The following is a 124,392-nucleotide window of genomic DNA, read 5'->3' as shown; positions in this document are numbered from 1 at the left end:
CTCTGGTGCTGGAGAAGACTCTTGCCCTTGGACTGCAAGGCGAACAAACCAGTCAGTCCTAGAGGAGATCAGCCCTGCCTGCTCCTTAGAAGGCCAGATCCTGAAGATGAAACTCAAATACTTGGCCACCTCATGAGAAGGAAGGACTCCCTGGAGAAGAGCCTAATGCTGGGAGCGACTGAGGGCAAAAGAAGAAGGGGACAACAGAGAATGAGGTGGCTGGATGGAGTCACTAAAGCAGTAGGTGCAAACTTAAATGGACTCCAGGGAATGGTAGAGGACAGGAAAGCCTGGAGGATCATTGTCCATGGGGTCGCGATGGGTCAGACACGACTTCGCACCTAACAACAACAATATCTTTTATTCTCAGACCACTGTTGGTTATCTAAGTCCCTGGAGCCGATGGTTAGAGACTCAAAAGTTTTGCCAAATACCTTTGCTGACCATAACCCCACTGGAAATAATTTTGAATTATCAGAGAAATGGTATGAGAAGATGGAGAATGAATACCTATTTGCTTCCAGATAAATTAAGAGTGCAGGAATGTGAAAAGGAACTTTTTGAGTTTTTTCGAACAAACTTGACTGCAGCGGTCCCAATTTCCGTGGTATGGGACACAAGTAAAGCCTATATGAGAGGTGTTTTAATTTGGCAAAATAATAAGATAAAAAGAAAGAAAACCAATGAATTTAAAAACATTCAGGAGCAACTGTGACAGCTTGAATATGATCACCAGGTGAAACCTTCCAAGAAAATCTGGAAACTGATCTTAGCCCTCAGAGTTAAACGGGATTTGATTGAAACAGAAGAAGTGAGGAGGAAATTAGATTTTTTTTTTAAGCAAACAGATGGTAGAGGACAGGAAGGCCTGGAGGATCATTGTCCATAGGGTCACGAATTTGCATCTAACAACAACAACAAATATTCCCGGGGCAGAGGGTTTTCCTGGCTGCCCTGGGTCCCAGAGGGCTGGTGGGGGGAGGCATTTCTGTGCCTCCCACAACCCCTCCCCTCAAGGTGTGCAGAGGCTGTGCCAGGAGGTAGCTCACTCCCCCCCCCTGAGTTGAAAGAGTCCAGGGCTGAATCTGCACAGAGCTTTTTTCCCCCGCTGTCGATCCTCATGAATTCAGATCGATTTGAACCGTAGTCTTTGTGCTTCCCCCTCCCCCCAACTTCAAATAGAAACCCATCTGCACTTGAGCACGAGGCTACAGGCGGGTGGGCGAGTTGGGGTGGTGGGCGAGCGGGGGAGGGGAGCCGAGCTGAGCGGAGACGAGCCAGCAGCAGCCTCTCACAGAATGAGGCAAATCTCTGCTGCGAGAAGTGTGGATTCTGGAGCACAGTCACCTTAAATCTTTAAAAAAATAAATCTTGCAACCATGATCTAGGAATTCTTCGAATTGATGCCCAGCCAATCAGGGACAGACTGCTGATGTTATTCTGGGAAAGATCTATAATTTAATACTGGAAGCCCTCAAAGGCCCATTATGCATGGGCCAGAATACCCGTGCTGGCGGCAGGAGGGCTTCGGTTAAAATCACCGATAATGCCCGCTGCCACCACCAGCGTGGGTGCCTCCCAGCCCAAGGCTATGGAAGGCCCGTGGTAAGCAACTGCGGGATCTTCCACAGCTTCCTGGGTAAGCCAGGGCTGCAGCAGGCCAGCGCTGTGCGTAATCGCCAGTGCCAGGCTTGTCGGCCCGCCCAGCCCCGACCCTATGGTGTCCCTGTAGGGACACCGCGCGCCCCTGCCAAAGATGTCCTTTTCCCACTTTCCCTTGTTATTTTTCCCATGTGCTACTCACTGTTGACATATTTATTATGTTTCTACATGCTTGTATATTGCTCTGACTGCCAGGATCCCAGGCTCTCCCCACCTCCTGTGCTTAGTTCCACCATGGAGGTGACATTGGAAGGGCCTTGCTGGCCTTGCCACCTGCAGGTCAGCATGTGGACAGATTGATGGAGGGGTCATACCAGCCATAGAGAAGTCGCCGGGGCACAGGCAATGCATGCCAACCCACAAGAACCTGGAGTGGGTGGATTCTGTGGAATTTACCTGCCAGTGCAAAAATTCTCCACATAGTCTTGGATTTTAAAAAAGATTTTAAAATATAGTCCTTGGCTGATTCTGCACTTAATTTGTTTATTCTGTTGTGGATCCTGCTGAATTCAGATCTATTTGAACTCGGGTCTTCCCCCCCCCCCATTGAAACAGAAAAGTGTTCTGCACATGGTTAGGGAAGCTCAGAAGGGGGGGCAAGCACAGCAGGACCCTCTTTCTTTCTTTTCTTGAAGGTGGAGACAGTAGAGGAGAGAGAAAACAACCAAGAGGCAAATCTCTGCTGAGAGAAGTTAGGGCTTCCCCTTTAAGGCAAGCTTGCAGCCTGGGAACAAGGAAGCCTTTGAACTGAAGCCTTGTCCAATCAGGGCTTTTCTACAATGGAGGCTCAGCAGCAAGTTTGCAACAAGCAGAGAGCTCTGCATGCTTTCTCATGCGAATTTTCACATATTGAAGGCTATATCCACTCTAGGATATGGCAGGGGAACGGTAGGATCACTCCGGATCAGTCCTGCTTGTTGCAGAGGGAAAATTTAAACTGGACAAAATCAAAATACAAATCTCATTTAGTGGAGACGGCAGGGACTGAATCAACCTGGGATCGGAATAAAAGCTCCATGCTGATTCAGCCCTTGTCTCTAAACCTGTGGCCCAGCATGTTTACCACACCCAACTCCAAAGAGATACAAGAACAGAGGCCAAAAAGTTCCAGTTCCCAATTGCACATTTTTGAACCCATGGGCAGGGAAATCAATTAATAAAATTCCACATTATAAATGAGCATGGGGGGTGGATTAGCTTCCATTCCCTGCCATGCTTTTACGTAATGAAGCTCTCTACCACCATTTTATTATCATTCATTTAATTTCTCTGCCGCCCTCCCAGCGACCCTGTTCAGAGCAGTGTCCATCATTTAGGTCTATGAAGCACCATCAAATATCATTAAAACAAAATTTAAGCTGAAATTATAAAAGCAATAAGCATGTACACAATCAGGCAGCATAAAAGACGTTAGAACCCGTCGACACATAAATCACTGGATATCAACAATCCCGGAGTGAGATCATCATCAGATCACCCAGAGGCAATCTTCAGTCAGACTTCATCCTGTTTCTAGAGGAGCTGCCATCTTAATCTGTTGCAACCAGTCTTGGGGCACCTTGAAGACTAGCAAATTCCCATTCTAGCCTTAGCTGTAGTGGACCTCTGTTGCCCCACTGAAGGGAGACTTAAAAGTGATTGGCAACCAGAAATCTTGCAGGATAACATGGCAGTAGTACCCTGTCATATCTCACGCAGGTATAGAGAAAGCACTAATTGATTAGCAGGGTGGCAATGTTGACGAGGAAGACACGACTTGCTTTTTGGCGTTAATATGGCCGCAGCCTTTTATTGACCCTGTCCTCCACAAGGAGGGTTGGCCTGGCCTGAGGAGACTGGCACACCCTCCAGCCATCAGGCTGCTCAACCCGAGGGTCCCGTACACCTTAGGCCCCGCTCCATCCCAGCCAGGAGAGCAGGCCACCTGCACCAGGGATCCCATGAAGTGACCTTTTCAGGACCCACCAGTTGTCCATCTCACTTTGACACCCCGTAGGTCACCCGGCTATGAGCCCTTGGCCCTCCCAGTCAGGTGGGCCGCTCTCGTATCTCTGCCGGTCTCCTTAATGAGACCCCCCCCCCTGAGTTTTCCCTCAGGATTCAACAATTAGCCGCCCAAAAAGATCGCTGGATACTGTTGCTAGAAAATGAAGCACAAAAGAAGGGGAAGATCAAACTGTTTCAATCAGCGCAAAGAAATTCCAGGTGACCCTCTTCATGCACAGAACTTCCCAAGCATAATTTTCAAAGTCAAACGGTTCTGGAAAGTAAGATTCTTGGATGGTCAGAAAGACTTCCCAATAGTCCAGAATCACTCATCTGGACTAACTTTCCCCTTCTTCCTGACTGTTGCAACATCTGTCAACATTCCTCTTTCGAAAACTTTCCATGAAGTATCTTTGCCTTCTCAGAGATCTCTTCCGAATAGCATCCTGAACCTTCTCTACCTGTGGATCTGCTCAGAAGGGAAAAAAGAAAAAAGAGTAAGGAGGACACCCTGTCCAACAGAACAAGCAAGATCAAGGTCCGGAAGGAAGTAACAGCTGATGGAAGTCCTTAAGGCCCAGTTCTTGGGATTTCTTAAAGCTCCCGCTATTTTAAAAAATACGAACTAAACCACAGAATTAGATGCTGGGAAACTTATATATATGCTTTACAGGCAGTTATGCATTTTAAATAAATAATCCCCCCCTCCAAAGGTATAATTTCCAGGAGATGACAGAAGGGACACTAAGCAGTCCTGGCTACTGCTGAAAGATAGCGGGAACATAGGGAGTGCTGGCATAACATGTGGCTTGATGTCACTTCCAGAAAACCCATTAGTGATAACATATCACTCTAGGAATTGCAAGAACTCTATGCTGTTGTTATTCTTGTTAATAATTAGATTCCTAGACTGCCCTCCTGAGACCGGCTCAGGGCAGTGTATGTACACAGTTATAAATACAGCAATCAAAACAATAAAACGTTAATGAGTATACCATTTAACACTTATTAAAAAACTAACAGCATCAGTTGACAGCACCGGTTGTCATCTTACTACCCAGAAGTTTGTCTCTGCCGGTAGATATTTCCCAGATTAAGTATCTCTGTGGGAGTGTTTTGTCTGGGGGAGTGGGGGGCATAGATGTTATAGATCAGTGGTCCCCAACCTTTTTATCACCAGGGACCTGTCAATGCTTGACAATTTTACTAAGGCCCGGAGGGGGGGTAGTCTTTTGCCGAGGAATGTCGCCGCTGCCGCCTGAGCCCCTGCTCTGCTTACTTTCCCACTAGTGCCCCTGACTTCCCACCGCACACTGGGGGGCGCTGCCAGTAGCAGCTGCGCAGTGCCATGCCAAGGGGGAGCCCCAGCCATGGTGGCCGCTGGAGAGCACCAAAGGTGAGCTGGCGGCAGAGTGGCAGGGCATCGACTGATCCACGGACTGGTCCCGGTCTCCGGACCGGGGATTGGGGTCCACTGTTATAGATCATTGTCCCTAACAAAATAACTACATCTTGCAGGTCCTGGAGAACTGTGCCAGCTCCAACTGGGCCCTGATCTCCTCTGGGAGCTCATTCCACCAAGTAGGGGCCTGGACTGAGAACATATGTGTTTTATTTTCCCCTTAGGAAGAAAGGGTTACCAGTAGAAAGCCTGCCTCCATAGCAGTGACAGCCCTGTGGCCCAGCAGGGTCCGTAAGCCTAGTGTGACATTATGCAGTGACACACCAGACAAGAAAACCTTTTTGGGAGTATTCATTTTAGCGGCCACGAAAAGAAAAAGTCCCAGGGGGCCTACGTGTCCAAAGCTCCTGTGCAAAGAATAATGTAGATACAGTAATGCAGTGGTCCCCAACCTTTATTAGGCTGGGGACCGGCAGGGCATCGGGCTGCGGCCGCGGGAACCGCACCCGCGCGGGCCATGCCCACGCATCAGGCCGCGCCTGCGGGCCGCGCCCGCGCATCGGGCCGCACCCGTGGGCCGCGCCCGCGGATCGGGCCGCGCCCACGGGTCGGGCCGCGCGGGCACGGCCCGCACGGGCGTGGCCCGGCCCTGATTCCCTCTCCCCGCCCTCCCGCAGTAAGAAGCTTCCCGGACCGCAAGCTTGTGGCCTGGGAAGTTTTTTATTGTGGGGGGGGGCGGGGAGAGGGAGCCGCGGCCCGGCGCCATGGCCTTTGCGGGCCGGCGCCGGGCCGCGGCCCGCAGGTTGGGGACCACTGCAGTAATATACCGATGGAGAACAGATTATGTAAATTCTGTCAATCAGCATCTAATTCAGTATCCCATATTTTACTTTATTGCCCTTTGCATTACATGCTCTAGCCGATATGTATCAGTCCCCACTCAACCATTCAGCTACACATTATAGAGTGTGCTATATAGTGTATTATTATAATTTTGACCACTGAGGAAGACCCGGAAGGGTCGAAACACGTTTGGTCCTATGTGTTGTTAGTTCGGTATAGTTTATATTCACCTTCCCTTTCTGCTCCCCACAACAGACACGAGCCATGATATCACTGCCTGGTCAGAACAGTTTTATCAGTGCCGTGGCGAGCCCAAGGCCGCCCAGCTGGCTGCATGTGGGGGAGCGCAGAATCGAACCCGGCATGCCAGATTAGAAGTCCGCACTCCTAACCACTACGCCAAACTAGCAATCCCCATTTGCAATCCCCTTCTCGATCTTACCTCAGGAGCAATCTTCCATCAAAACAGTCTTTTTCAGTTCAGTACCGTAAAATTACCTTTTTTCTGTTTTTCCTCGCAGAACTCTGTTTTGTGGAGAGAGAAAAAGGAAGCACATTTAAATAGAGAATCCTTCGATCGGCAGCTTGCCAGTAACCCCCCTCTTAACGTGGAATTAATTAACACACACCCCTTTCACCTACTTATCTGAAAGAATCTGGCTCAATTCCTTCATGGCAGGTGTGCCACATTTACACTCAGCTGTAATCTCCCAGGGGTGACAGAGAGTTTCTCTCCCCTGTTTTAAGCAGCAAAATGTCACTTCTTTTCCATCCCCAGAACATTACCTTTATTCATTGCTTGGTCCAGCGATACTGGTGTAGGGAGGGAAAAAGGGACAGGTTTAGACGAACCATCCTATGTACCACAGAATCAGATAAAAATTATAATCAAGTAAATAGAAATGTGGCTATCGGAGAGCAGAGGGAAAAAAGAGGACTTGGAGCAGAGAGGAGACGTCTCAAGCCATTCAAGTCCGGCAGTTTATTTAAAGAAAGCGGGACGCACATAAGCACCAACATTCAGATCTGAAATTTCCGGTTTGTTAGCTCCCCTACCCCGCTTGCCAACTCTTTAGCACATTTCACTCACAATATTATCAGTCACCCCAGCTTGAGGAACTGTGGATCCATTTACAGTAGTTTTTCAAACAAAGCCTTTGCATTTTAAATTATTTGAAGACTGTTATAAAGTGTCTTTTGTTCTTAAGAATCAAGATGTTAAATCTTTAGTGCCATGTGTAAAGTTTGTCTCTTGTAATAATGGATATTCTACATTTCAAGTTTTCAAAGTACCACCTGAATGGATAACGTCATTTTGTTCAAATTTGAATAGAAATGTGTGTTTTCAAAAATATGTTTATATAAATGACCACAGATCCAATTCTAAATCATAATCATAACCATAACCATAACCATAACCATAACCATAACCATAACCATAACCCTAACCCTAACCATAACCATAACCATAATCATGTCTGGACACAATATTCTTCCTCTGCATGCTCAGCGGGCTCCCCTCAAAGTGGTGTTTGGCCATATTTTCTTCCTTAGAACTGCAAGTATTTTGGATATAGATTCAGGTGGGCAGCTGTGTTAGCCTTAAGTAGCAGAACAAAGTTTGTGTCCAATGGCACCTTGAAGACCAATAAAGTTTTATTCAAGGTGTAAGAAGAAAGAGTGGTTTTTTTATAGGCCTCTTTTCTCTACCAAAAGGGCCTATTATGCACAGAGTGGAAGGTCCGCATTCGGGGTGGAATGGCGGCAGCTAAAATCACCAATTATGCACGCTGCGGGCGGCAACCGGGCGCAGAGTCAACGTATGCTGCCGAAAAAGCTGTGTTAGGGAAATGCAGAAGAAAGTGGATCTTCCCAGGCTACCAGGGCGGAACCAGAAGTGGCTCCGGATTGGCCGCGTGCATAATCGGCTGCTCTGGGTTTTGCTACCGTTGCGTTCCATCCCGTGCGTAAGCGGTTTGCTTCGCTTCTTCCTCTTCCGCGTTCTCCATGCCGCCGTTTCAGCGGCTGTGCATAATAAGCCAAGGAGTCTCAAAGCGGCTTCCTCTCCCCACAACAGACACCTTGTGAGGTGGGTGGGGCTGAGAAAGCCCTGATATTACTGAAGAAGAAGAAGAATTGGTTCTTATATGCCGCTTTTCTCTACCCGAAGGAGGCTCAAAGTAGCTTACATTCGCATTTCCTCTCCCCCCAACAGACACCCTCTGAGGGAGGTGAGGCTGAGAAAGCCCTGAGATTACTGCTCACTAAGAACAACTTTATTAATGCTGTGGCGAGCCCAAGGTCACCCTGCATGTGGAGGAGGACCGGGGAATCGAACCCGGCTAACCAGATTAGAAGTCCACACACTTAACCACTACACCAACCTGGCTCTCTGTAAGGTTTTGCTTACACCTTGAATAAAACGTTGTTGGTCTTAATGGTGCCGTTGGACTCAAACTTTATTTTGAATACAGCTGCTTCCTCCGGAGCAGACTTTTTCAACCAGGGTTTCATGAAACCCTGGGGTTTCTTGACAGCCCTGGAAGGGTTTCCCAAATGGATGTGAGTTAAATATTTGTAAATATATTTTGAAAAATCTGTTAAACATTTATGGGATGATATGATGATATATGGTCATGTCAACCTGCCCTCCCCCCCCAAATGGCCAATGATGGGCCAGGAAGGGTTGTAGCCAAAGTGGGTCTGCACAGCTCTGCTTCCCAACCATATTCTGCACGATCGCACCACTTCTGAGGTTTCTTGAAGCCTGAAGATTGTTTCAGTGGTTTCTCAACATTAAAATGTTGGAAAGGGCCGTTCTGGAGTATTATTCCAATCACCGTCATCTTGAAGAAGAACTCTGAATCGGCAACTCAGTTGTTCTTTAGCCAGGGTTTGCCTTATCCCAAAACCAACTCCAAAATGACCCCAAGATCTCTCCCCATCTCCCTTCCTGGAAGGGCCCCCAATACCTTTGAAGTCTTCCATAACTTTTTCCAGAGCAGAAAGTTTCAGAGACCAATTTCGGAGCTTCATTTCCAACCTGGGAAAGAGGCTTTCTGGACGCCTCACTTGTTTCTCCTCGTACCTGGGACAGAAGACAAGCAAGTCTGAAGAGCAAATAAGAAACCAGATCCTTTTTCAGAATTGTTGCCTTCACTTTCCGTCTGGGCTCAGACTCAGGTGCAGGCCCCACTTCACATTGAAGAGAACGTGTCTGTAAATATTATTAACAAATAAATAAATATGCACTGGTTGAATAGGTGATCCGGCCCGCCATGATTTGTCAGAAGCCCCATACAAGAAGGGTCACGACATTTCACCCTCCTGGGAGGGGAGGAATGTCTCCATTGTAGTGCTCTCCCCCATGAAACCAATCAGAGCAGAAGCTTGTCAATTGGGAGGAAGGCTTTATGCCTTTGGAGTATAAGAAGAGAATGCTTTTATACTCCACTCTTCTCTAAGGAACCTCAGGGGCCTATTATGCACGGGCCATAAGGCCCACACTGGCGGCGGCAGCGTCTTAAGTGTGAGCACCTCCTGGCCCAGGGCTTTGGAAGACCCACATTAAGCGAACGCGGGATCTTCCGGAGCTTCCCGGGTAAGGATCTGTGGCAGCACGGAGCTGGCAGGGGCAACCCCCTGCCCCCCTGCTCCCCCCGGCCGCTCCCTACCTCCCCTGCCTGTGCCGCTGCACTTACCTCGGCCAGGCCTCCTAGTCCTGGTGTATAGCGAGCGCTACGCCAGGGGAATCCAGCATGCCCTGCTCCTGTGCATTCACGGGAAACAGCGGGGCATTGTGCCTCACCGCAACGGCACGGCGCCAGCGCGCAGAAGCTGGTGCCATGTATAAAAGGCCAGAGAGCCTTCCCTTCCTCTCCCCAGACACCCTGTGAGACTGGTGAGACTAAGAGAGTTCTGAGTGAAACTGTAACTGGCCCAAGGTCACCCAGCTGGCTGCACGGGGAGGAAGCGTGGGGGATCAAGCCCAGTTCTCCAGGACCCATTCCGCACACATAGGATAATGCACTTTCATTGAGCTTTTGCAGCTGGATTTTCCTGTGCGGAACAGGAAAATCTACTTCTAAAGTGCATTGAAAGTGCATTAACCTATGTGTGCAGAATAGGCTCAGGTTAGAAGCCACTGCTTTGCACCACTATACCATGCTGGAGTAAAGCAAAAGACTACCCAACTGGAGACTTAAATGTGAGCTCCCTAGTCTCTGAAATATTTCCTTTGCTGGTCTTGAGAATCTATAAGGAGAACTAAACCTGAAACCATGCAAGGAGCACAGGCGTGTATACAAGGCAGAGACCACTACTCCGTAGGATAACGTGACTTTGATCCAAAGCAGCATCTAAGTGGATGCAAGGATTCCTGCTCACAGCATGACCTTTTCACCTCTCTCCCTCCTGCTAGGGGTGAGAAAGTTATGCTTTGCAGGTGAAAATCCATGTTCTCACAAAACGCTGTTCTGGATCCAAGCCAGCGTTTTACAGGTATGGCCTTCTGGCTGAACAAGACGGGTTAGAATTGAATACAGAGGATGAGACCACTGCTGCTTGTTATTTATTGTTTTGTTGTTTAATTGGATTGTTTTATCATGCAAACTGCCGTGAGACCTGTTGGAGAGCGGTGGTATATGGATGGATGGATGGATGGATGGACGGACGGACGGACGGACGGATGGACGGACGGACGGACAGATGGATAGATGGATGGATGGATGGATGGATGGATAGATGGATGTCCAGGTTTGTTCCCTGGGATCTCCTGTTACAAAGATGCTGAGAAGGACCCAGTCCTGAGCTAGATAGACCCAAGGTCTAAATCAGAACCAGGCAGCTTCCTAGAAATGTGCTTTTCACAAGGAAAGGGTCTTGATGGTAGTCTGTAGTCAGACTGTTAGGAGTGGAGACAAAATTCTCAAACTGCATGGGATATACAGTTTGAAGCTTCAGCATACTTGATCATCATACTTTTTGTGACCCAACTTCCAGAAATGTGCGTATGTGTAAAGCTTCTTCATAATTGTGCGTATGTGTAAAGCTTCTTCATAATTCGATGAAAACCACAAATAGGAGTTAAGAAAGAACCACATACCTGCTCCAGGTACTTTTGATGTCCTGAAAGAGAAAAACGGAAGTGGATCTCAGATATTGGGCTGCCTTTTAGTTCTAGCGAAAACTCATTTGCTCCTTCCTTCTCTGGGAAAGCCAAGGAGCATTCCCCAGGTAGCTGGAAATGGGTCCTTGGTTCAGTCATACCTGCAAGAATTCATCTGCTGGCTGCTCACACTTCCTCTCCATCTCTACAAGCAGACTACAGAGATGAGAAATTTTCTCAGAGAATCTTCCATCATTTTCTTTGTGCCTGTCCTCCATCTCTTTCTCCAGATCTCTTAGCTGGGACAGCCTGAGAGATTCCTTTTCTTCCAGAAACCTGTGCATTTGCTCAAAGGTATGCTTTGTCTCCTTCATCATCATGGAGACCTGGGTCTGGGAGAAATGGAGGAGTGCAGAAATAAACAAGCAAGGTTCAGGTCCAGTAGCACCTTCAAGACCAACAAGATTTCCAGGAAGATAGATTCAGGCAGGAGCCATGTTGGTCTGAAGCAGCAGAATAAAGTTTGAATCCAGTGGGACCTTGAAGACCAATGAAGCTTTATTCAAGGTATCAGATTGTGTGAACGCACGCTTGTTCCGACACAGGGTATAAGCTTTCAAGAATCAAAACTCCCTTTGCCACTTCTGTTTGACCAGTAATCCAGTTTAGCTACACCTGTCCTGCTCTCTTTAAGGTAAAGGTAAAGGTATCCCCTGTGCAAGCACCGGGTCATGTCTGACCCTTGGGGTGACGCCCTCCAGCGTTTTCCTGCTCTCTTTACCCCCTGCTTATAGAACTGAGTCAGCTGGAGAAGAGTGACGGGACCTTCTTAGTGGAAGCACCGTGACTGTGGAATGCCCTCCTTCTTGAGGCTTGCCATAGCGTGGTAACAATGACAATGTAGTTGTGATTTTAACTGCGTTTGCAACAATCTGCAGCCAGCAGTTTAATGTTTTTCTGAAACTGGGTCTCCGGGCTGCTAGATGTCAGGTGTTATTTTCCAGTTGTTTTTTTCTTCCAGAACGCATGTTCTGGTGCACACATGCCACTTTGTTTCCCACCATGATTAATGCATACGTGAAAACGTGTTGCATTTTACCTGAGGTGATCCAGAATCCACTCATCAGACCTCAGATGCTAAGGAGGGTTGGCCTTAGAATCATAGAAATATCATAGAATCATAGAGTCGAAACAGCCCACACAGGCCATCATAGAGTTGGAAGGGGCCATGCAGACCATCTAGTCCGAACAGTCTAAAGCATCCATGAATAAAAGGAACGTCTTGATATTTTCAAGTAGTCTCCTTCTGTGTCCTGATTGGCTCAATTGGAGACTTCCTGCTCCTGTGAGTTCACTTCCTGCCTGCTTTCCCTCCAGAAGAACATTAAGTCAGTTAGGGCTCTCTCTCTCTCTCTCTCCTCTCTTTCTTTTTACAAAGTTGTTAGCATTTGGATGGGAAACCACTAAGGAACATCAGGATCACTACTCAGAGGCAGAAGAAGAAAAAGAAGAGGAGTTGGTTCTTATATGCCACTTTTCTCTACCCGAAGGAGGTTCAAAGCGGCTTACAGTCATCTTCCCATTCCTCTCCCCACAACAGACACCCTGTGAGGTGGGTGAGGCTGAGAGAGCCCTGATATCACTGCTCGGTCAGAACAGTTTTTTCAGTGCCGTGGCGAGCCCAAGGTCACCCAGCTGCTTGCATGTGGGGGAGTGCAGAATCGAACCCGGCATGCCAGATTAGATGTCCACACTCCTAACCACGACACCAAACTGGCTCTCTGTGGTGAACCACTTGTGAACATCTCTTGCCTTGAAAATCCTATGTCAAGTCATCCAGTTGGATGCGAATTGATAGCACCTTACACTCACACACCTTAAAATCTCTCCCGTTACAGGTATGCAGCTAATCTAATTTTATAGTGCCCAGTTTCCACTGTAACCATCTGAATTTACAGCTCTAATCCCTTACGTTGAGAGGGAGATACCCAAAAAATGTACAGAGAGGAAAGAAGAAGTCTACCAGTCACTATTTTCATTCCAGAATGCCATATCACCTACCAGACACCCCAGGCATCCCTGCTCTTCCGACTGTTTCCAGGTCACAAGATGGTTTCTTTCTTGCTCCAGAGACTCCTGCTGAGCCTTGATTTTATCCTGCGCGAAGAGAAAAGGCATTGTTTTGGCCGGAAGTGAGAACATGTGAGACGTGTTTCAAAAGGGATGTGGAGAGGAATGCACAGAAACAGGCGATAAACCTGGGTATCCTGCAAGTTCAAGGCTCATAACAATCAGATTTTTAAAAGCGTAACTAGTGTATTCATCTAGGTGAGCCTCTTGTGGTGCAGAGTGGAAAAGCAGCAGACCTGCAGTCTGAAAGCTCTGCCCATGAGGCTGGGAGTTCGATCCCAGCAGCCGGCTCAAGGTTGACTCAGCCTTCCATCCTTCCGAGGTTGGTAAAATGAGTACCCAGCTTGCTGGGGAGTAAATGGTAATGACTGGGGAAGGCACTGGCAAACCACCCCATATTGAGTCTGCCATGAAAACGCTGGAGGGCGTCACCCCAAGGGTCAGACATGACTCGGTGCTTGCACCTTTTTAGTGTATTCATCTAGTAATTTCATGTATATCCCACCTTTCTCCCCAATGGGGATCTAACGTGAATTTCATCCATCTCCTCTCCTCTGGTTTGATCACAGCAATTGTATGAGGTAGTTTAGGACGGCAGCCTATGACCGGCTCAAGGTCACCCAGAGAGCTTTCATGGCAGAGTAGAATCAAACCTGGGTCTCCCAGAATCTGGTCTGACACTCTCTTACCACTACACCACACTGCCTTTCTTCCATACTAGCTTTGAGGTGTGGGGGGGAATTGATACCCCACATCCACTTTCAGGTTTTATTGAAGTTTGATTTTCTGCAGTGAACCTGCTCATTGGGAGAGGCCATATATAAAACAAACAAATAAGAACAACACTTTCTAGACAAGTTCAAATGGGTAGCCGTGTGGGTCTGAAGTAGCACAATAAAATCAGAGTCCAGCGGCACCTTTAAGACCAACAAAGATTTATTCAAGGCGTGAGCTTTCGAGTGCTCACGCCTTGAATAAATCTTTGTTGGTCTGAAAGGTGCTGCTGGGCTCTGATTTTATTGTAACACTTCCTGGTTTACTGAGACTTTGATCAGAGAAATGGGGCAGGGGAAAATGGACAATTTTTCACCACTTCCCCCCTTCCCATGCCAGAAAACTTTCTGTTTCTCAGTCCCTTCCACAAAATTAATAGCAGTGAATGGATGCCATTAGTAATACGTTCTTAAGCTGTCATTAATGTTTCTCAGGTGATTATCTCTAGGAATTGTGGGTGAGACGGAACACTTACACTTTATTGATCTGTAAACCGTGGCCGGGGAGATAAAGCACAAACACCTATAATGGTCAAATCCTTTATTTTTTACGCCCCCCAAAAACTAAGAATTTGCCTGACAAACTAGGCAGGTCAAACAAACAAACAAAAAAAGATTCCATGATCACCAATGTGATGTGGAGCTAACAAGTAACGCCAGGGTGTGTACTTGACGCGCCCCACTGACCTCTGTGGAAGGAAATTAAATCCCAGCCATCTGCTGTGTCCACAGCACATGGTGCACAATGCTGTCAGTGTGCTAAAATTAGCGTAGCAATTGCTTTCGGCGCCTTTCAAAAAGAACCCCCTTCCCTTTTGAGGCTTCCCTACCTTATACTCTTGGGCCGCCTCGTCCAGCATAACTGTGTGATGATCCTTGTGCTTCTTGGATCTGTCGCATAACCAGCAGATGAGAGTTTGCTCCTTCTTGCAGAAGAGTTTCAGGGGCTCCTGATGCTGCTCACACACGCCAGGCTCTGTCCCCACCGTGCTTCTCTCCACCTCAAGTTTCTTGACAAGGTCGACAAAGTTCGCCAACTGCCGGTTCGGCCTGAAATTCTTTTGCTGGAAGACTTCCCGGCACTGCGGGCAGGAAGGGCCTGCGTCTGACTCCGTCCAGCACTGGGTGAGGCAGGCTTGGCAGAAATTGTGCCCGCAGTCCAGAATCACTGGTTCTTTGAAGTATTCCAAGCAGATTGAACAAGTGGTTTCCTCACAGAACTCCTCAACAAGGCTCCCACTAGCCATTTCTGTGCCTGCCTTCCTCAAACGTAACAAGCACTTTTTACTTTCTTTTTCAGTTTAGTCAAACATTGACTGGGTGTTTCATTTCCTGGAAATGCCTCAGTTCAGAGAAATCAGCTGGAGGAGTCTCATCGAGCTGAAATCAAGAGCATGAGTTTTAACAGATCCTCCACATGTCAGTATACACATGGGCATGCACACGGGTGCACACACACACTTTTTAGAGTATGCACATAATAGGAAAAGTTGACTCAGCCTCCCATCCTTCCGAGGTCGGTAAAATGAGTACCCAGCTTGCTGGGGGGTAAACGGTAATGACTGGGGAAGGCACTGGCAAACCACCCCGTGTTCAGTCTGCCATGAAAACGCTGGAGGGCGTCACCCCAGGGGTCAGACATGACCCGGTGCTTGCACAGGGGATACCTTTACTTTACCTTTACATAATAGGAATGACGAAAAACTGGCTCACGAGACTAAATTTCTCACAAACTCAAGCCAGCTTGAAACCACTGAACCATTGTTCGGAGAAGGTAGATTCCCCGAACATTTACCAGACTTTCATCCGGTTCAGCTGCCAGCCATTTAAACGTGACAACAAGGCAGGTACACAGTGTGAAGTAGTCAAGGCAAGATGCAACATTTTGGGAAGGCAAAACTGATATTCCTTAGGAGCTATATCTTAAATGTCGTGGACACACCTGATTTGTAAAATAAGTATGTCACAATGCTGTTTAGGTGATTCGTCAGCTCACATAAAAGAGAAGAAGGTTTATTCCTGTTATAAAGTCTTGAAGCTTGAATCCCATTAAGGTAAACTTTGAATAGAATGATGCCTATCATTTACAGCAGGGGTAGTCAACCTGTGGTCCTCCCGATGTTCATGGACTACAATTCCCATGAGCCCCTGCCAGCAAGTGCTTGTTATTATACTTCCAGATTAGAAGTCCACACTCCTAACCACTACACCAAGCTGGCTCTCTACACCATGCTGGCTTATCATGATTGTGGAGAAAATAGCAGAAATTAGACTGATCCTGCATTGAGGCAGGGGATTGGACTAGATGGCCTGTGTGGCCCTTTTCAACTGCGACTTTGTGAAAATTGTCGTACTCAAGGAACCACAAGTTGTGCCTGCTCGCTGAAAGATAAAGACCCATTTTACAGCTGGGGAACACTGAGGCAAAGAGATAGAATGAAGGATCGTGCAAGGATCATGAACATACATAGGATCAGTACTGCAGTGGATTCAGGAGTACATTCTTCATCAGGAAATCAAGACTCCCAGATGGCTCCTGAGCAAGTTTACAGAGAACTGAGAATCACAGGTGCCTTCCTCCCTACACAAGATACCAGTTTTTGAACTTTAAAACTGAGCTTTTGATCATTTGAGTGCTAATTCCACAGGGTATTTAATTATTGATCTTCCCCAAGGATGCAGGGCATCTTACAAGAAATCTAAACTATACGTCATAAAACTTTGTAGGTCATAAAACTCAAATTCGTAATTCTAAAATCCAATATTATTTTTATCATACAAAAAAAGAATATGCACATGAAACGAAGAAAGCTGACTTTGTTTGATTTTAACTTTAAAAAAAAAAGATCTACAGGATTTCTATAACTCATTTCCCTTCTCCTGCTTCCACCACTTTAAAAGATCATTATTCTATCTTCCTCCACTTGCGTTCATGGAGACGGAAACAGGTCTCTTTTAATTATTTATTTCCACCACCAGGAAAGCGTCTGTGATTAATCACTAACCTTACCATTTTTATCCCCCCCCCCCTTTCTTTGTGAATGTCAATTAAACCCAAGGACTGGTTTTGTTATTCTAGCAAGGGACTATCTGATCTTCCTTATCATGCTACATATTTGTCATGATGCTGTTTACTAATTTGCTACTAATTTACTTCCTCCTTATATGTGTACTCTTATGATTCTTGTTCCATTTTCTAAGGAAGTGTGCTTGCACACAAAAGCTCAAACCTTGAATAAAGCTTTGGTCTTTAAGATGGCTTTGGACTCAAATTTTGTTTTGCATTCATTGACTTTCTCCTCTCCCTAAATAAAAAGTACGGTCGCTTTTTCCCCCTTCGAACCCAAAAGTAAAATAACTAAAGCAGAGAAATCTACAACCTACTTTCTTCCCAAATTCTGGAAAACATACACAGCTAATCATGAAGTTTGTTTAGTTTTTATCCTCCCCTCCGTTTTCTAGTATTTGCCAACAGCGCTCAACACTCCACCAGAAAACTCCTACAGCACAAACTAATTTAGCTGCCTAATTCCAGGGATAGCAGCACTTGGCTCCTATCACCACCTTCCCTTAAGCCAGGGGTAGTCAAACTGTGGCCCTCCAGATGTCCATGGACTACAATTCCCAGGAGCCCCTGCCAGTGAATGGACATCTGGAGGGCCACAGTTTGACTACCCCTGCCTTAAGCCAACCTCTCACTCAGCCTTCTCTCTTAGCCAATCAAATCTGGTACTTCAGAATGAAGCCTCCAGGAAGCCCAAGGGCTCCTGGGAATTGTAGTGAGACAGTCTGTAGTTATATATTGACCAGAAAAGTAAACCTGCCCCTTAGGCTTACAAGAAAGATCAGTGTATTTGGGACAAGCATCACCATACAATACTGTGCCAGCAAGATTATATGTTAAGGATTCTTTTGTTTAATTAAGGTGCTATACATTCCTATTTGGAATCACTTATACTGATGTAAGAGAGCCTCTTGTGGCGCAGAGTGGTAAGCGGCAGAACTGCTGTCTGAAGCTGTCTGCCCATGAGGTTCGGAGTTCGATCCCAGCAGCCGGCTCAAGGTTGACTCAGCCTTCCATCCTTCCGAGGTCGGTAAAATGAGTACCCAGCTTGCTGGGGGGTAAACAGTAATGACTGGGGAAGGCACTGGCAAACCACCCCGTATTGAGTCTGCCATGAAAACGCTGGAGGGCATCACCCCAAGGGTCAGACATGACCCGGTGCTTGCACAGGGGATACCTTTACCTTATAGTGATGTAATAGTGAGAGGACAACCACTGAGGACAAGTTTGAAAACAGGACACGTCTAGAGACTGTTTTGGTTGGCACCTTCACATTAAATGAAAAGAAAAACAAAGAGACAAGTTTTTCAATTTGTATACTTTTATTCATTTCAAAGACATATTCTGTAAAATACTGATGTTGTTACTTTATTGTGAGCCTGAGGGAATGGTTTCCTTTTCTGCTCAGTGCTTTTCTTCCCAGCACGGGTTATAACACTTGCACAAAGTTTTGATTTGATACAATATATTATCAGGTGACTGTTTGGGTGGAGGGGGTCTGTACTAACAGAGCATCTTGGAATTGGACTCGGACATTTTCTGCTATTTCCCTTTGGAAAACCAATCCCCATTTCTCTTTGGGGAGGACACTGAACATGCCTTTAAAAAAAAAACTGGGGGGAGTGCACATGTTTCCAAGATTATTTCAACTTTCATTCCCTTCCCCACATTTGCACAAAGCAGTCCTATGCACACTTAACAGAAATCATAAGCTCCATCAAGTTTAATGGATTGTGTCTTGAGCACCACAGGATCAGGGCGCAAATATAGATATATAAATATAGATATCTCATAAAATACCTACATCTCACAAACAAAAAACAATAAATATATGCCCACAATGGAGAACTGTGATATATCATTGACAACTAATGGCATTGTTATCATAATTTGAAACATTGTGGGCATGTATTTATTACTTGTTATTTGTGGGCTATATGCAATTTATGCAGTATTTCCACACATTTTTACACCTGTCTGTGCCTTGTAGTTTGTTTTTTTCTTCGAAATGTTTGTTTTCTTCTTTTTGGAATTAAAAAAACAGTCAACATCATACCAAACGAACAACTGGCCCACATGTAAACAGCACTAATGCAGATTCTTTATTTAGTAAATTTTCATCCTACACCTTCACCAAGGAACACAGATCCCCTTCAATCCACTTTATTGCTACCCTTTGTGGAAGCTTAAGGTAAGGGTGAGTAGACCAGGAAATTAAGTGCTCTACTTACTCAAAGGAAGCCTTATTTTATTTAAAACATTTTTAGCCACCTTTCTACATTGTGGAACTCACAAATGTCAACAAAACAGCAATTTTTTTAAAATCTACATTTAAAATTTCAATTAGCTCTCTACCAATTAAAAAAAATAGTCATGTGTCATCAAAAAAAGAGGTGTATTAGCTTATATTTTCATACAAGTTACAACTGTGGTTCAGGCATAAAAATATTTTTGTGTACAACAGGACGGGGTGGGGGGAGTCATCTTACATTTAAGGTTGTCTTCCTTTCTGAGTAAATATAGTGAGTTTCATGGCAAGAGGATTTGTACCCAGTTCTCATTTTTGGACCAAAATTCTTAATTACTATGCCATACTAGATGTATCTTGCTCTTCCTCAAAGCCAGTTTTTCCTCACAATGATTCTGGCATCAAAAAATAATTAACATCCACCCATTAAGGAAACCTGTGGAAATCCATCTGTGGAGGACCTGCCCCACTATGATTTGGCTTGTCCCCTGTACTCCGAACCCAAGGGCAAATTCCTTGCCAAGTTATTACCAAACTCATACCCTATTTCTGATTTCCACAAAGTCACCTATCTGTTATCAGATGTCGACCCCTATATCTCATATAGGGTGGCACTTTTTGCTCTGGCTGCCAGGAAGATCCGAGCTAATGCATTTCCACAGGAGCCTCCACCTTCATTTTATCCCTTTTATTGTAACTTAGTAGTCCATGTTTACATTTTTAGGTACACGACATTGGAGAAATATTGTTTTATTTATTTATATTGGTGCCATATTGTTTTAATTGTGTTTTGTAATGGCCTTTGGCTACATGCAATAAATGTTATCGTATCGTATCATGAAGGAAACCCTTCTAGGGCGATCGAGAAACTTCACCAGTTGAGAAAGCCTGGTCTAGGGGTTCAATGACACATCCCTGCTTCTTCCCCCACGTTTAAACAGCTTTTTTTTACTTTTGCAAATCTTGCTACCTTGGCTACTTGAGCGACTACTGTCAGACACAAATAAAGACCTAACGAAAATTATTGCTAAATTTGCCTAGGTAGCTATAAAAATAAGGCAGAGCTGGACCAACCCTATTCCCTAATACTTTTACACTGGATCCATATACAGTTGTTCTTATTTCTTAGTTTTTATCCATTCATAATTGATTTTATATCTGTAATCTTATGTTCTCTACTGGTTGGTCTATGACCGTAAATGAAATAAAATGGATTGATTGATCAAGGACGAGAGCAGCACAGGAAGAAGAAACCTTTGCAAGGAGTTGCTTTTGGACAACCCCATCTCCTTGCTTGTGGAAGGGTTTCATTCCCCTACTTGTTTTCAGGGAGCGCCTTCCTGCCCAGCCCAACTAAATTTCTCACTGCCTTGATAAGAATGTATTGGCTTTTAGAAAAATAGAAACTTCTGGCCTAGAGTGCCACCGGGATCCAAAAAGACACAACAGCAACAGTTCTGTTTATACAACTGACCTCTCTGATTCCCTGTTAGATACTTAAACCAGAAGCAAGGAAAAGGTGAAACAGGGCCTATTCTGCATACAATAGATAATGCACTTTCAAAGTAGATTTCCCTGTTCCGCACAGGAAAATCCAGCTGCCAAAGCACATTGAAAGGGCATTATCCTATGTGTGCAGAATAGGCCCAGGAGTCAGTGTGAAAAGTAACAGAGGCTGAGCTAGAAGATGTCTCTCAATGTACTGTTTTTGACATGATGCCTTCCGTCAACAAAAGGTTTATTTTTTCTGCTACGCCCCCCACTATTGGGGGTGGGGAGCAAAGGTCCATTCAGCAGATGAAGATGAGGAGGTGTCTGCAATGTAACTAGGCTTGCCGGGTCTGAGCTGAGAAAGATCTGGAGATTCTGGGGGTAAAGCCAGACTGGGGGAGGGGAGAGACCACAGCAGGGTATAATGCCAAACAGCCTACCCTGCAAAGCAGCCACTTCCTCTGGGGGAACTGGTCATCTGGAGATCAGTTGTAAGAGGAGATTTCCAGATGCTACCTGGAGACTGGCAACCCCAGTTGTGACCCTGAATTTCCATGACAGCCTCTTCCAAGTGCCAATCGGGACCAACCTAGCCTAGCTTCCAAGAATGGACAAGAAGCCAAAGGGTTTCATGAAACCCTGGTTGAGAAAAGTCCGTCTTAGAAGCTTTTATGGAGCCCCTAGAGATGCTGCTTGGGTCCTGCCTCCCTTTCTCTACAGCAGTGGTTCTCAGCCTTCCTAATGCCGCAACCCTTTAATACAGTTCCTCATGTTGTGGTGTGGTTCTAATCACCCTTTTTCTTGCATCACTAGGGAGCTGCGCCACTGCTGCCTGGAGCCTGAGGCTGCCGAGCTGCACCGTCACCTGGAGCCACCTGGAACACCTGGCGGGAGACTGCACCGCAGTGGAGGTACTGCTGGAGGGCTGGCAGCCGAGTGTGGACGCCCGCAGGAGGAGCGGAAACAGTGGCAGCACCCCCAGACAGGCAGTTCGCCCTGCCGTGACCCCTGTCAAAGGGTCATTCGACCCCCAAAGGGGTCCCGACCCCCAGGTTGAGAACTGCTGCTCTATAGGATGGGAGCCCTAAAGTCAGGAACAAGTTATGTGTGAAAGCCACTAAGTCTTTAGTCCCCTGCCTGGTTTCTGTACTGCTGCAAAATGCTACCACCCTTTTACAAGATTGTGATGTGTGTGTGTTTGTCGGGGAGGGGGGAGTTGGCTTCTAGACTGAGCAATTCAAACTGACTCCATACTCCCCCACCCAGAAAAAGGGACGGATCTTCTCCCCAGAGAATGAGGCAGAAGGGAAAGAGAAGATGGCATCATTGGTGTCGGCATCAAAAAATTCCACAAGGCCCTCCTCATAGCGCAGGGACACCCGGATCTTCCTGAGGTTGTGTTTCAGTTGCAATCGGGTAACGGAAGAGGAAGCAAAACCCAAGAGATGACATAAAATATTTCTGAATGGCCTCCCCACAGCCCAGACCCCTTCATCGGGTATCTTCCTGAAATACCCCTTCCTCATGACCGACTCTCTGGCAACTCCCACATTCCACCACCAGGTTCTCCCTGCCACTTCCACCTTGGTCTTCACCTCCACTTCCCACCAATGTCTTCCTGAGGTAAATCCCTCAGAACCCAACACACAAGAGATACAATTAAATCTTTCAGGGTTGTCAGGAAGGTCCTGCTTTCGGTCTCCTAAACTCATACTCTTCAGATCCTCAGACAGAAGGAGTTCAGGATGGGCAGTATCTGGATCCAGAGTCACATTCACTGCAGCACAAAGAAAGAGAAAGGAACCAAAGGACGGCGTCAGGGAAAGGATCGCCAGCAGCCGCTGGACAGACGTTCACAGAAAATCATTTTCGTTCCAGATTTCATCTTGATTTGGCCCAGCTCAGAGAGGGAACAGTCCCTCCTTCAAGTAGAAGCAAGTTAAGGATCGACTAACTAAAGAAGGAGCTTGGATCCTGGATATTTTCAAATGTTGACGTTGACTTTAATCATAGTCAGCCCAGGAAATATCCATGCATATTCGATCTCCCCCAACAAGAAAGGCCCCCAGTGTCGAAGATGTATGTGACATTTTGGATTATCGAAAGAGCTTTCCAATTACATTTAGAAGAACAATTACCAAAAGTCCAAGCACTGGTCCATGTAAGTCAGATAAGGGTTGCCAATACACCAGGAGAAATATTTTTTTTAGAAACGATGGTTACCTTTGTCCATTGCTTTTTCCAGAAACTCTGTGATGGAAGGAAAAGGTGGCAAGGTTAGCCATGCAACAAATACATAAGCAGTTTGTCACTTGATGTGAAAGCACAACAGTCATAATCACATTCAGAAGAAGATCATCCTCAGAGATCTATCTCCCAAAGCTGTTCCCAGTACCTTTATAGACTCCAATAACACCTTCTAGAGCAGAATTTTTCTGACAGCAAATTCTGAGTCTCTCTTCCAGCCCAGGAGCGAATTCCGCTGCTGTCCTCTCAGGTTTCTTCTCATACCTGTGAGGGAAGGAAGTCACGTTGAAGTAAGAGACATGGATCATTGCCTCTGTGAATTAGGAACTAGTTACAGCATTGATACAGTAGGATCAGCTATTAACCAAGAGCCAATGCACCCTCTTTTTGCTTGACTCTGATAACAAGCAAATATGTAGGAACTCTTGACGGTCAGCAATATCATCCACCATATGAGGCTTGGAGCTCTTTGGCGAAACAGGTTAGAACATAAGAGCAGATCCCATTTAACCACTCAGCTACACTGAGTGGTTAATTGTTGAATATAGGTATTTTATATAGAGTGCATCATCACAGTTCTGACCACTGAGGAAGACCCAGTAGGGTCGAAACGCGTTTGGTCTTATGTCCTGTTAGTTTTGTATAGTTTTTATGAAGTTTTTGTTCTGTTTTTAATTGTGCACTATAATAAATAATCAACTAGTGTTACATTATTTTATTGTACAGCTCAACTTCTGAGTTCCTACCTGTTAAGGTTGGGTTGTGTTCCTTTTTTGGCTTTGGTAGAACATAAGAAGAAGAAGAAGAGTTGGTTCTTATATGCCGCTTTTCCCTACCTGAAGGAGGCTCAAAGCGGTTTACAGTCGCCTTCCCTTTCCTCTCCCCACAACAGACACCCTGTGGGGTGGGTGAGGCTGAGAGAGCCCTGATATCACTGCTCGGTCAGAACAGTTTTATCAGTGCCGTGATGAGCCCAAGGTCACCCAGCTGGCTGCATGTGGGGGAGTGCAGAATCGAACCCAGCATGCCAGATTAGAAGTCCACACTCCTAACCACTACACCAAACTGGCACCTAACTGGCACCAAAGAGCAGCCATGCTAGATAAGGTCCATCTAGCCTATCATCCTGTTTCACCGAGTGGCCACCCAGACACATCTGGAAGGCCTACAAAAGGGCCCAAGCCTCTCCCCTCTTTTCAGCTCTTTCTTCTGGTGTACAAAGTCCCTCTGAACATGGACCTTTTGTTGAACACATGAACATACAAAGCTATCTTATACAGCCTTGGTCCATCAGAGTTAGCATTGTCTTCTCAGATCGCCAGCGGCTCTCCAGGGCCTCTGGCAGAGGTCTTTCACAGCACCTACTGTCGGTCCTTTTAACTTGGGCTCATTCTGCACACATAGGATAATGCACTTTCAATGTGTTTTGACAGCTGGATTTACCTGTGCAGAACAGGAAAATCTACTTCTAAAGTGCATTGAAAGTGCATTATCTATTGTGTGCAGAATAGGACTAGAGAAGTGCTAGGGATTGAACTGGGGCCTTCCACATGCCAAGCAGATCTTGGGCCACTGAGCTGCAGCCCCTGTTGCAGGTATCTTCACTCCTAAAGAGGGGTGAGGGGAAGATAGTACCTCCTTCCATAAATTATTTTTTCTGATTCCAGAATAAAACTGAATACTGTAGAAGATCAATGTGTTGTTGTTGTTGTTGTATTTCTAAACCACCTCTCTCCCATAGGGCTCAAGGGGGGTTACCACAATACGTATATACTTTTTAATTGATTCATAACATTTCTATTCTAAAAATGAATCACTAAAAACCTATTGGCTCCCTGGAGACTGATTTTAAGGAGGAGCAGTAGAAAATGACCAGGCCGCCCTACGCACTAACTGTTGTTGTTTTTGTCGCTGTTATTATGTTTATAACCTGCCCTTCCCCATAGATAGATAACAAACAATAAAACAATCCATTAGGGACATCACATATGGTTAAAAATTGATTTGTTCTACGCCACCTCCTTCCTCCAGTGAGAGGGAAGATATAAACATAGGGTGATGACGTGGCTGATGATCTGAGCAGGGAGGCCAGAATTCGGGTATCCTTTTCAACCAGAAAGAGAGTTCCGCCCGGTCTGAAAAAGTTTTTAAATTGTGCTTCCAGTAGCTGCAAGCAGTTCTGGGCTAGACGGAGCAATGGTTGGTCCCAGTATAAACCAGTTCCCTGTGTGAGTTTCTGCAAAAGAAAAATCTTGATGTCTGAGGAGGAGACACAAGTAACTCTGAACGTCGGGCTCCAGAGTATCGTCCCAAAACTACTTGAGAAATGAAGGTTGAGGCTTCTTCACAAAATGTGATTGCACTAGATAGAAACATTCTGTGTTTCAAAAGTGTAGACCTCTGATTTTAAACTGAGATCAACAGCCTTCCAAAGCAAGTGAAGCCCAGGGGGGGTGGGGGATTAAAAAGTGCCACACACCTGCTCATGGTACTTCCGATGTCCTGAAAAAGAGAAAGAGGAAAAGTGGGTCTCACAGAGAACAACACACAGAGTTAGCTGAGATTCCTGTGCCCCTTTAGCATCTGGAAATATCAAATGAGTAGCCGTGTTGGCCTTGTGGAAATATCAAGTTACTGTTCCCAAGTCTTCTTTATCTCAAGTATCCGTACAGGCTGTTCTGTCAGGCCTTAACAGTTAATAGGTTGACTCTGAAGTAGATCATCTATACCAGGGTGGCCAAACGTTGGCTCTCTGTATGTCCATGGACTACAATTCCCATCTGCCTCTGTGAGGATGTGCTGTCAGGGGCTCATGGGAATTGTAGTCCATGGACATATGGAGAGCCGACGTTTGGCCACTCCTTCTCCCACTCTTAGCCAATGGGCAGCTACCCTAGGCCCTGTGCTAAGGGGGGCCCAATTGGCCACAGCCCCACGATGGTGGGGACAAAGAAGGGGGGGAAGGCTCCCACTCCTGCCTCTTGTCCCAGTCAGAATTCAAGTTGCCTGCTCACAGACACTTATATGAACCCCCTCACTACAACTGGAGAAGCCACTGGGGGTTATAGGGATTCTGGGGCCCCATCTTAGACTTTTGCCCTGACCCGAGAATCATGATGACCACCCCTATGCCTTCCAGCTTATGAATGGGTGGGGTTTGTAAACCCAGGTGGGAAGTCATTGTCCTTGGGATAATCCCGCAGCTAAAAGAGGGGGATGAGAGCAAAGGACGAACATCTTTGAGAACAATCCACCTCTCACCATCATCTCTACCAAATGACACTGTTGGACCAGGGTGGAGTCTGCACGGAGGTTATATTCCAATCCCAGGTCAATTCAGTCCCTGCCATCTCCACTGAATACAATTTGCATTTTGATTTTTGTCCAATTTAAATTTTCCCTCTGCAACAAGCATGATTGATCCGGAGTGACCCTACCTTTATCCTACAATATCCTAGAGTGGAAATAACCCTCAGTATTTGAAGAATCGGATTTAGAAAGCATGCGGAGTCAGTGCCTGCTTCAAATTTGTTGTCGAGCTCTGTACTAGAGAAGCCCTGATTGGCCAGGGCTGTAAGCTTGCCTTAAAGGGGAAGCCCTACATTTCTCTCAGCAGAAACTCTAGAAGCCTTAACTTCTCTCGGCAGAGGTTTTCCTCTTGGATTTATTCCCCCCTCCTCTGCTGTCTCCAGTCCTCCCCCAACAGATCATGCAGTATTATAGGTAATTTCATTTGTTGTGAAAAGAAAAATCATGACAGGACTATGGATCTAATTCTTCTTTTAAGTGATGGGTTTTAAATATAAACAACATTGGGAGTAAATTTGGCATGAAGAAGAAGAGTTGGTTTTTCAATACCCGAAGGAGTCACAAAGCGGCTTACGATCGCCTTCCCTTCCTCTCCCACAACCGACACCCAGTGAGGGAGGTGGGGCTGAGACAGCTCTGACAAAACTGCTCTGTGAGAACAGCTCTAACAGAACTATGACTAGCCCACGATCACCTAGCTGGCTGCTTGTGCCATGCATTGCTTACCTGCAGGAATTCACTTGCGGAGAGCTGGCAGTTCTCTTCCATTTCACTGATCAGGTGATCGAGACTGAAAACGTCCTCAGTGAACTGGACGACATTTTGTACCTGCCATTTCTTGGTTTTATTTTGTAGATCTTCAAGTACTGCCAGCCTGGCATGTTCCTTTTCTTGAAGAAAGGTTTGCATCTGGCTGAAGATAGACTGGGTCTTCTGCTTCTCCACATCTAATACTGCCTGAAGGGGGAAAATGCAAGAGGTCGGGAAAAGCCAAAGACCAAGGGAAATCACTTAGTTGCCTGAGTCCATAACAATTGGCAGACAATTGTTTTTCAATAAAATTATGTTAGGGGGAAAACCTGACTACCACTGGTCTGTATGCTTGAAGTTTATAAGGCTCTTCCCCTCAGACAATCCAGGAAAGATCACTAGTGTATTAATTTGTGAAGTAAAAGTGATTAGTCCTTATTATTATACACAGTGTAAAGAGGAATAATTGCCTGAACAAATGCCTGAAGCAGGGCTTAAGCACAGACAATGGACACTTACTTCTGACCTTAATGTAATCTGTATCACATAGCATGTAATCCGTATCACAATGCAACTATTTGAAAGAATTAGATATATAGATCCTTTTGTTCTTTCAAAAATTTGGCCGCAGACTCTTTTACTATAACGTAAAGCTCTTAGAGTTAGATTAGCATTTCCACGGAGCCTTATTTGGAATTTATATTTCAGACTAAACACAATGGCTGAATCTGCACAGGCTTTTATTCTAATCCCAGGTCAATTCAATCCCTGCGATCTACACTGAATGCAATTTCCATTTTGATTTTGGCCCATTCAAATTTTCCCGCTGCAACAAGCAGGATTGATCCGGAGTGACCCTACCTTTCCCCCGTGATATCCTGGAAGGGATATTTGAAAAATCAACATGAGTAAATGTTCAGCTCTCTGCTTTTCCCTGAACTAACTTGCTACCTCCAGCCTCCAATGCTGTGGGAAAGCCCTGATTGGTCAGGGCGTCTGTTCAAAGGCTTCCTTGTTCCCAGGCTGCAAGGCTTCCCTTAAAGGGAAAGTCCAAACTTCTCTCAACAGAAGTTCCAGAAGCCCTAACTTCTCTCGGCAGAGGTTTGCCTCCTGTATTTATTCCCCCCCTCTGCTGTCTCCAATCCTACCCCCCTTTCAAAAAAAGAAAGAGCTTGGCTCCCCCCCCCCCTTCTGTGCTTCCCTAATCATGTGCAAAATACTTTTCAGTTTCAATAGGGGGGGAGTAGAGGAAGACCCGAGTTCAAATTGATCTGGATTCAGCAGGATCTACAATGGAATAAACAAAGGAAGTGCAGATTCAGCCAATGTAAGCCTGCTTCCTCATCCGTTACTGAGCCCCTGACAAGTTACTGTATTTCATATCACATGGCATGGCATTTGTAGCCTTAATTTTTTGCGTGAGGTGGATAGAAATCTATAATGGCTTTCCATTTCTGGTTCTTTTTTCTTGTTAGGAAAGAGCTTTCAAAATCCTGAATGATCACAGGAGGAATGTTTTTTTTTTTTTGCATGGTGACAGAAAGGAGTACCCTAGCTTTCATTTATGATGGAAATCATTCCTTGATGCATCAGTAATCCAGTCATTTGCCTCTCTCTACCCATATCTGAGATGCCTCAGCAGTCAAGGAATCTCCCATCCCCAATGTGTGGGAGCCACTGCTGGAAACACCTACCAGATAGTTCAGGCTCTGCTGCTCATTGACTCGTTTCCGTTCCACAAGCCTGTCTCTCTCTTTCTTCAGGGATTCACCCTGGGCCTTGATTCTTTCCTAGACAGACAGAAAAGGCTATCACTTTGAAAGGAGGTCAACACATCTTTGCTTTTTTTTTTTTTTAAGGAAAGCTGTTTCCACATTATAATGACAAATTCCAAGGTGTAGGGTGTAGTCTGCACAGGGCTTTTTACCCGCTCCCAGTTTGAATAAATCCCTACCGTCTACATTGAATTTGATTTCCATTTTTATTTTGGGCACTATAATTTTTCCCTCTGCAACAGGCATGATTGATCCGGAGTGACCCTACCTTTCTCCTGTGATATCCAGAAGTGGATATAACCCTCGATATTTGAAAAGAAGCAGCATCAGGAAGTGTGCAGATTTTCTATTTTTACGAATTAACTCCCTTCTCCGTGCCTGATAGCAAAGCAGTCTTCACTGATTGGCCAGCATGTCAACTTCCTGGTTCCTGGTTGCAAGGGCTTCCCTTAAAATGACTGCGCTCCAGAAGCCCTAACTTCTCTCAGCAGAGATTTGCCTCTTGTTATTTCCCTCTCCTCTGCTGTCTCCAGTTCTGTCCCCCGCTCCTGCGTTCAAGAAAAGAAAGAGACTCCTGCTGCACTTGGCTCCCCTCCTCGTTGTGAGCTTCTCCAATCAAGTGCAGAACACTTTCTGTTTTAAATGGGGGGGGGGGGTAGAGGAAGATCCGAGTTCAAATCAGTCTGAATTCAGCAGGATCCAAAATGGAAAAATCAAAGTAAGTGCAGAATCAGCCTAGATGTTGGCTCTAACACGTAATGACCATGATGGACTTATAGTCAGAGAGCAACTGGGAGTTCCGTGTGGGGACTGAACTCCAAAGTATGCAGAGCTCCAGTTGACATAGGGAGCTAAAATGGGCAGTATAGCCTCTTGGGACAGTGGAAGGAACGGGGGGGCATGAAGAATTTTGTGGCAGTAGGGGAGCAGTGAGAGATTTGGGGTAATAGGAGGGCTGCATTTTCCTAGCAAGAGACATTCCAAAGTGGTTTCCTATTGCCTCCCTCTGGGTGGGAGCGACCCTGGGCTTCCTTGGTGGTCCCCATCCCAGTGCTGACCAGGGCCATCCTGACTCAGCTTCCTGAAGAAAACAACAGGATTACACAAGCAAAAGTCCCCATCTTTGGGAGGCTGGAAAAGCCTTCTGCTGGCTCCTGCCCAGGGGACTTTCCATTGCTTGCCTCTCTCTCTCTCTCTCTCTCTCTCTCTCTCTCTCTCTCTCTCTCTCTCTCTCTCTCTCTGCCTCTCTCTATCTCTCCCTCCCTTCCTTCCCCCCCCCTTTCTGTCTTTCTCCCTAATGAGGGCTCAAAGTGGCTTTGACAAATGACTTTTACAAAGATCTCATACATTTTTTTCCGGACCAAAATATGGCCGTTGCACAACAACCAAAAAGAAACGTAAGCAACATGGTGTGTTTTGACTCTGCAAGAACCCTAACGCCAGCAAAGAGGTGTGTGTTCACATGTGGAGGGTACTAGGGATGTGGCCTGGGGACCAAGGGGATGGCAGCCCAAAAACCACTGCTGTAGACTGTGCTCGCTCCCAACTCCAGGAGACCTCCAGGTCCCACCTGGAGGAGGGCCAGTAGACATGCACTCCCACCTTAGAGCGAGGCGGAACACAACTTTCAAAAACACTTTAATTCCCTAAAGCAGGGGTAGTTAACCTGTGGTCCTCCAGATGTTCATGGACTACAATTCCCATGAGCCCCTGCCAGCAAACGCTGGCAGGCTCTCGTTGGAATTGTAATCCATGGACATCTGGAGGACCACAGGTTGACTACCCCTGCCCTAAAGGGTGGGGTGGAATGCCTGTGTCATTTTGGGACATTCTACACAGACTATTACAAGAAAAAAAATCCCTTTCATTTGGATGAATTCCTACCTTGTATTCCTGGGCGGCTTCTTCCAGAGGAAGGACCCTGTGATCTTGGTGCCCCTTGGATTTGTCACAAACCACACAGATGAGGGCTTCGTCGTCCTTGCAGAAGAGCTTGAGAGATTCCTCGTGAGTTTCACAGATGCCCCACTTTCCTTCAGCTCTTTTACCTTCCTCAAGTTTCTTGATGTGTTCTACAATGTTTGCCAGATGCCGGTTGGGCCTGAAGCTCCCCTTCTGGAGAGTTGCTTTGCACACAGGGCAGGGAGCCCTTGGGCCAGAATTCCTGTGGCAGTGAGTGAGGCAGGCTCGGCAAAAGCTGTGGCCACAGTCAGTGGTCACTGGATCTTCGAAGTAATCCAAGCAGACAGGACAAGTCGCCTCTGCATGGAGCCCCTTGACAGCCTCTGCAGCTGCCATGGCTGAAATGTTACAAGAACAACAATAACTTTATAGAATCAGAATCATAGAGTTGGAAGGGACCTCCTGGGTCATCTAGTCCAACCCCCTGCACTAAGCAGGACACTCACAACCCTCTTGTTCATCTACTGTAACCTGCCACCCCCTTGAGCCTTCACAGCATCAGCCTCTCCGTCAGATGGCTCTCCAGCCTCTGTTTAAAAATTTCCAAAGATGGAGAACTCACCACCTCCTGAGGAAGCCTGCTCCACTGAGAAACTGCTCTAATGGTCAGGAACTTCTTCCAGGTTTTTAGACGGAATTTCTTTTGCATTAAATTCATCCCATTGGATCTGCTCTGTCCCTCCAGGGCAAGAGAGAACAACTCTGCTCTGTCCTCTATGTGGCACCCTTTAAAATACTTGAAGAAGTATTTAGTTTTGCTTTTGATTTCAGGGTATGTCATTTCCCAGAATAGCCTCAGAAAGTAGAAGTAAATAAGTACCAGGATAACAAGTAAATAGGTAACAGGATAACATCCTGACTGTGTAAATGTAGGGATGCCACCTTCCAGGCAGGGCCTGGGGATCTCCTTGAATGACAGTTCTTCTCCAGAGATCCGTTTCCCTGAAGAAAAGGGATGTTTTGGAGGATAGAATCATAGAATCATAGAATCATAGAGTTGTAATGGGCCTCACAGGCCATCTAGTACAACCCCCTGCTCAACGCAGGATCAGCCCTAAGCATCCTAAAGCATCCAAGAAAAGTGTGCATCCAACCTTTGCTTGAAGACTGCCAGTGAGGGGGAGCTCACCACCTCCTTAGGCAGCCTATCCCACTGCTGAACTACTCTGACTGTGAAAATTTTTTCCTGATATCTAGCCTATATCGTTGTACTTGTAGTTTAAACCCATTACTGCACGTCCTTTCCTCTGCAGGATGGAATCTATGGCATGACGTCTCCCTAGGATCCACCCAGATTTCTCCAAGAGTTTCCTATCTTGGAGCTAGAATCCTTCCTTTCCATCCCACGGCCTGTGTGAGGGAACTGGAAATATTTAGATCTTTTTCCATCCTGCATACAACTTGTACACTTCTTTTACTTGTGTGTGTGCTTAAACAGTTGGACATAGCTCAATAATGAATTAAAACTCACACTATTAATCACCAAACTGCTACCTGTTCTGTACCTTTTGTATGACTCCCTTCACAGGCTCAATTCACTACAGCCATCCTTATATTATAAGCTCTCTTCAGATCTTCCTTTGCATGTAGGCACCATGTTCAACATGGTCAACATAAGGGAAATGAACTTTAAGTCTATATAGGGTACAGCACAATTTTTAAAATATAGTACTAATAATACTAATACATATGTTAAAAACCCAAGGTTTAAAGCTTATTTCCCTTATTTTGACCTTTTTCGTTTCTTGACTTTTGTTTGGGTCAGGATACTTTGTCCTTTTTGTTTTGCAGGTGGGCGGTAGGGCCAGACCACTCCTGCCCACTCTCTCTCTTTACACGTCCAAAGGCACAGAAGAGTCACGTGTAGAGAGCTAAACGGAATAGACCTCACTAGCCTAAATAGACCAATGGCCTGATAAGAAGAAGTATAGTTCAGCCTTTCTCAACTTTTTTACAATGGAGAAACCACTGAAACAGTCCTCAAGCTTTGCGAAATCCAAAAAGGGGCATGATCCTGCAGAATATGGTTGGGAAGCATACCTGTGGACACGCCCACCCAGGGCTCCTCCCCTTCCCTTCTCCTCCAGGCTCAGCTGCATTGGCCATTGGGGGGGGGGAGGGCTCAACATGACCATATATGGTCGTATCATCCGATAAATGTTGAACAATTTTTTGAAATATATAAAAAAATAATTAACTCCCACCCATTCAGAAAACCCTTCCAAGACCATCAAGAACCCCCCCCAAAAAAAATCCCGGTACAGTTAATGAAAGCACCTATATTTCCTTAATTCTAACCACTGAATGACCTTTCCGCATGCACAGCTTGCAGGAACAGGAAACGAAACCAGTCGGAGCTTGTAAACCCTGCATTCGTGTCATCCTGCCCTTTAAAAAAAATTCATAGCCCGTCTTTATGGTCAGTAGGAAAATGTTGTCTGCAAGGAGCAGAGTTACATCCATCTACAACCATCCACTGAAGTCAATGGGGCTAAGAAGGGTATTATAGTGCTTTGGATCCTTGGTTTTTCGTCATTGTGTCATCACAAACCAGCAGCTCCATGATTTTCGTGGTGCGGTTTGTGGCTATGGAGATGATATACGCTTTGCTGAACGGGTCAAAGATCTGCTAAGAACATAGTGAAATTGTTCTATTCGAGGGGTCGGTAATAAGTTCCAGCAGCCCTGAAACTCTTCAGGGGAAAGTTCCTTTCCCAGGTATTATATGGTGCTCCAATTGATCCATTGAAACAGTACTGACTCTTGAAGAAAGGATTCAATTTAAATTTCTTAGGGTTATTTTGCAGCTTCCTGTGGTGCAGGCCTAGTGTGTGTGTGTGTGTGTGTGTGTGTATTGCTAAAGTGAACTGCTGAACATGTTGTTATCGCAATGCAAGTAGAAAGCACAAAGAACAATAGCTGCTTGTACGCTTACAGGCAAGAAGCTTCTGCGTTTGAGTACTGGCCTGAAGGCCAAAAAGAGATGCATGGATACATGTTATGTGCAAGTGACGTTAATAAAAGATGCGGTTCTTCGGGGGGAGCTCGGCGGAAAGTCAGCTGACTTCCCTGACACTCGGATACCTGCGTGTGTGTCTGAATCTCTCTCATTCTAACACTTCCACAGGGTGTCCGAGATGCATTAGCGCATTTGAAAGCAGGGGCATTAAGAGCAGAAGCAAAAAAAAAAAAAACAAATTAGTATATCACCATGTGGCTAAAACTCAAATATAAATATGACTTCACATTTTTGAGGGTAATTTTCAATCGTCCTGGTTGAAATCAGTGAGACACAAAACAGAAAAATTGGGATTATCACTGAACCCACTATTTGAGCTAAATCTACAACAGGCCATGAGTATAAGTGCTGTTGTGCTCCTCTCCCACTTACCTGGGTGTGTGGGGGGCTATTGCTTGGGTGGGCGACAGCCCCAGAGCAGAATGGGAAGGGTGAACCTAGCAGCCTTTGTGCACCCCAGCCACCTCGTGCGTATGTCAGCATGGTGGCTGTGGGCGTGGCCGGGGCCATGGCAGATTTAATGGGCCCCCGCTCAAGGGGTCGTCAGTATCACTCGCCCACTGCTGGATCGCTGCTCCCACCCTCCCTCCCTAAATTTCTGGGTTTATGTTTTGTTACAGCAGTGGATTTTAACATCTCAGGGCTGGATCCTTTGGGGTTGAGCCTGTGCCAGTGGGACGGGCTCTGCCTAGTCACGGGAGCCTCCCATGAGGCTGCACATGTGCCAGAGCAGCAGCGTCTCCCAGGATAGGGAGGCAGCTGCCGCATGTGATGAGGTGAATGGGAAGGACCCCAAGAGAGGCTAAGGCCCATGGGCTTCTTCTATAGTTCATCTTCCCAGTGGTCCGCCAGGCCTGATTGAGAGGGGGATCTCAACAGGCGTGTTCTACGGCAGCGGTCCCCAACGTTCTTGTAGTTGCGGACTGCCCCCGAGGTTGGGAGAGAGCCGGCAGCCCGGCCGCTGCAGCTGCACGTAAACACGCACGTGCAGTTGCCGTGCATGCGCGTTTTTGCCACTTGGTGGCGCTAACGCGCATGCGCAGAGCTGGCACACATGCGCGTTTTCGCCAGCAGGGGACGCAAACACGCATGCACGGCAGCTACGCGAGTGCGCGTTTGCATCGCTGGCGTGCTGGCGGCTGTGCCTGCCTCTTCCCCTCCTCTCGCTGTGGCCCGGCACCATGGCCTTTGCGGCCCGGTGCCGGGCCGTGGACCAGGGGTTGAGGACCCCTGTTCTACGGGTCCTGTGGGCGGGCCTGCCAGAGGGGGTTTCCCTCCCATATTAAGTAGTCAATGGCCTATAGCAGGGGTAGTCAAACTGCGGCCCTCCAGATGTCCATGGACTACAATTCCCAGGAGCCCCCTGCCAGCATTTGCTGGCAGGGGGCTCCTGGGAATTGTAGTCCATGGACATCTGGAGGGCCGCAGTTTGACTACCCCTGGCCTACAGGATGGGAGGGAAGTGGGCCATTGTATCTGTCACAGGTGTATGGTTGCTTTCGCTCATATATGCATATATCCAATAAACGCTGTGGCCTTTACCAAACTCAAGTGTTGTTCGTTCATTTGATGCGATAGGAAAGTCTCTCCCCTACCCAGCAATTAAGCAGAAGATCAAAGATACTGGCAGATGGTGGGATATGGCCAGAGGTTCTGGATTCCAGGCGCCAACTAGAAATAAATTTTTTATTTGTGTATTTATAGATAAATTTATAACCCGTCCCTATCAGCCCTGCCATCTCTTGCCCCAACTCCTTTATTTACATGGTCTGGAGAACAGTCAACACAGTAAAGCCTTTACTTTAGTTAGATGTTCAGCCTTGCCCACAGCTGTATCGGAAGGCTGTCATGAGAAAATCCCTTTCTCTCAAAGAGTCTGTCTCTGTGCAAGTGGGCAGATAGAAACAGTGAAGCATTTTTTCCACTTTGCCCCATACACGCCATGCTATGAGATCAATTATTACGATCGATGTTGGAAAGATTTTCAGGCCTGTCCTCAATAGGGAAGGTGAAAAAGCAGCTGAGTGAAGAGCAAACCCCCCAGAGCTGCAAAGAAATGGGCGGTATAAAAATCTAAATAAATAAATAAATAAACAAACAAACAAACAAATAAATAAATAAATAAAATTAGAACTTATAAGGCCAGATTTTGTGCAGCCGCTATTATGTATCCATCTCAGAGGATAATATTTGTACGCAGAGTCACATGGTTTTATGGTCTCTGTTTTATTGCTCTTATGTTTTAGCAACGTTTACATTATTTATCTTTATCTACATTGTAGCCATGCAGAACAAATTATTATTATTATTAATATTTTTTTTCATTTATAGAAGAAACAGAGTATATATATAAACAATACATTGTTATACATTATAGAAGTTATACTCTTGTATCGCATTAATACAAAATGAATTATTTTATCCCCGTTTAATTTATCTTCTCAGATAGTTTTAAGTAGGGGCCCCATTGTTCTTGAAAATCTTCTTCTGTCTTTCCGTTGACTAACAGTGTCAATTTGGCCATGTTGGCCAGGTCTGCCAGCCTGGTCAACCAGTCCTTTATCGAAGGTAGATCTTGCTTCTTCCGTTTTCTAGCCCAAACTAGCCTTGCCGTTGCGTGGAAGAACAGGCTTCTACTTTGCGCTGGGAGGCACTGCGGTGGTATGCTTAATACTATTATTATTATTATTATTATTATTATTATTATTATTATTATTATTATTATTATTATTGGATTTATTAGAAGAAGAAGAAGAAGAGTTGGTTCTTATATGCCGCTTTTCCCTACCCGAAGGAGGCTCAAAGCGGCTTACAGTCGCCTTCCCATTCCTCTCCCCAAAACAGACACCCTGTGGGGTGGGTGAGGCTGAGAGAGCACTGATATCACTGCCCGGTCAGAACAGCTTTATCAGTGCCGTGGCGAGCCCAAGGTCACCCAGCTGGCTGCATGTGGGGGAGTGCAGAATCGAACCCGGCATGCCAGATTAGAAGTCCGCACTCCTTACAACTACACCAAACTGGCTCTCTTGCCACTCCCAGGAACAGCAGGTTCCAACAGTAAAAACCCCGCAATAAAATATAACCATCCCCAAGTAAATCCATTCTGAGTCCGATGATCAGCTAATCCTCTCCCCATCCCTCTGTTTGACAACATCCCCGTCCAACGTCTCAGGGGAAAAGATGTAAGGGGAGGAGGGCCTGATGTCCTGGCCAAATTGAGGAGGGGCCATTGATCTTATTGCCAGCTGGCCAGTGGCACCTTTAGAGTCCAGTGGCACCTTTAAGACCAACACCGTTTTATTCAAGGCGTGAGCTTTCATGTGCAGGCATTTTATCTAAACTTTTTATCCAGTGACACAGCATTGTACTGCAGTTCGTATTGGTCCAAATGACTTAATAAAGATTGTTGTTGTTGATTTGATGATGAGTTTGGGTATTATGTTGCAAAAACCCAGAGGTAAGGTGTGCCATGAGTGCAGAGCTGAGTACAAGCATTGTCTTCCCTTTGCTGATCAGAACCAGGGCTGATTCTGCACTTTGTTTTTTTCCATTGTGGATCCTGCTGAATTCAGATCGATTTGAATATCGAGGCTTATATCCACTCCAGGATATTGCGGGGGAAAGGTAGGGTCACCAGGAATCAATCATGAATGTTCATAAGGGGAAATTTAAAGTGATTAAGCTGGTACTTGGTGCTGGAAAAGGCCGTCCAGTAGCAGCTGATTTATGGCGACCCTGTAGTGTGGGTAGTGTTTAAGAGCAGCGGCTTCTAATCTAGAGAGCCGGGTTTGATTGCCCACTCCTCCACATGCAGCCAGCTGGGTGACCTTGGGCCATTCACAGCCCTGATGGTGCTGTTCTCACAGAGCAGTCCTGTCAGCGCTCTCTCAACTCCACCTCCCTCACAGGGTGTTTGTTGTGGGGAGAGGAAAGGAAGGTGATTGTAAGCCGCTTTGAGACTCGTTCAGGCAGTGAAAAGCATGGTATAAAACCCAATTCTTAGGTGGTTTGCCATTGTGTGACTCTACATAGCAACTCTGGAGTTCTCTCGCTGGTCTCCCATCCAGATTCGAAGCAGAACCAGCCTTGTTTAGCTTACAAGAACTTACAAGATTGGACAAGGCTTGGCCAGCCAGGTCAGGACAACCTGGCATTTAGAGCAGGATTTTATAGCCTGGCAGATTGCTGATATAGTTATCAAGCATCACTTCAGCAAGAACAGCCCGAAAGGACAAAAGCATGCAAATGTCTGCTACCCCTTCCCCTCATTGTGTTCTTGTCCTAGTCATTCAAAAATTTATCTGAGGAATCAAGCCATTTAGTCGTAACCTATCTTTCCCAAGGTTAGGACAGCAAATCTTGAAGCAACAAGGAAAAATACAGGTTTGCAGAGGTGAAGACTAACAAGCCCAGAGCTGTGTCCTGGTGTGGGTGATGAGAAAGGTTACTTAGCACTATGGCAAGAGAACTGGACATGTTGTTGCATTTGGACAAATGCTGCTCCAATCAGAAGCCTTATGGATACCTCATTCCAGGACACAAATACTGTCACCCCAGCTGGGGGCGTGCAAAGTCAATGCACTCCACACAGGTACATAAAACTGTCCCAGCAACACCTCAGATGGTCAAAATGGAACCAGTACAGCCTAAAAACAGTGATGGTTTAAGGATTTGGGGGGGGGGCTGTAGTACCACAGCCAGTTAAAGAGTTCGTGGGATCCTCATTCTTTATTATATTATTATTATATTTCATTAGCCGCCATTCCCAAATGGCTTGTGGCGGGTTACATCCGTATAGATAAAATTCCCAATAAAACTCCCATTAAAACCCCAGACATAAAAACAGCATAAATCCAATAATCACAATACAAAAGGAAAGATACGGTGGAAAACTATTATTATTATTATTATTATTATTATTATTATTATTATTATTATTATTATTATTATTATTATTATATTTCAATGTATTACCCAGCAGTGGGCCAGGCTTTGCCTAGTCACATTGCCACAAGGGGCTCCATTCTGTTTGGTCCTAGACTTCTCCCATTATTTTACTCCTGGCTACCATGTTAATCATGTGCATTGTAGAGAGTACTCCAAGAGGGAACTTAACATGGAATCGGTTTATTGCAACCATGCAGCTACAGCACTGGGTTGCATGCTTTTATATATATATATATATATATATATATATATATATATATATATATATATATATATATATATATATATATATATATATATATATATATATATATATATATATATATATATATATATATATATATATATATATATATATATATATATATATATATATATATATATATATATATATAATTATTATTATTATTATTATTATTAATCGAAAAGAAGAAAAAATGATAAATTACATACAGAAAAAGCAGAAATATAGAAATACAGGAAATCTCCCCAACAGAAATTTCGGAGTATTGGTTCACCATTGTTCACCCTTAAATCTGTTTACTGAGAAATTCCAGGTAATAATGCCATTGTTCTTGAAATCCTCGCGTTCATCTTCCATTGACCTGACTAGTTAGTTTGGCCATGTTTGCAAGATCTGCGAGCTTGTCCACCCAGGCCAATATCAAAGGTGAGGTCGACAATTTCTAGTCACTTGCACGAGTTATTCTAGCAGCAGTCGTAGCGTGAAAAAGAAAATCTCTTCCTGACGTGGCAACTTTTCTGGATAAAAGCTCAACAACATATTCTCTGGTTTTAAAGGAAACTTAAACTTAAGCATTAAGTGTAATATCGTATGCATTTTTGCCCAGAATTAAGGTATTTTAGTACAACTCCACCACATATGAAACAAGAGCCGTTTTTTTCATTACATTTCCAACAAGTGCCTTTATACTCTTTTGCAATTTTAGAATCATAGAATCATAGAATCATAGAATCATAGAGTTGGAAGGGGCCATACAGGCCATCTAGTCCAACCCCCTGCTCAACGCAGGATTAGCCCTAAGCATCCTAAAGCATCCAAGAAAAGTGTGTATCCAACCTTTGCTTGAAGACTTCCAGTGAGGGGGCGCTCACCACCTCCTTAGGCAGCCTATTCCACTGCTGAACGACTCTGACTGAGAAAAACTTTTTCCTGATATCTAGCCTATATCGTTGTATAATTTTACTTATAACCTTAGGAGTAATGTCAATAAAACATTTTATACCAGTTCTCTCTTAATGGTTGACATTTCATAACTTTAGATAGATTACACCATCACCTTTCCCATTGATCCAGAGAAATATTTAAATGCAGATTTTGCATCCATTTCACCATATAATGCTTAACCTGCTCGGTTTCGGTTTCATATTTCAATAGCAACTTATGCATTTGCCCTTGCAAATGCGGTTTATTTTGAAATAAAATATTTTCAGATTCTGGTAATTCTGATAAAGGGTTCCAATGCGTTGAAGCACTGGGTTGCGTTTTTTCAACGGGGAAGGTTCTGTCGTCTGATGACCGCCTCAAAGATTTTGCAAACTCCTCTTTGATAGGATGTGGGGAAAAAGGGGTGGTTCTGGACTTCTATTTAAAATTCAGGCAGCCCAGTAAAGCCTCATTGCCCTGTTTTTGCCCAAGCCCATCTTTGCCAAACCTTAGCAATGGAACACGTAAGTAGCCTGTGTAGGGGAGAGTCCAGGAAACTGTCTAGAGTGTTCCTTGGAGCGTTCCTTGACAGATAGCTTAGAGACCTGTAATATTTGTTCAGTGGCTGGGAGAAATGGGTTATTAGAGCTGAAATTCCTGTCAGTAGGAGGAACGGTAGCTGGGTAGCTTCTGAAGCAGTATCTAGAGAATGGATTCAATCCAAAGCATGTTTCCTCAGGAGGAAGCCCTGCTTCTTTTGACAGAGCTTCCTTCTAGGTCCTTCCTTTTGAAGCACTGCTGTCCTGGTTTGTTTCAGGCAAAGTATCAGTTTGCTGATTTTGTGAGCCAGCTTGGTGTAGTGGTTAGGAGTGCGGACTTCTAATCTGGCATGCCGGGTTCGATTCTGCACTCCCCCATATGCAGCCAGCTGGGTGACCTTGGGCTCGCCATGGCACTGTTAAAAACTGTTCTGACCGAGCAGTGATATCAGGGCTCTCTCAGCCTCACCCACCTCACAGGGCGTCTGTTGTGGGGAGAGGAATGGGAAGGTGACTGTAAGCCACTTTGAGATTCCTTCAGGTAGAGAAAAGTGGCATATAAGAACCAACTCTTCTTCTTCTTCTTCTTCTTCTTCTTCTTCTTCTTCTGTGAAACTTCTGACAGTCTGTTTCAGCAGTACTCGCCTAAACCAGATGAAAGGTTTTTGGTCTGCCACCGGTGTTGTGGGATTTGGGGTAGAATACCTCTGTGGTGATGTTACGTGGATTCCTCTTCTGAGGCAAAACGGAGGTCCTGCATTATTCCAGAAGATTACTGGTAGCCTCACCTAGGAGGGGCTGCTGAGGAAATGGCCCCCATTTTCTGTGTGGAGGGGCACAGTTTGGTCTCTCTGCCCCCTGCCAAAGGGCTAGTACAAACGTCTCTGAGGCATTTCATTAGCAAGAAACGAGTCTGGCAGCACTTTAAGGAATAAAGGGCTTAAACTCAAGGGCAACATTTAGTGGAAGGGCATCTACTTGTGCATATGGACACAGAAGGTCCTTTCTTGGTTGATAGCGTTTCTGGAGCAGAACTTTAGCCCTTTCCCTAGGAGAACAGGCATATGTGTCTTAGCAAGGTATGTACAGGCTGGAGAACATCAGCCACCTAATAATGCCATGCTTTCCCTCTCCTTCAGGAACTGTCTATCTCCAACCTGAAGAAGGTCGGTTGTGGTGACAGGATTGTTGTGAAGGGGAAGGTGGCACCATGCGCCCGGAGGTTTGTATGGGTGGGTTAAATCTGGGGCATAGCTGTGTCCTGGAGAGATTTTAGAAATGGCCTCCATTCTGTCTCACAAATGAATTCCTTCAAACATCTGAAATGCTCTTGAATCAAAATGTTCTTATTCAATTCTAAAATCAGGCACAAATCTGAAATTGAAGGCACAAACTCTTTCCTGCTTGCTTGCTTGCTTGCTTTTCTTCCTCCCCCAATATGATTACCAACTTACTCTCTACTTTCTCTATGCTTGAACTTCAAGTTGAACACTTTACCTTCTCTCTCTCTCTCTCTCTCTCCCTTCCTCAATAAGATTGCCAACTTACTCTCTACTTTCTCTATGCTTGAGCTTCAAGTTGAATAGTTTACCCTTCCTTTTATTACTCGTGAAGACACTGCCCACTAAGTAGACGCATTCACAATACTGACCTCACCACCACCACCCCACCATCACTATGGCATAGTCTTCTGTGACCCAGCCAAGCCACTGAATTGAAGGGGACACAACCTAGACCAGGAGTAGTCAAACTGCGGCCCTCCAGATGTCCATGGACTACAACTCCCATGAGCCCCTGCCAGCATTCGCTGGCAGAGGCTCATGGGAATTGTAGTCCATGGACATCTGGAGGGCCGCAGTTTGACTACCCCTGGACTAGACACAGGCATAAAATGAGATGAGCATTTGCTTGAATTGTTATATTCCTTGCTCCTGTGAGATCACAGACATAAACATGTCATTGGATCTATCTTTTCTTCTCAGATTTGCTGTCAACCTGGGCCAAAATCCCTCCAACTACGTTATTCACTTCAACCCTCGCTTTGATCAGGATGGTGGGGTCATTGTGTGCAACTCCAAGATAGCTTCAAAGTGGTGTCCTGAGATGCTGATTTCTCAGTTCCCCTTCCGGCAGGGAGAAGAAGCCGAGGTGAGCGGAAGACGGAAAAGATTCAAGGGAGAATCAGGAAGGGTTGGCTCCAGAACTGAGGGGAGGTGACCTTGACAAGACATGGTCTCAGTGGCTGCTGTGTGGAGCTGCCTTTTTATGAGAAGCTCACAAGAACTGGTTTCAGTTCAACCAGTTCTGAGGAGAAATTTCTGGTTCTGGGTTGCCAGTTCATTCTGAGGCCATTTTGTAATAATAAATCTTAATGTGGAAGCCCAAGAGCTCACTATCATGCCTTCTGAGGCAGTCCAGGCCAAGTAAGAGACCAGCCCCTTGAGGGCCTTTAGCATTGCCAACCTCCCACTAATACAATTCATCTCGAGATGACTAAAATCAGTCCCTGTGGAGAAAATGAATGTTTTGCATGGAGGACTCATGGCATTATAACCAGCAGAGATCCCACCCCACCCTCCGCAGTCTCCAGGGGACACAGGTTTCAAGATGGTGGCAGGGACTTACGGTTCCCGGCCACAGGGAGGTATGCCTGGCCTCAACTAGGGCCAGGGCCTTTTCGGTCCTGGCCCCAATCTGGTGGAATGAGCTCCTAGAGGAACTGGGGATATAGTTCCCAGCTAGTGTGTCCACAAGAGCCTCTTGTGATGCAGAGTGGTAAGGCAGCAGAAATGCTGTCTGAAGCTGTCTGCCCATGAGGCTGGGAGTTCAATCCCAGCAGCCGGCTCAAGGTTGACTCAGCCTTCCATCCTTCTGAGGTCGGTAAAATGAGTACCCAGCTAATGACTGGGGAAGGCACTGGCAAACCACCCCATATTGAGTCTGCCATGAAAACGCTAGAGGGCGTCACCCCAAGGGTCAGACATGACCTGGTGCTTGCACAGGGGATACCTTTACCATTACCTTTAGTGTGTCCACAACTGAGTAAAAGTCAGCCTGCGGATCTGTGGCAAACTTGTAAAAATTGATCACATTGCCAGCTGGTTGTAAAATGCTGGGGAGGGTGAGGCCTTCCTGCACAGAATCCTGGGATGGACCCACTGCCGTGGCTTCCCACTGAGGAGAAATGTGCACTCTTTGTAAAAAGTCCAGACGTATGGGTGCTCAAGGACTGGTCACAGATTCCTGTCAATGGCAGTCCTAGTGAGGCCATGTCCTTCACACATGGGGTGGGTGGGTGGGAAATATCTAAGCATTTCCCAAAAAAGCCTGCTCTCTGATCATGCTGTGATCTTTCCTTCTCAGATCACTTTCTTGTTTGAAGGCAAGGTTGTGAAAGTGTTCGTTCCTGATGAGATAAAATTCAGCAGTGAACTGAAACTGGACTACGTAGACTACATCTCCATAGATGGAGACTTCGAGGTCCACTCAATCCGAATTGAGTGAGCGCCATGGTGCCCTCCTGCCTCTCTGTTCCAGCTATAAATGCATCTGCCAATAAACCAGCATTTGCCACTCAATATCTGCATGATCTTGTCTTCTTTCTAGACACCATTCTAGAACCCCCCCAATCAGGACTGATTCCCACCCCCCCGAATTAAAGGACTCACCAAGGGCCTGATCCAGCCACCAGGGCTTCGGTGCCCATGAAAGTCTATGGTGCCATATATAATGGGAATTTCGGAATTCCCACCTTTCCTGGGGTCTGGGGGGTTGGGTTTGAGGTAGAGCCTCCAAACTTTCAGAGTAGCTCCAGGAGGCTCTTCCATGACTCCCCTCCAAATTCCATAATGATTGGTCCAAGGGTCGATGTTTAGATGGAATTTATTTTGAATTAATTTTATCCCATTCGTTCTGGTCTGTCCCTCTGGGGCAAGAGAGAACAATTCTGCTCCATCCTCTATATGAATCATAGAATCATAGAGTTGGAAGGAGCCATACAGACCATCTAGTCCAACCCCCTGCTCAACGCAGGATCAGCCCTAAGCATCCTAAGGCATCCAAGAAAAGTGTGTATCCAACCTTTGCTTGAAGACTGCCAGTGAGGGGGAGCTCACCACCTCCTTAGGCAGCCAATTCCACTGCTGAACTAGTCTGGCTGTGAATTTTTTTTGCTGATATCTAGCCAATATCGTTGTACTTGTAGTTTAAACCCATTACTGCGTGTCCTCTCCTCTGCAGCCAACAGAAGCAGCATCCTGCCCTCCTCCAAGTGACAACCTTTCAAATACTTAAAGAGGGCTATTATGTCCCCTCTCAACCTCCTTTTCTCCAGGCTGAACATTCCCAAGTCCCTCAACCTATCTTCATAGGGCTTGGTCCCTTGGCCCCAGATCATCTTCGTTGCTCTCCTCTGTACCCTTTCAATTTTATCTACATCCTTGGCAGCCTTTTAAATACTTGAAGATGGTTATCAGATCCCCTCTCAGTCGTCTCCTCTGCAGGTTGATGTGAATGAGGTAGCCAGAATGATTTGGACCGAGGTTGATATCAAATCTCAAAGGAAAAATGAACTGAGCTCATGTCTGCATTTTATTACAGCTCATTTATAGCCAGAGGTTTCAGCCTGTCACAGGTCCTGAAAAAGTACGGAGGGGGAAACCCTGCCTTCCCAGCTGTGCCAAACCTTAAATAGATTACTTTCGGTTTCTACAAGCAGCAGAGTCCAACTGCTCTATGTGATCAGAGGAAGAACAAGAGGGCAAATGTGTGTATCTGCATTTAGACTTGCCACTCTCCTCTGGTTTCCAGGGGTGGGGGGAAAGGTGCAGGGGAAAACCGAATGAAAACATTTCTTCTGACAGCCTGAATTGGCAGTTTCACAAAGGCAGCAGATGGACATTTTGGCTGTAGGAAACCAGGATTGCAGTCCTTCCGAACGTGTTTACCTAGAAGGAAGCACCACCAAAAGAAGTGGGATTTCCTCCTGAAGAAACGTGTTTTGGATTGCACTCACTGCTTAGATACCGCTTTAGCCATTACTCTGCTGCCTTATTCCCATGGACAAGAATTTCAGCTCTAATAATCCAATTCCGTCAACCACCGAACAAACTTAAAAGTACACAGCTGACAAGCAACGGCTAAACCAGAGGTAGTCAAACTGCGGCCCTCCAGATGTCCATGGACTACAATTCCCTGGCAGGGGCTCCTGGGAATTGTAGTCCATGGACATCTGGAGGGCCGCAGTTTGACTACCCCTGGGCTAAACTATACTAAGCTCTCTCTCAAGGAACATCCCCTCCACAGATAACTTACAGGTCTCATCGCTGAAGCTCAAGAGAAACAGAAAGAGAAAACAGCATTAATGCTTTCCTGGGCCATCTGGACTTTAAACAGAGGCTCAGAACCAGCATTTTCTCTTTCCCAGCTGTCACAGCTGATACGCTGGGTTATAATCTACTTGTGTACAATGCCTGTTGTTTTATTACGACTTCTTTTCACGTGCTGGCCTGGTACCAGCCTGGCACCCATCTTATCAGTAACAGCACAGTTGGTCATGTAAGGAGTCATAGTCCTTGTACTTGAGTGCTTGCACTCAAATGTTCACGCCCTGAATGAATCTTTGTTGGTCTTAAAGGTGCCACTGGACTCTGACATTATTACACAGCTGAAGCAGATGTACAACAGCTTCAGCTGTGTCCAACAAAAAACTGAGCGAATGCTGGCAGGGGCTCATGGGAATTGCAGTCCATGGACATCTGGAGGACCACAGGTTGACTACCCCTGTTCTAGACTTCATGGGAGGGAGGGGTTTTAGGTGGCAATGCATACTTCACATGAATACACAAAGGAGAAATACACCCAACAGCAACGCAAGGTACCAGCAAAGGATGCATAATTGCTGAAACAGTTTTAAAAAGGGAAGAGATTGGTGCAGGACTTGAGAATAATCAATAATGCGGTGGCCTTTATATTGTTGCACCCCAAAAAAACACCCCGTCATACTAGTTTAACTAATATTTTGGAAAACAACAGGTGATCTGTCTATTCAGCTAGGAAACTGTGAGAGGTTCCATCAGCAGCGTCAGGACACCATCTAGTGTTCACGGAAAAGATGAACTCCAAATGTGCATTCGGGGTTGCCTGCCTAGGCTTCATAATGGCAGCCAAAGAGAAAAGGTTCAACAGCCTTCAAGCTGCCAGGTTATACAAGGCACCTACGAAGCCCAAGTAAGTTGCAGTGAGATACATCAGAGCCCAACAAGAAGGAAGTATAATAATTTGATTTGGCACTTTCACGCTGGTGAATGACCTCTCCAATGCTAGTAAGGGCCTCTCTGGTCAATATTTGAGTAGCCATACACTGAAGAAGAAACTGAGGCTGCAAAGTAAAGAGGGTTTTTTTTAATGATTTCAGGTCCTGTCCCTTATGCCCACAAACATTTGGATCCTACATAAGGGAAAGTCGAGGCCAGGGGTGACCAATACGTTGGAACCCACAGAACGCAAGGCCTATGTATGCCTATAACTTTCTTTTGAATTACCAGCAGTTTTTTTCAAGTCTCTAGCCCAGGGGTAGTCAAACTGCGGCCCTCCAGATGTCCATGGACTACAATTCCCATGAGCCCCTGCCAGCATTCGCTCAGTTTTTTGTTGGACACAGCTGAAGCTGTTGTACATCTGCTTCAGCTGTGTAATAATGTCAGAGTCCAGTGGCACCTAAGACCAACAAAGATTCATTCAGGGCGTGAACTTTTGAGTGCAAGCACTCAAGTACAAGGACTATGACTCCTTACATGACCAACTGTGCTGTTACTGGACTCTGACATTATTACACAGCTGAAGCAGATGTACAACAAACTGAGCATTTGCTGGCAGGGGGCTCCTGGGAATTGTAGTCCATGGACATCTGGAGGGCCGCAGTTTGACTACCCCTGCTCTAGCCCTTTTCCTTGTGAAGATACGTCTTTTCCCTTATATCTCCAACCAGAGGTGAAGCTAGGGTTCCCAAGCTCCAGGTAGTAGGCAAACAAATGACCTTTCAGTAGCAAGATAAGCAAACCAAAAATGAAAAACAGTGAGGGTAGGTTTCCAAGATTTACTTCTTTACTCAAAACAGTGGCTGGAACGGCTGAAAACCACACCGGTTAAACTGGTTTTTCGTTAAACTTCCTCAGCAGCCAATATCTGCATTAGAACTTACAGAACATACATGAAATATGTATAAGACCAGCTAAAGCCTAAGCAATAAAGTATATGTATGTTACATTGAAAGGTAACATGAAGAACCTTTATTTAAAAAATTACCCAAACGAAGTTGCATAAAGAATACGCATCTCAAATTACAAATTCAATGCAGTAATAATTAGTCAGAAAACAGAAAAATTTTAAACTGCATATTATGCAGAGAGACCCAAAAGGTAGCAATAAAGACAAATTTCACAGTGAAATGCATCATTTTGCGACATTTGGCACCAGCTACACTGCAACCCTATTTCCAGCGCAAAATTCCCTCTTGAATAATTTGTTTTGCGTAGTCTGCGGGAAGCCAGGAAGGTAAGATCCTTTCTGGCCTCATCATTCAGGCAATTCTGGAAAATGGACGCCATAACAGAGAATAAACTTGAACAGTCATCCGTTCTGCCCATCTGCAGAAAGCCAGTTCTCACCTATCCCTTGTAAGGAGCTGAACGGGGCTCTGTAATGGCTCTCCAGGCTGCTCCACGAAGCCAAGGGCCTACAAAATATAAGGGAGGCATGATAGGTTTGGGCCAAGAGGCATGGCTGGTGTTCAGCTGGAAATGTGGCTGGGCTGTGTTTACCCCTCCCTGCATGGGCAGTTACATCAGCATGACTCTGTGCCAACATCACAGTGACATTATGCTGCTGTATCTCAGAGGATCCCCTTGTTCGCACAGTGCAGGTCTTCCCCAAGTCCTCCTGGATGGAGACACCACAAAGCAACTGGTAAGGAAGACTACCAAGTCAATACAGTCACCGCTTATTGCTTTGGGGTTGGAGAGGCACGGGAGCCCCCTGCAGCAGTCCAAGCCTGAAGCTGGAGGTTCTCTTCCCTTGGGTTCCGATACGGGATGTATTGTCCTTGCAAACCCAGTCGGCGCAGTGGAGGGTCAACGGCATCACTTGTATCCTGAAGTCCTTAGAAGGGTGCTGGCCACAGCGGTGGAAAGGCCGAACTACACGCAAGCCACCTTCGAGTGTGGTCCAAAGCAGGACTCGCACACATGCTCAAACTTGCAGTGGCGGCGTGCGCAGTTCCCGTCGTTGAAGTCCCAGCACACTTGGCGGTCCTCCCCCTCTGATGCTGGCACATCACTGTCAGAACTTCGTTTGGGCCTTATATAGGGGCCCACCATCAGGAGCCAGGATTCGCCGTGCTTTCTGTCCCAACGCGCCCGGGGGCAGTGGGACGCCCTCATCCTGAAAGAATAATCATAGGCCATGGCAGCTGACTCCCCAGCCAACTCCCGGGCCTCGAGGACGTGGCTGAGGTGCCGGGCAAGGTGCCACCCCCTCTCCGGATAGGCACCCGAGATGAGCGCCGCATATTCCGCGTAACCCCGCAGCCAGTTGAGAAAGGTGCGCTCGGTCCCTCCCGGCTCTTTGCCTTGCCTCTCGCCGCATGGCTCCGTCCCTGCCGTATCCTCCAACGGCCTTGCCATGTCAAAAACGTCCACGAAATACCCATCCAAGGCCCGCTCCCTTAGCTTGCGCGGCAGGTGGGCTCCGGGCAGGTCACTCCGATCCCCGCCCCGTATCACGGGCGGCTCCTTTGGCCCCGGCCTCTTGCTAAGGTACTTCTGGGTCTTCGCCCTGCGCCTGAGCATCCAGGAGGGCAGAGGGGGGATGAAGGCTCCTTCCATCCAGAACCTGGTCCCCCGGGACACCTCTGGCTCCTCGTCCCAGGACGTCTCCGAGGCCCACGATCGGTGCTTCCGGCCCCTCTTGGCCCCCGGCTCCGTCCCTCCAGGAGGCTCCTTGGCGCCACCGCAACCTATGGGAAGGCCAGGCTGCTGCTGCTGGGCCTTGGCCTTGCTCTCTGCCCTGGGGCCCGGGCCCATAAACGCTGCTCGTTGCTCCCCGCAGGCAGGCGGATGGGGCAGAGCCCGCCCTGTTGAAGCGCCGCCTGGGACCCCCCCAGCGGCCTGGACCGTTCGGGGTGCCGGGGCGGTCCAGCCATGATAGCCATACGGGGCGGGCGGCCAGTAGGCAGCCGCGGTGTCCGGCTCGCTGCCTGCCGCGGAGGAGCGGGGGGAGGCGGCGGCCGCCTGGCGCGCCCTGCGCAAAGCCCCGCGCGTGACCACCCTCGACGGCTGCTCCGGCTGCTGCTGCTGCTTTGGCCGAGGAGCCATGGCGGGCGGGCGGGCGTCCGGCAGGCGAGGCGGGAAAGGGGGCCAGGCGGCGGCAGAGGAGGCAAAGTCCGAAGGGGTCCCCGCGCGGGGAGGCGCCGTCTTCTTTCCTCCCTCGCTGGGCGCGACCTGCCGAGACCGACGGCCGACCAAGGCTCGCTCCGTCCCCGCGCAGGTGCAGAAGCCGCGGCCACGTGCTGCAAGGCAGGGCCGCCCCGTCGGCGGGCTCCGCTGAAGCTCCGCAGCCGGCCGGAGGAAAGGAGAGGCGGCCTTGCAGAGAGGCCTCGCCGCGGCCCCGCCTCCTGGGCCCGCCCCGGCTCTTCGCCACCCCTGCGAGGTTGGCCGGCCGGCGTTCTCCCGCGAGCCTCGGTCCACCCTGAGTCGGCGGGCTCTGGGGACTTTGGGGGTGGAGTCCCCAGGAGTGGGAGGGATTTGGGGAGGGGCGGGGAGGGAAGGCGCAAACCTAAATGAAATCATTAAAACAGATTTCCCCCACCCCGCCCTTGTGGGAGATCTTTTGCCTCGAAATGGCAACGGGCTGGGGTGCTCCGAAGTCGCCCGACGTAATCTGAATTCCGCACGTGCAGGCCGTGCTGGAATCGATTCGACATTTACACGGGATGAATAATCCTGTAGAGCAGGGGTAGTCAACCTGTGGTCCTCCAGATGTCCATGGACTACAATTCCCAAGAGCCCCTGCCAGCAAACGCTGGGCAGTTGGAAGTTTTGTCCTAACTGCCCATTATGCACATGATGGATAATGCACATCTGGAGGACCACAGGTTGACCACCCCTGCTCTAGAGATCTTTTTCCCCCCTCCTTTTCAGGAACGTCCCCTAAATTAAAAGAGGCTGATCGCAGTTTTTCCAGTTGGGTTGCCAGCTCTGGGTTGGGAGATGCCTGGAGAATTAGAGGGTGGGGCTGAGAGTGGGCGGGGCTTGGCGGGCCCTCAGTGAGGGGGGGGGTATTGTTACCGAGCCCACCCTCCCATGCATCTGTTTTCTCCAGCATGGGAACTGATCTCCGGCGCCTGGAGAGGAGCTGTAATTCCGGGGATCAGCATCAAGGGAGAACTTCCGTGGCTTGGCTACATTTTTGCAGTCATTAAGGTGAAGTTCTGGGTTCATCTGATGATTTCTGGTACCTGATCAAATGGGGGGGGGGTCCACCTTGTCCTGTGCAGTGCTCTATCAGGAAATCAAACATTCTTCTGTGAAATATGGATTTTTGTATGAAGAACTACCCCTGTTTAATGAGGGATTTCCAGGTCCTTGTGAGGTTATAGCTGAGAATATCACATAAACCTACCTGAAGAAATAGTGACCCAGGACAATCCTCTTCTGTCGTTAACTTTCAGGGGGCAGTCCGGCTTGACCCCCCCCCAAGACATCCACAAAAGGCAATGCCCCCTATAAGGAGGCATCCCAAGATGGGACCAGATGCTTATTTTGTCTCTGGTTCTGCCTTGCTTGAGTGGGGATGCCAGTCCCCAGGTGGGACCTGGGGGTCCCTGGAATTATAGCTCATTTCCAGAGTAAAGAGACCTGTTCCCCTGGAGAAAATGGCTGTTTTGGTGACAGGAGTCCATACCATAATACTCTGCTGATGATGAGGTCCCCCCCTGCCTCAAATCCTGCCCACTCCTGGCTCCACCCCAAAGTCTCCAGGCATTTCCCAAACCAGACCTGGCAACCCTACGAGCCAACCATGTTAGAGCAGACTCAGGGTCACCCTCTCGTGTGAATTGGGCCACGTGTGGATCTTCTATGTGGATATAACATCCAGGCATGTAAACAAAACCTTTAATTTGGCATTCCCAATACGTATGGCTGGCAGGCTTCCAGACTGTATGGATGGAATTCTATAGAACGTCTGCTGAGAGCTACATATTACTAGATTATATTTATTTCTTTGGACTTCTAGGCTGCCACTCCCCGGGTCACTGGGAGGCATATCGTCTTACTCTGCATGCATTGGATAATGTACTTTCGATGTGGTTTTGCAGCTTGATTTTTCTGTGCAACACAGGAAAATCTAAACTTCATTATTCAACACTAGGGGCGAAGCCCGTTGCATTCAGGAATACAACAGGTGCTAGATTGGGGGGGGGGGTGGAGTGGAAGAATTCTGCAGATGGCTTCCCCCAGGACCTGGAAAGGCTGCAGGCCGCCGTTATGAAACTCACAGACGGGCAGCTCTCATGCGGCAGGGATCTGCAGCCTCTGAGCCTCAGAGGGAAGTGGAAGGAGGAGGGGGTGGTCAGGGGTGGGGGACGGAAGGCGATTGGCTGGCCGCTGGACAGACAGGCAATCCGGTTGGAGGAGGAGGCACTCAGGGGCGGGACTGCTGCCCTGAGTGGATGTTAAGTGCTGAGTGGCACTTAAGCCATGAGACCAGCTCCTCCTCCAAGGCCTTACCAGAAATGTTAAGTGGAACAAATGTGAACAATGGGCCACAGAGACAAGAGTTAGTGTTCAGGGTTCTTTCAGGGTATCTCCCTGGGTTTGTGTTTCAGTTACATGATCCATTGTTCCTAGTAAGAAACTATATCAAGTTAAAAGTATGTCTAAAGTTGCCAACTCCAGATTGGGATGGATCCTTGCAGGGGAAGGGATCTCAGTGGGGTACCATGTCATACCGTCCCTACTCCAAACCTGCCATTTTCTCCAGGGTAACTGATCTCGTAAGTCCGGAGGTTGTAATTCCAGGAGATCGCCGGTCACCACTTGAAAGCTGGTAGCCCTAGAACGGTCTGTGAGCAAAGAAAGGATTTACCACCCCAAGCCTGCAGGAACTAGAGTTGTTCTCCCTGGAGGGCCTGTGAGATTCTCACTCCATTTCCCGTTGTCCTCTCCTGCCATCTTTTTGCAGATCATAAAAGTCTTCTCATCGACCATCGGAGCCACAAAGTGTCCTCTGAGTATGGCGGTCTCCTCCCCACCTGAAGATATGGGGGAGGAGGTCATGTGCCCTCTTTGCATGGAGTACCTGGAGGACCCGGTGTCTGTGGACTGCGGCCACAACTTCTGTCTGGGCTGCATCACTTACTTCTGTGAGAAGTGGGAAGAACATGGGCTCCTGAAGTGTCCCCTCTGCAGAACCCCCATCCGGAAAGAGAATTTCCAGCCCAACTGGCAGCTGGTGCACATGGTCGCAAAACTCAAATTCCTGTCCCTAAACGACAAGTTGTGTGAGAAGCATCAGGAAAAACTCCAGCTGTTCTGCAAAGCAGATGAAGAATTAGTGTGTCAGACGTGCCAGAGGTCTCCGGCACACAAACAGCATCCTGTGGTCCTCTTAGATGAGGCTGCCCAGGAATATAAGGTAGGAAATCAATTGAAGAAGAAGAAGAGTTGGTCCTTATATGCTGCTTTTCTCTACCAGGAGTCTCAAAGTGGCTTACAATTGCCTTCCCTTCCTCTCCCCACAACAGACACCCTATGAGGGAGGTGAGGCTGAGAGAGCCCTCATATTACTACTCTGTCAGAACAGCTTTATTAGTGCTGTGTCGAGCCCAAGGTCACCCAGCTGGTTGCATGTGGGGGAGTGCAGAATCAAACCCAGCTCACCTGATTAGAAGTCCGCACTCCTAATCACTACACCAAGCTGGCTTGGAGACAGTGGAATTTTTGGCCTTCTAACTGCCCGTTATGCACACAATGGATAATGCACTTTCAATGCACTTTAGAAGTAGATTATCCTATTCTACACAGGAAAACCCAGCTGTAAAAGTATACTGAAAGTGCATTATCCAACATGTGCATAGTGCTTCATTCTTACATAGAAAAGTCTGAAACAGGGATGCCCTGTCTCTAACCTCTGAAACAAGGTTTCTTTCCTTGGTAGGCCTGGGGACATAATGTGCATTTGTTGGAGGGCTCCTCACCCTGTTTTTTACTAAATAAAGGTAAAGGTAAAGGTATCCCCTGTGCAAGCACCGAGTCATGTCTGACCCTTGGGGTGACGCCCTCTAGCGTTTTCATGGCAGACTCAATACGGGGTGGTTTGCCAGGCCTTCCCCAGTCATTACCATTTACCCCCCAGCAAGCTGGGTACTCATTTTACCGACCTCGGAAGGATGGAAGGCTGAGTCAACCTTGAGCCGGCTGCTGGGATTGAACTCCCAACCTCATGGGCAAAGCTTTCAGGTGGCTGCCTTACCACTCTGCGCCACAAGGTTTTTTACTAAATAACAACAACAATAATAATAATATAACAAAGCCAGAAATAAACCCTGGTCTATAGCCCTCTCAGATGCATAAAGGATTTTTCAGTGCTCTGCCTGAAAAACGAGGAAAACTGGCAGGAAGTACTGGCTTCCTATTCATCGGCTGACTCATGCAGAGCACAAATCCGGCGCAAGATGGGGCTGAAGCAGGCCAAAAGCTCCCATGCAGTCATGGGAAGAATTGGGGCAACTAGCCCTGGGCCAAAAACCAGGTGGCAGCGTGGCTTTGTGTCCTCCATGTGTTAAAGGCCTGAATCTCTTCCCGTACCCATCCCATGTAAACCCTTCCCTTTTTACTGCATGCTTGTGAGCTGGTAGGGGATTCTTCAGTGTTTATTTTCAATTCCTCCCCTCTCTCCCCAATTTAATTTCCAGGATGGCTGTACCAGGGAGGAGGGAGTTTGGGGGAGGGGACTGTGGGTTTCGACTGGGAGTCTGGCACGTGGGTGGGGGTGGATGTGGGTGAAGGGGGTTACAAACCAGATCTAGACTTCTTCTGGATCTGTTCTCAAAGTAGATCACAGACTGCTATTCGGTGGGCTGTTCTCCTGCAAGAGCAAAAAGCCTTCCTCTTATTTTTTTGTGCAGGGAAAAATCGAGGCCCAGCTAAAATCTCTGGGGAAAGAGAAGAAAATGCTCGTTCCTCAGAAACTGGCAGAAGAGATAGCAAGTCAAAAGACGCTGGTAGGTCTGGCAAACTCCTCGTGCCCTTGATCGATACGGCCACAGACGTTTTGATATGCGACAGGAGCACGTGTCGCTGAGCAGTGTCTAGTTCATACAAGGAAACAGCAGAAGGCAGCAGATGGGGAACAGGAGGTGGTGGAGCCCCCGAGCAAACCTGCTGTAGTCGGAGAGTCAAGCCGACTGAAGCATCTTAGGTTGAAATATGCCCAGCATAACATCACTCCCAGACAGACGATGGCAAATGCCCTCTCTTCAAGACATAAACACGGCTTACGATCCCGTATTCAGCTAGGTTGTGCCCCTGTGGACAATGCTGTATGGAATCAATTACACACATTATCTTCCATTGTCTATTTTATTCTTCGATCCGAGCTAAATTTCTTAACTCACTGCTGTGTAAAAGAGAACTGCATTCGGATGAACGAACGACTCGGTTTCTTTTGACATCCCAGAACCCTGATATAATTGAACCAGTTGCAAAGTTTTCATATCTTGCCATGAGAAATCGTGAATGTATTATGTCTAAAGCATGATCTTTGCCTTTGTTCTCACTAGCAGTGGATCCTTTTGCACTTTCCCTTCTTATATTGTACTTTTATATGCTATTAAAGGCTTGTTGTTGTTGTTGTTGACAAAGGATTATCTTTGGCTGTATTTGGTTATGACACAGTCCACTGATGTAACAGAATTGATTTTTTTTTTGCTATATATTCCCTGTCATGTAAGAAGATCATAGTCTGACGAAGGGTGCTTGCACTCGAAAGCTCACGCCCTGAATTAAAAAAAGACATAAACAAAGCTGAGTTCACTCCTATTTAACTTCCCTTGACTGAACTTCCTGTTTCCCTTCTCTCCCTTCCCCACTTTGTGTGTGTTCTCAGGCCCAAATAGAAGCAGAGAAAGCAAGGATCAAGTCTGCTTTCAAACAAATGCACAATGTCCTTGAAGAAAAAGAGGACTTCTGGTTGGCCCATCTGGGAGACCTAGAGAAAGAGGTCAAGAAGAAGCTGAAGGAGAACATAGCCAGGATTTCTCAGAAGGTGACCAGTATCAGCTACCTGATGAGAGAGATGGAAGAGAAATGCCTGCAGCCAGAAAACGAATTCCTGCAGGTGAAATTGGACATCCTACCAGTTCCTTGGGAGGGAATCAGCAATGGGTTTTCCCCAGATGTGGCATAAGCACAGCCTGGAGAAGCCCAGCCTGCTAAGATGAGGAGCCGAACTTGTGATTCCTTTGTGTAGCTGAGACCCACTTCTCTCTTTCTCTTTCAGAATATCAAAAGCACCATGGGGAGGTACGTGGCTCTTTCGCATTGGAGTTTTGCATCCTGTAGAAGTCGTTGGCTCCTTTTAAAGTACACAACCCAACACGCATTCTTCAACAAACAAGGATCAGAAACGGGTTAGCCACTGCACAAACAGAATGCTGGACTTGACGGTCCTTTGGTCTGATCCAGCCTGGAGATCCCCTGGCATTATAGCTCCTTTCCAGGCGACAGAGATCAGTTCCCCTGGAGAAAATGGCTGCTTCGGAGGGTGAACTCCATAGTATTCTACTCCAATGAGGTCCCAGGTCCCCCCCGCCCCCCACTCCTGGCTCCACCCCAAACGTCTCCAGGTATTTCCCAACGCCTAGCTGGCAAGCCTGTTGAGGAATGATATACATAATCGGAAGCCTTGCTTGCAAACAGCATCTTTTACTCTTGTTAACACTTTCTGCTAAGGAGGAAAGAAATCTCTGCAGTATTATTTGTCCTACATAAATGCCAAATCGATTTGAGTGCGGCCTTCAAATGGGGCGCCTCCCCATAAAGTTAGCCTACTTTTGAACAAACAACCACATGGCCATTTCATGCCAAAAGATCGCCAAGGGGGAATATGTTTTCATTCGTTCTTGAACATCGTGCTCTCTCCTTCTAGGTTTGAAAAGAAACCCATGGAGCACGTGGTAGACCATACTCCCGAACTGGATGACAGACTCCAGCTTTGCTTTCAGAAAAATTCTGCTCTGGAAGAGGCTATGGGAAAATTCACAGGTATTGAGCAAAACAGAGAAAGGCATAGGTGAATCTCATACAGTTTTCCATTGGGGGGCTGTAGGTGTTGGCAGAGTTTAAATACACAACGGAGGATCAAAGCACTGGCTTCTTAAAGAGTAGGTTTATTGAGAAGAAGAAGAGAGGGGGGGGAGAGAGAGTCCTAACTGTCTAACTGACTAACTGTTGTTCCTCTGGAGGCAATTAAAGGAACAGGAAGTTCTGAACCTATCAAGGCAAAGGAAGAGATTGTGTGGAAGATACTAGGAAGTTCCTAATTTAGATATGCTAACTACACATCTCTGATGCCCCCATAGGATATTCTTCCTATGCTGTTGAATTATGCACACTCCAGATCTTGCATAGTCCCAGCAGTAGGAGAAATCAGTTCCTTGTGAGGTGCAATAATTTCAAGAAGTATTGCCCCATGCAGTCCTCACCGGATTGTGTTCTTAGGACAAAAGAGAGAGAGGGAGAGAGCGAGCTCTATGTATCATGGTCTGAATACATTTTCTACCCTTTTCTTCCTTATAACAGAATCGCTGGAGGAAGCACTAAACAAAGGTAATTTTTCTGGGTCTGAAGGAGGAAGGAAATTTACCACGGTGCCTGACAAATAGGAAGGTGGTGAAACAGCTGCTGGAGACAGTACTGCAAAATTACATAACTAAGGCAATAGAAGCTCTTTCTGTACTTATATCCATTAGTGCTGCTGGAAGGAACCGGATCTCTATCACCTCCTGGCAGCAGAATCAGAATGCTAATGTAGCATAGTCCAGCGATAAACATACCGTATTCAGATCTGGGACACAGAAGTAGGGATGCCAGTCTCCAGTTGGGACCTGGGGATCCCCGGGAGTTGTAGCTCATCTCCAAACGAAAGAGATGAGTTCCCCTGGAGAAAAGGCTGCTGTGGAAGATGAACTCCATCACGTCACATTATGCTTCAGTAAGATTCCTCCTGCTCCTAGAATCATCATAGAATAATAAGGAAAGGAGCTCCTGAGTAATCTGGTCCAACCCACCCACTCCCAGCTCCACCCACAAAGTCTCCAGGTATTTCCCAACCCAGATCTGGCAACCCCACACCCAGATCTGAATCCGTCATCTGCCACGGAAGCTTGCAGAGAGTAACCTTAGGCCAGTTCCTCCCTCTCTCAACCTAACCTACCTCACAGGGTTGTTGTTTTGATAGAAAGGAGAGAAAAAAAGGCACTGTAAGTTCCTTTGGATCTCCATAGCAGGGATTCTTGACTTCAATCCAAACTTGACTGAATTTTAATTGTTAATTACTACTTAATTTTAATTACTAATTATTACTTGAGGCAAAAAAAAAAAAAGGATTTGTGAACATTTTTTAAAAGGATTTCTTTTTTAAAATGTTAACAAGCAATCCCTTACTGCTGCAGTAACAAAAAAGTCATTAAAGCTTTTCCTCCATATTTGCACTTGTGCTCAGTGAATATTAGCTTGAATAAGAGAAATTTATTTTAAAATGGGTGGGAAATTGAAAGGGTCACTGGGAATGCTCATTAGCAGTTTCGTGAACTCACATAGACCATTTATGCACTGGAGGTTTCATGCCAGGCTGCAGGCTGGAGTTTTAGTCATAGCAGGTAGCCCCATCTCTTCCTGCACCCACATGGGGGAGCATATGGCCTGGTGTACCTCATCCGCCCCCAATTTGTGCTCCTGCACAGAAGCCGGGGCAGTGAAGTTCCCAGTGCATAAATGGTCATATGGACACAAATGGACAGTAACTGCCTTTTTCAAACATTTCCAAAACAAGTCTCAAAACAGGTGGGAAAAACAGGAAAATGTTAGAGGAGCAACAATTTGCCAGTAATGCTGTGAGGATTCTATATAACCAAGGAGTGGAGAAACAGTCTCTGTTCCAGACTAAAGGAAGATAGACATAGGCGAGATTCACAGTATGACAAAACCACCGTTTATTCTTGCTGTGGTTAAATCGCTAAAGCAGGATTTGGCTGGTCACTCTATCCTGAGCTGGCCACAACAAATGCAGGAAGGGATGCCAGTTTATAGGTTGGGGACTTCCCAGTGGTTTTGTGGATGGAGCCTGGGGAGGGCTGGATTTCGGCTATAATGCCATAGAGCAGGGGTGGCCGAACTGTGGTTCTCCGGATGTGTATGAACTACAATTCCCATGAGCCCCTGCCAGCACATGCACCTGTAGAGCCACAGCGTGGCCATCACTGCCATAGAGTCTAACATCCCAAACAACCCTTTTCTTCAGGGAAACTGATATCTGTTGTCTGGATATCAGTTGTCAATTTGGGACATCTGCAGGGGGTAATTTTCTTGGACTGCATATGAAATGTTAGTGAGAGTTGGTGCTTGAGAAGATAATGGTCACTGGGATCCGATGGACTGGACCTGGGTGCCCTTGGCTAGCCACTTTTGTCAAATCTTGGAAGGTAAGCTGAGCCAGGCCTGTGTAGGACTTGGATGGGAGGCCACCAAGGAAGTGCAAGGTTTCTACGAGATGTAGGCAATGGCCAAACTCCTCTGTTCCTCTCTTGCCTTGAAAACCCTACAGGGTTGCCAAAAATCCTCTGCAGCATAGAATCCCAGAGTTGGAAGGGGCCATACATGCCATCTAGTCCGACCCCCTGCTCAATGCAGGATCATGACAGGCTTTTCCACCTCTGCTAGTTTTTGGAGGCTACATATGGCAGTCTGAGCAACATGCATTCAGTATAGGCCTGAATACATGGAGGGTTTAGTGCAAAAGGGTTTGAGGGGGGGGGGAGAGAGAGAGAGAGAGAGAGAAAGAGAGACAGAGAGAGAGAGAGAGAGAGAGAGAGAGAGAGAAAGAAAGAAAGAAAGAAAGAAAGAAAGAAAGAAAGAAAGAAAGAAAGAAAGAAAGAAAGAAAGAAAGAAAGAAAGAAAGAAAGAAAGAAAGAAAGAAAACCCAGATAACATGTGTCTAAGGAACTGACATTGCGTTCTTTCCTCATAATAGGAGCACAGAAGAAAACACCGAATAAAGGTAAATTTCTGGGGATAAATGAGAAGCGAAATTATGAATGGGACGGTGTCTAAGAGACAGAAATAAGTAGGGGGAATGTTAGCTAATGTTAATTAATTTAGTGCATATCTGATTTGAATTGTGATCCTAATGAATTTGATGGATGACAAGAGGTTTCGTGTATGAAATGAAACATTGCTATCACAGTCTGACTTCAATTTCTCACTTTCTCTTTCTTCAAACAGCCTATCTGAAGATGTGGGATAAAGGTAATCCTTTGGGACTGAACAAGAAGGGAAATGTCTAAGGGCTGTGTATGTTTCATCAGGTTTGAGTAGGAAACCTCTTTGTTAACCCTGAAAATGAATATTTGACCACTTGGAAAAAGAATGATCCATAAATTTAATTCAGCATATTTCAATCCTGAGGTGGAAGCCGCATTAGAGAGGTTCTTTTAAAACATAATATAAACCACTGCTGTATGGAGACAGGTCTGACTGTAAAATTTCTCTTTCGCACAACTGGATCTGTGTACAAATATTATTTTAAAGGTCCAAATGAGATGGATATCTCGAGGGTACTACAGAGGGAACTGAAGGGAGGGAATAGGCTGGAATACCATAACTGGCAACCTAAGAATTCATTCATTCATTCATTCATTCATTCATTCATTCATTCATTCATTCATTCATTCATTCATTTATTTATTTATTTATTTATTTATTTATTTATTTATTTCTATACTGCCCTCCCCGAAGGCTCAGGACGGTTTACAGGAAACAACAAAATAGTACAGGTAACAGCATTCAAGTAACAGGTGGTGACAACAACAATAACAACACTTACATAATAACAATAATAACAATATTCATGTCACTAATTTTGTCCTAACTGATTAGCTGACTTTTAAATGTGGTTCAGGGGAACAAAGTTTTGTGTTGGAGGGGGGAATAAAAATGACATGAATGGCGGCTCAATATTAAATTTGTCACCCTTTTCCCCACATGACAGTATCTGCGAAGCAAGCGCTGAACAAAGGTAACGCTCTACCAGGAACTGAAGGAAGACGGGCAAAATTTGATAAAGTGACCTAGGGACTCAGCGACAATCTTTTGTTCATGGGTTTGAGGGGTGGCCAAACTCTGGCTCTCCAGATGTCCATGGACCACAATTCCCAGGGGCTCAAGTGCTGGGAATTGTAATCCATGGAAATCTGTACTCCATGGACATCTGGAGAGCAGCAGTTTGGCCACCCCTTAGACAAAGGGAGTCTGTGTGACACAGTGGTTAGAATGCCAGACTAAGACCTGGGAGGCCTAAGTTTGAATCCCACTCTGCCCTGGAGGTTTGCGGACAGTCCCTGGACCTTGGGACAGTCATTTTCTCCCAGCCTAACTTAATTCACATTGTGAGGACAAAATGGAGGAGGGGGATAATGGTGTAAGCTATTTTGGGTCCCCACTAGGTAGAAAGGTGGGCTGTAGGTGAAATAAAATAAAATGACCCTGAGCCTCACGGGGAGGGTGGGCTACAAGAATAAAGATATTCTGGATAATTATTACCTTAAGGCACTGTAGGGTCTATTTGTGGCACAGGGTTAAAAATTAAAAGCAAAAAAAAAAAGATCCTGTTATAACTTCCATTTCTGAGCACCATCCAACCTCCTCTGTCCTTCTCCATCTGTCCTTCAGTGAACGTGATTCTGGATTCCAGCACGGCCCATCCCTCCCTCCGTCTCTCCGAAGATCTCAAGAACGTGAGATGGGAGGACAAATACCAGCCTCTGCCCGACAGCCTAGGGAGATTTGAGTTCCTGCCTTGCGTGCTGGGCTGCGAGAAATTCTCCTCAGGGAGGCATCAGTGGGAAGTGGAAGTGGAGGAGGAAGAGGCGAGGGCCACGTGGGCCATGGGGGTCGCCAAAGAATCCGTGGCACGGAAGGAGGAGATCCGTGTCAGCGTCGACCATGGGATCTTTGCTGCCGGGAAGCTCTCTGTGCTTTTGCCCTGTCAACTCTGTGCCTTCACTTCCCCAAAAACAACCCCCTTGATCTTGAGACATCCTCTCCGGAAGATCCGGGTATATTTGGATTACGGAGAGGGCCAAGTGGGATTTTATGATGCGGACACAAATGAGTTGATCTTCACTTTCTACTCTGCCGCTTTCTCGGGGGAGAGGATTTGCCCCTATTTCTGGGTGGGGAGAGGAGTCAGGCTAAAGTGCTGAATCCAGAATGCTTTCTCCTAATCCCCAAGGCCCTCTGTCAAAAGGAGCTACAGTCCTCAATGTTTTCGAGCCGGATTTTTGATTCCCTGGTGCAGAAACCTCGATTGGCAGGGCAACAGTGGTGGAAGTAAATAAGAGTTCTACACTTTAAAAAAATGCAAATTAAACAAGCTTCAAAGCATCATTTCATTGCAGTGCTTAGAAATCGCTCTCTCAAAATGTTGAAAAAGCAGCAGCAGCCACGGGAGGGGGAGGGGGACACACACACACAATCCTAACCACATTTGCTCAGAAGCGAGCCCCAAAGTACTCAATGGGACTTACTCCCAGAAAATTATTTTTGGGCTAGCAGCCTAGATTGCCTGCATTTTGGCAGCATTCCTAGGCCCTTTTAGACTGTATGGCAGGCAGGTGTGGCTTTCCCATCCCTGCAACTCTGTGTGTTGTATTCTGCCTTTCCATTTATATATTTATCTATTTTGCCATGCAATGGACTGAACTGTATGTTCTTAGGTTTGCCAACAACCCGACCCTTTAATAATATAATCTTGATGGCCAATCTCAGGACATAGAAGAAGAAGAAGAGTTGGTTCTTATATGCCGCTTTTCCCTACCCGAAGGAGGCTCAAAGCGGCTTACAGTCGCCTTCCCATTCCTCTCCCCATAACTGATACCCTGTGGGGTGGGTGAGGCTGAGAGAGCCCTGATATCACTGCCCGGTCAGAACAGTTGGTGAGCCCAAGGTCACCCAGCTGGTTGCATGTGTGGGAGTGCGGAATCGAACCTGGCATGCCAGATTAGAAGTCCACACTCCTAACCACTACACCAATAGAGGCTGAGGCCTTCCCTTGACGTTGCCTCCTGGGCATGTGATTCACAGGCTTAGTGCCTCTGAATGTGGAGGTTCCCCTCAGCCACCACAGCCAGCAACCAGCGATAGACTTATCCTCCATGAATCTATCTAATTGCCCTTTAAAGCTGTTTATTCCTGTGGCCAGCACTACATCCTCGGGCAGCAAATTCCACCCTTTGATCACTCGCTATGTAAAGTAGTATTTCCTTTCATCATTCCTGAACCTACTGCCCATCAATTTCATTAGATACACTTGAGTTCCTTGATTCTGCCTGTCCATATATATATTTGTTTATTTTGCCGTTCAAGAGAGCAGTCATCCACTAGACCAGGGGTAGTCAAACTGCGGCCCTCCAGATGTCCATGGACTACAATTCCCAGGAGCCCCTGCCAGCATTTGCTCATGGGAATTGTAGTCCATGGACATCTGGAGGGCCGCAGTTTGACTACCCCTGCACTAGACCATGGCTTGGTGAGAGACGACTAGCCAAATGAAAAAGTGTCCGAGGTGATTTTAATGGTACAACAGTCCTACCAACCAGAGAAAATTGCCTGTCTTTTTAACCTCATGGAGAGAAGTCCAAAATAGGAAGGAAAGGGTGTGTTTTCATCTATTTCCTATTGCCGGACTGAAATGCTGTAGCAATACGTGGTCCAATGCAGTTTTGTCTTTTGTGTATTGATGGTATGCCGTACTTATGACATACCATCTTATGTGCCTATATGAAAGCCAGGATGGCATAGTGGTTAAATGCAGCGGCCTGTAATCTGGAGAGCGGGGTTTGATTCCCCGCTTCTCCATATGCAGCCAGCCTTGGGCCAGTCTCAGTTCTCTCAGAGCTCCCTCAGCCTCACTTACTTTACAGGGGCCTGTTGTGGGGAGATGAAGGGAAAGGTGTTTGTAACTTGCCAACTTGGGACTTTGTCGGGTAGTGAAAAGCAAGGTTAAAAACCTTAGCTCTTTTAAAGAATTTTTTAAAAACCTTTGGTTCTCTGCATCCACAAAAACCTCACTCGTTCTTAACAGAGATCAGAGAGATGTAGGGAACACCTACTCAGTGGCATTCGTCTCTGAACAGCCATGGCTTGAACGATTTCCCCTTCCATTCAGGTTGGCGGAGGCAAGAAACTCAACCCTCCCTCCGACAATCATCCGACATGCACCCAAACCACTGAGCCTCATTACAAGTTACAGTGTTTCTAGTATTCTATTGTTCTACAATGTTTATTACTATCATTAGCTTGTTGTTATTGGTACTACATCACTATAAACTGAGTTAATTGTATTGTTCCCGTTTCATGTAAACTGCCCTGAGCGGTTTAAATGTTTTCAAGAGAGTCTTCTTTTCAGACTGTTAAATCTGCAATTATAATCGTGGCCAGTGGCAGCAGCACTGAGCTAAGAGAAGTTATGAACTCCTCTTTGGGGTCTAGCAGCTTGAGATTCGTGCTGGCAATGTCACTTCCTCATTCCCAATAGCAAAAGAAAGATTATGTTACCAGAGTCACAAAATGTTGGGAGATTCCAAATCCAGAATCTTCCAGTGGGGGAGGTAGCCTGTTTCTGAATGAGAGCTCCACAAAGACACGACGTTAGGATCATAAAGTTGGAAGGGACCTCCAGGGTCATCTAGTCCAACCCTCTACAGCAGGGGTAGTCAACCTGTGGTCCTCCTCTACAGAATGCAGTTGATGCTTCCTGAACTTCCTGCCAAAGAAAACTCATACTCCCTCTGTTTAGCCAGCCTCGGAGGGCTGTTATGAGGATAAGGTGGGAAGAGCCTCCATTGGGCAGAAAAGCAGGGCATAATTATCCAAATAACTAAATCTAATGTAAAATTAAACCTGTCTGGTCAAAAGCCTGTTTGTTTGTTTTGTATACCACCCTCCCATGCAGGCTCATCGCAGTGCACAACAGTGAAAAACAATCACAATGAATATCAAAAACATAATTCTGCCATAGAAATATAATTTTGGTTTCCAGTGGAGGTTTTTTGTTGGGGAGGGTGAGTTTTTTATGGGAGAGAGGTGGCATAAAAATCCAATAATAATAATGGTGCAGAAGTTGATTGAGGCACAGCAGTCCCGAATTTTTTTTTGGGGGGGGGGGGGATTTATTTCCTGCTGAGATGCAAAACGGATTTTTTAAATTATACCAAAATTTGGAGTCATACACATTTGTCTTAAACTTTTTTTTTTTAAGTACATTCTGCCTCTATGGTTTCAGTGTCAAACTAGACACTAGGAAGACCCTGGTTTGAATCCTCAGTCTGCCATGGTAGCTTGCTGGGAGACTTTGGGCCTGTCACCCACTCTCATCCTAATTTACCTCACAGGATTGGAGGAAAAAACCGAGGGGAGGAGGAGGAGCAGCAACTGGGTTTTTGCAGGAGTCTCAAAGTGGCTTACAATGGCCTAACTTTCCTCTTCCCTGTAAGGCAGGTGAGGCGGAGAGAGCTTTGAGAGAACTGTGATTGGTCTCAGGTCCCCTGGCTGGCTGCATATTGAGAAGCGGGGAATCGAGCGGCCTGTTTGCGCTATTGCACAGGCTGCATGTGGAGGAGGAGCGAGGACTCGAACCCAGCTCTCTAGATCAGAGGCTGCAGCTCCTCACCACTGCACCAGGATGGATCTGTTTTCTGCTAAGAGAACTATGGGAGCTGCTTTGAGTCCCCGCTGGGAAGATAGGAGGGATAAAGTAAAATTAAAAAACAAATAGACGAGCCAATGTGAAGTAGCAGTTAAGAGCGGCGGCCTCTAATCTGCAGAGAGAGGTTTGATTCCCCGCTCCTCTTCCACATGCAGCCAGCTGAGTGATTTTGGGCTAGTCTCAGTCCCGTTGGAGCTGTTCTCCCCGAACAGTTCTGTCAGGGCTCTCTCAGGAGAGGAGAGGAGAGGAGAGGAGAGGAAGGAGCCTGCAAGCTGCTCTGAGACTTTAAAAAGCGGGATATGAAAGCTTTGCAAACACAGCATCACCGACCCATCCCCAAACCGCTGGCAACAGCCTCTCCATGCGCCTTCTGGGCACACTCATCGCCCATTGGGCGGGGGAGCCGTCACTCCCCCTGGGCCCCTTCCCAAAGACTGGCCTGGAACCGCCCCCTCCCCCAAGTCCTTCTTTCCTGACCCGCAGCCGGGGGCGCGGGGGGGGGGGAGAAAAAGAAGCAGGGAACGTTCCGCGCCCCGCCCTTCCCGCTTCCCGATTGGGCGGAGCGACGCCGCCCTCGCCCCTCCGGGAAGCCGAGCCGCCCAATCCGAGCCGCGGTTGAGTATTCCGTCCGGGCTCGTTTGCTCCCTTCTTGTCTTCGGCGGCTGCCGCATCAAAGCGACGAGTCGGATTATCTCCAGTTTTTTCATTTTCCACGCGGAGGGGGAAGATCCGGGTCGGGTCAGCGGCGGTGCGTAAGGATGGGCGCGCGGCGCGGGATTAATGCGGGCAATCCGGGAAGGCGCCGGGGGGGGGGTCACTTTCGACCCTAAAGTAAGATGCCCGTTTGCAAGGCATTTGTTTGCAAAGACGGAGGAGGAGGAGGATTGGGGGGTGCGTCTTCTGGCCCCGGTTTTGGCCGCTGCGCGCGCCGGACGGCCAGATCCAACATGGCTTCTCCTATGACAAGCCAGAGGGGTTGCTGATGTGTAAATCCAGGACGGACCCCCCCTCCTTCCCCCCCCCCAATAAACCCGGAGCCGTCGAAGATCCGTTTTCTTGCATTCTCAGATCTCTCTCCCTTAATCATCAGCCGTCAGAACCAATCCGGCCATATAGGATCCGCTTTGCAATTTCTTTTTTTGGGAGGGAGGAAGAGGCGAGCAGCCGGCTATGCACCGCATAAAGCCAGCGGAGGGAAGGGAGGACGGAGGGCGGGCGGGCGGCGCACTTGGTGCAGGGCACCCGATTTTTGCTTCTTCTTTTTTTTTTTTTTTTTGCCCAAACATCGGAAACGGCTTAAACTTTCCAGCCCTTGGGGCGGGGGGGGGGGGGGAGAGGCTCCTCCTTCCCGATTGAGACACGGAGCGGCGGCGGGAGGTTTCCCCTAGCCGTGCGGACTGGCGCCAAGTGCGGGGCGGGTGGATGGCGCTTGCCCGTCCGCAGCCCGGCTTCCTCCGCTCCGGAGGCGAACAAAGAGGCGGCTGCGCGCCTGCCTCCTCGGCCATCTTGGCTCTACGGGCTTTGCGGCACGTCCCCGGAACTGCTTCGCTTTTTTTCCTTCCCCTCTCGCTTTTCCGCATGGGTTTTGTTCCCCAGAGGCGTTGCTTCGATTTTTTTTTTTTTTTTTTTTTTGGAGGAGCCATTTTGAGCTGCGGTTTTTTTTCCCAAGCGGAGTCAGCTTTAGTACACAAGCACAGTGCAAGCGGGGGAGGGGAGGGGAGGCTTCTGCCGTGGGCGGGGGAGAGCCCACGGCACAGCTCTCTTGCAGCTCTCTTGCAACGCAGGCGGCTGAAACGACGCCTCTCCCCTTTCCCTTCGTCCCCATCCTCTTTTGTTCCTTTTTTTTAATTAATAGAACTAAGGAAGGGTTGCAAACATGAATCAAGTAATAGATTGCTAACAGGCTGCTGATATTTTTTTTAAAAATGTTTCGATTAGTAGAAGCTGGCCAAGAGTGCCCTGAGGAACCTGAATAAATGATGCCTCGTTCTCTCAAAAGTTTTCTTTCTTTTTTTCTAAAAATTTATTTTATTTTATTACATTTAGATACCACCCTCCCTTGTGTCTCAGGGAGGTTTTCAGTGAAATTCGTGGTGCAATGCAGGGAATATATAATAATCGAGAACATGTATATTTCTAACAGCGGAAATGTAAAAACCATACATTGTTGAATGTGTAACATTTATAACTCACAATTTCATATTTTAGTGCTGTGGTTTGCCACAGCTGCCTGCAAGGTGTAGTGCAGGGGTAGTCAAACTGCGGCCCTCCAGATGTCCATGGACTGCAATTCCCAGGAGCCCCTGCCAGCATTCGCTGGCAGGGGGATCCTGGGAATTGTAGTCCATGGACATCTGGAGGGCCGCAGTTTGACTACCCCTGGTGTAGTGGGTGATGGGGTCTCTAGGTTCGGATTGTTTTATTGGCCTCTTGATGACAGCCGCTGCCCCATTTTTGGTATGTTTTTGTTCTTAATAAAGTCTACAAGCCGCAGTGTGCTAATGGGAGGACTGTTGCTGCACATTGTGATTTTATTACAAGGTTATATTTATAGTCATGTGACCAGAAAAAGGAGATGGGTTCTCTACCCCACTTTTCACTGCCTGAAGGCGTCTCAAAATGGCTTCCAGTCGCCTTCCTGTTCCTCTCCCTTCAACAGACACCCTGTGGGGGAGGTGGAGCTCAGAGAACTCTGTTATTACTGAAGAAAAGTTGGTCCTTATATGCCACTTTTCTCTACCCAAAGGAGTGTCAAAGCGGCTTACGTCCACCTTACACTTGACCCTTTCCTCTCCCCACAACAGACACCTTGTGAGGTGGGTGAGGCAGAGGGAGCCCTAATATTACTGAAGAAGAAGAAAAGTTGGTTCTTATATGCTGCTTTTCTCTACCCGAAGGAGGCTCAAAGCGGCTTGCAGTCACCTTCCCTTTCCTCTCCCCACAACAGACACCCTGTGAGGTGGGTGAAGCAGAGGGAGCCCTGATATTACTGAAGAAGAAGAGTTGGCCCTTATATGCCCCTTTTCTCTACCAGGAGTCTCAAACTGGCTTACAATCGCCCAAATCAAAGGGGTGGGTGTGTGGAATCCAGAGTAAGAGCAGCAGTCAGCCCTTGGGGGGGGGAGATTCCCTCAATAGGGGGATTCAGAACCTTCCGCATGTTGTGAGTACACCACACATTTTATTATATTAAATGGTGCCAGTTAGTGTTTTTTTTGGGAGCCATTTTGTTTTATGTTCTGCTCCCCAGTGGAGGAAAATGGGGACTTTTCCACATAAGTGTTGATTGGCCTGTCACTGAACAGAGAAATTGCCTCATGGCCACTCTTGGGTCAGGCCTTAGAGGGGAGGGAATTGAACTATCCACTAGGAACAATTCTGTGAAGGCTCAAGGGGGTGGCAGGTGACAGTGGATGAGCGATAGGGTTGTGAGTGTCCTGCATAGTGCCGGGGGTTGGACTAGATGACCCCGGGGGTCCCTTCCAACTCTATGATTCTGATTCCATAAAGTTATTGTTGTTCTTGTAACATTTCAGCCACGGCAGCAGCAGAGCCTGTCAGGGGGGCTGTGGGTGGTCACGTTGAACACTGAGGGCGCACGCGTTGCTGAGAAGCGCCGTTTTTTTAATTCCGATCCCCCTGTTTTGTGCAGCGTTGGCGTGCTTTTTGAAATGATGGCCGCAGCCAAAAAAGGGAACGGTGGCCGCGGCGTCTCCTGGCGGGAGAGGGAGACGCTGGATCTGCTGTCCTTTTGGGGCGAGGAGAAGGTGCAGGAGGCCTTGGGCATTTCCCATCGAAACATCGACGTCTTCGAGAAGATCGCAGAGCAGATGGCGGCCAAGGGACACAAGCGCACCGCGGTGGAGTGCCGCACCAAAACCAAAGCCCTGCGGCAGGAATACAAGCGGGTTTCTATGCACAACAACCAATCCGATTATTCCCCAGCGACCTGCCCTTTCTACAACGAGCTCCACCGCATTCTCAGAGAAGACGCCCGCATCAGACCCAAGCGCGTGCCCAGGAGCCTTAATCTGCACGCGTTGGAAGAGGAGCAGGCGCCGAGCATGGACAGCATGGGCGGGTCGGACATGCTCCTCGGCCCCAACGTGCTGACCATCAAACTAGAAGACGAAGAGTGTTCCACTCCCGGAGACGTGGGTAAGCGTCGCTGCTGTGCCTCGTGTTTGTATTTCGCCGTCCTTTCCCCTTGGGGGTGCGTTTTCAGAGGTTTTCATCTCCTCTCCTGCCCTTTCAGGCACTGGCGAGGCAGTCCCAAGCATCATGGAGAGCAATCTGGTTTTGGAAGAACTCCTCGATGAGACCAGGGTCACGGGCAACATGCAGCAAGGTAGGTAGGTTGGTTGGTTGCTTGGTTGGACTGTGAGTGGGTGTGTATGAGAGAGAGACAGAGACGACTTTCTGTTTTGAGTCTTGTTGCTTGTTTGGCATGCCTTTTTCTCCTCAAGTGGGTGCTCAAATTACCTTCCCCAGAAGCCCCCTGTTAATGTTGGGGGCGGGGTCAAATCCCACCTCTGTCCCTTTACTTTGCCTACTGTAAACAGCGCTTCTGTAGGCCGGAATAGTGTGTTTTCCCGGCTCTTCCCTCCTGCAGGGCAGTTTGGCCTGCTGATGATAAGAAGCCCTCATGAAGAACAGGGAATCGCAAAGACTGAATGTTGACCCTACTGACAGTTCCCTATTTTTCCAGAGAAGATAGGTTCACGCTCCCTGCCCCCAACTCTACCACCTCCCCTCTTCCCTGCACCCCACACAACCTTTTTTTTTAATCTTAAAAAAGAAAATATTAGTAGTAGTGCTGAGGGAAACCTGACTTGCATCTTCCCTGTCTTTTCCTAAGTTTAACCGTTTGTCCCAAACCATACTGTGTTGCCGCACACACCCCTAACACTTCTTTATCACTTTCTCACTCCTCCCTGCTTCATGCCACCTTCTCCCGCCCCCCGCCCCCACAAAATTATAATGAATAAAGAGGAAGAAGAGTTGGGCTTTATACCCCGTTTTTCATAACCTGAAGGAGGCTCAAAGCGGCTCCCAATCACCTTTCCTTCATCTCCCCGCAACAGACACCCTGTGAGCTAGGTGAGGCGGAGAGAGCTCTGATAGAACTGCTCTGTGAGAACAGCTCTAACAGGACTGTGATGAGTCCAAGGTTACCCAGCTGGCTGCCCGTGGAGGAGCAGGGAATCTTGACTAGACACCACCACTCTTAGGCACGATACCAAGCCAGACTACGTTTGTGGCCAAGCTCAGAATGAGCCTTCCTGATTCGATGGCTCTTGAGACAGTGGCTTTCATCCCGGCCAAAAGAATGGGAAAGAATGATGGAAGGGCAACAGACACCTTGTGAGATCGGTGAGGCTGAGAGAGCTCTGACAGAACTGCTCTACAAGAACAATTCTAACAGGACTGTGACTGGCCCCAGGTCACCCAGCTGGCTGCCTGTGGGGCCTGTGGAGCCAAACCCAGCTCTCCAGGTTAGAAGCCGCCACTCTTAACCAGGCTGGCTCTAAACAAGCCAGATATGCTATATCCCTAACATTACCCGCCTGAAGCCTCACAGGAAGGGCGGGTTATAAGAATAAAGATTCATTGAATCAAACTTTAAGTTTGTGCACAGCTGATTTTCGGTTTGTCCCCGAGTACCTCATTTGAGCACACAGTTCGGGAAGGCATCAGAGATATTCTTTTTTCTCTCTCTCTTAGTTGGTTGTGTTTTCTCTCCCAACCAGGGGATGTTGCTGCATCCGGGGACCAAGCCGCCCTGCCCGAAGGGCACACGGTGCAACCCTTCACTCCCGCTTCTGAGGAGCAAGGTAATCCACACTAGCTGCTCTTGTTAGGATCTTCTGGGGAACGTGAGGTGCTCCCTTTAGCACTAAAGTCTGTGGCCTTTTCCACGTTCGCCGTTTTCTCGTTTGTGTATTCCTGTTGTCTGGGGGAGTGTTCTGTCCGTCGTGTGTCGCCCTCCCCCTATTATATCACCAGCGGCTCTAAAGCCATGCGATGCCAAATCCAGCGCTAGAGGGGTGATCTTTGACGCCTCCTTCGTAATGGGGTCACCGGTCACTAAGCTCGCCAGGCATCCTGCTACCTTGGCCAGGCGACTACTAGAACCCTCCCTGACCTTGGAGAAAGTAGCCACAGTGATTCAGGCAAGGGTCATTTCTAAATTGGACTACTGTAACTCATTCTATGCGGGACCGACCCTGACCTCGATCCAGGAAATGCGGCTGTGTGGGTTGTCACTAGGACACCCTGGAGGAGACGTACTCAACCAGTCCTCCAGCAGCTGCATTGGGTGCCGGTTGAATTCCGTATCAAATTCAAGGTGCCGGCTTTAACCTTTGAAGCCTTGTGCAGTCTGTGCCCCAAAATGCCCCGACACACTCTTAAGATCTGTAAATGCGAATATGTTGAATATGTCCCCGTCCCTAAAGAAGTGCAAATGATCTCAGCCAGGGCTTTTTCGGCTCTGGCCCCAGCCTGGTGGAATATGCTGCCAGCAGAGACATGGGCCCGGAGAGAACCATCAAAATTCCTCGGGCCCTGCAAAATGACGCTATTCCAGCTGAGCCGGATGCACATACAAACTGCCCCCCCCTCCCCGCCCCGAACACCCCACGGCACCCAAATCTACTGAGACGGAGCATTGGGATGGAGTTTCTAATATTATTGAGTATTGCAGTTTTCATATTCTGCAGAAAGAAATGTTGCAGAAATATACGTTGTACACCACCCCAAACCTGGATGCAAAGAGTAGGTGGGCGGGTGCGGGAATGAATGAATGAATGAATGAATGAACGAACGAACGAACGAATGAACGAAATTACTGACCTTGATGGCCTAAGCCAGGGGTAGTCAAACTGTGGCCCTCCAGATGTCCATGGACTACAATTCCCAGGAGCCCCCTGCCAGCATTCGCTGGCAGGGGGCTCCTGGGAATTGTAGTCCATGGACATCTGGAGGGCCGCAGTTTGACTACCCCTGCCCTAAGTGTCTGATTCTGCGTAAGGCAGCTTCATGCCTTTGTGGGCAAGATGGAGAAACTCGGCTTCCCACTAAACAGCACAAGACAATCTCATTTCAGGCGAGCTCTCCGACCCGGAACGGGAAAGGCCCCTGACGATGCTCTCGCCCGCTACCCGGCTGGCCAACGCCCGGCACCGCAAACGCCGTTTTTCCTTGCTGAACGACGTCGCCCACCAGATGCTGCGCCAGTGCGAGACCGAGGAAGCCAGCGCCAACTGGCGCCACAAGGAGCTGATGCTCCAGAACAAGCGGCACCACGAGGAGATGATGGCGGAAGACCGGCGCCGGCTGAACCAGATGGTGGAGGAAGCGAGGCTGGACCGCAAGGCCTTCGTGGACGCCGTGCAGAAGAACGCCGACGTCATGCTGGCGGCGGTCAACGTCCTCCGAACAATTGGCGACGTCATGCTGGCGGGGCAGTGCAGGGGCCAGAGGGGCGATCCGCCTGAGCCAGGGGCGCAAACCGCCTCCCCCAGCGACAGTTCCGCCACAAAGGACGACACGCCCGAGGACACGCCCAATAAGTGCGCATGCGCTGGCCGTAAGAGGGCTCGCATGGACCTGTCGTTTGCGTGAACGCGGCCTCTGCGCGGGCCCAGGAACAGTTCCGTGAGGTCGCTCTCTCCTTGGACAGCATGACTAGTGTTGTTACAGCAAGCTCACACGGAGCTCTGCGGGGACATTTCGGAGAAGAAAGGTCTGTTTATTAATAAACACATAGGAACACCTAACCTCCCTCCTAATCCACCGGTCACCCATTGTACATCCCCTCCCCACAAAGAACTATTGACCGTATAAGCAATAAAAATTACTATTCACAGCACAGAATCCCCCCCAAAAGCAGCTGCTCAGTTCCCAGGTGATGTTTTACTCTTTTGTCCGGGTGATGGCAAAACCTGCCCACTTCCCTTACGGCCTTCTTTAAGTTACTTGCTAGTTGAAGTCCTCCTGCATTCCACGGATTTCACTGCTTGTCGGGAGCGGAGGGATTAGGGTTTTTCTTTGTACGCCAAATGTCTTCAATGAAAAAATGTTCATTTTTTTTTACTCACCTGTCTCCATGAACCGTATATCCAGGGAATGGTGTGCCACTGGGTCAGACTGGTTCCTTCCTGGCCTGGGTGGGGAAGGTAGAGAGCACAGAGAGTGGGGCGTCTGCCAGGAGAAGACCTTCCCCCGTTGCCCAGGAAGGTGCGGAAAGGGGAAAAGACAGTGGTTGGTTTGTTCAGCAGTGAATCATGGGAGGGAAGGCCAGAGCGTGTGGTGCCTTTAAGAGCCAGCTTGGTTAAGAGTGGCGGATTCTAATCTGAAGAAGAAGAAGAGTTGTTTTTTTATGCGATGCTTTTCTCTGAGCAAAGCAGCTTACAATCACCTTCCCTGACTTTTGCCACCACAGATGCTCTGTGAGGTAGGCGAGGCAGAGAAAGCTCTGACAGAACTGCTCAGTCAGAACAGCACCATCAAGGCTATGAGGAGCCCAAGGTCACCCAACTGGCTGCATGTTGAGGAGCAGGGAATCAAACCCAGCTCACTGGATTAGAAGCTGCCACTCGTAAACACCATACCATGCTGGCTTTCTGGGCAGCTGGGTTTAATTCCCCATTCGCAGCTGAGTGACCTTTGGCCTGTCACAGTTCTCCTGGAGCTTTCTCAGCCTCAACTACTTTACAGGGTGTCTTGGGAGAGGAAGGGAAACATAATTATAAGCCACTTGATGACTCCTTCAGGTAGTAAAAAGACAGGGTGCAAAAAAAAAAAAAACAGCTCTTCTGCAACATTATTTATTTTTTTATTTATTTGCTTTCTATACCGCCCTTCCTTGAGCCTCTTGTGGCGCAGAGTGGTAAGGCAGCCGTCTGAAAGCTTTGCCCATGAGGCTGGGAGTTCAATCCCAGCAGCCGGCTCAAGGTTGACTCAGCCTTCCATCCTTCCGAGGTCGGTAAAATGAGTACCCAGCTTGCTGGGGGGTAAATGGTAATGACTGGGGAAGGCACTGGCAAACCACCCCGTATTGAGTCTGCCAAGAAAACGCTGGAGGGCGTCGCCCCAAGGGTCAGACATGACCTGGTGCTTGCACAGGGGATACCTTTACCTATACCGCCCTTCCATATGGCTCAGGGTGGTTTACATACAACATCACAGGGGGGGATGCATGGAATGAATCAACATACAACATAGTCAGATACAACAACAACAATCCAACAGTGGTTCTAAACAACACAAACTCGGTGATCCCAACAACAACAAAATAACAAGAACAGAAACTTAGCTAAACCCCCTAGAGAGGTCAGACTGCTTCAGGCCATGGAGGGGATGTCTGAGGGGGGACCAGTGGTTGGTCTCAGGCAAATGCCCGGTGGAGGAGCTCCCTTTTGCTGGCCCTGCGGAACTGTGGGCGTTCAGGCAGGGTCCTGATCTCTTCTGGGAGCGCGTTCCACCAGATGGGGTCCAGGACGGAAAAAGCTCTGGCCCTTGTTGAGGACTGACATGCTTGATTGGGGCAAGGGATCACCAACCAGTTGGCAGTGGTGGAACTTAATGCTCTTTTGGGTGTATAGGCAGAGAGATGGTCTCTCAGGTACACTGGGCGATCTCATTCATAAACAGCAGACTTTCATTGGGGAAGGAGTGCTGGTACTGCCCTACTAGAGGGGAAGACGAACCTTGGGAGAAGATGCCCTAGAGTGGTGGGGGGAGGTGGAACTGGCACTCTGGAAGCCCGTGGACTACAATTCCCATGAGCCCCTGTCAGCATGTGCTCATGGTAATTGTAGTCCATGGACATCTGGAGAGCCACAGGGCCAGACATAGATGGTCTTGTTCTCAACGGTGCTGTAAACCACTCAGGGCCTCTCAGTTGATGGATATGACTGCAAATGACGAGGTTCCCATACTTGTTGACAGCCAGCTTGAAGTTGAGTGCCAGCATGGTGTAGCGGTTAAGAGTGGCAGCCTCTAATCTGGAGAACCAGGTTTGACTCCCCTCTCCTCCACATGCAGTCAGCTGGGTGACCTTGGGCTAGTCACAGTCCTCTCAGAGCTCTTTCAGCCCCACCTCCCTCATAGGCTGTGTGCTGCGGAGAGGGGGGGGGAGGTGGGAGAGAGAGAGGGAAGGTGATCATAAGCCACTTTGAGGCTCCTTGGGGTTGTAAAAGCCAAGGTACCAAAAACAAAAATCTCTTCCTGCTGCTAAAAGGTTCCCCAATGTCATGGCAGCACAGTCTTAGTGAAATAACGTCCCTGTGTCATAAAGGAGAGCGTTCTGTGACTTCACAACCCACAACTGTCACTTTCTGATGCAAGCCTGTGAAGCTCCCAAGTCCAACTGGGAATTGAAATTGGACACAGCCCCACAAGGCCTTTGTGTTGAAATTGAACTGCTGCGATCGCATGCCGTGACAAAGCAAATATCCAGGCTGATTGTGCTGCTCACACCAGACCAGTGCTTGATTCCAAAAAACGCACAACCCCTGGAGAAGAAAACACTGTAATAATGGAGCCACACCCCTCTTCTCTCTCGCCTTCTCCTTCACACTGCATCTTTAAAAAAAGAAAAAGTGAATGAACTGTAGGCACCTCTATTTATTCAAATATTTAAAGGTTGTTCCAAACCAGGTTCCATTTCCCCTGCCCTCTTGGTCTCCTCCAAGTAGAAGAACGAGAGATAAATCAAGAAGGGTCTCCTTGTGAGTCTGTCTGTAGCTGTAGGACAGAGCAAGAGGCCGGGAGCACCTTTAGGCCTAACAAGATTTGTGGCAGGGGAAGACCTTTTGTGAGTCACTGCTCACTTCTTCAGAGACAGATAGATCGAGATGGAAATCTACGTGAGGTTGTTTGTAGCGACAGAAAAGAGCAAGGAGCCAGAAGCACCTTAAAGACTAGCAAAATCTGTGGCGGGGAGGGGTGTTCGGGAGGCCCTGTTGACTTCTTCAGATACGTGGCCCGCTTGGGGATGGCGTCTGAAGATTCATGAAAGCTCATAACCTGTCACACCGATGGCCATTGCGTCCCCCACACACATGCACACTCCGTGACCACTCATATCTGTGCAATTTGAGCTCAAACCACCTTCCATCCCAAACCTGGACAGTTTTCAGTGGTTTACAGACAAGTCAGGAGGGGGAGAAATCTGGAGACTTTTGGGGTGGAGCCTGCAGAGCATGGAGTTTCGGGAGAGGAGGGACTTCAATGGAGTATAATGTCATACAGTCCGCCTTCTTAGGGACCATTTTCGCCAGGGGAACTGATCTCTATGGTCTGGAAATGAACCATAATTCCAGGTCCCTCTTGGAGGCTGGCATGCGGGACAGAACAGATGTTCATTGTGTCTTTAAACTTGGAAGTAATTTTTTGTAGATGTTGGGAAATGTGTGAGCTATTTAAAAACTGTTAAGAATCCAAAAATGCAGGAGGACTTTTACTTTTAACATCTCCTCATGTTTTACCACCAGCAGTTCTCAAGGGTCATATATCATTAACAGTAAAATGCCCGTTTCAAGGTGGGGCCTAGGGATCCCCTGGGATTACAGGTCATGTCCGGGCACCAAAGATCAGTCCCCCCGGAGAAAATGGCTGCTTAGAAGTCCCTCCTTGAAGCCCCTCCCCAAGCCCCGCCCCCTACAGGCTCCACCCCCAACATCTCCAGGTTTTTCCCAGCCCTAAGCCTGGTCGTGATTATTTTTAAACGCCCTAAGCCTTTTTGAAGTGCCTAAGCAGAAAGTGTGAGGTCACTGAAGCCATTTCAATATTATTCGAGGATTAATTGAACTGTGGTCTTTGTTAGAGGTGTGGAAGTTGTAAAATGTCCCAGCAGCCCGGCCCCAGGTACCTTCATCCGCTTGTGTTCTCCTCTGCTTCTTTTGGTGTCCCTGTTCAACAAAGGAACAGCAACTCAGTTTTGGATTGCATGACAAAGCTGTAGTAAAACCTAGAAAAGGGGGTGTTTTGTGAATCACTCCCTAGCAGCTGAGACAGATCTTTTCCATCTGCCCTCCAGTTCCCTCTTTCTTTCTCTCTTGGTATTTTAGCTGGCAGACATCATCCTGGATACAGACACAGCCCACTCTAGCCTGGTTTTGTCCGAGGATCTTCAGAGCATGAAATGGGAAAGTGCTTACAGGACAGACCTGCCTGACAACCCTGAAAGATGTGGTGTTATGCCCAGCGTGCTGGGCTTTGAGGTGTTTGCATCATTGGTGGGAAGTAGAAGTGGATTTGAAAGGGGAAAGGTGGGCCCTTGGGGTTCTGTACGAGACAGTCAAGAGAAAAATTGAGATCGGGCATTCTGCTAATGAGGGCAGTTGGGTTATGGGGACATGATTTCTCCATGGTCCCCTACACTACAGAACATCTCAGGTACGGAGTTTTACTTCTCCAGAGAGAAGTACGGAGTTTTACTTCTCCCTTTTACACCTGAACCATGATCTCAAGAAGATCCGCATGTTCCTGAATTACAAAAAGGGTACTGTGGAATTTTTTTGACCTTGGAACCGACAAATCAGTCTTCACTTTCCATTCTGCCCCATGTGTTATAGAAAGGATTCACCCCTCGTTCTTTGTATGGAGGCAGGCCAGACTGTCCTGTGGGAGCTAGAGGAGAATCCCAGTCTGATGTAGTGGTTAGGAGTATGGACTTCTAATCTGGCATGCCAGGTTCGATTCTGCGCTCCCCCACATACAGCCAGCTGGGTGACCTTGGCCTCAACACAGCACTGATAAAGGTATTCTGACTGAGCAGGAATATCAGGGCTCTCTCAGCCTCACCTCCCTCACAGTGTGTCTGTTGTGGGGAGAGGAAAGGGAAGGCAATTGTAAGCTGCTTTGAGACTCCTTCGGGTAGAGAAAAGCAGCATATAAGAACCAACTCTTCTTCTTCAGTAATATCAGGGCTCTCTCAGACTCACCCACCTCACAGGGTGTCTGTTGTGGGGAGAGGAAAGGGAAGGCGACTGTGAGCCGCTTTGAGACTCCTTCAGGTAGAGAAAAGCAGCATATAAGAACCAACTCTTCTTCTCTTCTTCTTCTAATAATCTGCATACACAACATCCTTGATTCCTGGTGGGCTACTACCCTGGAGAGTTACCATCCACAACATGGAGACAGATTGTATTTCGCTTTGAGCCTCCATCGGGTAGAGAAAAGCAGCCTATAAGTACCAACTCTTCTTCTTCTTCTTCTTCTTCTTCTTCTTCTTCTTCATCTTCTTCTTCACTTCCATCACCTTACAAAGAACTGTCATCCCAGTACTTTGTCTGTGTTACGTGACAGCCAGGCAAGTGCTGGTTTTCAAGATGGATTCCTGTTCACAGTTAGGGGTGCCAGCCTCCAGGCCCCCAGAACTAGAGCTCATCTCCAGACCAGTGATCAGGTCCCCTAGAGATGATGGAGGGTGGATTCTATGGCTGGTGGCAGATGGGCAATCCAAGTTCCCATCTGCATTTCAAATGTGGTGGAAGAATCAATGTAAAAACTCAAATAAAACCTTGCCTCAAGAGAAAAAAAAATCCTGTGTGGTTGTAGGCCAGGTTTCCTGTGTGAGTTTCTTAATCCTTCCCAGTGCCTTGTTTGAACGGCAACAGTGACTGCTGCTCTTAGGAGACAAAAATGCCCAAAATAAAACCAGGGGCTTTATTGTTGTAGTGTGTTTTGGCAATCCTCCCCTACCCAACAATCGAAGCAAAAAATTCTCTCCCCAACCCATGTTGCCTTTCTGTCTTGTATGGGGAAAAAGGGGGGGGGCATTGTTTGTACCCCGCCTTGAGTCCAAAGAGAAAAAGTGGGTAATAAATACCCAGCCACTTATGCACCCGCTTTTCACTACCTGAAGGAGTCTCAAAGCCTTCCCTTCCTCTCCCGACAACAGACATCCTGTGAGGAAGCTCCAATAGAACTGCTCTGTGAGAACAGCTCTAATAGGACTGTGATGAGGCCAAGGTTACTCAGCTGCCCACATGTGGAGGAGTAGGGAATGAAACCCAGTTCTCCAGATTAGAGCTAACCACTCTTAAACCGTTACACCAAGCTGGTTCTCTGATCAATTCCCCACAGGGAGACAAATAATAGGAAGCATTTTTTAAATGAAGGATCTGTTGTTCTATTGTTTACCAAGTTTCATTTTAAAATGTTCTTAGCCACCCTGAGCTCATAGGGATAAGGTGGCATAGAAATAAAAAATATATATATTTTTTATTTTCAGCTGAAGTTAACTCACAGGGTTGTTGTGAGGATAAGCGTTAATTTAATGTTTTCCATATTTTTCTACTATGTTGCTTGTTGTTATCACTTTATTATTGTTAAACTAAGTTATCTGTATCGTTTCTGTTTTATGTGAACCGCCCTGAGCCCTCGGGGAGGGTGGTATATAAATATAATAAAAAAAATAAAATGGAGAAGAGGAGAGACTTGTAAGCCACTTTGGCTCCCCTTTCGGGAGAGCAGCATGATATAAATGAAGGAAATGAACAAATTGCTCTGCTCAGCTGAGACACGCTCTCTTCTCTCCTTACAACAAACGGCTCCACGTGGGTATGCTAATCCTGGGGAAAGGGAAAGTCCAGACTCTGTCAGTTACTAAGTACGAAAATAGGCACAAAGTTTCCTCACAGCAAGGGTTTTTTTTTTTTTTCAAAAACCAATTATTTCGTCTTGCGGAACGAAGGACTTCTTCAAAAACGTGCCAGTGAGGCAACACTGGGCTGGTTCCAGGAAAGGAAACGCCCAGCCGCTGTTTGAAATTTGAAGCGAAACCACGACTTTTAACGCACTTGAGCCAGAGTCAGGCCGTCATGGCAGCCGGGGGTCTCCTCAAGGAGATCCACGCTCAAGCCAAGTGCCCCGTCTGCCTCGAATACCTGGAAAACCCAGTCACCGTCCACTGCGGGCACAACTTCTGCCAAGCCTGCCTCGCCCAGCGCTGGGGGGAATTGAAGGGCGACACTGCTCCTTGTCCTCAGTGCGGAGAAACGGTCCAAATGAAGAACTTGAAGCCGAACCAGCCCCTGGCCAGCATTATCGAAATCATCAAGAAGCACCAGGAGGGCGAAAGAGCAGAAGGAAACGGGCAAATCTGCGAGAGGCATCAGGAACCCCTAAAACTCTTCTGCAAGGACGACGAAGCCCCCATCTGCGTGGTGTGCGACAGGTCAAAGAGGCACCAAAATCACAGTGTGCTCCCTGTGGAGGAAGCTTCCCAAGAGTTCAAGGTAGGAAAACCCTGGCTCGGGTTGGAATCTTGCCCTACAGAGGCTATTTTTTTCCCCATCGCCCCACAATTTTGCCATATTGTAGAGGGACCAAGAAACAGCTCAGAATGGGGCTATGTAGAGAAGATCAGATGTCTCTCTTCGTTTAATGGTTTAACAAATTCATTTCCTTCCCCAATGGGAAACCAATGGGGGTTACACATCATTCTCTAATGGGGTGACAATGAAGGAAATGATTATGTATTTTTTTTTGTGGCTAGGTTCACTTAAGTCGTTTCCAACTCATGGTGACTTCATGAACATCCAGCTCTGTCTGCAGTCATTTCTTTAAGTTTTTGCAAGGTCAACCCACTCATGTCCTTGACTATCCATCCATCTTGTTCTTGGTCTCCCTCTTCTTCTGCTTCCTTCAATCTTCCCAAACAGGAAATTGGGGTCACCGTGGGTGGGCAGGTAGTTTTATATTTATATTTATATTTATATTTATATTTATATTTATATTTATATTTATATTTATATTTATATTTATATTTATATTTATATTTATATTTTGAGCTTCTGCATTGTGCAGGGGGGTGGACTAGATGACCCTGGAGATCCCTCCCAACTCTATGATTCTACGCTTAATAGTTTTTCCTAATCCACCATTGGCGTGCATTATGTGACTAGCGTTTTAGTTTCCAGATCCTTGCCTCTGCTGGTTTTAATTGGGTCTCGAACCGGTCAATTTGTTCTTCTTGCAAATTTCTAATGATCGTTCTGTTATTGTAAATCGGCTTCATTCTATACTGGAGAAAGAGGGAGGCCTACATGGCTATCATCTCCCCCATTTCATCCTTGCCACAACCTTGTAGGTTAGGTAGGTTAGGCAGAGAAACTGGCCAAGGTTACCTAACAAGCTTCCACAGCATGTGGGAATTCAAGTCTGAGTCTCCCAGATACAAGTCTGAGACTTTCACCCATTACACCACACTGGCTCTTAATGCAGTTGTGTATTTCCTGCATTCTGCAGGGGGTTGGACTAGATGACCCTGGAGGACCCCTTCTATGATTCTATAAAGAACATACAGACGGTGGCGATATCACTTGGCATGCTCCTTTATTTTCTTGAATATTATTTACTTTGGGGGGGAGGGGTTAGTCTCTCTTTCTCACAAAGATTTGAAGATTGGCAGCAGACTGGGGGAGCAGCTTAAGGATTTGTGGGACCCCTTAGCCCTAGAGACAGTTTAAAGATTTGTGGGGCTGTAACAGCCTCTTGTGGCGCAGAGTGGTAAGGCAGCAGACATGCAGTCTGAAAGCTCTGCCCATGAGGCTGGGAGTTCAATCCCAGCAGCCGGCTCAAGGTTGACTCAGCCTTCCATCCTTCCGAGGTCGGTAAAATGAGTACCCAGCTTGCTGGGGGGTAAACGGTAATGACTGGGGAAGGCACTGGCAAACCACCCCGTATTGAGTCTGCCATGAAACGCTAGAGGGCATCACCCCAAGGGTCAGATATGATCCGGTGCTTGCACAGGGGATACCTTTACCTTTACCTAACAGAGTAAAACTGTGGTGGGAGCAGCCAGACTGGGGACAAGGGGAATGGTGTGTTATTCCAAGTGTCCTTAAAGAGGGAAAGGGGGAATGGAGAGAAACTATGGCCTTGATCCGTGGGAGAGAAAGCTCCGTGCAGGACCCCTGGAAGGGCTGGGCCCGTAGCACGTCCTACATGTGCTACATGGATAAACCGGCCCTGGGTGAGACCACGGGATATTTCATGTGTGGTAGTTTGTGTGGATGCAACATCCGAAACAGAGGAAGGGAACACTGTAGGATCCCTGCTGCGGATAGTTTTTGCAAGGTCAACCCACTCATGTCCTTGACTCTATCCATCCATCTTGTTCTTGGTCTGCCTCATCTTCTGCTTCCTTCAATCTTCCCAAGCATGAAATTGGGGTCACTGTGGGTGGGCTGGTAGTTGCAAATACCTGCATTGTACATGGGGTTGGACTAGATGACCCTGGAGGTCCCTCCCAACTCTATGATTCTACGCTTAATTTCCAGTGGGGCAGGCTGTTAATAATTTCAGACCAGCAGCCACGTTTGTCTACTTACTGGGACAAAATTTCACAACAGTCAGGTACTTGCTGAAAGGCTAAATTTATTTCAGCCTGAGCTTTGGTGAGTCAGAGGCCACTTCCTCAGAGGCACAGAAATGTGGGCTGTCGGGCAACGCCGGCTGAGAAGAACTACCAGCGACTGCCGGGAATCTCACTTAGCCCAAACTAAAAATGTTAATGTGGAAACCTGGCAAGTGATGCCCAGGTTTCCCCTGGGGGGGGGGGTCAGTTTTCTCCTCATGGGAAGCCCCAGTGGCTCAAATTATCCTGAGCATGTACAAAGTTAGGAAGCTTAAACAGGGCTAGCCAAAGTCAGCACTTGGAGGGGAAACCACCAAGAAAGGCCGGAGTTGCTCTGCAGAGGCAGGGAATGGCAGATCACTTCTGCTCATCTCTCATCTTGAAAACCCTCTGAGGGGGTTGCTTCCTCAGAGAGCCAGCTTGGCGTCGTGGTTAGGAGTGCGGACTTCTAATCTGGCAAGCCGGCTTTGATTCCATGCTTCTCCCCCACAAGCAGCCAGCCGGGTGACCTTGGGTTTGCCACAGCATTGATAAAGCTGTTCTGACCGAGCAGTAATATCAGGGCTCTCTCTCAGCCTCACCTCCCTCACAGCGTGTCTGTTGTGGGGAGAGGAAGGGGAAGGCAATTGTAAGCCATTTTGAGACTCCTTTGGGTAGAGAAAAGCAGCATGTAAGAAACAACTCTTCTTCTTCTTCAGTAATATCAGGGCTCCCTCTGCCTCACCTCCCTCACAGGGTGTCTGTTGTGGGGAGAGGAAAGGGAAGGTGAATGTAAGCCGCTTTGAGACTCCTTCGGGTAGAGAAAAGCCTTGACTTTGAGCCTCTTTTGGGTAGAGAAAAGCAGCATATAAGAACCAACTCTTCTTCTTCCTATTATTTCTTCACTTGGTTATTCACATGTGGGCAGCAATCTTAAGAATAGGTTGTGAATGATAACATTCCACAGTGTGTCAAAGATCTGGCTTTCTGTTGAACTTCTTAATAACTTTTCCTATGTCTCTCTATGAAAGCAAAGAAGGGAAGAGAAGGTTGACCCATGGAGAAGCTCCCAAGGTTTCCCAGACAATTGTAGGAACCCCTGGAGTGTATTTATTAATCATTGACATCATTTCTACAGTGTGTTTCTCCCCAACATGGCTTACATCATTCTCTATGCCTTCATTTTTGTCCTCACAATATCACTGTGTGGTAGACAAAGAACAACAAGAAGAAGAGTTGGTTTTTATACCCTGTGTTTCATTGCCTAAAGGAGTCCCAAAGTGGTTTACAATCGCCTTCCCTTCCTCTCCCCACGACAGACACTCTATGAGGCAGGTGAGGCTGAGAGAGCTCTGACAGGATTGCTGTGGGAGAACAGCACTATCAGGGCTGTGAGGACCCCAAGCTCACCCAGCTGGCTGCATGTGAAGGAGCCAGGAATCAAACCCCGCTCACCAGATTAGAGGCTGCCACTCTTAACTATTACACCAACCTAGCTGGCAGGATGCATGGATAGAATTAAAGACATCATTGGGTTGACCTTACAAAAACTTAAAAAATTGACTGCAGACAGAGTTGGACAAAAGGTGTGATTGGCCCAAGGCATCCAGTGAGTTTCCATGGCAGAATGAGGATTCAAACAACGGGGTCCCAGATCCTACGATGACACTCATAACTTCTGCACCACACTGGAAATAATTTTTGTCCGTTGCAAAACCCCTGGTGGATATCAGATGTCACGACAGGGAGGCAGACAAGGGCAAACCGCTTCTGAACACCACCTCAAAAAGCCCACCAGGGGTTGCCGTAAGTCAGCTATGACTTGACAGTATTTTTCACCACTCTCATTAGATGGATCAAGGGGTTGACCTCTCCCAGAATAATGATGTTTCCTCTTTCCTTAGGAGAAGATCCAGGCCCAGCTGCTCTCTCTGGAGAAAGAGAGAGAGAAGCTCAAGGAGCAGAAAATAACTGAGGAGCAGAGAACCCAGAAGTGCCTGGTAGGATTTTTTCTGTTATTGCAAGAACAATAATGCCCAACGGTGAATTGTAGATTCCAGGGGAGTTTTCTTTCTTCGGTCAATGAAGAATTAGGAGGCTAAGGAACAGAAACCTCAGTGTTTGGCATAAATACAGGCGGCAGGGTATCTGTAGGATACCGTTTTGTGCATTCAGGTCACAGTTGACTCATACCACCTAACATCTTTTAATTAGAGATGTTGGGAATCTAACCTGAGACCTTCTGCTCGCTAAGCAGATACTCTCCCACCGAGCCATGGTCCCTCTACTAAATTGTGATCAAATTATACATCTTGTAGTCCCTGGTTCATATCTCAGTTCTGCCACAATCACTCTGTCTCCATATACACACCCTTTGCAATGTGCACCGTATAGCAGTGGTCCCCAACCTTTCTGAGGCTGGGGACCAGCAGGGCAACTGCCCCTCCCACACATCAAGCATGCGCGGGGCCGTGTCCGCGCATCGCGCATGCGTGGCCAAAATCGTGCATGTGCAGCACTTTCGCGCATGCGCACATGCGCACATGCACGCACGCGCAAAAGTGCCGCACATGCACGATTTCAGCCGCGCATGGCGCATTTGCGCATGCACAGCCCAGCCGCGCATGTGCAGTGCGCGGCGCGGCCCTGATTCCCTCTCCTTCGGCCCGCAGGTTGGGGACCACTGCCGTATAGGATTCTTATGAGAGTAATCATGAAAGGGTACTACAGTGCTTTGAGTTATCTTTCTTTCTTTCTTTCTCTCTCTCACTCTCTCTCTCTCTCTCACTCTTTCTTTCCTTCTTTCCTTTCCTTCTTTCCTTTTTTCCTTCCTTCCCTTCCTTTCTAATTATATATGTTTTCCACCCTATCTCCTAAGACTTAGAGGGAGGTTCCATCACGTATAAAACCACATCCAAGGTAAAATGCAGATCAAAGATAAAATTACTAAATAAATTCAGTTAAAATTAAAATGCCAAAATCTAATTCCCAATTCCCTAGCTCTTCTGCTCCTGGAGAAGGAGCACTGAGGAAGTGGGTGGGACATACTAACCTCAGTTGATATATTTCTAGGGGCTTTGACAGGGGGGGGGGCAGCAGGATTGCTGTAGACCTGGTGGAAGGGCTCTGTTTTATAAGCCCGGTGGGACCATTCAGGGTTCTGCCAGGCTCTGAACTCATTTGGAAAAGCATCCCACCAGGCCCTGGCTCTGGTTGAGACCAGCCTGAAATCCTTGGGGCAAGAGTTCTTGAGCCAGTTTTGTTCCCCAGATCTTAAAAGTTCTTTGGGGGACATACAAAGAGAGGCGGTCCCGCAGAAGGACCTATCAGATGTAGCCCTTGGGCTGCTCAACTGAATGTAACATGCGGTCATCAGCTCTTACCTCATCCCGTTAATTACACAAACACCTCAGTCTATGGCAGTAATCACTCAATGCACATTTCCTCTTCGTTGCTGCCAGCCAAGAGCTATCGACAGAGCCTGGGGTTCATTGCACAACTCCTCACCAGCTTACAAATTACTTAACTACCCAATTCTGGTTGACTGCATCCAGTTCTGGATGGTTACAAAGGCTCTAAGTGAAAAGTACAATGGCTCCATTCTACTCAGTTCAACCTGCTGTGCCTTTCCCATTTCTCGAGGCCAAATGGAACAAATGCCACCTTTCCCTTGAACTGCAGCTGGGCACCAACCGTGGCATCTATGCCAGCGACACAGTTCCCCCAGCAAATGGCATTTCCAGTTGCAAAAACGGGAGCAGAAATTTCTGCTTTCCCACTTTCAGTCCGGGACACCACCCTCAGGCGACCAAAACACATGTGGAGAATAAGACCGGGAGGTCTGCCAAATTTTGCAAGATTGTCATTTTGACTCCAGAATCCTTGTTGTAATTTTGCTTCTCCTTTGTGCAAATCAAAGCTACGAGTCTCTACTTTTGCCCCACTTTATCTTCCCTTGTGCCAGTTTTCCTCCCCGCTTGAAATGTACAAGTGCCAGTTGGGTACCAAGGCCACGCAATTTACTGGTGGTGTAAAAGACGTAAGGAAGGTGTAAAAGACGTAAACAAAGCAGGAACCCCACCGACAAAGACAGAAATGAAGAGGCTAAAGTGTTGACAAAAACATATAACAAAAAGAAAAAAAAACACTAAAAGATGGCAGGATCAAACATGGCGGATAAATACGCCTGAGTTCCCTAACCATTCTGCTACAGATCAAGGCACCTGACTCTTCCCCAACCTCTGGATGTCTTTCACAGGCACAGCTGGAAGTGGAGAAGCAGAAGATCTTGACCACCTTTGAGCAAATGCGCCAGTTTCTCGAGGAAAAGGAAGACCTCCTGCTGGCCGAGATATCAGATCTGGAGAAAGAGGTCAAGAGAAAGCAAGAAGAGAATCTCACCAGACTCTGCGAGGAGATTCCACGCCTCAGCAAGCTGCTCACGGAGATGGAGGAGAAAGGCCAGCAGCCAGAGAGTCAGTTCCTGCAGGTGAGATTTAAATAACTAAGGTAGCTTCCTGGGTTCCTTTTGGGTAGACGATGGGGAACAGCGTCGTCTTCCCAGATAAGGAAGGTACAACTTGAGAACAAGAAGCTGCCAAGTAGGTCTGTCAAGCTGAATCCCATTTCTTAGTTGGCAAATGGATGTCCTGCCTGCTCAGCTAAATGCAGTTTCTCTCCCTCTCTTTTCCAGAATATCGGAAGTACCGTGAGCAGGTAGGGCTCTTTCTCTTTCACCTTTTGTGGAAAGGGGGGGTTTGGTCCCCTTTTTAAAGACATGGGAACCTTGTCATAAAATAAGGACAGAAAGGCTGCTGGGTATGGTCAGAAACAATTTTCTCAGTGGCCAGATTAAGGAGCTTGAAATTATATTTCCCTAAGTAGAGGTGGCTGACCCTTGCTAGTCCTTGAATGGAAGACCTACAAGGATTTGGGTGGAGTCCCTTCAGCGAACACTAGGGGTCATGACAGGGAGGCAGGAAATGGGAAGCCACCTTGGAACGTCCCTTGCCTGGCTGTCAAGACAATCCGTGGATCTTCTGGCTACACTACACACGTGCCATACAATCAATAAATCAGTCAGTAGCCACAGGATTATTAGTATTAATATTAATATTAATATTGGTATTAGTATTAGTATTAATACTAATACTAATATTAATATTAATATTAGTATATTAATATTAGTATATTACTATTACTATTACTATTACTAGTACTAGTAATAGTAATAGTAATAGTAATAGTAATAGTAATATTTTGATAATATTAATAGTAATATTAATATTAATATTAATAGTAATATTAATATTTTGATAATATTAACATTAACATAATTAACATTATGATTAATGATAACATTATAACATTATGTTAATGATGTTAATATATTAATGTTAATGTTAATGTTAATGTTATTTATTAGACTTGTTGCTCGCCTCTCCCCAGAGGCTCGAGGCGAGTTACAGCATAACCCCCCCCAAAAAAAAACCATACAATAAAATCTATAAAACCCCAAATAAACAGTGATACACAAAGTAATATAATAAAACAGATGCGGCAAAACCTCCAATGATGTCTATATAAGTTACCCCAGATAACCCATTCTAGAGGGGTGACGGGTGATGGAAAACAGAGGGTGCTGATTACATTTTGCCACTGCTGCCACGCCGCTATAAGGGGGGCCGGATCTTCCTTGCGGCCCAGCCTCATCCAGCGACCTGGCGGAAGGGCTCCGTTTTACAGGCCCTGCGGAACGCTGTAAGCTCCCGCAAGGCCCGTAGCTCCTCACGCTTCAGCGGAATCATGCTTCAGTGGGATGTTTCGTCTGAAAACAAGAGCTTCCTCTTGGAGAAATGCATAGGGAATTTCTGGAAATTTAACTTGAATCGGAAAAGGGTTTATCTGAAGTTGCACCATCATCCTTGGCCCTGTCGTTTTGTCTCTTGAACAGGGTTGCCAACAGACCTGGAGGAAAAATGTCCTTAGCAGATGTTTAATAGGACGTTATTTTCCAAGAGGGGGTATGCCGTGAAAATCTCCGGCTGCCCATTGCCAAGTTAAGCCTCTATTTAAAGGACAGGAAGTTTTAATCTCCAGCAGGTCTGTGGGCAACGCTAGTCCTGAAGTGTGTGGAATTAGACGTTACCTCATAGGGCATTTACCTCAGCACTATCCGTTCTAAGGGGCAGTGACTCTCCAAGGTCTCAGGTCTTTCCCACCTTTCAGGTACAGCTATCAGGGACTGAAGGTGTAACATTCTTTAGTTTATTAAAACACTAACATAATGGCTTCTGATCTGGAGAGCCGGGCTTGACTCCCTGCTCCTCCTCCACATGCCGACAGCTGGTTGACCTTGGGCTAGTCACAGTCCTGATAGTGCTGTTCTGACCAAGAAGTCCTGTCAGAGCTCTCTCTCAGCCTCACCTACCTCACAAGGTGCCAGTTGTAGGGATAGGAAGGGGATTGTAGGCTGCTTTGAGACTCCTTCAGGTAGTAAAAAGCATGGTATAAAAAAACAACTCTTCCATTTCTAGTTAAAAAGACTCAAATACAGATGTTTGTTATCGCCACCTCTGCTGAAATCAAGTTGCACTATTTCATCACCTGAGCTTTATAAGGATGTGGAAATTCAGGTAGACGGTGTCTGTTTAGAGAAGGAGAGTTGGTTTTTATACCCTGCTTTTCACTATCAGAAGGAGTCTCAAAGCGGCTTACAATCACCTTCCCTTCCTCTCCCCTCAACAGACACCCTGTGAGATAGGTGAGGCTGAGAGAGCTCTGATAGAACTGCTCTGTGAGAACAGCTCTAACAGGACTGTGACAAATTCACGGTCACCCAGCTGGCTGGTTGTGGAGAAGCAGGGAATCAAATGCACCTCTCCAGACTAGACGCTACCACTCGTAGCCACGGTACCAAGCCAGACTACGTTTGTCTCTGTTCTGTAGTGAAGCTCAGAATGAGCCTTCTTGATTCAATGGCTCTTGAGTCAGTGGCTTTCATCCCAGCCAAAAGAATGGGGCAGTCAAATAATGATGGAAGGGCATTTTTTTTTAAGACTTGTTTTTCAGAACCCATCTTACCAAATCCGTTTTCCAAAATAAGAAAAGTCATCTGTAACCTTCTCTATGCACATATTTTCCCCCAGTGAGCAATGGGCCTGGTGTCTGAGCCAACGCTTCTCTTCCCGAATACATTTTTATGTAATCTTTAATCATTTTGTGCAATCTCACTGTGTTGTTTACTCTGCTAACAATGGGACCATGATAGGTGTGGGACCATATTACTATTATTATTATTATTATTATTATTATTATTATTATTATTATTATTATTATTATTATTGACATTGATTATTGTTATTGTTGTTATTGTTGTTACTATTGTTACTATTGTTACTATTGTTATTATTTTATTTCCCGCCACCCCAGGAATTGGCTCTTGGCAGGTTACAACAGTCCATTAATAGAACCCCAATAAAACCCCATTAAAATTTAAGACAGGACATTTAAAAAATTAGAACATATGAGTAAGAAACAGCAGTATAAGTCAAGTATCCAACCCCCCCTATATCAGTGACAGAGCACATGCTTTGCATACAGACAGTTCCAAGGTTCAATAGTCCTTGGAACTATTGAAAGACCATCTATATTTTAGCATCAAGGTTTTGATATTATTTCATTTGAAAGTTCAATAGTTCAGAGTCAGAACCATCTGGTAGTGGGTGATGGGAGCAGACTTTTCTCTTAGACCCTGGAGAGCCATAAACAGTCAGAGTACAAAATACAGATTTTTAAAGACCAGTGGTCTGAATCAGAATAAGAGCGCTTCAATTATTGGGGGACCCATGGTTATATCAGTTGATAGGAAGAGCTGCCTGAGGTTTGATAGAAAAGACCGAATGAAGGGAAAAGGGAAAACCCACTCAGCCCGAAATACGCTGAAACTACCAACAAGGGTCAAAGGATATCAAACAAAATATCAAAATAAATATTTATTATAAGGTGCATACATTGGCAAAGTTAAAAACACATAAGGCCTGAATATCGGGCTTCAAGCTTTACGAAAGCTGTAATAGTTTCATGTACAAAGTTAATGAACGTGTCAAATGACTAACATAAGACCATATGTATTTTAGCATCAAGGTTTTGATATTATTTCATTTGATGTAGCTTAACCCTTGCTAGTAGAAAAGGTTCCCTTCTTCATAAGCCAGCCTTTCTCAACTTTTTTGCCATTAAGAAACATTCTTCAGGTTTCGAGAAACCCACAATCATGCAGAATATGATTGGGAAGCATAGCTGTGTACATGCCTACCTAGGGCCCCTCCCCTTCCCACCTGGGGCCCCTCGAGGCCCAACACTGGCTATTTTGAAAGGGGTGGGTGGCTTAATATGACCATATATGGTCATACGGTCATATCACCCAATAAATATTTAACAATTTTCAAAAATATCTAAAAAATTAATTAACTCCCACCCATTTGGGAAACCCTTCCAGGGCAGTCACGAAACTCCAGGGTTTCATGAAACCCTGATTGAGAAAGCCTCCCATAAGCACTTTGTACCAAATTTCATGCGTAAGAAAAGTCAGTATTGAGTAAGGTGACCAGATTTTAACATTGGTAAATCGGGACACCATTGACTGGGGGGGTTCTTGATTTAAAATTTGATCTATATGGAGCAACAAAAAGTTTCATAGAATGCATAGAATGCAAAAATAGTATTGTAATATATATATTTTTTTAATTTCAACATAAGTACAATTTGCCAGGTGCCCCCAGATGTCCTCCAAAAGTGGGACGATCTGGTCACCTTAGTATTGAGAAACTCTATTTTTAAAAGTTTCTCATTCAGTGAACATTCATTCGAACCCTCTGATATTTTTTAGTATCTCGAGCCTTGAAATGGCAAACTGGGATACCTACCTCAAGTTATCCATATCAGAGTGATGGGCCGGACCACAACTACGACCCATAAGTGTGCAGGGGGGGTAAGCACACTGGTCTTAACTATTTGCTAAAGACAGCCATCTTCTCTTCCAGGTTTGAGAAGGAACGAGTCGGAAATGTGATGGACCTTTGTCCTTGGTTAGAAGCAATACCCGGAATTTACTCACGGAAGAATTCTGCTTTAGGAAAAGCCATGGAGAAATATAAAGGTATTGAGTACAGCTCAGGGAGGGGAATGGACAGATCTGGTACGTTAATCTATTCAAGATGGCTACAGGGAAAAACTGTTTCTTCTTGAATATCAGCTAACCCCCAAGTTTGTTTTCTCAGCATCCTTAGGTCTTAAACAGGACTCTGTTAGACAAAGGAGAAATATTCTTGATTAGAATCTGATTGGGTCATGTCAAAACTAATCAGCAGGCCCAGGGAAATGCTTTGAATATTGACAATCATTGGGTGCTTTTTCCTATACACAAGACAAATCACTCCAGCTTTGCAAGGACGTTTTAAATCATGTAAGGAAAAGTTTTTTTTACCTTTTCACCCGACATACTTCCCTGATCTTCAGAGAATATAACTATATTGCCAGTCTGCTTAAAAAAAAAAAAAGACCGTCAGAAGATCCTTACGACAGATCTTCCTCGTTTTATCTAGGTTGGCCAACAGGCGCCAGATTTGAAAGTTAAGTCTTTAAATAGGTCCCCCTGTAGCTCTCCCTTGAATATTAGTTTGACCTGCTGCAAATATCTGCTGATGCAACTTAATCTCCAGGTGGTGAAAGCCTTCGGTTACCCATTGCTACATACCAGGGCATTTCTCTCCTAGCCAGTCTTTTGCTGTGATACTCCCTTCTGAGAGAAGTCCAGCTTGGCTAAGCTTTAGGGGAAAAAGTTGGTATTTAGACTATTATTTATGGCAAATGTTGGGATTAAAGTTGAGATTTCGGTTTTCTTTCTCTTTGCTGCCTTTTGAGTACATACGAGTTAGGGAATTTTTGTACCAGCCTGACCCTAGAATTGCAGGTCAGCTTATTTTTATATTGTGTGAAAAAATTACCGTATTTGCCGGCGTATAAGACGACTGGGCGTATAAGATGACCCCCCAACATTTCCACTCAAAATATAGAGTTTGTTACATTACATTACAGTACTATGGGCCACTATGGGCAGCCATAGTGTCTATCCCAACTGAAGTGCATCCGGTGTATAGGACGACCCCCCCCCCCCACTTGGAGGCATGTTTTTTAGGGGGGGAAAGTAGTCTTATACGCCAGCAAATACTGTATGTGTGTGTGATTGCATGTGTATGTGTGCGTGCATTAAAACATTAGATAACCATGTTATTTTTCCCCCCACTCTGTTCTCTACATAATAGGATCCCTGGAACAAGTGCTGAACAAAGGTAATTATTTACGTGGAACAAAAGAAGAAGGGGAGCTTTGGGTAGGGGGGCAGAGTATACACAGCAGCCGTGTTCTCTGGGGAGAACTGGGGGGAAGAGAGAACCCAGCAAGGAAAATTAGAATCCAGAATAGCCCCCTATCAGGCAGCTGGTTGTTCCCTCAGATTTATCTACCCCCTACCCTGCAGTGAACGTGACTCTGGATCCGGAAACAGCCAACGCCTACCTCATCCTGTCCGAGGACCTGAAGAGCGTGAGGTGGGAAGGCAAAGAGCAGGACCTGCCGAAGAACCCCGATAGATTCGACAAGGAGCGCTGTGTGCTGGGCCGAGAGAGATTCTCTTCAGGGCGACACTGGTGGGAAGTGGAGGTGCTGGAGGAGGAGGAGGAAGGGGCGCTGTGGGCAGTAGGAGTCGCACGAGAGTCTGTCCAGAGGAAAGGGTATTTCAGCCTCAATCCTAGCGAAGGCATCTGGGCTGTGGGGAAGCCCTTCTTTTATTCCCTCCCTCTGAGGCAACTGGCGGCTTTTACGTCCCCTAAGCGGACTCCTTTGGACTTGAGGCCCGAGCCGAGGAAAATCCTGGTTCGCCTGGACTACGAAGAGGATTCTGTGACGTTCTTGGATGCCGAGACGGACTACTTGATCTTCACTTTTTCTTCAGCTGTGTTCTCCGGGGAGAAGATCTGCCCCTATTTCTGGGTGGGGAAGGGGGTCACCCTGAAATGCTGAAAGCTGAGGCAAATCCCGTTCCTCCTCCCAACTTCGATACCATCCAAATAACGCCACCAAAAGACGTTGACTAGTCTAGATCTTTATAACTGCATGAGAACCAGGGAAAGGTTTACACTCGTAATATTCCATTTTTCAAGAGTGGAAGCATAGACTTGTCCACCTGTTGATAAAAGATGGCAGAAGTAAATTGGCTTCGAGGGGTGGGGATACAGCTGAGGTTGCCAACCCTACACTGGAAACCCCTGCTAGTAAGCCTGTCACTTGGTAAAAGAAGGAAACCAGGTTGGTCTGGCAGAATCTGTTGGAGAGAAATCTGTGCTGCCTTCCCCAGATCATCAAATCGTTCTTCAGAAGTTTGCAGATCATCCCCTTTAAAATCTGCTCCATTATCTTCCCTGCAACTGAGGTCAAACTCACTGGCCTGTAGTTTCCTGGATCATCTTCCCTTCCTTTTTTGAAGGCTGGGATAACAGTCTTAAGATGATGGGGAAAGGTACCAGAAGCTCTCCAGAAAGTTCTTTGAGCACTCTTGGGTGCACAACATCCGTCCCAGGGGATTTGAACTCATCTATTGCAGCCAGGTGTGTCTTCAAGTTGCCATCCCAGCTTGGGAAATGAAGAAGACTGGTTCTCATGCTTCAAAAATTAAAATTCATCAGCACCATCACCTTTTGCGTGATTGAAGATATTGTGTATGCGGGTCTACGGAACCGCAGAGTGGGAACCACGATTGGAGCTGTAGGAGCTCATAATGTTATTGGTTAACTTGCAGGATCCGTCCTGCCATTGGGTTCATTCAAACAGACCAATCCATTCTTGCCCGGGGAACTCAAGCGGGCCAATTATAGGCTTTGGCGGGAATCCCCAACTGTATATAGCAGGGGTAGTCAACCTGTGGTCCTCCAGATGTCCATGGACTACAATTCCCATGAGCCCCTGCCAGCATTTGCTGGCAGGGGCTCATGGGAATTGTAGTCCATGGACATCTGGAGGACCACAGGTTGACTACCCCTGCTATATAGGTTTTGGTGGTGGACTATTAAGTTCAGTTCAGTTGGGGTGATCATAATAAAGAGCTGATGTTTCACTTTACGAGTGACTCCATCCCTTAATTTTAACCCACTATTGCATAGAAGGGACATATAAACAGACTGCTTGCCTCAAGGGCAGCTTTGCCTTCTGATTGTTCACCTGTAATTTGCATATTTACCTGAAGGGTTGTTTAAAAAGCAGCTTGTTTATGTGAAGGAGTTTGTGGCACTTAAGTTTCATTTGTTTATTCTTTCATTTATACACCGCCGCTCTCAAAGACTCACAGCAGTTTTCAATAAAATGGTAAAAACACAGAACCCTTAAAATCCCCTGCACATTAAAACACATTAAGGATGGCTATTGGTTGGAGTTAACCCTTCATCTTCAGTTTCATGTTTGCATTCAGCTTAGCTGAGCTCACAGGAGGAACAGGCTGGGCTATTTCCTCTTGCTTCTCCCTCCAAATTCAATCAAGGGCAGGTGTATATGTGGCGGAGGGAGATGCCTGGAAGAACAAAGGGTGAATTCTTTTTCATTTTTTTTAGGAGGGGGATCTTCTCTTGACAGAGACACAGCTGATGCTTGTCCTTTCTTAAGCAAAAAAGAGCAAGTTGTTTTCTGAAAAGCCCTCACTCTCCAATTCTCTGGGCAAAGGAGACAGTCTTTAAGGAGAAAGTATCAGGAATAAGAGAGGGGAGAAAGATCTGAAGAGAAAGAAAATGAGTTCCCCACACAAACGCACACACACAAAGCACCCCCTCAGGCTACACATTCCTTCAAATTACTTCTAAAAAACCCTTCCACCTAATATCTTTGGGGTATATTCGCACCAATAGCCAAATTCCAGGTGTCTGAAAAAGCAAAAACTATGTTTTGAGCTTACATTATTAGAAAACTAACATAAATTTCAGTGGATTTTAAAAGAAAACATCTAAAATTAACAATTTCTAACTTTTTTAAAGATGCTGGACCTCCGGAACCTTTATTATCTAGTTTTAAATTCATGCACAGGTCGGGCTGACACTCATACAATCTTAGCTCAACAGATGCTGCTTGTAGCTCAGTCCCTTAGTAAAATTTATGAAAAACTGGAAACTGTTTTACAGATTTGTAAGAGTCAACTGCGCGAATCCTCGAGGAAATATGGAGCAACCAAGGGTAATGTTCCTGACAAATGTAAACACTGTATGAGAAATCAAAATGACTACAGACTGCTTCAACCAACAAGGAGGTTCAATTGCTTCACTTTTCAGAGAGAGAGAGAGAAAGAGAGAGCCATCATCTGTTATCTTAAACATCTTTCCTTAACAATTGCCATCCTCTGGAAATGCCCACCCAACAGGCAGGCCACACCCTGGATCTAATCTTCGGCATGGGCAAGAAGTGGAAACAATAGCAGCAAACGCCATTCCATGGTCAGACTGCTACACCCTGAAGGCCTGGCTGAGGATCCCACTCCCACCCTGTTTGGGCTTGGGAGTACATCAAAGGATTAAACAAATGAAGGCCTGGAAAGAAACTGGGAAATTTTAGTGCCGAGGACTGAATGGTTTAGTTTCCCGCAAAGAAGAACTGGAAAATTTGGAGGAGCAGTGGAAAAAAAACCTCCCATGGAATATTTTCTCTTCTAGAATACTTCTTAAAGTAAGAATTCTCCATACTCAAAATTTAGCAAAGGTGGCCAAACTGCGGCTCTCCAGATGTCTATGGACTACAATCCCCATGAGCCCCTGCCAGCACATGCTGGCAGGGGCTCATGGGGATTGTAGTCCATGGACATCTGGAGAGCCGCAGTTTGGCCGCCCCTGAATTGTAGAGCATTAGAATGACTGAGGCCTTTCCCCAAGTTTCCTGAGGAAATTTAGGGAACAGTGAAAAGTCTAAGCTCAGCATGTAACTTTACTGGTCCAAACTGCAGTTCACCTGACTGAGCCTCACTTTCCCTTTGAGCCTGTATTTTTCCCTTCTGTCAGCTTGAGCTCTTGCAGCATTGTAATCAGCTCTAATTCTTGCATTTTAGCCCGTTTCATAATCTGGCCTGCTCTTGTGTTCTAGCTAGCGAACTCTAGCTCATATTGTCCTTGCTCACTCTTTTCTTTAGGTCTCAAAATTTCCAGTTCCTTATCTACACCTTCCCCGGGCTCTTTATCGCTGGAAGTTGAGGTCAGAACGACTTCCTCCTCAGACTCCGTCCTGCTTTTTGTCTTCTTTGCAGCCATGCTGTCCACGCTTTCTGCTTCGCCATTTCCCTCCTTTGTCACTTCTGAAAGTTTTCCAGCACAGAAATTCGAGTTAGAACAAATAAGCGAGCGATGTCAAGTATCAGGAGAGACCAAAGTGGGGGACTGGATATTCTTCTGTCAGAAAGGCAGTGGCCCCAAAGTCTCTGTGCCAGCTGCCACACCTCTTGGAAACATTTTCTCTTATCTAGTGAGAAATACCTTGTCCTATAAAGCATGTCACCTATTTAAAATGCACATCCCAACTTCCCGTCCCCCCTCAGAGGGCAAAAAACGAAATATACATATTCTGTTGTAGGAAACAGGGGACAGCAGGCGCAATTCCTTCTCAAACTCTGTTCTCTTAATTGTTTTGTAAATCCCGGGCGAGGGCGGGACGCTTAACGCTCCACCCCCTTCTCGTTTTGATTGGCTGGAGGCGCCGCACTTCTTCCTGCCCGGGTTTCCAGTCGCAGCCGCTTCAGCCGCCGCTTGGTCCTTTCCACTACCGCGCTGGGCCGTGTGGACTCAGGTGGGCGTCCAGAAAAGCCTTGATCGACGCTTTGCAAGGTACTTCTTATTTCCTTTACTGGGCTAGGGGAAGAAGGGCAGGGTGCAAAGCGAAGCAGCCGCCGAGTGACCCCAAGGCGGCCAAAGGAAGAGTGTTTTCCACTGTACTGAAATTGTAATAATATCATCCTCCTGTACTTGGGTGGGCGTTACTCTGTGCGTAGCCGAGGAAGCGGAGCTGGTGGGAGAGCAAAGACGGATTCTGCTCTTCCAAGCTTTTCAAAAAGCTCCCCCGAATTGGGGCTGCAAACGAGACGGGTCCCCATCTCCCCCCAGTCCAGCTTGCTCGCGAGCGGCTTGCAAGGCAGAAATCTGCCCGGGGGTCTGCCTTGGTTTTGGACGGAGAGGAGAGCGGGGCTTCCGCTTGGAACACGTGGAGGCGTCTCTCTCGTCCCCAGCTCGGTCGCTGAAGCAGTGCCTTCCCACGTGCTGGAGGCACGTCCCGAGTCCAGCTGGGGGAATTTCTGGAAATCTAGGGCAAGAGAGGTTATCTTTGGGGGGGAGAGAAAGACTCGGGGGGGGGTATACGGGTTATTGGGGGGAGAGAAAGACTCGGGGGGGGGGGTATACAGGTTACAGGAGGGGTCCCCAGGGTAGTGCCCATCAAGAGCCTGCACGCCCAGTGGTTTTAGGGAGAGAATCTCTGAGGAAGACCTACAGCAAATAACTTATGCGGAAGGTCAATTGGAAAACCGCCCTGAGCCTTAGGGGAAGGTGGTATATAAATTAAATAAATAAAACGGGCTTACATCTAAATGCATGTCAACTTGTATTTTTGAGAATGATAAAATATCGCAGCCACACATAGAATCACAGAATCATAGAGTTGGAAGGGGCCATACAGGCCATAGAATCCTAGAATCATAGAGTTGGAAAGGGCCATACAGGCCATCTAGTCATAGAATCATAGAGTTGGAAGGGGCCATACAGGCCATAGAATCCTAGAATCATAGAGTTGGAAAGGGCCATACAGGCCATCTAGTCCAACCCCCTGCTCAACGCAGGATCAGCCCAGAGCATCCTAAAGCATCCAAGAAAAGTGTTGGTTGTATCAATGGTTCAGGTTGTATGCTTGCTCCTTTTTCACTATTGTCTGCTGTTGTCCACAGAGACACAGATGCAAGGCACGGAGCCCTGGGAGTCTCCAGCTATAGGCGACATGGATAGCGATTCGGGGGCATCAACGAACCTTGGTAAGTATTTATGAGAATAATGGGGCCGGGGGTGTGCTGTGTAAACTGCTTTGTGCTTTTCTGTTTTTGCAGGGGGTAGTTGCCCTGCTAGGAGAAAGAAGAGAGTGCCTCTACGTTGCTGGTGTTGGTTGTGAAGCTTACTTTACCACCCTTTGGTCCTAAATCTGTTTTTTTTTTCTTTTTTGCAGATTCCATCCCCGGAACACAGGAGGAGGAAGAGCGTGGGGTGCCTGGACCTCCTGCCCAACGCAGGCGGCTAGAGATTCGAGAGGGTGAGCATGCATGAACTGTTCCTTTCTAACCATAACTGCAGGACAATGATACAGACCACTAACCATGTGCTCCCTAGGTATTGTTGGGAGTATTGCTGTGAAAATAGGCAAACAAAGAAGCCCACCATGGGCACCATGGTCGGTGTTGGTTGTATCAATGGCACTAACGGTTCTGTTTCTCATTTTTACCAACAGAGGTTCTTTCAGATGAGGAGGAACCACCCCTGGGTCCTGCCAGCCCACCACCTAGAGGTGCGCTCCCAGCAGAGGAGAGGCTTATGAGGGAACGCGGCAGGCTGAGGCGCGTCTCCCTCTTGACCAACGTGGGAGAGAGGCTCCTTGAGCACTGCCAGGAGGAGACACGGCGTGCTGCAGCCGCCGACCAAGCCATGCTCACCCTCATTGCCCAGGAGGGGAAAAAATTGAGGGCAATCCTTAGGGAGTCGAACCAAATCCTACGCGAAAGCCTGGAGGAGTTGCGACTGATAAGGAGACTGATGGAGAGGGCGGTAGCGGTCATGGAAAGGGCCTACCCTCCACAAATCACCGTCCACGTCCCACCCACACCAACACCACCACCTCCAGCACCCACCCCACCGACCCCGTCTCAGAATGCCGCCACCCAAACTAGAAGGAGGACTGTTCTCGGGAAGAGAATAATAAAACCAGCGGACAAGTTCTCCCCCTCCTAGTTTGGGCCAGTTTTTCTTGTTAATTTTATCTTTGTTTGTTGTTGTTTGTAAAATAAAGTTTATATTTTTGACTGTCTCTGTGTACCCTACTGTAGAATCAGGAAGGCCGAAAGCGGCCTCTCTAGTGATTTTGTATATTCTGGTTCTGTTGTGTGGGTTGGAGGTTGGAGGGGTGTCAGTTCAAGGAGTTTTAGGAGTGTGGGGTGAAAGGTGTGCGAGTGTAAGGAGTCACACTGGAGTCTTTTTCAGAACAGTATTACAAACATTTTATTTTCAAAAAATTTTTAGCAGGGGAAAAACAGTAGGGAATGTAACTTGGAGCCCCACCACCACCCCCTCCCCAAGAAATCCAACTTTATTTTTAAAAATAAATATTTTTAACAGGGGAAAAACAGCAGGGAATGTAACTTGGAGCCCCACCACCACCACCCCCTCACCAACAAAACCCAAATCAAGTTCCACTACTCCCCTCACCAGCACCTTTCCCTCTGCCCTCTGCCATCTCCCTCAGTTTTTTTCCTAATCGGGTTACTGTGCCCCTGACTTTCTTCCTGAAAAGGTCTTCCTCCTCCTTCTTCTTCACTGTGTGGGGAGGAAAAACAGGTACACATTAGTGCCACAGATATTTTTTAATCTGGAGTTTACATGGATTCAGTTTTTAGTGACCTTAGCCACAGTATGCGGAGAGTTGGGCGGTGGGGAACATAACCTACGTTCTTCCTCCTCCCTCTGCTGCCTCTGCCTCTCCAACTCCCCTCTCAGGTCAGCCACTTCTGCCTGCCCTGCAAATGGGTTAAAACAAATGGTAAGCCATATATATAGGCATTAGTGACACAACCCACACCAAAGCACAGGTGCAGTACTCACAGTCCCTCCGCTGTTGCTCTACAAGCCCCTCCAAGGATGCCAGCCTGGCCTCCACGCTCCACATCCTGGCCTTCATCGTGTCTGCTATAGAAATCAAATAAAAGGAATTCAATCACACTTCTAATAAAAGCATCACAGCAGGCTCCCTTATGGCTTCCAGGGGTTACACACACATGGGTCTCCCTTAAAGAATTATAGCTCTCACCTGCAGCCTGTGCTGAGGTGGAAGGCCCCTCTTCCTCCTCTTCCTCACCCTGAATGCTGCCTTTGGCCTCTGCTATTTTTGCAGGAGATTGTGTGGCTGAGCGAAGTAAAAAAGAATTCATCACTCAAAGCACGCAAACCAAAGATAATACACAGCTGATGGCCACACCACAATGAGAGCCAAAGTGCATTGCCAAAGTGGTTTGACAGTACTGGCTGGCGATGTCAGCAGGAGTTGACAGCATCTTAATGCTTTCTCAAATCAGATGGAAACAGTTGGGGAAAGAGGCATCTAGACATTCAATGCATGCTTTGGGGTAAAAGATTAAACATAACGAAGGCAGCACTCACCCATATGTCGCCTCATCTCCTGGGGGGGCTTCCCAGCCTTCTCCCAGATCTTCATCATTAGATTGTGGAAGACAATTCTTCCACTGGGCTGTGGAACCCCCCCCCCCCCACTGCTCTATACTGTTTAGGAAATCCAGCTTAATCCTCTTAAATTTTGTCCGGACCTGCTCCCAGGTCCGGACGTAGCCCCTCTCCTCCATCCTAGATGCCAACACCTGGTAAGCACCCTTGGTGTGGCAGTGGGTGCTGGCCATAAGGCGGCCAACGCTTTTCGACTGGAGCACCAGCTCCAAAAGTGCCTCAGCCTCGGCGCGCTGCCAGAAGGAGCCCTTCCGTGGCTTCGGCATCTTTGGAATGACGGTTAGGCAACGAATATGCGTTGCTCCCATCGGCCCCCCAAATTTTAAATGTATCAAAGCTGCCCACCAATGAAATTATTCCTTGGAACATAAGTGGCTTGATCCTCCAGTTTGACAGGGGTCGCCAATACTTCCTGGCTACCCGCCTCCCCAAACTTTCCCTGTTCAGCGCTTCCGTATTGCGTTTGTCAATTTCAGCGGGGAGTTAGCATTTAGGTCTGTCAAAGTGCTTTTGGACCAGAGAATCCCCGTTTTTTTGCTGGCTAAATAGACAAACCGCACAAGACAAGGTTAAACAAAGAACATGAAACTTTATTTAACACCGGAGTAGAAAAAACGATCAAACACGTCTTCTATTTCTGTAAAGGTGACTGGCTATAGCATCCCGAATCTTGCACCCTTCCGCATAGATCCTTTTTTTCCTGGCTTCAGGGATGTCTGCTGTATCCTCAAGGACTAGAGGTTCTGGTTCAGCCACAGGGAAGGGGATGTTATGTCCCTTGTCCTCGCAGATGTTGTGCAAAATGACACATGCGATGACCAACGGAGTCACATTGTCTATATGCACATGGAGTCGTGACATCAAGCAACGGAACCGAGACTTCAAACGGCCAAAGGCACGCTCCATGACATTCCTTGCCCGGGAGTGCCTGAGGTTGTAGTAGCTCTGCACGTTTGTCCTTGGCCGCTTATAGGGAGTCATGAGTCAGCGGCGTAAGGGGTAGGCTCCATCCCCGAGCACCAACGCCGGCACACGCACGCCCTCAATGGTGGCGGTGGGGTTTCCGGGAACAAAGACCCCTTCGTCCATGGTTTTCCTGAGGTTCGATTCCCTGAAAACAAGGGCATCATGCCTCCTCCCACTCCACCCCACCTCGGCATCTATAAACCGTCCGGAGAAGTCCACAGTTCCTTGCAGGAGAACAGAACAAAAGTCCTTCCTGTTCCCGTACTCCTTTATGCTTCCCCCGGGTGCACGGATAGGGATGTGGCTTCCATCGACGGCCGCGAAACAATGCGGAAATCCAAGCCTGGAAAACCCGTCCATACTCTGAAATAAGGGAAAGAAAAGAATAGAAACCATGGCATGTTAGCGTGGGGTGCATCGCGTATTCGTTGCTCACCTGTCAAACAAGAAAAAAAATTTAAAGGGCAAAGGGGATAGAAGGACACTCACCGCTCCAAGCCGGTCTCCGAGGCACACCACTTTGCTGTACAATTCAGCCTCCATGGCGAGGCAGAACTCCAGCAGGATCTCGCCAACCATTGAGACTCCTAATCCGAATTGCTGGGCAACTGTCCGGAAGTACTGCGGGGTGGCCAAGTACCACAAGACGGCTGCCACCCTTTTTTCCACTGGAACAGGGCGCCGCATGCCAGTTACTTGCCTTTCCATGCGGCCACGGAGAGCCTCCACGATTTCAAAAAATGTTCCCCTCGACATTCTGAAGTTGGCAATCCAGTGGTCATCATCCCAGCAAGACCACACAAAATTTTCCCACCAGTCAGCGGATCTTTCGTCCACCCAGAACTGTCTGGGGAACCGGACCTCTGCCAGAGCTTGCCAGCGTTTCTTAGCCGCCATGAGTGCCCATAGAGATCGTTTTCTACTGGTGGTCATCCTTCTGGCCACACATTGTCGGTAGTCCTCGAGAACAGACCTCCTATGCGACACGAAGTATGGATACGCTGGACTACCACAAGCATCTGACCCAACAATTTAAAAATAATCCTCTCCATTGCAACGTTAACCTGTGCGGCGGCCAGGAGGCTATGCAAACACAAGAGTGAGGCTGACCACGTGTCTGCCTAGGTGCATATAAGCAGGTAATCTGTGGGCGTGTACTGTGGGCGGGGATTCACCAATCAAACATATCAATGCATCAACATCTAGTTCATAGAAAACAATGGAAAACCAGTTCCAACGGCGCCAATGATTTAACGATGATTCATTGCTACGGGGTTTTCGGGGTTTTTTTTTTTTAAAGGGGAACCCCACCTATTTCGGCTTCTGGGTGGAGGTCAAAGATGTCCCTGCAGTTTGATTGCTGGCCACGGGAGGCCAGAAGCGCTAAAAAGGGACCTCCTTTGTGGCGATAAGACGGAGACCGGAACCCCGTGGGTAACGAAACTGACGAGAAGTGAAAGTGCCAAATTCTGCAAAAACCGCAGCTGTGCGTTACGGGCAATTTTCGCTAATTAAAGTAGCGATTTCACAAACGGCAACCAAATAGCCACTTTTAACTTTGTGCGGAATGGCCCCTTGATCTCTTGTCTTTACAGGCAACTCCAAAATCCCAGACTTTTGTCGGCTGAGATGTCTGCATCTGCGAGGAAGAAATGTGGTAATTCACTAAGGCAAGTTATTTTGTTTACTAGGTAAAAGTCTGTCTGCCCCTCCCAATATGTTCCCCAGAGAGCTATTTGTTCATCTGTTGATAATCCTTGGCCTTGGCCTCAACCAATTGCAGGGCCTTTTCAGCTCTGGCTCCAGCCTGGTGGGATGAGTTGCCAGTCGAGATCAGGGCAGTGAAGGAGCTATCACAGTTCTGTAAGTTGTATAAGATGGGCGCTCTTCCATCAGGCCAATGGTTGAGGCCAAAGCAATCAATAAAGATTGGCCTACCTCTGTTCTCGTTTCAAGTTCCTCCCTCCTCCCCTCTCTCTTCCCCCCTGCCAGTGATAAATGGTACCTGCTGTAGACTTTGGGCAGGTAAATTATGATGGGGGAGGATAGTTAGCTGGAATTTTAATTGTCAGTGAGTTGGCACTATTTTTTTAAATAATGCATAATTTTAATTGGATCAATTAACCATTGTTTTAATGTATTATAACCCACATTTGTAAATTGGCATGAGCCCTTATAGTAGTAGGATCGTATAAAATTTTGTTTTTATTTATTTATTGTATTTATATACCGCCCTCCCCGAAGGCTCAGGGCGGTTTACATGGAGCAAGAAAAGATACAGGTAACTCCATTTATACTAATAACAAGGTGTTGACAACAATAACATTAACACAATACCAATCCAATAATAAATAAATAAAAGGTTCTTGCTCTCAACACTCTTTAGTACCACTCTGGAACACACCTCAGGGGTTTCTCTCCTGCATTTATGCTCTGGGATGGAAAAGGGTAGCTTCCAACCAGCAGATGGCTCCTCTAATTCAGCCCAGTCCCATTTCCTTCCATTTGAGCTGAGAGAGGCATAGCGCTGAAGACAGACCCCCATGGGACCCCTTCCCCATCTCGTAACACTTCTGCCTTTTTCATTTTGTTTTAGTCCGCACTTGTTTCTCCTCGTTCTTGTTACCTGGATGGTAGCTGCTTAACGCTTATCGTCCCCTGTACCCCCAAAGAAACTTCATCTTGAGGCAAAATTCCCAGGTCGTGTTGAAAACAGAAACAATATGTGTTTATTCACGTTTCAGGATGAGAGAAGAAATAAAGACCGCCAAGAGAATCATCGAGACGTTGTGTGAGCAAATGACCTGCCACTACTGCCAGGAATACAAAAGAAACGTCTTTTTGAGGCAAGTATAGGAAAGCCAAATTCCCAGGGTGTTTTCACATCAAAAACAAAATAAGTTTTTATTTTTATTGATTTATTTATTTTTACATTTCAGGGAGAGAGAACAAGTAACAGCAGCTAGGAGCCTCGTCGAGGAATTCCGTAGGGAAGTGGCCTGCCCCATCTGCCTGGGATACTTCCAAAAGCCGGTGATTCTGGACTGTGGGCACAATTTCTGCGAAACCTGCATCATCCAATGCTGGGAGGTGTCGGACAGAGCCCCTTCCTGCCCTCAGTGCCGGAGAACGTTCCAGCAAGTGAGCCTCAGGCCCAACTGGCAGCTGGCGAGCCTTGTGGAACTTGTCCAGAAACATGACAAACTTGGTGGCCCCAACATGACCCATCTGGCCAACCCGAGATGCAAGATGTGTGAATTGACACTATATCACTTTTAAGCTGGCCACTCATCTTCATGCTGGAGAGGAGATTTGAAGCCAGCCTGACCCCGTCCTAAACCAAGAACATAAAAAGCCGCCATTTTGGATCAAGCCAATGACCCTTCTAGTCCACCATACTTATGTCACACACTGTCCAAAACCCAGGTGCCATTGGGAGGCCCACTAGCAGAGCCCAACACCCTTATACAATGGTAAAAAATCAGTGTGTTCTATATAATTGTCCAATTTTTTTTAATGACATGCATTAGTAATATTCAGAATCTCACAACTTCATGGTAGGAAACCCTTTCAGCTGTTTGGTTGTAATGACCAATTGTAAGGGCAGTCTTAAAAACAACAGACAGATCCCTGGAGGCCAGAACTTTTTTTGCTCTGATTCTTATACATATCTCTGAAACCAGCCCAGTCATCATCTGCCACAATGTTATCAGCAAAGGGAGTGTCCCGTCTGTATTTAACCTTCATGAAGGTCGTGGATAAGACCTATGAGCAGTTGCAAGTTAGCATACCAGAGAAGAAAGGAATCTTACAACATATGAGAACTGAATGAAGTTAGCATGCGTAATGAGATAAGAGACCAATATCTCTGCTAAGCCCTGGGGGTTCCATTGCCTTGAATGTTTGTAGGAACTTGTATTTTGGCAATCTCCCATTCTAGTCTGTTCCTGAAATTCCTTTGCAATGGAACAGCTACCCATAAAGCAGTTTCTCATTGAATGTCCTAGGAAGATTGAAATATTCTTACAGGTTTCTCAGTTTTGTGATTTTGTGGTAAGGCGCACAAACGATTTGCCGAAAGAGGTAAATGGCTTAAATTTTGGAGTTTTTTGCTCCAGAACCAAGATTCTCTCCTACTCTCTCTTATTCCTTCCCACCACCCTTTCTGCCTAACATAACTCCAAACAAATATCACCAGTCACAACATTTTAAAAAATTAACAAGAAATGGACAGTGTTCAAATGGAAGAGAAGCCATGTTGGATCAGTCCAATTTTTCACAGTCAGAGTAGTTCAGCAGTGGAATAGGCTGCCTAAGGAGGTGGTGAGCTCCCCTTCATGGTAGTCTTCAAGCAAAGGTTGGATACACACTTTTCTTGGATGCTTTAGGATGCTTTGGGCTGATCCTGCGTTGAGCAGGGGGTTGGACTAGATGGCCTGTATGGCCTCTTCCAATTCTATGATTCAATGCCCACCCACTCGAATATCAGGAGACCCATCAGCAGGAGTGGCCAAACTGGGGGGGGGGGGAAGCCCTCAGAATCCCTCCAAAGGGATGCCAGTTTTCACATGGCACCCAGGGTCCCTGCCAAGGACAGCTCGTTTCCACACAAGAGACCAGCATCCCAGGAGAAATGGAAGCTTTGTAGGGGGGACCTTATGGCATTGTACCCCATTTGTAGTTCATCCTGGGGAAGATATCTGGTCCCTCCTCTCCCCTCCTTGGCTCTTATGTGCAGTATTAGGTTGCACAAGGAGCCCTATGTCATTCTACCAAAAGCTGCCAATATTGCTAATATTGCCATCTGTATCGGCGCCAATAGAGCCTCTTGTGGCGCAGAGTGGCGAGGCAGCAGAAATGCTAGCTGAAGCTATCTATGAGGCTGGGAGTTCAAGGTTGACTCAGCCTTCCATCCTTCCGAAGTCGATGAACTGAGTACCCAGCTTGCTGGGGGGTAAAACGGTAATGACTGGGGAAGGCACTGGCAAACCACCCCGCATTGAGTCTGCCATGAAAACGCTAGAGGGCGTCACCCCAAGGGTCAGGCATGACTTGGTGCTTGCACAGGGGAGACCTTACCGGTGCCAATGGTGCAATGCATGAGAAGAGGGGTTTTAATATTAAACTGTGTATACCGCCGTCTTGTATGATGATGGGGATTGTTTTTAGGATGTATTTTTAGGATGTGATTTGTTATATATCGTTGTTTTTTTTCCCTGTGAACCACCGCGAGCCAGCTTGCTGGGAGCAGCGGTATACAAGTCTAAATATAAATAAATAACCAAACAAACACACCAGCAGATGCCTGTCTTCGATCCAAGGAGGAGCCAATAAGGATACAACCGTGGAGAACCACGCAGGTTAAGGCTGCACCAAAATAGCCAAATGACCTCCCCCCCCCCCCCGGAGAAATCACTAAAGGCAGGGGTAGTCAAACTGCGGCCCTCCAGATGTCCATGGACTACAATTCCCATGAGCCCCTGCCAGCGTTTGCTGGCAAGGGCTCATGGGAATTGTAGTCCACGGACATCTGGAGGGCCGCAGTTTGACTACCCCTGACTAAAGGCGTAGAAATGAGGCTTCCTAGATGCTGCAGAGGCGACAGCAGACACGCGCTTGCGCACCATCCCCTCTCAAAAGAATTCGGTTTCGTTTCCGCCGCCTCTTGACTTCGTTTGCTTTAAATCACGGGGGGGGGGGGAGACGCCTAAGGCCCCGCCCCCTTCCCGTTTTGATTGGCCCGAGGCGTTGTTTCTCTCCCAGCCTGGCCAGCAAGGTGAGCTGGGTCGGGCGCGCGCGGGAGGGCGTTTTTCCAGGTGCTTCTTTCGCGGAATAGGTGAAAGCGGAGCGCGCCGTGGGGCGGGGGCGGCGATGAGTGGGGGCGGGAGGGAGCTGAGTGGCCCCATGGCAGCCAGAGGAAGAGCATTCTCCAAGGTGTGGAAATAGTCGTAACCCCCCTCCTCCCCTTTTCCGTAACTTGGTCGGAACTACTCTGGGTCGCCCGGCCAAGCTGAGCTGGAGGAGGAGGAGGCGGGAAGGCGAGCCTTGCTCTTCTAAACTTATTTACAAGCTCCCCTGAATTGGGGCTAGAGGGGTCACCCGCCCAAGATCTGGCACGGGTTTTTGGGGAGAGGAGGGCGGAGCTTCCACCTGGACGCGTGTCTCGTCCCCAGTCCGGTCGCTGGTTCTGCCGGATCAGGGGTAGTCAAACTGCGGCCCTCCAGATGTCCACGGACTACAAGTCCCATGAGCCCCTGCCAGCAAATGCTGGCAGGGGCTCATGGGAATTGTAGTCCGTGGACATCTGGAGGGCCGCAGTTTGACTACTCCTGCGCCAGATAGTAGGCCAAAGAGCTGTGTCCACCGGGCACCGCCCTGCCTCTCCCCTGCAGGCGGGATCCTTGCTTTAATAAATCCAGATTTATTCAAGGCCTGAGCTTTCGAGGGCAAGCGCTCTTCGTCAGACTTTGTTGGTCTTCAAGGTGCTGCTGGACCCTGATTTTAGTGTGCTGCTTCAGACCAACAGGGCTACTCATTTGAATCTATATTTTGGGGAGTGTAATGGGGGATTCTCCAGTTCAGTCTTAGCTCTCTTGCACCTTAGAGCCGGGATCACGAAAGAGCGGAAATTTATTTATTTATTTATTTGATTTGTATGACCGCCGCTCTCGGAAACCGGCTCGCGGCGGTTCACAATGTTTTAATACAAATACAATATATTAACCATTAAAATTCCCCATTAAAACCCCATTAAAATAATGACTGAGTCACAATGATGGCGATTAAAAAACTATTCCCGTACAGGCCCACTGGATGAGCAGAAGGGAACGGATGGATAATTGGGCATAGGGTGGAACAATCTGGGGAACCAGGTCAGTCTAGTACTGGCCTCCCCCCTCCGGGGAGAGGGGTCCGATCTTAGCCCCGGGCCATCACCCGGCCTTAGACAAACGCCTGGCGGAAGAGCTCCGTTTTGCAGGCTCTGCGGAACTCAGAGAGCTCCGACAGGGCCCGCAGCTCTTCAGGGAGCTCGTTCCACCAGGTAGGGGCCAGGACCGAGAAGGCCCTGGCCCTTGTCGAGGCCAGGCGTGCCTCCCGGGGTCCTGGGATCATCAGCAAATTCTTACCCGCAGAGCGAAGTACCCTGCGGGGGGCATAAGGAGATAGGCGGTCCCTCAAGTATGCAGGACCCAAGCCGCGTATAGCCTTAAAGGTTAATACCAAAACCTTGAACCTAATCCGGAAACAAACTGGCAACCAGTGCAGCTGCTTCAGCAGAGGCTGAACATGGGACCTCCAAGATGATTTAGTGAGGACCCGTGCAGCTGCATTCTGTACCAGCTGTAACTTCCGGGTTAGAGACAAGGGTAGGCCCGCGTAGAGCGAGTTACAGAAGTCTAATCTAGAAGTAACCGTTGCATGGATCACAGTGGCCAGGTGTTCCGGGGGCAGGTAGGGCGCTAGTAGCCGAGCTTGGCGTAGATGGAGAAACGCCGTCCGAGCTACCTTAGTGACCTGGGCCTCCATGGAAAGTGAGGTATCCAGAATCACTCCCAAATTCCTGGCTTGGGGCACAGATGACAATTGTACCCCGTCCAGGCAGGGAAGACGCGCTTCCTGTTCCTGCTCCCTTCGGCCTAGCCAAAGGACCTCTGTCTTGGAGGGGTTGAGTCTCAGGCGGCTCCTCCTGATCCATCCAGCCACTGCTTCCAAACAACTGGCGAATTTTTCTGGGGGGAGATCTGGCCGGCCATCCATCAAGAGATAGAGCTGGGTATCATCAGCGTACTGATGACACCCAAGCCCATAACTCCGTACCAGCTGAGCCAGGGGACGCATATAGATGTTAAATAACGTGGGGGAGAGCACCGCTCCCTGTGGCACCCCACATGGGAGTGCAAAGGAGTCGGATAACTCCTCCCCCACAGCGACCCTCTGTGACCTGTTCTCTAGAAAGGAGGATAGCCATTTAAGAGCCACCCTTCCAATCCCAGTATCAGCGAGGCGGTGAACCAAGAGCTCGTGGTCAACCACATCAAATGCGGCTGACAGGTCTAATAGCACGAGAATGGCCGACCCGCCCCGGTCTAGCTGGCGCCGGAGATCATCTGTCAGGGCGACCAGCACGGTCTCCACCCCATGGCCAGGACGGAAGCCAGACTGGTATGGATCAAGGGCCGAAGTTTCCTCCAAAAATGCTAGGAGCTGGTCCGCGGCGGCCCTCTCAACCACCTTGCCCAGGAATGCAAGATGCGATACCGGGCGGTAGCTGGCGGGGTCCCGCGGATTCAGCGATGGTTTTTTCAGAAGAGGGCGAACCACTGCCTCCTTGAGCCGCTGAGGGAATTCTCCCGATGTAAGGGAGAGGTTTATAATCTCCCTCAGGGGAACACCTATCCGTGGGTCGCTGGTCTTAAGCAACCACGACGGACAGGGATCAAGGGGGCAAGTGGTCGCCCTCACTGACCCTAGCAATTTGTCCACTTCGGATAAAGAGAGCCGCCTGAAGCCATCAAACCTGATCCCCCGTAACGGCCACGGAGCTTCTAGTTCACAAACTGTATCAACTGTGGCAGTAAGGTCACGACGGAGCGACAAGATCTTATCCGCAAAATAGCTCGCAAAAGCCTCGCAGCCAAGTTCCAATTGTCTACTATTTTGGTGCCCTCCTTCGAGGGCAGTAAGGGTCCGAACTACCCTAAATAATTGGGCTGGGCGAGAGCTAGCGGACGCGATTTCCGCAGCAGTCACACTTTGCCGCTTTCACCGCCATCTCATACGCCCTCATAAGCGTGCGATGAGATGTTCTTGTAGCTTCGTCGCGGGTCTTCCGCCACACTCGCTCTAGCCGTCTCACCTCCCTCTTCCTCTCCCGAAGCTCCGCGGTAAACCACGGAGCCTGCTTGAGGCGAGGGCGGAGAGGGCGCTCAGGGGCTATCTCGTCAATGGCGGCCAACAGGCGGGACTGCCAGTCCTCCACCAAGGCCTCCAACGAGACACCGGAGGGCATCGGGTCCCGCAGAGCATTCAGGAATCCTTCGGATTCCATAAGTCTCCGTGGGCGGACTAAAATGCGTCCGTCACCCAAACAGGGGAGGGGTGGCATCCGTAGGCGAGCCTTCAGGGTATGGTGGTCAGACCACGGAACGATGTTGTTAGCCACCAAATCGATCTCAACACCAGCACCAAAGATCAAATCCAGGGTGTGGCCAGCCTGATGAGTGGGACCAGCAACAAACTGCGAGAACCCCGGTGTCGCCATGGCCGACACCAGGTCCAGGCCAAGTCCTGGAGCCGACGAATCCGCATGGACATTAAAGTCCCCCAAAATTAATAATAAAATGGGCTCGCATCGTCCCCCGGATTTAACCATTTCCCAGCTCCAGCTTGGGAAATTCCTAGAAAGGGGTGGGTAGGGTGCTGCCTGAGAGAGGAGAAGATTGGGGAGGAAACTCAGTGGGGTATATGAGTTGTAGGAACTCCCCCCCCCCCAGTGTGGGGCTTCCCAGCAGCTTTTCCTGGGGTCTGCCAAGTGTTTTTAGGAAGCACGTGGAGCCAGCTGTTTCTTTTGCCCTCCAAGGCTTCACCAAAATCAGAAAAGGAAGAGAGTCTCTAAGGAAGACGTACTGCTGATAATTTCTGAGGAAGGTCAGCTACAAAACGGATTCAGATCTATATGCTTGTCAACTGAATGCAGAATCTATTCTACAGTTTCACAAGGACGGAACTTTTTAAAACTTTTGTGATGCAGGATCATATTATTGGTTTCTCTGTGTTTTACGTAAGGCCCATTTGTTCTCTCGCCTTTACAGGTGACTCCAGAACCCCTGAGGTCTGCAGCCTGAGATGTCTCTGTTTGCAATGAAGAAGAGGAATGGGCACACAGGGGCCAAGGGGCGGTGCCCATCACATCCACGTGGATCTCCCCGAAAACAAGCTGTCGTGTTTACTAGGTAAAAGGCTGCCTCTCCCAGTATGTTTCCCAGAGTCCAGTTTGTTCATTTGGTGCAAATCTGTTGGTAGATCCTGGCCCCAAAGATATCTGCTTGGCTTCCAGCCTGTTGGGATGAGTTGCCAGTCGACATCGGGGCCCTGACAGAACTATCACCGTGCTGCAGGCCCTATAAGATGCCCTGCTTGGTGTAGTGGTTAAGAGTGCAGACTTCTAATCGGGCGAGCTGGGTTTGATTCCCCGTTTCTCCTCCATATGCAGCCAGCTGGGTGACCCTGGGCTCTTCATAGCCCTGATAGTGCTGTTCTGACCAAGCTCTTGTCAGAGCTCTCTCATCCTCACCTCCCTCACACAGTGTCTGTTGTGGGGAGAGGGAAGGGAAGGCAACTGTAAGCCACTTTGAGACTCCTTCGGGTAGAGAAAAGCGGCATATAAGAACCAACTCTTCTTCTTCAGTAATATCAGGGCTCTCTTAGCCTCATCCACCTCACAGGGTGTCTGTTGTGGGGAGAGGGAAGGGAAGGCAACTGTAAGCCACTTTGAGACTCCTTCGGGTAGAGAAAAGCGGCATATAAGAACCAACTCTTCTTCTTCAGTAATCTCAGGCCTCTCTCAGCCTCACCTCCCTCACAGGGTGTCTGTTGTGGGGAGAGGGAAGGGAAGGCTGCTTTGAGACTCCTTCGGGTAGAAAAAAGTGGCATATAAGAACCCACTCTTCTTCCTCTTCTGACAGATATATGGTTAAGACCAAAGTGTTTAATGAAAACGGGCGTACCTTTGTTCTCGTTTCAACTTCCTCCCTTCCCCCCCCCCTTCTCAGTACCAGTGACAGATGATACCTGCCCTAGACTTTGGGCAGGCGAATTATGATGGGGGGAGATAGTTAGTTAGCCAGAATTTTAATTGTTGGTGAGTTGATGCTATTTTTAAATGTTCAACTTTAATTTACTCTATTAATTATTGCTGTAATGTATTTTAACCCATATTGTAAATTGCCCTGAGCCCTTATAGTTGTAGGATGGCCTAAATATGAAATAATAAATAAAATAAGTTGTTCCTCAACACTCTCTTTAGCACCACTCTGGAATGCACCTCCCTTCCCTCAGGGGTTTCTCTCCTGCTTTTACCCTCTGGAATGGAAAGGGGGCGCTTCCTCTCAGCAGTTGGCGCTCCTATTCCAGCCCTATCCCTTTTCCTTCCATTTGAGCTGAGAGAGGCATAGCGCTGATGACAGGCCCCCCTCTCCATCTTGTAACACTGACACCTTTTTAATTTTGTTCTAGTCCGCACTTTGTTTCTTTTCGTTCTTGTTATCTTGCGGGTTGCTGCTGTCCCCCCAAAGAAACTTCATCTCGCGGCAATTAGGTCCCCGGGTGGTGTTGAAATCAAAAACAAAAACGGTTTTTATTTCTATTTTCACACTCAGGGAGAAAGAGCAAATAACGGCAGCCAGGAGTCTTGTCAAGGAGCTGCGTGAGGAAATGGCCTGCCCCATCTGCCTGGAATATTTCGTAGAGCCAGTGATTCTGGACTGCGGGCACAATTTCTGCCAAGCCTGCCTCACCCAGTGCTGGGGAGAGACGGAAAGAGCCCCTTCCTGTCCACAGTGCCGAGAAGCTTCCCAGCAAGAGAACTTCCGGCCTAACCGGCAGCTGGCGAACCTCGTGGAACTTGTGAAGAAACTTCAGGCGGGAAAAGGAGCCGAGGGCAAGTGGGGAGGGTGTGAAAGGCACCAGGAGCCCCTCAAGCTTTTCTGCCAAGATGACCAAGTTCCCATCTGCGTGGTGTGCGACCGATCCCTTGGGCACCAAAATCACTCTGTGCTTCCCATGGAGGAGGCTTTCCTGGTGTATAAGGTAGGAAAGCATTAAGCTTTAGGGTTCTCTCGATCCCGATCTGTGAAGACATCTCAGAATATTCTGCTGTGCTTTAGAATGTGTGGATCAGGGGTAGTCAAACTGCGGCCCTCCAGATGTCCACGGACTACAATTCCCATGAGCCCCTGGGGCTCATGGGAATTGTAGTCCGTGGACATCTGGAAGGCCGCAGTTTGACTACCCCTGGTGTGAACACTTAAACCACTTTCAAATAGAGTGCACATTCCTACTGTTTTATGTACCCTCACCCTTCCTGGAGAGCATTCAATGTACTCAACTCTGCACACAGAAATGCTCTTCACGTACCTGCTACTTCCTCCATGCCCTCCATTCTGTGCAAATGACATAAATATTTGGGTGCGCACATGCTGGTAAACGCATGTGCATACATAAGCACTGCTTTACAAACAGGCTTAACAGCCCATGTTTCACATATGTAGGTGTACATAAGGTTTGACGCAGGAGATCGAGCAGAAGAGGAAACTTATTTTGCCTTCCTGCAGTGGCAAATGCAAGGCGATCCTCTCCCACCGATCTTATCCCTCTGCTCCCCGTTTCATTCCTTCCTCTTTACCCGTTCCATGGCTAAACCTCAGCAGAAAAGAGGGGAAGGGTGTCCTGAACCCCGATTCCTGACCCACGTTTCACCTAGGTTCCCAGGGAGTCTCGTAAAACAATAAAATCTTTGCTGGCTGGGGTGTGGCTAAAGATGTCGTCCTGAGAGGGTGGCAGGGCATCTGCTCTGCTATCTCTGAAGCCTGACAGGGGTCAATTGTGCAAGCAATTGGCAGAAGAGAGGAGGGGTACGCAAACCCCACCTCACCTTTCTACCCAGGAAGTTCTTGGGGCCGTCTCCAATCCTTTAGGGAGTATATCTCCCTGGATTATAGGCTGTCAGCGTTCCAGGTCCAGAGGACGACTGCCATTTTCTACCTCGGACTTTCTTTTCTTTCTTTAATCTTAAAGTATCTGCTTCAACCCTACATGATGATTTACCACAAATGAACGCTTTGAACTGAGGGGAGGACATCGGCTGAGTTCCAAAACATCATTTACTGCAAGTATCTCTCGCTTTTTTTTTTCTCCGTCTCTCTTCCTGCATCAAAGCCCTTTGTTTCCCCCCTCCTCTTACTCTGCTCTGCCCGAAGCCACCTCGTTAAGAGGCAGGCTAATTCTCCTAACTAAGCAGAAGAAGGACTCAAATCAACTCGAATTAATTGGCAAAAGCTCTTATTGTAATTGTTTTGGTTTTCGAAGATAAGATAAGCTGTGAATGGGAAAATCTCACGAGAACTCTGTGCCAGCACGAGAATCTCTGCCTTCAATACGTCACATGCCTGTGCCGGAACATTAGAGGATAAAACAGAGGACCTCTACTGGCCACTTGTAAAATTGTTTGGGGCCGGTTTTTTTTAAAGTCAAAATCATGTCTATGTTAAAAAGATTGGCTCATCTAATAGAGATACAAACCCAAGATTACAAAGTATTTTTAGATGGATTGATCAAAAATATCTCCAAGGAGATCCAAGATGGCAAGGAAAAAGTCTTCAATAGGAATGATGGATCAATAACAGTGACTGATGACAGCTTTAAACAAGGTGGAAAACCAACAGCAGAAGAGAAATCTGAAATTCATATCTTCAAGGAGATCCAAGATGCCAAGGAAGACGTCTTTAACAGGAATAATGGATCAATAACAGTGGCTGATGACAGCTCTAAACAAGGTGGAAAACCAACAGTAGAAGAGAAATCTGAAATTCTGGAGACGGAGAATGGGATGCCGGAGTTCTGCAGCCCAGATAAGGACACCCTTTTTAAAAAGACATACAGCCATCTCAAAGCAACAGTGTACAAAAATCAATCAAAAGAAATATGGATCTGCAGTAAAAGTAACCGATTTAAAGGATCTCTCTGGGGGGGAAATTGTATTGATACTGGAGTCCAGGAGGTGCAACGGCCTCAAGATTTATCGATGCATATTCTGCGGGAAAGAGTACAACTGCACTTTCTACGCCAAAGGCCAATGGGACAGAATATAATTTTACGGGAACGACAAGATGTAGCAAGCCTCGAGATGAGACCCCCTTAAGAAGACCGAAAGCTCATATTGTTTTATGTTTAACGTTATACTGTATTCTATATTTCCATTTTTATGAAAAAGGGGAAGCAGTGTCTCTTTCTCTCTTGTTTTTTTTTTGTCTCTTTTCTTTTGTAGGCATATAGGTAATATAATCATTAGTGCTGAAAATGTAAAATGGGGTTCCCCCCCCTTATTTTTTCTTTCTTCTATTAGGGTATTGTCCTAGGACTAAAGCCTACACTGACTTGTAGAAAATGTTTAATGTTAAGCTTTCAACTTAAATCTGAAAATATATCTGTCAGGATGGTTCTTAGAATGGGTCAAGCATAAATTGTTTTGTAGATGTATCAGAACCAAGGATAAGGAGAACCTATAGAAGACTGAAAGCTTATATTGTTCTATGTTTAATGTTAAGCATTTAATCTAAACCTGGAAATCTTATTATTCTCTGTATTAACAACATATACTGTATCCTACATTGCTATTTTTATGAAAAAGGGGAAGCAGTGCCTTTTTTCTCTCTTGTTTCTTTTTCTTAGTAGGCATATAGGTAATATAACCGTTAGCGTTGGAAATATAAAATGGGGCTTTCCCCCCTTATTATTATTTTTTTTTATTGGTGTATTGTTACAGGGCCAAAGCTCATATTGATCTGTAGAAAATGCAAAGCTCTCAACTTATACCTGTCAGGATGGCTCTTAGAATGGGTCAAGTATAAGTGGTTTGTAGATGTATCTGTATTAAGGATAAGGAGAAATTATGAAATCCTTTTGTAATTTTTTTTCTTTGTACATCTTTAAGGCAAAGCCCTACTTTCCTCTCCCTTCATCAGGGTATTGATACAGGGCCAAAACTCATACTGTGCTATAAGAAATGTTTAATGTTAAGCATCTAACTCAAACCTAGAAATATCTGCTAGGATAGCTCTTAGATTGTATCAAGCAGTTAATGTGAGGTCTACGATCTCACAAGTAAGTTGATTAATAATAACTTTTCTTTTGTATATCTAAAAAAAAAAAAAAAAAAAAAAAATCTTTGCTGGCTCTTGCCCTCTTTCACATACCAAAGTGTCTGGTTGATAGAATGTGTTTTCCTGTTCTCATCCTGCTCCTAACAACCTTGTAGTGTCTGCAATGTATCAACACTTCTACCCGCCTTACTTCAAGGTGGAATCCTGCTGGGAACCAATGGCCCTGCCCTTCCCGCCTTTGTACCTTCCCGCCCTGGCACCTTCCCGCCTAGGTACCCCCTCAGTCCCCCTTCTCTATCTGGTCTCGTGTATAAAAAGCCCTTTGGGGTTTATTGTTGCTTGTCTCTGCCAAGACATTTGCTTCACTGAACTTTGCCTGTAGTGCCTTTGTGTTAGACTCGTGAATAAAGCTTCCTTTTGGACTTCAACAATTTGTGGTCTCGAGCAAGACATAGCAAGGTCACACTGCCTGGTTCCTGACAGAGGGGCTCATAGGGATCCCATGCTACAGAATTTTATCTCGGGGGCAAAGATTTGCTGAGAGTGCAAAGCCCGATCCATCCTTCTGCATATCAGTTCTTGACAGGTAATGCCTGGGCATTCATTGGTCTGCGCTTTCAGCACCCCTCCCTCTCCTGCCCTCTGTTTGCCGGCTTCTGTTTTTTGTTACCAACCAGTAGCTTGCCCTAAGTTTAGGAGCGTTCTTGCAGGGGTGGCCAAACTGTGGCTCTCCAGATGTCCATGGACTACAATTCCCAGGATCCCTTGCTAGCACATGTGCTGGCAAGGGATCGTGGGAATTGTAGTCCATTGATATCTGCAGAACCGTATTTTGGACCACCCCTGAGGATAGCTTTCTAAACTCATCTTGTGGCCTCACACCTGAAAGACACGGCGCTCCCAAAGCCACACCTTTCTCCCCCCTTCATGCTCAAATCAGCGGCAATTTCGGCAGGCACTCCTGAGGGGCATCAGAGGAACTAACCTCGACAACCTTTCCTGTTTCTGCAGAAAGTGATCCAGGCTGAGCTTCAGTGTTTGGCGTACAAGAGAGAAGAGCTTAAGGACGAGAAAAAAAGAAAGGACCAGAGAAGCCAGGAATTTCTGGTAGGTGCCAGACAGGTGATTTAAAAGGAAAGAATATGGGCTGTGGGGGGGGGAGTGTGGGGACAGGTGTGCCTTTCAGTGACAGAGGAAGGCAAGAACCAATGAGAGACAGAAAGAATGCTGGGAGTTAAGTGTTCTGATTAGATGTCATGTGGAGAGAGACCAATACCGGAGGGAGGTAAGGGAAAAAAAGGGTTTGGGCTAGGTATTTTTAGGTAGGCAAGCTTGATTCTCTTTCATTTCCAGTTGCCCCCAGTTCCTAGTGACTAAACCAGAGGTAGTCAAACAGCAGCCCTCCAGATGTCCATGGACTACAATTCCCATGAGCCCCTGCCAGCATTTGCTGGCAGGGGCTCATGGGAATTGTAGTCCATGGACATCTGGAGGGCCGCAGTTTGACTACCCCTGGACTAAACGATAGATTGTTACTGGAAGTTGTCACATAGGTTGATTTGGATTCAGTAAGTTTCTTCCTTGAAAGAATGACACCTAAGCATTGTATCAGAGAGGCATTGGATTATTTAATTTCTTGAGTGCGGAATTTGTTTTTCTTTCCTGATTGGACCTGCCCCTCTCTCAATTTTTGTGTGCTGCTCACAGGCACAGTTAGAATCGGAGAAGCAGATGACCAAGTCAGCCTTTCAAAAGATTCGTGATTTTCTTGAGCGACGGGAACACCAAAGGCTGTCCAAGCTGGAGATCATGAAGGGAGAGGTGGAGAAGACAGACAAAGAAAACCAAGCCAGATTCTTGGAGGAGAGCTCAGATCTCAGCCACCGAATCACAGAGCTGGAAGGGAGGTTTCAGCAGCCTGAAGCTATATTTGTGCAGGTGAGAAATCAAAATTCTAACCATGGTGAGAGGCTGTAAAATGCTGAGGTCGGAAATAAAGCGAACCCAGTCATGGGAACATAAGTTGGTTCTCATAGAAAGGGGGAAAGGAATATCAGGTCGCCCATTGAGTTTTCTGTGTAGCTGAGACTGATTTCTCTTCCTCTCTGTTTTCAGGATCCCAAAACTACATTGAACAGGTAGGTGACTCTCACACCTGTTTCATCTGCTGTGGAAGAGCATCATTCGTGCGTTTTTTAGATACATTTCGACAGAGTCCCAGGCGCTGTACGGGGCCAGCCCTTCCTTTCATTAACGTCTCCTTCAGCCCTAGGTGCAGGGATTCCCAACCCAGCATCTGTGGCCTTTCCCCTCCTGTGTTGAAGGACTCGACCGCAAGCTAGGGAACCAGCTTCTTTTGGTGTGACTCGTGGTTCATGTGCCTGGGAAGGGGGTGTAGCCTGCATGCCTACTCCTGCCTGAAACCACTTCCTGACTCCCCCCTCAGTTCTCCTCAAAGCCTGCCTGTTTCCACGGGTGGTGATGTCACTTCCAGAAACATTGCAGGGAGGCGTAGCCAGATGACAGCACTTCCATGGTTCCTCAAAGCCTGAAGAAGCATTTTAGGGCCTCTTTCATAGTCAAAAGGTTGAAATAGGCTGCCGGGGGCAGGGCGGTGAATAGTCCAACAGAGGGATCCTTAAACGCAAGGTTGAAATTCACTGGAAGAGTTCCAGCTTGCTGAAATGTCATCTTTTTTGTGAGTGGATTTGACCTTGAATGGAAGCCCGGTCAGGTTTCAATCTTTCCCCCTCCAGACATGAGAAGAAGCCGGAAAGGCAGCTGGTGGAAATTCCTCCAATCCTGGAGCAGAGACTCAGGATTTACTCCGATCAGACTTCTGCATTACAAAAGGCTCTCAAAGAATCTGAAGGTATTGAGGGGCACTCCATGAAGACCTCTAAATCTCCTAAACTCCTTCCCAGAGAGGGACTAACTTTCCATTCCTGGTTGGTCATACTGTGGCTTTTACCAATACTTTTCCCGGTTTTTCAGAAATTAAATTCTTTCCAGTGTCTCCTGCCAACATAGGCTGTAAACTCTGTAGCAGGGGCATCCAAACCTTTGAACCCCACTGAGAAATGTGCTGGGATTGGTGCAGCAGTGGGGAAAACAAGCTCATGCTGGGGAAATCTGGATGCTGTCTAGTCAGGCCCCAGGTACAGGTGGCACCACAGTGAAGAAGAACAGGCCCCAGGTGCAGAGGGGAGCTCTGAGACCAGTGGGGCCTTCAGGCATTAGTTTGGACACCTCTGAGTTAAAATACCACAAGAGAGCAAAACAGCAACAATAGGAGTCTCTTGTAGGGATGAGTCTGCCAGCACATTGACTGGGGCACATGAGCATTTTGGCACCCCAGCTCATGAGGCAACTAAATGGGATCCTGGGTGCCGTTTCGAGTTGCTAAGGCAACCATGCTGAGGTTTAGATGGTTGTGGGGAGACAGCAGAAGCTAGGACTACCATTTCCACTGCATCAGGAGACCAAGCGAGCACTCGGGAATCTCCGAGGGGCTCCAAGACCTCCAACAGGTTCCCAAAGCCAGGGGCCGTGTCAGTGTTTTGTGTTGCCTACCCAAAAAGGCACCCAAGGGAGAGTGGTGACCAGAAGGGACATGTTACTACATGAATGACCCTTTAAGGCAGTGGTCCCCAACCTTTTTATCACCGGGGACCACTCAGCACCGGGGACCACTCAACGCCTTTTACTGAGGCCCGGTGGGGCGCGGGGGGGGGGTAGTTTACTCCTCTACTCTCAACCACTGCCCTAACGCTCTCTGATCGCTATGGTAATGTTTAAACATCCCTTCAAAATAAGATACAGACACGCCACAACAAGGAACATTTTATTTTCATGGAAATTTTAACTCATGACAATGACAAATCGATGGGAACCCTGAGCTTGTTTCTCTGCAACGAGATAGTCCCATCTGGGAGTGATGGGAGACAAGGACACCCAAAGTGTGTTGTAAAGGGCCGGGGGGATGAAGTAAAGGGCCAGGGAGGGGGGGAAGGTGTCCTTCGGGGCCCACCTCCAATTAGTTGAAGGACCACATGTGGTCCGCAGCCCACAGGTTGGGGATCGCTACTTTAAGGGACTGTGCTTTTTACCCCCCCGGGTCTCAGCATCTTTTGTGCTTTGTTCCCTTAACAGAGTCTCTGGCCAAAACACTGGTGGATGCCCTCACAAAAGGTAACCGTCTGCTGGAACAAGGGAGGTGGCAGCTCTTCACAAGAGATCTGGGTTTGACCGAAACCTCACTATTCAGACATTCCCTCATGCTGCCTTAGACAGGGGCCTCAGCTTTCAGGGTGGGACAGTCCTGCCAGGGGATTGGGGAGCTGGCAGGTAGATGGGGGACGGTGCGGTAGCTGGGGGTCAAAGTGTATCAATGCAGAACTAGATTGATGTCATAACCGTATCATTCTGTGCTTGCACCGTCCCCCAAGTTTGAAGGAGGATTGTTTACCATCGGTGTAGTTTTAGATATCCGCAGATGGGGGCCATGTCTTGCTCTTAGTATCTCGATGCTGCAGAATCTCCCATTCATTAGTCCCCTTATGCGTCTTCCAGGCAATTCTTGAAAATCCAACAAATGTTGTCTCCTCCCCCCCCCCCCCCCTTAGACTTTTGGGAAAGGAGGCTTTCTGACTCGATCTTTAGTAGCTAGCAGAGGGTAGAAGAATTAAAGTCCAGGAGCACCTCAGAAACAACAACGGCCGTTTTGACTCTTGAAAGCTTACACTCTGAAACGCTTGTTGTCCTACTCGACTGAAATCTAACCTTTCCCCGATAGCGTTCTCCAAGATGCCTCCCTTTTCTCTCCCTCACAGTGAACGTGACCCTGGATCCAGAAACTGCCCATCCCCACCTCCTTCTGCCTGCAGATCTGAAGAGCGTGACTGTGGGACAGACAGCACAGAACCTGCCCAAGAACCCCGAGAGATTTGATACCCTGTGGTGTGTGCTGGGCTGTGAAAAATTCACCTCAGGAAGAAGCTGGTGGGAGGTGGATATGGGGACCACGCAATCCTTGTGGGCTGTGGGGGTGGCTAGAGAGTCAGTCGAGAGGAAGGGAAATACCATCCGAAATCCCGATGCGGGATTCTGGATTTTACAAACACAACGGAGCCAAACATTTAACTTCCACCATGGTCATTCTGTTTCACACTGGCGGTTATCTGCTTTGACTTCCTCTCAGTCAGTTGCTGTATCTGAAAGAGTCCCCCAAAAGATCCGTGTGGTCCTGGACTATGAGGAGGGTCTTGTGGAGTTTTTTTGTGCTGCTACAAACGTAAGGCTCTTCGCTTTCCCTCCAGCCTCGTTCTCTGGGGAGGTGCTCCGTCCCTATTTCAACATTGGCCAAGGAAGCACCCTCAAATGCTGAGTCCTTGGAAGAGTGATCACCTTACCAGGATTGATCCAGGGGTAGTCAAACTGAGGCCCTCCAGATGTCCATGGACTACAATTCCCAGAAGCCCCTGCCAGCATTTGCTGGCAGGGGCTTCTGGGAATTGTAGTCCATGGACATCTGGAGGGCCGCAGTTTGACTACCCCTGGATTACACAAACCATAAATATGGTTTCATTGGATCAGACTCTTTCTAGGGGTTGAAGAGGCAGGGAAGGATCCACAGGCCCATGGAGTTTCCTGCTGACAGGACAAAGAACCTTTAACCTGCAGGGCTAGAAGGGTGCCAGGGGGTAGAAACCATACTAACTCTCCTGCCTTTAAATTTTCCTCATGACTGGTGGGCATTCAGACTTCTTACATTGAACTGATACGATATCACACCAAGAATGACATACATGGAATTAAAGTATCCTATTCATCCTTTGATACACGTGTGCCTTTTTTCTAATTACTTCCAATATGATTATTTCCAAATACTGACACCCCCCCCCCTGGGAAGACTGTTTTGGGTTAATGTATGTGCTCCAATTGAGAGCCTCTTGTGGTGCAGAGTGGTAAGGCAGCAGTCAGAAAGCTCTGCCCATGAGGCTGGGAGTTCAATCCCAGCAGCCGGCTCAAGGTCGACTCAGCCTTCCATCCTTCCGAGGTCGGTAAAATGAGAACCCAGCTTGCTGGGGGGTAAAGGGTAATGACTGGGGAAGGAAATGGCAAACCACCCCATATTGAGTCTGCCATGAAAACACTAGAGGGCATCACCCCAAGGGTCAGACATGACCCAGTGCTTGCACAGGGGATACCTTTACCTATGTGCTCCAGTATCCTTCTACCACCTTGCCTTACACTTCAGTCTCTTGGACTCTCCAGCCAAAAATGGGTATTGACAACTGTATGATGTTTGAGGCAAGGGCTACGATCCCACAGAAATAAATTCAAATGAGTAGCCGTGTTGGTCTGAAGTAGCACAATAAAATCAGAGTCCAGTAGCACCTTTAAGACCAGCAAAGATTTATTCAAGGCGTGAGCTTTCGAGTGCAGGCACTCAAAAGCTCACACCTTGAATAAATCTTTGTTGGTCTTAAAGGTGCTACTGGACTCTGATTTTATTGATCCCACAGAAAGTTGCCTCTGATGGACGAGATCTTGCTGACCCTTCATTCTACTGCTGCAACCCAAAATCTCCGAAGTGCTGTTTCCAATGGGGGGGGGGGGCACCAGCATTGAAGAAAGAAGATAGCCATCATAAACAATGCACAGCTTGCAGACTGTTTCCAAAGGACAAAATCGCCTGCAGACTTGCCCATGTCTAGACGAGTATTTTCTGCTTGATGGATCTCTTAAAAATTGTACTGCATGGTTTCTAGTGTGGTTACCACCCTCACACACACCCCAATACCTATGACCCTTGCATACTTATTTATTTGAATTTGTAGACCACCCTGTCTGCCAAAGCAGAATCTTAGGTTCCAGAGGCCCAGGCCAGATCCCCTGCGCCCAAGAAATATAATGTATGGCACTTATTCTCTTAACGTGGACATATTTATCGTACACCAAAGCCAGCTTGGTGTAGTGGTTAGGAGTGCAGACTTCTAATCTGGCAAACTGGGCTTGATTCGGCACTCCCCCACATGCAACCAGCTGGGTGACTTTGGGCTCGACACAGCACTGATAAAGCTGTTTTGACTGAGCAGTGATATCAGGGCTCTCTCAGCCTCACCCACCTCACAGGGTGTCTGTTGTGGGGAGAGGAAGGGGA

The 124,392-nt window shown here is 47.4% G+C and overlaps 8 protein-coding genes and 1 pseudogene across 17 annotated transcripts; 7 read left to right on the top strand and 2 right to left on the bottom strand.

Annotated features, from left to right (window-relative positions):
* Positions 1 to 2,906: 2,906 nt before the first annotated feature.
* Positions 2,907 to 15,281, bottom strand: LOC143834366 (zinc finger protein RFP-like). 2 transcript variants are annotated; one of them, XM_077331152.1, is made up of 8 exons: positions 14,734 to 15,281; positions 13,062 to 13,157; positions 11,162 to 11,392; positions 10,998 to 11,020; positions 8,866 to 8,981; positions 6,680 to 6,706; positions 6,392 to 6,418; positions 2,907 to 4,117 (listed from the first exon to the last, which is right to left on the bottom strand). In XM_077331152.1, exons 1-8 carry the CDS (start codon positions 15,148 to 15,150, stop codon positions 3,987 to 3,989), a joined length of 1,068 nt encoding a protein of 355 aa, XP_077187267.1. In that variant the 5' UTR covers positions 15,151 to 15,281; the 3' UTR covers positions 2,907 to 3,986. The 2 variants fall into 2 exon arrangements, with proteins under 2 accessions (XP_077187267.1, XP_077187268.1); XM_077331153.1 differs by having other exon boundaries at positions 3,991 to 4,117; positions 6,336 to 6,418.
* A 3,055-nt stretch (positions 15,282 to 18,336) lies between these two features.
* LOC143834321 (zinc finger protein RFP-like) lies at positions 18,337 to 31,438 on the bottom strand. 2 transcript variants are annotated; one of them, XM_077331044.1, is made up of 8 exons: positions 31,312 to 31,438; positions 30,672 to 31,087; positions 28,707 to 28,802; positions 26,989 to 27,219; positions 25,433 to 25,455; positions 23,102 to 23,217; positions 22,930 to 22,956; positions 18,337 to 22,483 (listed from the first exon to the last, which is right to left on the bottom strand). In XM_077331044.1, exons 2-8 carry the CDS (start codon positions 31,083 to 31,085, stop codon positions 21,930 to 21,932), a joined length of 1,461 nt encoding a protein of 486 aa, XP_077187159.1. In that variant the 5' UTR covers positions 31,086 to 31,087; positions 31,312 to 31,438; the 3' UTR covers positions 18,337 to 21,929. The 2 variants fall into 2 exon arrangements, with proteins under 2 accessions (XP_077187159.1, XP_077187160.1); XM_077331045.1 differs by lacking the exon at positions 28,707 to 28,802.
* Positions 31,439 to 41,555: 10,117 nt separating this feature from the next.
* Positions 41,556 to 44,000, top strand: LOC143834488 (16 kDa beta-galactoside-binding lectin-like; the record flags this gene model as incomplete). Its single annotated transcript, XM_077331315.1, has 3 exons — positions 41,556 to 41,644; positions 42,405 to 42,570; positions 43,786 to 44,000. Coding segments are annotated over 3 exons (396 nt in total), but the record flags the coding sequence as incomplete, so codon positions are not given.
* Positions 44,001 to 48,317: 4,317 nt separating this feature from the next.
* On the top strand, positions 48,318 to 62,142 carry LOC143834305 (E3 ubiquitin-protein ligase TRIM15-like). Of its 5 annotated transcripts, none has more exons than XM_077331021.1 (12): positions 48,328 to 48,387; positions 50,800 to 50,900; positions 52,663 to 53,115; positions 54,608 to 54,703; positions 55,588 to 55,818; positions 55,981 to 56,003; positions 56,629 to 56,744; positions 57,282 to 57,308; positions 59,731 to 59,757; positions 59,982 to 60,005; positions 60,748 to 60,774; positions 61,428 to 62,142. In XM_077331021.1, the coding sequence occupies exons 3-12, from the start codon at positions 52,714 to 52,716 to the stop codon at positions 61,958 to 61,960; spliced, it is 1,506 nt and encodes a 501-aa protein (XP_077187136.1). In that variant the 5' UTR covers positions 48,328 to 48,387; positions 50,800 to 50,900; positions 52,663 to 52,713; the 3' UTR covers positions 61,961 to 62,142. The 5 variants fall into 5 exon arrangements, with proteins under 5 accessions (XP_077187135.1, XP_077187138.1, XP_077187136.1 ...); XM_077331024.1 differs by lacking the exon at positions 48,328 to 48,387 and adding an exon at positions 49,875 to 49,965; XM_077331020.1 differs by lacking the exon at positions 50,800 to 50,900 and having other exon boundaries at positions 48,318 to 48,387.
* Positions 62,143 to 65,977: 3,835 nt separating this feature from the next.
* LOC143834357 (uncharacterized) lies at positions 65,978 to 73,560 on the top strand. The gene is made up of 5 exons (XM_077331136.1): positions 65,978 to 66,211; positions 69,116 to 69,621; positions 69,719 to 69,811; positions 71,214 to 71,297; positions 72,572 to 73,560. The coding sequence occupies exons 2-5, from the start codon at positions 69,135 to 69,137 to the stop codon at positions 73,087 to 73,089; spliced, it is 1,182 nt and encodes a 393-aa protein (XP_077187251.1). The 5' UTR covers positions 65,978 to 66,211; positions 69,116 to 69,134; the 3' UTR covers positions 73,090 to 73,560.
* A 2,765-nt stretch (positions 73,561 to 76,325) lies between these two features.
* LOC143834487 (butyrophilin subfamily 2 member A2-like) lies at positions 76,326 to 78,677 on the top strand (annotated as a pseudogene).
* Positions 78,678 to 78,748: 71 nt separating this feature from the next.
* Positions 78,749 to 94,774, top strand: LOC143834327 (zinc finger protein RFP-like). Its single transcript, XM_077331054.1, has 7 exons — positions 78,749 to 80,714; positions 84,721 to 84,816; positions 87,075 to 87,305; positions 87,510 to 87,532; positions 91,861 to 91,976; positions 93,142 to 93,168; positions 93,357 to 94,774. The coding sequence occupies exons 1-7, from the start codon at positions 80,298 to 80,300 to the stop codon at positions 93,896 to 93,898; spliced, it is 1,452 nt and encodes a 483-aa protein (XP_077187169.1). The 5' UTR covers positions 78,749 to 80,297; the 3' UTR covers positions 93,899 to 94,774.
* Positions 94,775 to 96,743: 1,969 nt separating this feature from the next.
* LOC143834404 (uncharacterized) lies at positions 96,744 to 99,955 on the top strand. Its single transcript, XM_077331231.1, has 4 exons — positions 96,744 to 97,722; positions 98,832 to 98,915; positions 99,104 to 99,187; positions 99,383 to 99,955. Exons 2-4 carry the CDS (start codon positions 98,840 to 98,842, stop codon positions 99,877 to 99,879), a joined length of 657 nt encoding a protein of 218 aa, XP_077187346.1. The 5' UTR covers positions 96,744 to 97,722; positions 98,832 to 98,839; the 3' UTR covers positions 99,880 to 99,955.
* An 8,035-nt stretch (positions 99,956 to 107,990) lies between these two features.
* On the top strand, positions 107,991 to 123,065 carry LOC143834296 (zinc finger protein RFP-like). Of its 4 annotated transcripts, XM_077331001.1 has the most exons (10): positions 108,175 to 108,282; positions 112,161 to 112,301; positions 113,727 to 114,156; positions 118,239 to 118,334; positions 118,935 to 119,165; positions 119,343 to 119,365; positions 119,984 to 120,099; positions 121,380 to 121,418; positions 122,060 to 122,633; positions 122,778 to 123,065. In XM_077331001.1, the coding sequence occupies exons 2-9, from the start codon at positions 112,195 to 112,197 to the stop codon at positions 122,611 to 122,613; spliced, it is 1,596 nt and encodes a 531-aa protein (XP_077187116.1). In that variant the 5' UTR covers positions 108,175 to 108,282; positions 112,161 to 112,194; the 3' UTR covers positions 122,614 to 122,633; positions 122,778 to 123,065. The 4 variants fall into 4 exon arrangements, with proteins under 4 accessions (XP_077187118.1, XP_077187115.1, XP_077187117.1 ...); XM_077331003.1 differs by lacking the exons at positions 108,175 to 108,282; positions 122,778 to 123,065 and adding an exon at positions 107,991 to 108,124 and having other exon boundaries at positions 122,060 to 122,692; XM_077331000.1 differs by lacking the exons at positions 108,175 to 108,282; positions 122,778 to 123,065 and adding an exon at positions 108,099 to 108,164 and having other exon boundaries at positions 122,060 to 122,692.
* The last annotated feature ends 1,327 nt before the right edge of the window (positions 123,066 to 124,392 follow it).

Source organism: Paroedura picta, chromosome 3, assembly GCF_049243985.1.
Source record: "Paroedura picta isolate Pp20150507F chromosome 3, Ppicta_v3.0, whole genome shotgun sequence".
NCBI lineage: Eukaryota > Metazoa > Chordata > Lepidosauria > Squamata > Gekkonidae > Paroedura > Paroedura picta.
Note: the sequence above shows the minus strand (reverse complement) of the source record. Positions and strands in the feature narration are given on the sequence as shown.

What these genes read in the sequence shown, in the direction of transcription:
- LOC143834404 (XM_077331231.1), top strand. Translation starts at nt 98,840, where the DNA reads ATGCAAGGCACGGAGCCCTGGGAGTCTCCAGCTATAGGCGACATGGAT. An exon ending in GGGGGCATCAACGAACCTTG is followed by an intron (nt 98,916 to 99,103) that starts GTAAGTATTTAT and finishes TCTTTTTTGCAG; the next exon opens with ATTCCATCCCCGGAACACAG. An exon ending in GCGGCTAGAGATTCGAGAGG is followed by an intron (nt 99,188 to 99,382) that starts GTGAGCATGCAT and finishes TTTTACCAACAG; the next exon opens with AGGTTCTTTCAGATGAGGAG.
- LOC143834305 (XM_077331020.1), top strand. Translation starts at nt 52,714, where the DNA reads ATGGCGGTCTCCTCCCCACCTGAAGATATGGGGGAGGAGGTCATGTGC. An exon ending in ATCAAAAGCACCATGGGGAG is followed by an intron (nt 56,004 to 56,628) that starts GTACGTGGCTCT and finishes CTCTCCTTCTAG; the next exon opens with GTTTGAAAAGAAACCCATGG. An exon ending in GAAGCAAGCGCTGAACAAAG is followed by an intron (nt 60,775 to 61,427) that starts GTAACGCTCTAC and finishes TCTGTCCTTCAG; the next exon opens with TGAACGTGATTCTGGATTCC.
- LOC143834357 (XM_077331136.1), top strand. Translation starts at nt 69,135, where the DNA reads ATGATGGCCGCAGCCAAAAAAGGGAACGGTGGCCGCGGCGTCTCCTGG. An exon ending in TTCCACTCCCGGAGACGTGG is followed by an intron (nt 69,622 to 69,718) that starts GTAAGCGTCGCT and finishes CTGCCCTTTCAG; the next exon opens with GCACTGGCGAGGCAGTCCCA. An exon ending in TCCCGCTTCTGAGGAGCAAG is followed by an intron (nt 71,298 to 72,571) that starts GTAATCCACACT and finishes ATCTCATTTCAG; the next exon opens with GCGAGCTCTCCGACCCGGAA.
- LOC143834327 (XM_077331054.1), top strand. Translation starts at nt 80,298, where the DNA reads ATGGCAGCCGGGGGTCTCCTCAAGGAGATCCACGCTCAAGCCAAGTGC. An exon ending in AAGCTTCCCAAGAGTTCAAG is followed by an intron (nt 80,715 to 84,720) that starts GTAGGAAAACCC and finishes CTCTTTCCTTAG; the next exon opens with GAGAAGATCCAGGCCCAGCT. An exon ending in GGAACAAGTGCTGAACAAAG is followed by an intron (nt 93,169 to 93,356) that starts GTAATTATTTAC and finishes CCTACCCTGCAG; the next exon opens with TGAACGTGACTCTGGATCCG.
- LOC143834366 (XM_077331152.1), bottom strand. Translation starts at nt 15,150, where the DNA reads ATGGCTAGTGGGAGCCTTGTTGAGGAGTTCTGTGAGGAAACCACTTGT. An exon ending in AGGCGGCCCAAGAGTATAAG is followed by an intron (nt 13,158 to 14,733) that starts GTAGGGAAGCCT and finishes CTCTTCGCGCAG; the next exon opens with GATAAAATCAAGGCTCAGCA. An exon ending in ATCAAAAGTACCTGGAGCAG is followed by an intron (nt 8,982 to 10,997) that starts GTATGTGGTTCT and finishes CTTCTGTCCCAG; the next exon opens with GTACGAGGAGAAACAAGTGA.
- LOC143834296 (XM_077331001.1), top strand. Translation starts at nt 112,195, where the DNA reads ATGTCTCTGTTTGCAATGAAGAAGAGGAATGGGCACACAGGGGCCAAG. An exon ending in AGGCTTTCCTGGTGTATAAG is followed by an intron (nt 114,157 to 118,238) that starts GTAGGAAAGCAT and finishes CTGTTTCTGCAG; the next exon opens with AAAGTGATCCAGGCTGAGCT. An exon ending in GGCTCTCAAAGAATCTGAAG is followed by an intron (nt 120,100 to 121,379) that starts GTATTGAGGGGC and finishes TTCCCTTAACAG; the next exon opens with AGTCTCTGGCCAAAACACTG.
- LOC143834321 (XM_077331044.1), bottom strand. Translation starts at nt 31,085, where the DNA reads ATGGCAGCTGCAGAGGCTGTCAAGGGGCTCCATGCAGAGGCGACTTGT. An exon ending in CCGCAAGTGAATTCCTGCAG is followed by an intron (nt 25,456 to 26,988) that starts GTAAGCAATGCA and finishes TCTCTTTTTCAG; the next exon opens with GACATCGGAAGTACCATGAG. An exon ending in ATCGGAAGTACCATGAGCAG is followed by an intron (nt 23,218 to 25,432) that starts GTGTGTGGCACT and finishes CTTCCCTCACAG; the next exon opens with GTATGAGAAGAAACCTGAGA.